This window comes from Lepidochelys kempii, chromosome 5 (assembly GCF_965140285.1).
Source record: "Lepidochelys kempii isolate rLepKem1 chromosome 5, rLepKem1.hap1, whole genome shotgun sequence".
Taxonomy (NCBI): domain Eukaryota; kingdom Metazoa; phylum Chordata; order Testudines; family Cheloniidae; genus Lepidochelys; species Lepidochelys kempii.
Genome location: NC_136384.1, coordinates 34,921,577 through 35,065,755, shown reverse-complemented (window position 1 = coordinate 35,065,755; position 144,179 = coordinate 34,921,577). Strand labels below are relative to the sequence as shown.

Genomic DNA, 144,179 nt, shown 5'->3' with positions numbered 1-144,179 from the left:
AAGGATAAAATTAATTTTTACCTTGGGGAAGTTTTAACCTAAGCTGGTAAAAGTAAGCTTAGGAGGTTTTCATGCAGGTTCCCACATCTGTACCCTAGAGTTCAGAGTGGGGGAGGAACCTTGGCAGCTCTTATCAGAGGTTCCAGTAGAAAAAAGGGGTGCAGGAGCAAAGCCTGCGGGAGCACTTCTGGAAAAGTGGGGGGGCCAACAGGGGCTGCCAGAAAAAAAGGAGAGGGACCAGCAGGGGAGTGCGCCGACCTGGGGGCAGCATGTGACCCTCATCGCCCCTCCATACTGGTGCCTCTGGCTCCTAGGTTTCATCAAGGAGTATCAGATGTGAAACAGCATGAAGGTATTCAAGAAGCCAACTCAAAGAGTTCCTCCTACACAAGCATTCAGGTCTTGAGCAGTCCAGGCAAACAATGCACGTTACAACAAAGCTTAAACTTGTTTTTCAAAATAATTTAAAAACACTAGCAGCTGTAACAATTCTGCCTCTGGCAGGACACAACTGAGAGTATCAATTCAGGATAAATTGCTTAGAGCAGGGCAGTTACAGCCCAAGGCTGAGTTTCCTTTACTATTAAGGCACACCAAACCAGCCAAACAGAGAGGACTTCGGTCTCACCCCACTGGCTAACCATAAGTCATACAAGCAATTCCCTTAGACACTCCAGTTTTCCAGCATCACCACCAGTGCCACTCGTTATGGGGACAAATGGTTATGAAAACCAGTACTACAGTAAAAGAAAAAAGGTTCTCCTGATTCCAAAGGACCAAGCCCCAGATCCAGGTCAAAATACAAGTCAGATCTTACCCACAAATCATGCTGATACCAATCCTTTAGAATCTAAAATCTAAAGGTTTATTCATGAAAGAAAGAAAGACAGATGAGAGTTGAAATTGGTTAAATGGAATCAATTACATACTGTAATGGCAAAGTTCTTGGTTCAGGCTTGTAGCAGTGATGGAATAAACTGCAGGTTCAAATCAAGTCTTTGGAGTACATCCACAGCTTGGATGGGTCATTCAGAGCTTCCATGTAGCAAAGTCCCTCCAGAAGTAAGAAGCAGGATTGAAGACAAGATGGAGGGGTTTCCAGTGCCTTTTATATTCTCTGCCATGTGGAAGGACACCCCTCTGTTCTTACTGTGGAAAATTACAGCAGCAGGGTGGAGTCTGCAGTCACATGGGCAAGTCACATGTCCATGCATGACTCAGTTCTTCTACAGGGAGAGCAGCCATTGTTCACATGCTACCTTGAATGTTCCCAGGAAGACTTCTCATGTGGATTGGAGTCTCCCAAGGTCCATTGTCAGTTAAGTGTTTCTTGAATGGGCACTTAATCTGCAAATTCCTTTCTCAAGAAACGGACCAAATGCTTCACTAATGCTACTTAGAATGAAACACATTGAGATACAAGTACATAGCCAATATTCATAACTTCAATACAACAATGATACACACATACAGATAGTATAATCATAACCAGCAAATCATAACCTTTTTATAGATACCTCACACGACAACCTTTGTACAATATTTGCTGCAAATATATAACAATGGTTGCCACAATGATCTATGTGGTCACAGTTTGTGTCAATAATGTCACAGCAAAAAATATCCACCTCCCTTTATATTTTATATAAGGAGTCTTGAAGTTTAAATCTCCTCAGTGTTATAGATATGCTTGGTTTCATCTGCTTAGCTCTTGGAAGTCCCCAAGACTCTGGGCTGCTGGTCTAATGCTGTCCAGGGCCCCCGTGGACAGCTGTCCACCACTAGGGATTTTTTTCCCTTGAGAACCCCCTGTAACATTTGTGAACCCCCAGGAGTTCACGAACCCCAGTTTGGGAACCACTGGTCTAGGTGAAATTACTATAAGGTGGGTGCACAACTGGTTGAAAGACTGTATTCAAAGAGTGTTATCAAAGGTTTCCTGTGATATTGGGAGGATGTATCTAGTGAGGTCCTGCAGGGCTCTGTCCTGGGTCTGGTACTAGTCAATACTTTCATTAATGCCTTGAATAAAGGGGTGGAGAATATGCTTATAAAACTTGCCGATGACCCCAAGCTGGGAAGGGTTGCTAGCACTTTGGAGGACAGGATTAGAATTCAGAATTATCTTGATAAATTGGAGAATTGGTCTGATATCAACAAGATGAAATTCACTAAAGACAAATGCAAAGTACTGCACTTAGGAAGGAAAAATCAACAGCACAAATACAAAATGGGGCATAATTATGACCACTCAGAATGATGATAGTGGGATTGAAGACAGAGCCTCTTGGATCCCTCCCACTTGAGCCAGAGGGATGAAATATGGAGAGTGAAGCAGTATGGCAGAGAAAGATCTGGGGGTTATAATGGATCATAAATTGAATAGGAGCAATCACTGATGCTGTTAAAAAACCCAAATGTAATTCTGGGATGAATTAACAGTAGTGTTGTATGTAAAATGTGAGAGGTAATTGTTCACTCTACTTGGCGCTAGGGAAGGCTCAGCTGGAGTACAGTGTCCTACTTTGGGCATCACACTAAGAAAGATGTGGACTGTAATGGGGTATACAAACCCTACACTGGGCTGGAAGGGGTTAAAGGCCTGTACTGGGCCCTGATAGACTCATCCCTCCAGCACTGCAGAACATGTTCCAACTGGAGTCAGGGTTGAAAAGGGAGCAATCCAGCTCAGAAGGAAGAAGGCTGGGGAGGAAAACAGACCTACATGGAAGGCTCCTAACAAAGGCATCAGAGAAGTCTCCCTGCGGGAATAGGACTATATGTTGAGCCTGGCTGGGACTGATTGTTTGGTTCTCTTTTGTTTTTCCTTTGTACCTTATCCGGGACTGGAAGCTGAGGGAGGAAAGCAATGGTAGGAAGTGACCCAAGGTGTGTAGCTCAGGGGACCAAATGCTGTTCACCCTTCTAAGGCCTTGGGTCAGAGTGGGTGGGCCTGGGCTCCCCCACTACTGGGTGCATGCTAACCACTAGATCATCCAGCCTGCCAAGGACCCTATTACATGCATGAATTAGAGAGTCTATAGGAGACCCCCCCCAAAAAATGATAAAACATTTAGAAAACCTGTGAGGAAAGGTTGAAAGAACTGGGCATGTTTAGCTTAGAGACAAAAAGGCTGAGGGGCAGACATTATAACAGTCCTCAACCATGTAAAAGCTTTATAAAGAAGGCAGTGATCAATGGTTCTCTGTGTCCACTGAAGATAGGACAATATGTAATTGGCTAGTCTGTACCAAGGGCGATTTAGGGTTAGATGTTATGAAAATCTTTCTAACTATAAGGATAGTTAAGCACTGAAACAGGTTACTTAGGGAGGTTGTGGAATCCCTGCCACTGGAAGTTTTTAAGAACAGACTAGAGATAAAGACCTGTCATGGATGGTCTAAGTATACTTAACCCTGCCTAAGCAATGCGGGGAGAGAGAGATGACCTAGATTATCTCTTGGGGTCCTTTCCAGTCTTACATTTCAATGATTTTATGTGGAGAGCAATTAGGCAAATGTCTATAATTTTAAGGAAAAAGAAAAGGAGTACTTGTGACACCTTAGAGACTAACAAATTTATTTGAGCATAAGCTTTTGTGAGCTACAGCTCACTTCATCGGATACTTATACGTATTCATTTAAAAAGTACTCTGAAATATTGTAAGCTCTGTGTGTACTACTTCCCTCTACTAGATGAAACAAGCATTACACAACTGTGAGTCATCGGCCCTGTACTGTTAACACTGTTAACAGCTAAACTGTTGCTTCTACTTAAGTGTCTATTTTAAAACTTGTTTACTATGCACTAGCAGATACTTTCCATGGTTCCTTAGTGTTATTCCCTCTAGCTCAGGTGGGAGGGATGCAGGATGCTCTGTCTTTAGTCCCCACTACCATCATATCATTCTGAATGGTCATAGTGTGCAGAAGAGTGATAATTGTAAAAGTCCTAGGCAGTCATGGATTTGCCAAGATATTCTATTCATGATCACTTTAAAGTTATGTAAATCATAAACCTTAATTACAATGGTAGGTAAGGCATGTTTAAATTAAGCTTAATCAAAAATATTCCTTACAATTTATTGAACATTATATAGCTGTTTATTTAAAGCAATAAAAATCAGGGTAGAGCCTTAAACTCTTTTTATATAAAAGAGAAATTCAGACAAGATTAACCTGTTTACTGTACCAGAGAACCACCTAGAGTAGATTGTTACACTGTTTTCAGTCAACAGTTACAACATAAGTCCTGAAAGCTTATGAATGCATTTGAATGACGTTTCAACAATAGATGTATGTTTAATCAAAGTGCTGAAGCTTAAATTGCAGGTTCTGGAATGCATGAAGTTATTAAATAAAGTTCATGTCTTTTGTATTTACTTTTCTTCCTGGATGTAATATAAATACCTATAAAAGTTCAAAGGAAGACTAAATTCAAATAGCAGAATTGCTCTATATTTTTGTTTGACACCATTGCCACAGTTCAGGGCAACTTCCCCTGTATTCTCTGTCTGTGGTCCAGCAAAGGTTTCCTAGGCTCCGGGCTCTTCAACCATCACTTTTTTTAGGTTGAGACCCCATGTCTCTCTCCTTCTTACTGGGATTTTTCCAGGCTGCACAGTTCCTTGTGAATTCTGTAAATTCCGTAAATTCTCAAGCAAGTCAGACTTCCTAAGCAAGCCTGTTTTGCTTTCTCCTCAGAGGCTATAAACAGTATAATTCTCACAGTTAAGTTACCACACAGCCCTTCCTAAGCAAGCAGATTTATTTTTAAAGTGAAAGCATTAGAAAATTAAAAATAATAACCCTCACCCCCGACATTATAATAAGCTTACCAGAGATCACCCCCAACTCCAACAAGGGCTCTGCTAGGAGTCAGTCCTTCAAAGGGGTTTTCTGTGGGCACATAACCACTTTTGCTCAGAACAACACACCTTGTGACTCTGAGTCACTCCTTTATACAATTTGTGACTTTGATCTTAGGACCAGGTAAACAGCAGACAAAGGTCCACTCCTCAGGGCGAAGTGTCAAAAGGCTGAGTTCTTGCATAACTGGAGGGGGCACTCTTGCATACACCTCCCCTACAGATTTCTCGAGAAACCCACCTAACATTGTTTGTCCCATAAATTCATTCTTGTCTGGAACATTTTTTCAGCTAGTCCTTTGAAGTTCAGAACACTTCCCAGTGTTTATATTGGTCATGTCTCCCCCTATGGAAATTCCATACAATTCCACAGTAATACCATAAACTTTGCATTTTTAATACAATTGACTCCAATGCTATTTAAAATTAATTCAGTAAGGTTTTATGAGGCTATTGCAAGAAATTGCCATATCTGTCACAATAATCAAATAGCTAGCCAAATTTAAAGCAAGGAGATCTTAAAAAGATCAGCTTCATCACTGACATAAGAACATAAGAATGGCCAGACTGGGTCAGACCAAAGGTCCATCCAGGCCAGTATCCTGTCTACCGACAGTGGCCAATGCCAGGTGCCCCAGAGGGAGTGAACCTAACAGGTAATGATCAAGTGATCTCTCTCCTGCCATCCATCTCCACCCTCTGACAAACAGAGGCTAGGGACACCATTCCTTACCCATCCTGGCTAATAGCCATTAATGAACTTAACCTTCATGAATTTATCCAGTTCTCTTTTAAACCCTGTTATAGTCCTAGCCTTCACAACTTCCTCAGGCAAGGAGTTCCACAGGTTGACTGTGTGCTGAGTGAAGAACTTCCTTTCACTTGTTTTAAACCTGCTGCCCATTAATTTCATTTGGTGGCCCCTAGTTCTTATATTATGGGAACAAGTAAATAACTTTTCCTTATTCACTTTCTCCACACCACTCATGTACCTCTATCATATTCTCCCTTAGTCTCCTCTTTTCCAAGCTGAAAAGTCCTAGCCTCTTTAATCTCTCCTCATCTGGGACCCGTTCCAAACCCCTAATTATTTTAGTTGCCCTTTTCTGAATCTTTTCTAATGCCAGTATATCTTTTTGGAGATGAGAGGACCACATCTGTATGCAGTATTCAAGATGTGGGTGTACCATGGATTTATATAAGGGCAATAAGATATTCTCCGTCTTATTCTGTATTCCTTTTTTAATGATTCCTAACATCCCATTTGATTTTTTGACTACCACTGCACACTGCGTGGACTTCTTCAGAGAACTATCCATGATGACTCCAAGATCTTTCTCCTGCTTAGTTGTAGCTGAATTAGCCCCCATCATATTGTATGTATAATTGGGGTTATTTTTTCCAATGTGCATTACTTTACATTTATCCACATTAAATTTCATTTGCCATTTTGTTGCCCAATCACTTAGTTTTGTGAGATCTTTTTGAAGTTCTTCACAGTCTGCTTTGGTCTTAACTATCTTGAGCAGTTTAGTATCATCTGCAAACTTTGCCACCTTGCTGTTTATCCCTTTCTCCAGATCAATTATGAATAAGTTGAATAGGATTGGTCCTAGGACTGACCCCTGGGGATCACCACTAGTTACCCCTCTCCATTCTGAAAATTTACTATTTATTCCTACCTTTTGTTCCCTGTCTTTTAACCAGTTCTCAATCCATGAAAGGATCTTCCCTCTTATCCCATGACAACTTAATTTATGTAAGAGCCTTTGGTGAGGGACCTTGTCAAAGGCTTTCTGGAAATCTAAGTATACTATGTCCACTGGATCCCCCTTGTCCACATGTTTATTGACCCCTTCAAAGAACTCTAATACATTAGTAAGACATGATCTCCCTTTACAGAAACCATGCTGACTTTTGTGCAAAAATTTATGTTCATCTATGTGTCTGACAATTTTATTCTTTACTATTGTTTCAGCTAATTTGCTCGGTCCTGATGTTAGACTTACTGGTCTGTAATTGCCAAGATCACCTCTAGAGCCCTTCTTAAATATTCATGTTACATTAGCTATCTTCCAGTCATTGGGTACAGTAGATGATTTAAAAGCCCGGTTACAAACCATAGTTAATAGTTCCGCAATTTCACATTTGAGTTCTTTCAGAACTCTTGGGTGAATGCCATCTGGTCCAGGTGACTTGTTACTGTTACGTTTCTCAATTAATTCCAAAATCTCCTCTAGTGACACTTCAATCTGTGACAATTCCTCAGATTTGTCACCTATAAAAGATGGCTCAGGTTTGGGAATCTCCCTAACATCCTCAGCCGTGAAGACTGAAGCAAAGAATTCATTTAGTTTCTCTGCGATGATTTTTTTACATGGTGCTGGTGGGAAGAGAGAATAACTCTCATCCTCCATAACCAGCTTCATCCATTGTCAGCATCTGCCATCAGATTGTTCAACTGGCCTGCAACTTCATGGTCCAGCTAGACTTTATACTGCCCTTGAAAACCCAATAGGCATGGCAGCAAAAAAATCCACTTGAATCTGCAGCTAGTTAGGAGGTTATGCCCAGTCCCATCAAACTCAGATCTGGCCCAGTGTTTGTAACATCTGGGATCAACTACTGCAGTTCCCTGAAAGCTCCAGCTTGTGCAGAACACAGCAGGTCACCTGGTCAATGGCACAGGGCTTCAGGAACAAATCTTATTAATTTAAGAACATAAAAACACAAGTGGCCATGAGTGGTTCATCTTGCCCAGTATCTTGTCTTCTGACAGTGGTCAGTGCCAGATGCTTCAGAGGGAATGAACAGAACATGGGAATTTCTCTCTGCGCAGGCTTCCCATTGAACGCAGAGTCCATTGCAAGGTCTGTGTCCTGATTTTCAAAGCCCTGCATTGAACTATTCTTACCTATCTGAGAGACTGTTCCTCTCTCTCTCCATGACTACGACCTCTCATGACCAGCTTCATTCCACTGGAACAAAGAACAGTCTACAATTGAGGAGGCTCACGACCTTTAGCAACAGAACCTTCATATGAGGCAAACCCAGACTATGGAATCAGTAGGCAAATGAGAATGATCATTCCCCTGATAGCATTCAGAATAAAATGCAAAACCCACCTCTTCGCACAAGTTTCCCCGCAACAATATCCTCATAAGAGTTAAAACCCAACAAAAACCCTGCACTCACCTTTTCCATCAGGGAAGAAAGGGATATAATTATTGCCATTCTTATTCTTAGGCAGAGTTCAATTACCATGGTGAGATGTACCAATAAAAGAACTGAGTGATAGATCTTTACTTGCACAAATTGAATCAGGTAATCACAGTAACAGAATCTAAGAGCATAACAGAATATAATAAATTGACTAATTTTCATGCTGAAGAGTGAGACTTTTTAGTTTTAGTACTTTTTCTTGACAGCCATGCCCTGGATATAAGACAGGATGTTATGGCTGTCATGATACCCAACGTGGCTATATCTCACCATCCAATGCAAAGGTCAAAGTAATTATTAGTCTCTCTCTTCTATAAGAAAGAATATGCAATGCCATCTGAAAGTGAACACATGAGTTATGAGGAGAGGCTGAGAGAACTGGGATTGTTTAGTCTACGGAAGAGAAGAATGAGGGGGGATTTGATAGCTGCTTTTAACTACCTGAAAGGTGGATCCAAAGAGGATGGATCTAGACTATTGTCAGTGATAGCAGATGACAGGACAAGGAGTAATGGTCTCAAATTGCAGTGGGGGAGGTTTAGGTTGGATATTAGGAAAAACTTTTTCACTAGGAGGGTGGTGAAACACTGGAATGCGTTACCTAGGGAGGTGGTAGAATCTCCTTCCTTAGAGGTTTTTAAGGTCAGGCTTGACAAAGCCCTGGCTGGGATGATTTAACTGGGAATTGGTCCTGCTTTGAGCAGGGGGTTGGACTAGATGGCCTCCAGAGGTCCCTTCCAACTCTGTTATTCTATGATCCTATGAAGTGGAGGTGATTGTCATGGAAATCATTCCACACCCCACTCCCATTCAGTATGGGGAGTGAATTTTAACAGAGAGCTCCTAAGAGTTGTCTCCAACTCATCCTTGGAAAATATACTAATGACCTTTTACTGGCCTACTGTGAAACATCATCTATAATTCAGACTAAATAATGCTTTCCAAATAAATAAAGTACATTTTGCAATGTATTATCTTTACTTTTAAAAAAAGTCTGTTTGCTTACCGGCCAATTATTATGTTGGTTATGTTTCAAAAGTGCCCAGAGACACTAGTCAAATCTGAGTCCCATTGTACTTAGTGCTATAGATAGTTTAAGTCTGTGCCCTGAAGAGTTTACAATCTAATTTAAGCCAGTATGCAACATATGGATGTAACAATCAAATGGCTAGTGAGGAAATTTGGAGAGTTTAACACATTTCAGTGGTTCTCCCAATTATTTGTGCAAATTAGCAAGTTCTACTCTACTGCACAAATTTTTAACAAACTCCTGTTAGTCAAGAGTGAGAATTATGAAATATTGAATACAACAGTGACTACTGAGGAAATCAAACAAACAATTAGAACATTAATAACTTGGAAGTCTTCTGGTGATGGGTTCCTGTCTAAGTTCTATAATATTCTTTTTGCTTTGCTCATATTGGGCTCAGTCTAATGCCCATTTAGCTCAATAGAAAGACTCTCATTGACTACAGTGAGCTGTAGATCAGGTTGTGGGGAGAGGGCAGGGCTCCCTAGATTCTCCAGGTCCCACTGACCATCATTACCCTCTCTTCTCCCGCAGTTGGCAGCCACAAGCAGGGGGCTGACTCCTTTTCTTCCTTTCCCCTTGCAAGAAAGAAGGATCTGGCTGGAAGAAAGCCCAACCTCTCAGGCAGTCTCTAGTGAGTCAACTCTAAGGGCTCAGTCTCTCAGAGTTTATTGCCCCTTCATGGGGTTTACTTTCTACCTCTCTTCCCGTGGTGTATTGCTTTACTGTCAGTCAGGGTGGCTTCAGGAGCAGTGTTTCTCACAGCTGTCTTCTGAGATGGAAGACCTCTGTTACCAGCCATCTCTGGGTGGAGCAGCCTTCTTCCTGTTCATCCCTTTTAAGCTCCTCCCCCTCCTATCGGAATAAGCCTTGCGAGTGCATCTCATTAGCATGGAACAGGCCCAGAGGAGCTAGTTAGCCTCCTCTGAACCAGAGTGAGGGCATGTCCCTTCACACAGGCCCACTGCCAGCTGCTGGGTTAAACTCTCAATGGCTGGTGGCAGAACATCCTCATTGGGGACCTGGGCTTCTGGTACTCTGACAGGTTTTTGGTGGTATATTGATAAAACAAGTTCCTTACGTTGCTGGAGACAGCTATATTTAATTCTGATCTCACTGTCACAGATATAAATCAGGAGTAATTCCACCTAAGTCCACTGAGTTACACTGATATTAATGAGATCAGAATTAGGCCCACTGGGGCAGATTCTCCACTCTTCCTGAGCGCCATTTGTATGAAGTGTTTCAAGTAGTTAGTGCAGCTCTCTGAGCCTCAGCCACCTAGCCTTAGTACAAGCTAGAGCTGCACAGGAGCCATTCTAATTTATAGCAGAAAATTGGGTGTAACAAAGCTAAGCTCTTCCATGCCTCCTCTGCTCCCTATTCCACCCACCCCACTCCCATAACATGCACCCCTCCTGCCCTTTCACCCATGCGAGGGGGATAGCTATACAGGAGAAAGCAGAGCCACCTCCGGCAGAGAGTTCTCCACTGGCCATGTCTGGTTGTTTTAAAGCCACTTTATGCCACTTACATGGAGCAAAGTGGCCTGAGTGGACTGGAGAATCTGGCCCAGTGTGTTTAATTTATAGTGACATTGCCTACTGGCCAAGTTAGTGCAATCATAAGGCAATGCCAGAAAATGATTGCTGTATGAGTGAGCTGAACACTGGCAGGGGGCTGTGATAAGAAAAGAAAAGTACCTAAGTATCCAGTGAATTTTTCAGCAGGGAGATGCAAACACGCAGAATGACTGACATAGTTACCTTCAGTGCCATGAGAGCCAGCCTAAAAATAAGATGAATGTGTCATTTCAATACTATTGCACTTATAGATGAGCCTGTTAAAGGACAGCAACTCTGAACCACCTGAAGGTTGGGCAATTTGGATCTGATTCAGCAAATCTCTACTATTGTTTAACATCATTAGCCCGCCTTTCTCGTCCATTCTGTACCAGTGCATGTGCAAGCATGCACACACATGCAGAGGACACACACACACTCTCTGGCTCTTCAGGATTATTTTAAAAACGCAAGCAAAAGCAAATATACGTATATTAGATCTGAGATGTTGTCGCCAACCAGAAGGATTAGCTAAAGAGATGCTTAGAACTGTTATTAAGTCTTGTAGACTCTTTATACTCTCTGATCATCAGCCCAAGTCTCCACTGTTTTGGAGAGTGATAGTCTCCCCTCCCATTTGCTACCACATTAGGAGTCTGATTGTCCTCTTGCTTGTGTCGATTTTACAAGTCTGAAACTCCATTGACTTTGATGAACTTAGGCCCGTCGACAGCAATTCCGGGCCCTAGGGCAGAACAGTCAATGCCCAAGCTGCTTCCGGCTGTACTGCTGGTGCCCAGTGAGCTGCTGGCTGCGCGGCTGGACGCGCTCTTCCAGCATGGCCAGGGCTTCCACATGCCCGCCCGGCTGCCTTCACCGCCGCTGGTACCACCCCGCGGTCACCTAGGAGCCCTGCGGCCCACCCAGGGTATTTAAAAGGGCCCCGGACTCCCAGCAGCAGTGGCAGCAGCTGGGTGCCGCCGAGCCCTTTTAAATGGCCCAGGCCCCTGAGCAATTTCCCCCTTTGCCCCCTGCCCCCCCTGCCCCCCTCCCCGTCGGTGGGCCTGGACAGACTTACTCATTTTCTATGCCAACATCAGTAAGAGGAGAATCAGGCCCTACATCTCACAATGTGCTGTTTCTCCCAGTCTTTCAGTATGGTGTGGCAGGAGTGAGTGAACTGACACAATCTTACAACGGCAAATGCTTTTCTAAACTAGTTCATAATCTAATAAAATCACCATGTTTAAATGAAACACGTCCAAGTCTGCTTTATCTAAAAGCAAACATACCTGTGTAAATAAGGGGCATTTTGCTAACATTCAGTACAGTACAAATTAGCAAGTGGGTCATAATTTCAACATAATGGATATTTGTCAATTATGTTTGCATTACAGTAATACACAAGAGCTAGAATTAGGAGTGAATACAACAGCAAATAAAAGCTCTTAAGTAAAACCTAAGGACAGGAGACAAAGCAGCACGCAAAGAAAAATATTGAGGCATCACCACTGATTTTTTAAAAAAATGTGTTCAATTCTCTTCAAAGATAAAACCGTAAAATAAGACAAAGAAGAAACAGTGCAGGAGACAATACCCAGTAACCACAGAAGTATAGCAGGATTACTTGTCATCATGGCAAACAAATGAAAGCAGAAAAAGTCAGAGACAAATGGGAGGTCCACCAGTATGTCAGGAGAAGAATGCACTTGTATGTATTATAAGAAAGAGAAAGCAATAATTTTTATCCAGACTATAGGCTTGTTTAGAAGGATTATTGTGCACCACATGCCATTAAAGGGGCATGCCATGTTGCAAGGAGATTGTGGTTAGAAGCGTAAATCCCCTGACCACTTGTGCTGGAAACAGATTCCATGGAACTGTTGGCAAGAGTCGAGGGTTGGAAGGGTTTGATTTTGTTTTGCATTTCTGTAGTCCGTTATTATATGAAATTCTAATTGCAAAAGGCATGATAAAAGGAAACATGCTGTAGATACCAAAACATCCACCCTTGCTGAAGGTCAACAGGTAATTTCATTGCTTAAAGGTATTTGAATTACTATCTGGGATTGCTAACTTTAAATAAATCCTAGAATGTATACATACATGGGAGGATTGGTTTGCTTTTAGATAACATACTGCAACAAAAAATCTACTATGGTCTTGATCTGCAAAAATGTGTAGATGTCAATGGCATTATACCTGGGATTAGTGTGGCCCTATTTCTGTTCAATTCAGACTGGTTTTGGAAGGGATTTCTAGTGTCAAAGCAAGAAATTGATTGGATTGGAGAGAGTTTGTCTGCGAACATCTCTCTCTTAAAGCCAGTCCATATTGTTACATGTTCCTGGGGCAAACTGACTATAGTATGTGGCAAATTCGGAATTCACTAACTCACACAGGTGGCTTTTTTGAGGCTTGCCAGTTTTTCATGACCAGATTGTTCAAACTTGTAACTTTCTATCTGATTGGTGATGGTAGATCTGGACTGTTTCATTCTTCCCCATTGACGGTTCTGGCTGTAAGTGGAAGCTGCTCCAGTAATTTTTCTTATGGGTCATTTTCCTCCTTGTAGTTACAGTGAAGTTTAATTTTTCCCTCTTCTGGGCCTCTAACTCTTTTGTAGTCCCTCTCACCTGGCCTCTTACAGTAAGTTTTTTAACTCCCCATCACAGTAGCTTTATCTCACACTTTTTCATTCCATTGCTGTGCCTCTTATGAATCAGACAAACAAAAGCTGTACCTGGTCTCACGTTTACATTGCTATGCGGGCTCACTGATGCCTTTTCCCTATCCAGAAGTTACTCCTTGCACACGCAATATTGTCATTTTCAGCAGAAGTAGAACATATTAACTCTGTGTAACTTCATTCATAGTTTACAATACTTTCAAAAGGAAGGACTTGGTTTTCATTTTTGCAAAGGTTAAATAAATGTGAAGGTTACTCAGGCCCATTCGTCCCACCCTCTGCACTCCTCTTATAGAGACCTCGCTCATCACTTATTCTTCTTCTTTCTCCCCAGGCTTCCCCACACTCAGCCTTGATCTCCATTGCTTGTGTATATGGACTATGATTCAAGCCACTTAATTTGGAGCATTTACTCTTATAACCTGATATCTTTAGAACCTTCCAATCTTAAATGCAAATCTGTCTCGCTTTCAGTTTAGGGACAAAGGAGGGTTCAGTCCTCTTCTAATTATTGAATTACTTTAACCTGCCAGTTCTTTAGTTTTCTATATTTCTCCAGCATTCTCAAGCATGTATTTTTATATTTTGGAAGCAGCAAAGTTTATTCTGAGGATACAGATGGGACCTGTTCACTTTTAAAAGTGATTTTCTGAAATCTAGTTTATTCATATAGCCCATGACTTTCATAAATGGGCACGTTAGTCTAAAAAACAAACGACAAGCAAAAAGGAAAACCAAAAACTCACTACGTAAAATGCCCAAACTAAAGTATTGCTTTAAAATAACTCATTGTAGATGGCACATATGGAGAGTAGTAGTGCTGTGTCACGGTTATAGCAGGAAACTAGAAGTCTGTTCACACCTCTGCCACTGACTCACTTTGTGACCTCAACCAAAGCACATGCAGCTACATATTCACCAGTGGCCCCTGATGTTGGGCGCCTCAACTTTCAGGTGCCCAACCTTAGATAAACTGGCCTGCTATTTTTGAAATATACGATATGGATCTGAGTTTTCTTTGTGTTTCTCATTCCTGTCCTTCACATTCTGTCCTTCCTCTCTTTCTGGTTCCTATAAAATCTGATCATAAGAGTAATTAACACAACAAATGAGTGCTGTTTATTAATATCTAAAACTAAATCCAGCATGAAAAATTTCACGATGGTGCCTGTTCTTCATGTTGTTATGATCTATAACAGTGGTTCTCAAACTGGAGGTGCCGACCCAAAAGGGGGTCACGAGACTATTGTGGGGGCAGAGGTCATAAGAGTGGTGGCTGCTGGCTGGGGGCCCAGCTCTGAAGGCAGTGCCGCCACCAGCAGCAGTGCAGAAGTATGGTGGTGGTGGTGGTGGGGGGGTCATCACAGCCTGAAATATTTTCAAAGAGGGTCCCAGCAAAAAAAGTTTGAGAACCCCTGATCTATAAATTGGGAGGACATGACTTTCCCAAATTCACCCCTCCATCGAGAAGAGGAAGAAGAGGAGGAAGGAGCCTTGACTGTAGGATCATTTCTGCCTTTCTCTCACCAGGATTAAAGAAGGTGATAGCTGCTGTGATCGTAAAATATTTTCATAAAATTAACACAGCTACTGTCAGAAACAGACGTGGCGTAAGTGGGACCAGTTCCTTTGAAATCGATGTTCCAGAATCCTCAGTGCGCCATTTAAGCAATCTGTGAAGGCAAACATCCATGAAAACTGAAGTGGAAAGGCATTCCTTTCTCACCATATATTCTGTCACATGTAGCAGAATAAGGTACAGCACACATTCCACAGGTAGGCAATCTGTAGGATGAGGGTGGGTGTGCACAAAAGAATAGAAAAGAAAACTCTGGCTGTAATTCAAAAATTGCAGTCCTGGGTGCTGTTACTCTAAAACCAGCCCACCAATAGATTTTGGTGCTGAAAGGACCTCAGCAATGCTGCCTGGAGTTCCACCAGGGCAGAATCTAGCCTTTATTTTATATTGACATTCCTGGGCCAAATTTTGCCCCCATTTCCTCTTTGTTGTTGTTGTTGTTGTTGAACTTTTACTTCAGGAATAAAATGTAATGGAGAAAACAATCATGTACAATACATATCATCATACTAGACAACTGCACCATCAGTAGAGCTGTGCAAATAATTTTTTGGCTTGCTGGCCAAACTGGAGAAAAAAAATTGGATTAACCTGAAACAAACATGTTTTGGTTTCCTCAGTAGAAAAAAGGGGGGAAAAGTAGGTTGGACAAAATGTTTCCTTTAGATTTCAGGCATTTTTAACCTTTTATTTTTACTAAAAGCAAAGGAAATTTGGAAAAGCCATTTACAAAACGGCCAGAGGAAGAGATGGTGGTTCATTGAGCCTGAGAAATGAAGTGAGAATGACTCTGTAGCCTGGTGGTCTGGGAACTCACCTAGGAGGTGAGATACTCACATTCTAATGTCTGCTCCAATGATTAGCTAATTATTTATCCAAAGTGGAATAGCTTCAACAGGAAAGACTGAGAGAGACCTACCCCCGACAACCCAATAACCCATTAGGGCACTTATCTGCAATATGGGAGACCCAGAACTTGTCTACATGGTGACTTCAGGTATGTCTACGCGGCAATTAGACACTCGTGGCTGGCTCATGGCAGATGACTTAGGCTTGCGGGGCTTAGGCCCACAGCTGTTTAATTGCGGTGCAGATGTTTTGGCTTGGGCTGCAGCCCAAGTTCTGGAACCCTCCCACCTTGCAGGGTCCTAGAGCCCGGGCTCCAGCCGGAACTTGGACATCTACACTGCAATTAAACAGTCCCTTAGCCCAAGCCCTGTGAGCCTGAGTCAGCTGTCAAGGGCCAGCTGTGGGTTTTTAATTGCAGTGTAGACATACCCATAGTGGGCAGCAAACCAGGGTGTAAAAGGACAGTGCAGTAGATTGCTCTGTGGACCCTGCTACAACATTCTAAAAGGTCCATAGTGAGTTTTGATGTATTGGCAAAAGTGCACTGTACGTCAAAGCGCACTATGGAACTTTTATTATGCAGTAACGTAGCAGGGTCCACACAGTAATTTAGTGTGCGGCAGGCTAGCGCACTGTCCATTCACACCCCGCCTTGCTGGATATTAAGTCCCCATAGACACCAGCCCACCAGGTCAAATCCATGCACCAAATCAGAGTGGGGACTTGAACGAGACTCTCCCACATCCCAGGTGAGTGCTCTGACCACAGGGTGTAATGGGCCGGAGGGGGGAAGGAAGTGAAGACACTTCCTCCTCCAGTAGTTTTGTGAATGGTTCCTAAGTCCCTTTGTGACTCGAGCCTGCAAAAATATTTTTTGGTTGGAGTTACTTGGTGAATTCTCAAATAGTTTCAATCAACCTGAAATGGCATTTTTCAGCAAATAAACTATTTGTCCAAATTTTTTTGCCCAGGAGTTGGTCCTGCAAAAGCCTGAGCACCCACTGGAATTTGAGGGTGGGTAGTACTGTACTGAATCAGACTCTAAGGGCCAGATTCCGGGCCCTATTACCATTGCTGCAGTGGTGTGGATGTGAAAAAGGCAGTGAGCATGGATCTCCAGATGCTGGAATGACCCGAGAGACCAGAATCAGCCATATGTTATATAGAGCAGCTCTGGGGCTGCTGTATATCATGCTGGGGACCAGCCTGGGGGACAACAGTTACACAGGGCAATTCACCCTCTCTCAACCTCTCCAGAAATGCATTTACTCTGGGCCATACCCTGCTATCCTAATGCCTTACTCGGGCAAAATACTCATTGATGGCATTGGCATAGCAGACAATGCAATTTCCCCTAGGAGCTATAATATAAGATAATGTGTATACATGAAATTTAACTTGGGATCAATTATATGACAAAATGATCTGTCACACAAAGAGCTGCTAATTGTGTGGAGCGTTCCTGTGAAATAGTTGCTTACACTGATGGTGTGCAAACAGTGAAAGGTTTAAAAACACATGCTATCACTGCACTCTCTCTCTCTCTCTCTCTCTTTAAAGTACCCTATCAATTGGGCATGAAGTGCTGTTAACATACTGAACACATTTTACTTATAGATAGAAATATGATAACCAGATTACCGTATCTGTATGACATAATCCATGGAATTGACCATTCCAAATCTTCTCTTTTACAGTACAGTGAAAGAAGGAAGATTCCATCACAAATAAGTATGTGTCTATAAAAGTTCTTAAGGTACTGAATTAATTGTGACCGTCAAGAGAAAGCTCAACGTTTCTTGAAACAGCTAGAGCCTTTGAATTTTTAAAATAGAAGTCAATGGGAGTTTTGCTTGCATAGGTGCAGTGCTTACCTGGGAGAATCTCTTAGTTAACTAATGAGAGTTAGTTCTGTATGTCAAAGCACAAATCTTTTAAAACAGATTCGAGATTTTAAGGCCAGAAGGGACCATTATGATAACATAGTCTGACCACCTACATAAAACAGGCCATAGAAACTTAATCCAATAATTTTTGCATCAAATCATAACTTCTTGTTGAGCAACAGCATAGCTTCTAGAAAGACATCCAGCCCTGATTTAAAGACTTCAAGACTTTGTATCCCCTCTGGCAATTGTGACCTCACAAACCTCAGTATTAGGTCTTTTCATGAAGTCAGGATCAGATTACAAGGAAACAAATTGAAAGTGAAGTGAGGTGAGGAGCCATTAGTGGCCTCTCTCACCAGCTGCTCATGTGATGGATGGGACTGAACTGCAGTAAACCAGACACTACCATACATTCCCTCATGATGCAAAAAAGGGACTTCTAGTTAGGGGAATTCCTATTTTTCAGTAAAATATAGAATTTTTTTTTACTATGCCCATCCTAATACTTCTCCTAGTTCAAGGGATTTCAGTGAAGTTTTCCCCCTACTAATTTTCCTATCTATTTATATCTTTCTCGTATTGGTAGATATAAATGAACTATTTTACCAGTGGAAGGTTTTTTGGGGGGCACTTATTGCTGTAAAGGCCCTGATCCTGCAACTGCATATGTGCGAGTGGACTACATTCGAAGTCAGTGGGAGTTTTGCTTGCATAGATGCAGTGTCTATATGGGAGAACCCTTGGTTAATTAATGAGAGGGAAACGTGCAGTTGTAGGAGGAGGGCCTTAGAACTAATAACCTTTGGCTATTTGAAAGATATTTTTCTTTGTTAGAAGGAATTAGTTTTCACTGCTGAATATGGTGTTTTGAATATGCAAAGAACTATATGGGTCTCTCAACTGCTCTTGGGGCAGTCTCCCTGAGGTCTCAGATTTTTTCCTAACTGGCCTCCTTCTGTTCACCTCCAATTAGCCTGGTCCATCAACTTGACCTAAAATGAGTCAATCAGCCCTTAAACTCCAAGGCTTACAGTTGTTCTTTATCTCCTTGCCAGTTTCTTAGGGTATGTCTACACTGCAATAAAACACCTGTGGCTGGCCCATGTCAGCTGACCTGGGCTAGCAGGGCTCAGGCTGCAGGGCTATAAAATTGCAGCGTAGACATTCGAGCTCAGCTTTGGAGCCCAACAAGGGGGGAGAGTAGAACACAGAATGTTGCACATTCCAGATCAGTGTTTCTGGATCAGTTACACACTATTTTACATAGAGAACATAACTATCAACAGAACTGCCTTTTTTGGAAACAATTTCATACTCATAGATTTCTTTTCTGATTGTGTACTATACTAAAGTTTGTGAATTAATGGCAAATAGTTACAAATACAAATAGAAATTGGTGATAAGATGTTTCCTTATACTAATTTCAACCTGCCTTCCCACAGCTCTTTGTACCCTTAGGGCATTTTATATCATTTTGAATGGTGGGAGGTTAACACAGAGCTATGATGAAAATCTCTAAACCGTGACACATCAGAGCTTGTCTTTTAAATACCCTGATGCAGTTCTTTCTACTTTGGGATACTCCTTCCTATCATTCACATTGCAATTAGTTGGCTTTCCAGGCATGACTGCATATCTGAGGGAGAATTATACTCGGTATATGTGCGATAGATTCTTCTAGAACATTTTAAGCAAAATGTTCAAATATGCACTCAGTTTAGATTATTATGATATGTGTTATATGTACTCAAGTAATGTGCACAATGCACTGTACAAACACACAGAGCAAGTCCCAGCTACAAAGAGTTTACAATCTAACAACTCTAAAAAATGTGAAGGGGGAGGGAGACAATCAAAATATATAACTATTTTACATATGTTTTAATTGTACTAATCTCTCTGGCCCTTTGTATATTGCTTGTCTTCTTAGGTCCCCACCCCACAATCCACTTCATGCAGAGCCCCATTTACTTCAGTATGTCTCTGTGTGTGCAGAGATTCACTCATGCAGAGGACATTGCTGGTTTGGGGTCTCAGACTGTAAACTCTTCAGGGCAGAGACCAGGGGTGAAAGTAACATTAAGCACTTACTGGTACTGCGGGGCCTGGCTCCAGGCTCCTGGAAGGGGCGGGGCCTCGGGCGGAGGGGGTGTGGCTGTGGGTCAGCCCGGGGCTCCGATGGCAATTTAAAGGGCCCAGGGCTTCAGCCGCTGCTGTGGTAGCAGCGGCGGTGGCTGGGAGCCCTGGGCCCTTTCAAATCGCCGGCCCCAAGGCAGCTGCCCCTTTTGCCTCCCCCGCTGCAGCAGTGCTTTAACGTCAGCTGCGTATGGGCCGGTACCAGTGCCCACTTTCGCCCCTGGCAGGGATCAAAGGTGCTAATATTTTCCTGTGTGTGTGTAGAGTGTTTAGCACATTGTGGGTGAATACAAATAATTTAATACAGTGCTGTGTATGGAATATTATGGAGGGATTATTAGAAGCACTAAAAACTGTAAAATAGAAGTATATCTATTCCATAGTTAAATTTGAGTTATGTGCTATAACTACGCTACTAACTAAATATGACACCTGATATTTAAATGTGAATCTAATGTATTGTTTCCATTTATAAGATTCACCTGTCATTGACTTCTAAGTGTATTTACAATAAAACACCACCACAATACATCAGCTAACTAATGTTACTTAATGTCACCTAATACTAACCACATAACTCCTTTACCAAACCAAATCAAAAATCCCCACTCAAGCCATGCTCCCCCGCCAGAAAAATCTTGGGTTGTTAGACAGGCCTTGCAGTTCTGAAAGTCAATAAACTTCAGATTTGTTGGATCTGTGGCCAGCTGAATGCCAGGAATATAAGATTTATAGAAAATTAAATAAGTACCATTTGATTATTGAAGTTCTCAGACAAGGTTGAAGAATGGTGTATTTGAGATGAAAGCATTGTGCAGTTGTTTAACTTCAGTCTAGCTATTTTACAGGCACTATTTTTAAATTTGTCCCAAACTTTCATAATTAAACCATAGTTTCAGGCCTGATCTTGTAAGCCTCCTGTTTGCAAGACGATGTGCAAGTTCTTAAAGTAAAACCCAAATTCACCAAAATCTAGTCCTGTGATTCCAGCTTGAGTGTGCAGGCCTGGTTAGAAAAATTTTACCTGTAAACAGAGCAAATCTGATATAGAGTCCCTGAAACAGTAAACCCTACCATGCAATATTTTTTTACATTGCTGTGGCAGTTAGACCCCTGAATTGGCCAGGGGAGAATTCTCTCTGGTGAAGATTTTGCATGTAACTCTTCCGCCAGACATTGTCAGCAGCAATAAGGCCTGGGTTCCAATGTTTAAGGGGTTACTCTGAAAATTAACAATCACCACTGGTTTGAACCCCAACCTGGAAACCTATGAAAAACTAAATACCTTCTCTCGGTGTTCTTAACACAGTATTGCCTATTCTCAGGATTTTAGGGCTGGAGCCAGCCTTGTGCCAAGCTCTAGCCCCCTAGGGAATTTGAGCCATGCCTTGGGGAAGACCCCTCTGATTGGCTGCCTGCCTCATTTGCCTGCCTGCTGGGGAAGAGAAACCAGTGAGAGCTGTTACAGGAAGAAATCTCTCGTCATCCCCTTCCCCTCAGCCATTCTCACAGGATGGGGGGAGAGGAGGTCAGGGAGCAGGAAGAGCCCAGCATCTCAGGGCAGCTCTGTTTCTCCTCCTCTCCCCTCTCCTGCCCTTCTATAAGCAATGGGGTTGGTTCCTCTTCTCCTTCCCCTTTCTTCCCCTCCCTGCAGCATCTGGCCTAGGAAGGGGCAGAGAAGGGTGAAGAACCCCTAGAACTGCCCCCTTCCCCCAGCCTGGAAAGGGTGCAACAGTAAAATCCTTTTAAAAAGTCTCCTGATTTTTGATGTCTTGAGGTTGGCAATACTGTTATCAGGCAATCCCTTCTAGCTCACAAGCACTGATTATTAAACAAGGAAAGATGTGTGTGAATGTGTGATAAACAAATGTCTCTAACACATCCCTCTTCACCCCATTACACCCCACTCATGGTTTGATGTCAGTGGGTAGTATAGTCCCAGAGTCCAGGAGTGCACTTTTGAAGGCCTGTGTGATGGGGTGTCCACTCTGCACAAGGCCTGAATCATAGAATCATAGAATCATAGAATATCAGGGTTGGAAGGGACCCCAGAAGGTCATCTAGTCCAACCCCCTGCTCAAAGCAGGACCAATTCCCAGTTAAATCATCCCAGCCAGGGCTTTGTCAAGCCTGACCTTAAAAACCTCTAAGGAAGGAGATTCTACCACCTCCCTAGGTAACGCATTCCAGTGTTTCACCACCCTCTTAGTGAAAAAGTTTTTCCTAATATCCAATCTAAAAGCCTGAAGGGGTTAAGGTGTCTAGGTGGGCCAATTAACTGCCCAGACTGCACCTGGAGGAGGAGCCAGGGATCAGGGATTAATTAGATGAGGCTCAACTGGAGAGGGACAGGCGGGGCCTGTATAAAGCCCAGGAGATGAGAACAGAAACAGGTGTAGGGAAGTAGTCTGCAGTCACTCCCTTGGAAAAGGGAGGTGCGTTTGGGGCTATAGAGAAAAGTAGCTTACAATTACTCCCTGGGAGGAGGGGGTTGTAGTGGACTGGCAAACCTGGGGGGCTGGGTGAGTCAGAAAGGTAGGAAAGGCTCAGGGGAGAAACAGCAAGGAATAGGATAGGATAGTGCTGACCTTGGCTGCTGAAGAGAGGGCCCCTGAGCTGAAACCTGGAATAGAGGGCAGGTCTGGGTTCCTCTACCAGCCATTGGGGAAGTGGCATGGAACAGGCAGTGGAGAGTAGACTGTCTGGACCATTTGCCCTGAAAGACTTTGATACTCTGGAAGGAGAGGACCATAGTGAACTGCCTGGAGGGCCAAGTCATGAAGAGGAAGCTGCAGCTCCTGAAGCAACAGGAGCCACTGGGTGAGAGAGGATGCCAGAGGAGTGCGCAGCACCTGGAAAGAATTAATCTCCAGAGTGGCCAGGAGGAGGTGATGCTAATGGTGAATGCACCCTGTGACAGCCTGTCTCCAGCCCTTTGGGGAAGTGCTGCCTACTGTGGTCGTCAGACTCCACCATCTAACCCGGCTATAGTGATTCCAGCTTTATTGGTGCCTCTTTACCAGGACCCTTGCCAGAATCCATGTCTTTTGCTACTGGAAGTAGAAGGTTTCAGAGTAACAGCCGTGTTAGTCTGTATTCACAAAAAGAAAAGGAGTACTTGTGGCACCTTAGAGACTAACCAATTTATTTGAGCATGAGCTTTCGTGAGCTACAGCTCACTTCATCGGATGCATGCCGTGGAAACTGCAGCAGACTTTATATACACACAGAGAATATGAAACAATACCTCCTCCCACCCCACTGTCCTGCTGGTGATAGCTTATCTAAAGTGATCATCAGGTTGGGCCATTTCCAGCACAAATCCAGGTTTTCTCACCCTCCACCCCCCCCACACAAATTCACTCTCCTGCTGGTGATAGCCCATCCAAAGTGACAACTCTTTACACAATGTGCATGATAATCAAGGGTTTCACCACCAGCGTGTACCTGTTTGCAATTCACATGGCTGAAACATAAAGATACTTCTGAGGCTTTTTGAGGAACAGTTGCTTCTTTAGACACAACTCTTTCCTGCCCCCCCCCCCGCTTTCGTTTTTTCTAAAAGAAAAAACCACAGGTCTTGTTTACAAATTCTGGGTGTTTGGTTTCTAAATGTTTCTCTTGCCTCATGCTTTCCTTTACTATCACTTGAAAACAAATAACAAGTTGTGGCTGTGGATTTTTCTCTAGTCATATAGATACACAACAATCCAAGCCTAATGTAACTATCATATTGTCTGCTTTTCTTCCTTTATTTAAATCAATCTTCTTCAGCCAAACATTTGCTACTTGCTCAGCACTTGGTAAAAGTAGTTCCACTGTAAAGATAAGCCTTCTCCTGTCTCTCTTGCAGTCCTCTTCCCTTATCTGCTAGAGCTGGTGTGGATTTCGTGGCTGGGACAGAGGCTTCTATTTGCCCTTGGATCCTGGGCGGTGGGGGTGGGGGGGAAGCATTCACCGGGAAGTCTCTCCTCTGAAAGCCCCCCAAAACACTTATGGCTCCCCCCATGAACCCTTCATGGCTCCCCAAGGAAGACACACCTCATGTTTTGGGTATCGTTGCTCTGTAGCATCAGGCCATGCACAAGGCAGATTAGATTACCCTACAAGGTTCCTCTGCGAGTCCTGGCATAAGGGGTCATGCTGGGGGTGAGGCCTGGCATGGGAAAGGCACGTTGGGAGGGAGGCATAGGGCCACAGTACATGGTGTCAGGGCGCCCCTTAGGGTGTCAAACAGGGAGCATGAAGTCTAAAATATTTACTGAACATTTCCCAAAATTTTACCCAATAGAATCAGTGGTGGAGGGAGGAGATTGGGGTAGAAAGCCCCAGGGGGCAGAAGAGTTTAGGGCCTGGAGTTTAGTGGGTCAAGGAGGGCAGGGGACAGGCCTTACCATGCCTGCACCACAAAGTTGAATTACTGGGTGGGGCTGGTGCTCTTCTGTGCCTCTCCCCAACACTGCACTAGACCAGCTGGGCCCTTCACTCCAGCCAGATGCCTGGGACTCAGGCAGCCTAGCCCTGCCCTGCAGTGGGCCACCTCAGGTGTTACTGGGAGACAGTGGCAGAGTTTGGGCTCGTGGGTGGGGCCTGAGCAGGTTGCACCATAGAAAAGGCCTAGCAGTGGCAACACTGCAGGTCACCACTTTGATCTCCCCAGAACCAGCTCTGAGTCCTTGGCACCCCTCCACCCACACGGGCAGCATGGGGGGAGCTCCGGAGAGGCAGCACTGCCCCAGCCAGCAGCAGTCACAGCTGAACTCTGCTGCTGCTGTGGTCCAAGGGCGGTGGGAGGAGACCTGCCGGCTTGAGACCATGCTGCCTCTGAGGCCGCAGCACCAGCACTACTGGGGATGGGAGGGACGCAATTTTACTGAATGCGTCAGCAGCAGGTGTGGAGGCCTTGGCTACTCTCCATCCCTTCCCCCCTTTTTGGCACCCCCTGCATAGTGCCATGCTGCCACTCATTGCAGCCTGTCCCCAGCTGCCCATAATTTAGTCAGCAGCTCAGAACTGGGAAGGCTCAGAGATCGCTTAAAGCCATGTTAGGCCTGCCCACCCTCTGGGTTGTATGTTTTGTGGCCTCTAAGGAGCGCAATACAAAGTTGCATCCTAGGTATGTGCTTTAAGCTCCCTCCCTTCAGAGGTGTGTAAAGGTATGTTCTAAGGAATAATAATGGCTCAGAGTTCAATTTTTTGGACAATTTATTTTATGGTGTGTAACAATGATGATAATGTTCTGTCCCAGGATGCTCCCCACATTAGAAAACACATCCAGTGAACGGTTGAAACTGCATTTCCTTGTTACACCTTTTCAGTGGCCATAGTTTTTAACTGTCATAAAATACTGTACCAATGGGTCATACCTTATTTGAAATCACATGAGCGCACATGAACAATTTAGGATAACAAGTACACGCAGGAAAAAACACTCCCCTTCAAAAGTGAAGGATAAACATTAATGTTGTTAATCTGTAATAAGCCATTTTGACCTCTGACTTTCCACACTCCAACTTGACCTTCTTCTTGGCTCAGTCATGAGTGCAAAAGTGGCCATTAAACATCCACTTTAGATATACAGATCTTTACTTGGAGTTGATTTTTGGTAGTGATTAAGTGATTTAATCCTATTTGATATGAGAGCTGAATATTAACTATAAACTGGATACTCTTTTTTTTAGATTACCTTGCATTTTAAATTTGTACAGGGCCCAATACAATGTGGGCTCTGATCTCAATTAGGTGCCCTGGATGCTACTATAATACAAATAATAATAGGTTTCAGAGTAGCAGCCGTGTTAGTCTGTATTTGTAAAAAGAAAAGGAGTACTTATGGCACCTTAGAAACTAACACATTTATCTGAGCATAAGCTTTCATGAGCTACAGCTCACTTCATTGTTCTGATGAAAGCTTATGCTCAAATAAATGTGTTAGTCTCTAAGGTGCCACAAGTACTCCTTTTCTTTTTACAAATAATAATAATTATAATACAGACTGCAAAGGGAAAATCCCTTGTACAATTCCCTTCCACTGACAAAAGCAGTCTGGTACCAGAAATCTGATTCACAAGTTGATAATTTTTTTGCAGCTGTGGAGGAAGGGAGAGACCTAAAGGTGGAGCTTTATGTACCCACTCACCTCTCTCTCCCAATCAGCACCACCATGTTTGGCAGGAGCTCAGCATAATATTTGTTTGTTGTAACTCACATTCTATAATGCCCACCCTCTGATGCTGATTATGTACCATCAAAACTAGTGTGTGCTATCAATAATAATTATTTGTTTAAAAAGAGAGTTTAGGGGTGTTGTATGGATTCCTGCACATGGAGTACACGCAGGCAATGCTCTCCTAATGCACACAGTCTGATGCTCTGGAACAAATACCACAAGAGTAGTACCAGAATGTGTGGAATATCAGTCATTAACGGCTAAGTTTTCAAAAATTGGTGTCTGTTGCGTCTCCAATGGCTTCTGCATATTTGCAATCAGTGGATACTGATCAAAGCTGTGGACTGGGGTCAAACCTTGGTGGGTTTGAGGCCATGAGCTGGGAGGAATGTGATGCGTGGGCTGTGGGGAACCCCCTGTTTATGTGGGGCCCCATGGGCTGGACCCCCTGAGCTACGGGATGCGGAGGGGAGGGAATTAAACTGTGGAAGGTCCATATGTAGTAGTAGGATTTTATGTTTGTATTTTGTATAATTTAGATTGAAGGATAAAGGATAATACTGTAGCATGTATTAAATGTATTGGTGTAAGATTTGATCATATCCTGACAGCCACCCTTTTTGAATAGCAGAAAGGAATGGCCTAATGGGCCATTGGTAGAGATGCATCAGCCAGAATCTGTCTGAGCTGATTTTCAAGGCAGTAACAGACCTTTTAGGGTCACCACTTTGTTGTAGGTTTAGCATTTTAAAATAAATAAAAGAATGCAATGATTGTTTTTCTTTTGCATTGCAACTTGATATTCCTGTTCAAATGTTCTGTGTAAATCAATTCTGTTTTGTGAGTGAATGAGGAATGTGTGTGTTAGAAGACAAGTGTGAAGGCCATCACTGAACAAGATGTTCTAGGGAGGAACCTAGGACAGAAGCAAGGATACCAGAAGAATACAACATACCCCTACTGAAATGTTAGAGGGCAGACTGATGACTCTAAAGATGAGACAGACACCTGTCAATGGGGACAAGATAGCTGTGATCAAAACCAGCATGGGGTAACTCCCTGAGAGACTTAATGAAAGAACAAGATAAAGGATGAGAAGAACAATTTAAGAAAACAAGCACTTGTCAAACAACAATTGATTTCAGCATGAGGATACAAAACTCATTGTTCCCAATGAAGGAGAATCCCTATATAAACAGGGTGCCTTGCCATGAAACTTTGGGTTCGTCCTGCCAAGACTTCCCCAGAGCATCGTGTCACGACCGACAGAACCCGGCTCCTCCCTACCCGTGATCAACCTAGCTGGCCACTAGATTGATCTGGACTCTTGACTGATAACTATAACATTGACTGCAGGACTGTGTGTGGGTGTGATTGAATGCATATGCTAATTGTTGTATCTTCAGTAAACACAGCGTATTGCCTTTTCCCCTGAAAAAGATCCCATGTGCTTCTTATAAGCATAACAGGTATGGTCTTTCTGTGGAAGCATTTGGTCTGTGGCCTCCTGAGCTGCAGACTGTAAGTGTGTGTGTGTGCTCTGAGCCAAGGGGCGTGTTTTTGGTGGGACCCTGAGCCATAGTTTCCTGAACTGGTTGGCTGTGAAAGCATGCCTTGAGACAGTAGGATGTGGCAGTCCTCTGAGTGTATGCCATTGGGAGACCACCTGAACCATGGAGTATATAGTCTGGTGTGCCAAGTACCCCTGAACTGAAGCTCATGGGGGGGGGAGGGCGTGTGCCATGTTGAATGAGCCAATGGGCTGTATTCTAGTGGGTTGCACAGTGTGGACAGCACCCTCAGCAAAGGGCCACGTGATCTCCAGCACTGTAAAAACCCCACCTCCACAAGGGGATTAGCTACCGGCACTGGGAGCTTGGCTCCCAGTGTACACCGCCACTTTACAGCGCTGAAACTTGCATTGCTCGGGGGTGTGTGTGTGTTTTCACACCCCTGAGTGAGAAAGTTTCAGCGCTGTAAAGTGGCAGTATAGACAAGGCCTTAGAGTTTATACATTTTGTCATTAGTGTAGCCTGATGAGACACATCTTGTTTCTGTGTAGCTCTCAGTGTGACAGCAGTCATACCAACTTTTCTGTATATTACAATAGCACACTTGAGCTGAAATGGCAGATGACATGAAACAGTGACTAATTCAGTTTTTTCGTGGGCAAGGCTGCTTAAGAAAAGTGATTAAAAGAGATGCAGTCTCAAATGCCAGCCTCCGTGAATCAGTTTTGGCTCTAGACTGTTTATTGTTCATACAGTGATATGAGTGAAAGGAATATTTTCAGTCTTCATCAGTATTCATCTATCCCCCACACAACACACCTTTCAAGATCCATGCGTCCCACACGTACCTATCACATATGGTGTTCCTCATCCAGTGCACTAAACGCCCCACTAACAACTATGTTGGTGAAATCAGACTATCGCTACACATCTGAACGAACTTGCACCATACCACCTCAGGATGAACATTTTTCACAAAGTGATCACTTCATATCTGACCTCTTAGTCCTCATCCTCAAAGGAAACCTGCAAAATACCTTCAAAAAGATGAGCCTGAGAACTTGAATTCATAACTTTGCTGGACACTAAAAATCATGAACTTAATGAAGACACTGGATTTATAGCTTATTGCAACAATCTGTAACCCACTAACCCTTCTTTTTCTTCCTGTGACTGCAGAGGTGTTAACTGGCTACTTCATCTTGAATGGTCTCTGGGAATATGTGTTAACTACTTTTGCTAAACATTCTATTCCACCTTGCATTTAGCTTTGACACTCTGAGTACCTTTCCCAGACCTGAAGAAGAGCTTTGTGCAAGCTCAAAAGCTTGTCTCTTTCAGCTACAGAAGCTGATCCAGTAAAAGATATTATCTCACTCACCTGGTCTCCAATATCCTGGGACCAACAGGACTACATGGATGGATTTAGTTGGGGTTTGCCCTGCTCTGAGCAAGGGGTTAGACTAGATGATCTCCTGAGGTCTCTTCTAATCCTAATCTTCTATGATTCTATGGCTACAACACTGCAGTGAACACATTAACATTTAAATGCCTTTTGTTGCTGTTACCAAGCTTTACCACTAAGTAAAGCTATGGTCAAGTTTGAATGGCTCATCTATCTGTTTTATTTGGTATTGCATTAAAAACTGGAATTGGGAAGGGTTTAATAGGGTTTATTATCCAAACTCTGGCCAAAATTCTCCTTTCAGATTCATATGGTAAACTTCAAATTTGATTTTCTGCTTGATGTGTGTAAAAAGAGAAGTGTACCATAGCTAAGATTTGCCATTCTGAGCACAGCAAAACTAGCAACAGTTTAAATCCATCAAATCTGCAGATTTCAATTGTTTCTGGCTATATACGTTGAGATGTAGGAGGATTGGTCCAGAATTTGGCAGGCTGCCCCAAATTATCAATGTACAAAAGAAAGGAGTTTCTGCCTAGCATATGACACTGCAGTTTCAGGTTTATCCTCTCTTCTGGGAGGGTGACTCCTGAGTACCCTGATTTTGTGTGATGTGGGCTATTTAATTTGATTTGTTTTAGTAACTGATGGCAGGGATACCTAGAGCCCTGAATAGATACCCATTCTTAATCTTTGTATAAATCTAGATTATTAATATTAATATCCTGCCTATTGCTGAAGAGGCAATGGAGAGACAGTGTCATATTTTCATGTGTAGTGGTGGCTATTCATTAATTCAGGAGGTCTGGATTTCAGTATGAAATATTATTGGACAAGGTAACCGGGATATCTCTGGCCATGAACCCAAAGATTTTGTTGTTGTGGTGGAGTCAACAGGTTAATTCCTTTAAACAGAGTGGAGGTCTTACATTGTATATAGTCCACAAAATTGACATATGATCATTTTGATTTTGAAACCTAGGCAAGATAAAGAAGGATTTTTTGATAAAACAACTAACGCTACTGGTTTTGAATAGCTGACTATCAATGTGCACAGGAAAAAAAAAAAAGAGCAGACAATGAACAATGGGATTAATTGAAAAACCCAGGGAAGGATCATCCACTATTAGAATTTTTGTCATACAGACTGAAAGATCTATAGGGATCTCTCCCCCTCTCTCCCCCCGCACCCAACAGGAGGAAATCAGGCATTGGATCAGGAAACAGATCTTTCTCTTCTAGAAGAGTTTCTAACTCATTGCTCTCTTTGCATTTCTTTTCTGAATGCATCCGATGAAGTGAGCTGTAGCTCACGAAAGCTTATGCTCAAATAAATGTGTTAGTCTCTAAGGTGCCACAAATACTCCTTTTCTTTGTAATGTGCTGTGTAAACAACTGTATTGTAAATTGCAACTTTTACCTTTCAATAAAGTGGTAAGTTAAAAACCCACTACAATTGTGAGCTAGCAGTGCAGTATATGTAACCTTGAAATCCTCAGACTGTTTACATACTAAATGATAATTCTCTAGGGCCAGGGTTTTAAATAGAGTACTAATTTGTTTTTGCTTTTTCATTGTTTAACATTTTACTGTTGTTTTAAACAAATAAGCCACCATTTATGAGCTACAGACTGACAGCTGACGCAAATCCTGTCGCATGCCAAAGTATTTCTTAGTCTACTTACACACACACCTGTGAACTATATTAGTCATTATTGCTAAATTTAACATGGAAAATAAAAGGAGATTGAGCAACGTTAAGGTGTGGTACAAACTGACAAAAGCCTGAAAAAGTTAAGGATGAAACTCCATCTTTCATGTGCCAGTTTGTGTCTACATAATGCAGTACACATACTTGAGGTTAGCTATTTCCTGCAATGTCTGTAATACCTCCGCATAATGGAGCACATGCAGAACAGAGTTCCTGCTTCAGCTTCGTATTTCCTGGTTTGTATCCATTTGTGTAACAAACGTAATGTTGTTTAACCTCTCAACTGCTGCATGGACATAATGGACAGTCACCTTCAGTTTTTGTTGCTACAAGAAGGATGCCTGGAATGAAAGGTTGTCCAGTGGATAGACCATTGTACTGGCAATTGAAAGACCTGGGTTTTGTAGCTTTACCAGTGATCTGCTGTATGACGTTAGGCAAATCATTTTACCTTCCTGGACTCTTTCCTGTTTCCCTTCTGATACCTCTTCTGTCTTGCCCATTTAGACTTCTCTTTGGGGTAGGGGTGGTCTTTTACAATGTGTTTGTATGGTACCTATCACTATGGGGCTCTGATAATGCTGGGGGCTTCTAGGTAATAATAATAATGTTTAGTTCCCAGGGAGAAATGGTAGAAATAAAGGGAAGGTATCCTCTTCTTCCATGGTACTAAACCAGATACATCAAATTGCATCACATTCCACTCACTGGGAAAACAGAGCACTGTGTACTGTAGATATGCCCTTTGGGGATTCCTGTAATATAAATAAATACAGAGACTCCAGTCATGATCAGAACTACTTTATTCTCGGCACTGTAGAAGCACAGTAAGAAACAGTACCTGCCCCAAAGAACCCACACTTTAAAGACAGGACGTTAGCAGTGGGTGCAGCACACAACAAAGGGTGTTGTAGTAAGTGGAGGACCCAAACGGTGGTAGGAAAGTACGGCTACATAGAGTAGTTATGTGCGTAATTTGCAAGGTCACAATAAGGTATGGACGGAGAGTCCCTAACCAATATTTTTATTTGTATGTAATTTAGCATCTTGACTGAATTTACATCACTGTCATCAGCTAATCAAACAAGATTCCTTGAAATCCTGCCACACTTTCTACTCTCTTGAGTAGATACAGGATATTTAGAGACCTGTTATACTTTCCAGAGCCAAAGTGTTTGGGAAGCAGTTGTGTCATATGAACTCCTTAAATTAAGCATATACATATCTATAGAAGAGGATTCTGGTATTCCTATGACAGGTTTCAGAGTAGCAGCCGTGTTAGTCTGTATTTGCAAAAAGAAAAGGAGGACTTGTGGCACCTTAGAGACTAACAAATTTATTTGAGCATAAGCTTTCGTGAGCTACAGCTCACTTCATCAGATGCAACCATTACAATACAGTTCTTTGGACCATGAATGTTCTTCCATTGTTTTTATTCTCTGTGCAGAATTTCACACAATTGCTTTACATGCATTCAAGAAAGCATAAAAGGGAGAATGCTCTAATTCATTCATTGTATGCAGTGTTGGTCCCAGGATATTAAAGAGACAAGGTGGGTGAAGTAATATCTTTTTCTGGACCAACTTCTGTTGGTGAGAGAAACAAGCTTACCTAGAGCTTACTCAGAGCTTCTTCGGGTCTGGGAAGAAGGGCTCTGTGTAAGCTTGAAAGCTTGACTTTCTCACCAACAGCAGAGGTCCAGTAACCTCACCCACCTTGTCCCTCTAATCCACTCAGACATATCTGAACAGACAAGGGATGGGGGAAGAAATGAGGAGCTCTTCATTGAACTAAGAAATAATAGAGACAATACTGGAAGAAAAATTAGCATCCTTAGGTGTATGAGTCCACAAGAAAAGGTAGGTCAGAGTGGGCACTACATAAGTCTTCCTCCAAATAACCAAGCAGCTGGGAGCCCTTCAGATGGATCCGTTTCTCACAAGAAAAAGCCTCCAGCTAACAAAAGTGAAAGAGATCTGGGAGTAACATTGACAGATACCCTGTCACACAAGTGATCCAAGACTCTGTTGTACTTATTACCTCCCCTATGTCTGATAGAAAAATGATTCAGATGGTAAAGGAAGAATAAGGTGAAGTAATCCTGATCACCCCAAGGTGGCCAAGAAACGTGAATACAACTTTCAGTGACAAGAACAAGGACCAGTCCTTCATCTACACTCCAAACCTCTACATTTTATAGCCTGGACACTAAAAATGAATAAATGGATGAAAATGCCTGTTTTTTTTTTAACAGTTACATAGACCTCATTTTCTTCAGGACATCTACTCAGCAAGCTTATCATAATACCTGGACCATATTTTCTTTTTGATGCAAGGGTAGAAACTTGAACTCCTAAAACTCAGACCTTCCAGCAAAACTTAATTGCTGAAAAACAGGAAGACAATTTTGGAAAATTATAGTCAATATATTTTCTTTCAATTTTTTTGTAGCAATTCAGAATCTGAGTGAAAGTTTCACTAAATTTTAAAAAATGCCCACGGTCTTCAGTTATAGTTAAAAGTTACCTGGTTATGTATGAAGTTTTAAAAGTTACTTATTACATTTTGGAAGCACTAGTTTGGGCAGGAAGTAGATGGGCTATGGTTACGTGAACATTCTTACTAGGCAACAAGTCTTCAGCTGCCTCTAGTCCTGCAGAGGGGGTACAACCTAGAAGTCAAGACTAGTAATAATGTTATTCAGAGAAAACTTTCAATGTCTCTGTAATTAGATAACAAGTTTTCTATTCCACGCACAATTCATGTGAAACTCTAGCGAAATGCTATAGGCCTGATTCTCATTTACGCTCAGGTCACTATTGCCAAAGCAATGTAATCTGGCCTTAGTGTAAATAGAAATCGGGCCCAATGGGATTTTTGCTTGAATAAGGCCTGCAGGATTCGGTCCTAAGACTATAAAACTAATTGAGATGGGAAATAATTGCATTTTGTTATATGAAAAACTCTGATGTTTTCATGCTATTGTATCTTAATTATTTAAGTTAAATACAGAAATTAATTTTGCAGAAAAGGTAAGGATTTATGCTTATTTTGAATTTAAAAAGTCTTAAGATAATGGGTTAAAGTTGATTTTTCTCAGTATTTATGGCACCTGCATCCTGAATGGATAGATCTTTTCTCTCTAGAATAATTTGACATCCTCGCATTAGACAATGTGGGTGAGATAATATACCAGCACCACCTAGAGCCAGTAGAGGCAAATTGCACTGTTTTCATTTATAAATCCCGTGTTTTAGGGGTTTAGTCTATGCTGCAAAAACTTACTGCACACTGAAAATTGGAAGACCATGTTTTTCGCATGTAGGTAAAATAATTTTTATTTTCCAAATCACTAGTTTTTTGTTAAGTTGAGTCAATGTGATATTTAAGAGGCCTCCTAATTAAAATGGCTTTTGTTTTTTCTGTTTAACTCTGAAGAAACTTCAGTTTAAAAATACCATGGATTGATTCCTCAGATGCTCTAAATAAGCACTGAGGATAACAGAAGTTGTCGGCATCTCCCTGATCTTTAGGCCAGTTTTCTGCTAGTTCCATCCCCAGAGAAATTTAAAGCAGCCTCAGGGCTGCTTAAAACTACACCAGCTTGTAGCAGGCCCCATGGGCCATTACAACAGGTGGTGATCACCGGCTCACAACATGAACGAAGAGTGATGCAAAGAGACCAACATGGGATCAAAGATTTAAAGTGAAGCCCACAATCCAATTGATTCTAAACTGCTTTATATGGTTGTTATAAGAGTTGTTCTTTTATTTAACTTTAATAAATCTGCTTTAGTGAGACCCAAAACAAAATGTGTGTAATGTATGGCACAAAGGAAAATCTCCCACCTACCTATTGATTTAGTAGGATTAATACTGAGGGGAACATGGAACCAGGGAATGAATTAAATGGAAACTTGTCATTGAGACTGTTTACTCCTTGGCTCCATCTGTCACTCTGATATGGCTCCCATAAATACATGCAAAACCCCAACTGCACAGAGTTGTCACAGAGAAGCTGCTACAGGCTCTGGGGAATCTCTGTTACCCTCCCCTCTGCAAATTTAGGGTCCTTTTTGTTTCATTCCCCTTTGCACCTCACAGCTCCTACTGACACACACAGAGCAGTGAGCAATCGGATGGGGCATAGAGACAAAAATGCTCTGTGTATTTGTATATGCTGTTCTGCCCAGACGGTGGTTCCCATTCACTCCTAATGCTCTCTCTGGGCTTCTTCTCCTACACTCACAAGTACTTGACAGAATAATATGTAGCAATTTTCTAACACTTTCCATCTGAAGGTCTCAAACCACGTTACAAAGGCGCACAAGCAGCCACATCCCTACTTTATAAATAAGGAACATGGGGCACAGAGAATTTAAGGCCAAAGGGCTCAAATTTAGGTGCCTAATGTTAGGAAGTTAAATCCAGATTTAGGCACCTAAATAAATTGCCTACTTTTCAGAGGTACTGAGCACTCACAGCTTTCATTGACTTCTAAAGAGAAGGGATGGGAAGGAGGGCGGAGGAAGGAGCAATGGAAATGAGAAAGGGATCTTTTTCTTGGTAAAGAGGCCTGACTGTTTAAGTGTGGTAATGCTGGTGATAGCTGTCAGCCTGTTGGAACTTTCTATCTCTTGGGCAATCGGAAGAGGCCTGGAAGAGCTCACCTGACCCACCTGTAATTGTAGGGAAGGTGTGTATGTGGGACAAGCTTCTCTCAGATCCTCAGGCAAAAGGAAGTGCCCCATGGCCCCATGGAAAATATGCTGAATAATGCAAAGAAAGGCAGCTTAGTGGTTTTATGCCCGATGTCAGCAGGTGCTCAGCCCTTAACTGCTATTCTAAAAACAAAACACTTTTTGTTTCAAAATTCAGTTAAGGTTCCTAAGCAACAACATTGTACTTACCTACCACATTGTTTACAAACCCCCACACACTTAAAACAAGGAAATGAGTATTAAGGCACATGCTAAGTCTTACTGTATTAATCAATAAACACTTTTTTTCTGACCAAGTACAAATAAATCCATATTTCACAACAACCCTAACTCTAAAGTTTTTATGTGTAGTAGGTGTTTTTTCTCTATCTTGATTTCAGTATTTAAATATGCTTAAGATAAACTGATAAATGGATAAACATTTTATCATGCTTTCTCCTTTGCTACTTAACGTGCAGAGGAGATTTACAAAAAGTTCCTCCAAAATCCACTACATTATCTTCCTTCAAATTTCTCCTTAAAAATCACTCCTGATGTCTACAAGTAACAATGACTAGAAAACTGGTATGCTTAGTATACAAATCATAATAGTTTCACAGGTTTCAGAGTAACAGCCGTGTTAGTCTGTATTCACAAAAAGAAAAGGAGTACTTGTGGCACCTTAGAGACTAACCAATTTATTTGAGCATAAGCTTTCGTGAGCTTGAGCTGTAGCTCACGAAAGCTTATGCTCAAATAAATTGGTTAGTCTCTAAGGTGCCACAAGTACTCCTTTTCTTTTTGCGAATAGTTTCACAGTTATACTGTGCTTCCCCCCTCTGCTTTTGTATCCACCTCTTTTTTCTTGTCATATATTTAACTGTAAGCTCCTCCAGGCATATTTTCATTATATGGGTGTATAATGGCTGGCATTACGGGCCCTTGATTGGAGCCTATAGCCACTAGTGTAATACAAATAAATAAGGTTTCAGAGTAGCAGCCGTGTTAGTCTGTATCCGCAAAAAGAAAAGGAGGACTTGTGGCACCTTAGAGACTAACAAATTTATTTGAGCATAAGCTTTCATGTAGCTCACGAAAGCTTATGCTCAAATAAATTTGTTAGTCTCTAAGGTGCCACAAGTCCTCCTTTTCTTTTTACAAATAAATAAGTTAAATTTGTCAACGACAATGGATTTTTGGCAATGTATTTATAACAGGGTTCTTGAGAATGAAGTCTTATATATACAGTAGTTTAACAGGAAGGTGCATAACTATATATCCTTGGGAAATTTTGCTACAACTGTGGACTTGCATTGAGGCAGATGAATATATATCATTAATGTGCACATGTATGTTTTTTGTTTCTTCTTCTAAAGGGTTTTTATTGTATTTATATTTTGAGATGCTGTTGAATGAATACTATTTGTTTTGGATTGGTCTTAAGGTGGTTGTGTTGTGATGAAATATACATTTTTAAAAATCTCAAGAAAGCAAAGAAAATTGGGATCAACAAAAGCAAAGTTAGGCCAAAGCTGAGCACTTTTGAGAAACCCACACATTACATTTTGATAGATCATAATTCAAATTGACAACCAAAGGCCAATAATATTATTTTAGGAATTTACTCCAAATCAAATTCACTGAAGAGCTCACAAAGGACCAGATTGTGAACCCTTTGCTCACATTGTTGAACACTTAAACATGACTAGTCCCATTACGTTCATTTCAAGGCTACTCAGGTAAATAACTGCTCATCAGTGTGAACAAGAGGTTCATATTCTGGTCCAAATTGACAATTCCATATACATAATAGTTAATAATTCTTGCTTGGTTATTGCTTATTCATGGAGCATTCATCCACCAAATTGGTGGTTTCATATGCTGTAATGCATGCCAGCATTTACTACTGTCCAATTATTCTGCACTGTAACATTATATGACAATGTTTACTGAAGAATATTATTTTAAGAGGAATTAATATTCAGTTAAACGACTATCTGAAGTGTTGCAAATAGGACCGTGTGTGGGTGAAATGCTTACAAAACCTACTGTATTATTTATTTTTAAAGAAATCATGTAAAACAAGGTTAAGTGACTCAGACGCTTTGCATTTCACGAATAAATTGTGGGATTATGAAATGACACTTTTGAAATAAATCAAGCAGAAAGTATATTGTATTTGTATTGTGTGGTATTCATTTAAGTATTACTCAAAGCGAAAGTGCTAGCAAACGTTCTCCTTCATGACCTTGCTTCCCCAGTGCCTCATAAGAGTTGTGTGTACAGCCACACAGCTATAAAACTAAAGCTGGTTGTGAAACTGGGATTTTTTTCCTGCAAAATAATTTGAAGGAAAAATCCACTTTTAAAAATTTCTGCTCAGAATAGTCCAGTCTTTCCACAGGAAGTTTAGAAAATGTGGGAAAGTGTTTCTACCCCACTTTACCACCCTAGAGGAAGGTGGTAGCGGCTCATCTGCCTTATTCAACGCATACTTTGGTCTTGTCCTTAAAACTGGTCACATAGGTGAGTAGTTTCACGCATGTGAATATTCGCAGAAGTTCAAATCAAATCTGTGAGATATTTTTATGTGGTGTGTTTAATGCTTTTGGCCAGCAGTGTTTCTAACACTGCTCTCCCCATACAGTATACAAAACATGAATGACATATCCTTTTTTTAAAAAAAAATCCAAGAGTTTTTTCTTACTGTTTTAGAGATATCACATATAGTGTAAAAAGAACAGGAGGACTTGTGGCACCTTAGACACTAACATTTATTTGAGCATAAACTTTCATGAGCTATAGCTCACTTCATCCGAGGCATGCAGTGGATTATGCTCAAATAAATTTGTTAGTCTCTAAGGTGCCACAAATACTCCTTTTCTTTTTGCGGATACAGACTAACAGGGCTGCTACTCTGAAACCTGTCACATATACCCTAGTTCTTGCAAAATGACATCACACTAGTGACAACACAGATTATGCTAAAGACAGCACACAGATTTCCAAATAAATCAACATATCAATGATTAATTAGATGAATAGGACCATTTCTTAGACAGAGAGGGGAGGACTTGTCGATGCCCATTATTTCTGGAGTAAAACAGACACATCCCCTGCCTCCGCCCCACCGCATCCATTTTAGAGACTAAGCAGGCCTGTGATGACGGTTTTGCATCCAAACCGGGCCAAGACTCACACTTCCAAAGGGAAAACAGGCGTTTGCTAAAAGGTGGCATAAAATATTTCGCTGGCTCGCCATTTCATTTCATGCACTTTTCCTCTGTCCCGCCCCCGAAGTTTGGCATTAAGTGAAATGTGGGGAGGAGGGAAGGGAGGAAGAAAGAGCCCAACGTAACATTTGATGAAAGCCGGCTCGGGAGATTCAGCTTCCTAGCGCCTGCGGCCGGGATCGCTGCTGCTGTCGAGCGATCCTCTGCCCCGCAACTCAGCCCCAGCTAACGCGCCCCAGGCTGCGGTGGGGCGGCGAGCAGGCTGGGATGGGGGCAGGGCAGCTCCGCCAAGCCTGTTAGAGGGCCTGGCGAGCCAAGCCCCGCTTCTTTGCCCGCCATCGGTGGCAGCAGAGGGACCCCCGCGAGCCTTGGCGCTGCTGCCAGCAGCTCCGCCCCGCTGCAGACAATGAGGAGGCTCGAGCCGCCCAGCCACCGCGGGCCCGGGAGCAGGAGCCTCCAGGGAGGGAGCGGGCAGGCCCCGCCGTTTACCTGCGTTCCGCGCCCCAGCGTTCCCAAGAAGGGAATCCCCCTCAGTCACAGAGCCGGGCGGCCAATCAGCTGCCAGGGCAGGGAATTCCCGCTTTGCCTGCCGCGCGTGCGGTCTGTTTAAATGGCATGTCGGTCCCTCTGGGAGATCTCATCGGGGACAGGCAGGGGGAGAGTGGGGAGGAGGGGAGCGTAGCGGAGAGGAGTGGACAGGGGATAAGGGGGCTCCTAGAGGGCAGAGTGTAAGGCAGGCAGAAGGCGCAGGAGGGAGTTTAAATAAGAAGGGTGGCTGTTAAGGGCATCTAGCCCATCACTCTGTCCTTGAAAAGAGGCAAAAAGCCAGATTGGCTCCGGACCCTGGTGTCTCAAAAGTGAGTGATATTTATTCGCATGGGTGCACATAAGTTAATATAGCTACATTATAAATAAGTACTTTTTAAGGTAGATAATCCTGGCAGGAGCTTATCTTCAGAGATGGAGTGGAAATTAGAAAGATCTGCTTCTAGGAAGGTCAAGACAGATGAAGACATGTTGTGGGTAAATGCCATTCATTTTTCTTTTTATTCTAACTCACCAGTGCTTTGCTGGAGTAGAGTAAAGTGATTATCTTCTCACCGTTACAGAGTACAATAATTGTGGAACAAGTCATAAAGATCATACTTTTTCCTAACTCAGGCAGAACTCATGAAGTCAGCTGAGAGTTTTAGCTTAGCAGAGTGGGGAAAAGGGCCCACAGACTTCAATAATTTTGGTACAAGAGGGGGGAGGACTGCAGGATTTGATCTTCCACAAATTTCTGGTTTCATTTGACCATTGATTTAGACTGGGGATAAAAATAGTTGTTGCTCAGATGATACATTTAACAGCATTCTTTGTACTTCTGTATTTTTTTAAGGAGAAAGTAATGAAAACACTTGGGAAAGATCTTAAGCAGATGAGAAAACAAAGTTTACAGAAGTTCACTAAGGTAAGTACATATACAAAAAAATCTGCTTTGTATATTTTTTAGGGGCAGGGAGGAAGGGACAGAAAAAGTAGAACATCTATATAATAATGAACACAAAAATAACATTTTAAGAGATTTTTTCCCTGTGTTATTAGAGTCACTACAAATGAAGCTCATTTAAATGCATAATGTGAAACCGTAGACAAAAGTGCATAAACTACTTTAGTGGCAAAGTGGCAGTGATATAATGAAAACTTCAGAAATAGATCCTGGGATTCTTTCTTCATAGGGTTATGGGGACCGATTACTGATTAATATAAGCTACTTGATCTGGTTGAAGTGGGTGCAGGCATGTGCGGAGATGCCTGTCCATGCAGCATCACAAGCCAGCTGGCACATACTGGTGTGGTTGCATGGTAAGGAATAGAAGAAACAATGAAGAGTGAAAACATAGTGGATAGATCTAAACTTAGAGTTTACCATGTGTTAATCACCAACAGTGTGCTTGGCAATGTACAAGATGCAAAATACAGACAGCCCTTACCTCAAAAGCTTACAGTGTAAATCTGGTGAGTCACTTTAGTAGAATCCTATGTGAGATTCAGATACACTTAGGGATGGAGGCAATGTAAAGGGAGACGCCTAGACTGGAAATTTTAGAGCAGATAAACAGGGTACATTAAAGACAGAATATAGTACAGAAGTGTAGTAATCACTGACACGCAAGTATATTACTATACTGTTAAGTATCAAGGGATAGCCATGTTAGTCTGTATCCACAAAACCAACAAGGAGTCCGGTGGCTCCTTAAAGACTAACAGATTTATTTGGGCATTTACTGTTAACATTCATACAAGCAATACTATTGGGAAGGCACAATGCTAGACTAAACATGTTGAACAATAGCTAAGCTATAGAAAGCTGTCTGTGGGACACAGAAAATGGCCAAGAAGCACTAATGGAGCACAAGGATGTGACAGTTTGGCAGTGCATTGCTAGCTGGCTGTTGAGAACTTGATATATGAACAGTTGCTAGCTGCACTCCACGTTGTTGCATTCAAAAGCATCATGGAAGTCATGGAAATAGCAACCTCTTGTGGACTGTGATGGGAATCAGATCCATATTAACCAACTCATTCATTTGGCTTCTGCCTAGCCGTGGCAACTGGACAAGTAATTGTTCATATAGGTGGGCGTTTTTTTTTTGATAATTCAGGAGTATTGCAAGATAGAATTCCTTTTGAGTGGTATAAGAGCCCAGTTTTGAAAAGCAAAGAGAAAGGACCACAATCTGTCCTTATTTACATCCATACAACCTCTTTGGTTCTGCCTTCAGTAACATCCATACAGCTCACTACCCATACGAGTCCTAAGATCCAAATTTATAATAATTAAACACTGTGAAGGTTAATTTTTATCAGCAACATCAATTTTGCTCATTACGGGCCTGATACAAAGGCCCATTGAAGTCAATGGGACTACTCACATGCTTAAAGTTAGCCACATGCTTAAATGCCTTGCTGAATCAGGGCATGAGCTAGAATGGTTACCAAAAAAGGGCAGAATTTAGCTTGATTCTTATTTAAATTACACCAGTGTTAATCCAGGGTGATTCCAGTTAAATCCAGTAAAACTGATGTGAATGAAAAGCGAATCTAGTCTAACACTCTCTGAAGTTTTGGCTGACAGTTTAGGGCCTGATTCAGATCTCACTTTTTACTGCTTTACACTATTGTAACTCAACTGACTTCCTTGGAATTAGTCTGTATTACCAGTAATTTAACTAAGATCAGAATCATGCCCTTGATATTTATTGCATGTAAGTATTTACATTTTGGGTTGAAATACATATTGAGTTAATTTTGAAAGAGGTTAGCAACATTGAAATTAGATGGAAAATGGAGTGATTGCTCAAATGGCTCTTTAACTTTTCCATCACTCCACTTTGCAAAGTTCCTGTTACGAATAAAATTCAGTCACACAATCTTTAAAAAGGAAATATGTTGCCTTGCTCAGACTCCCTGTGTCTGGTAGGCAGTGTACTGTTAGCTGGCTGCTTTATGTGAATCTAGCAGTCTCTACTACACTGTCACCTGCTGCAGGGACAGCTCCCTGTTATTTTAATGAGATGGACTATGAAGACATCAGGATACCAACTTGTGAGAACATTGGTGGTAACTAAATGTGTGTGCTAGGAAGGCAGTGTATTGTTAGCTGGTTGAAAATCCGACACCAGCTAACTTACACCTGCTATCTTATTGCACATACTGTGATCATCCAACTGCAGCAAAACTTATTTTACATGACAGGTTTCAGAGTAGCAGCCGAGTTAGTCTGTATCCGCAAAAAGAAAAGGAGGACTTGTGGCAATTTAGAGATTAACAAATTTATTGAGCATAAGCTTTCGTGAGCTACAGCTCACTTCATCGGATGCATTCAGTGGAAAATACAGTGGGGAGATTTATATACACCCATTGTTTCACGTTCTCTGTGTATATAAATCTCCCCACAGTATTTTTCACTGAATGCATCCAATGAAGTGAGCTGTAGCTCACGAAAGCTTATGCTCAAATAAATTTGTTAGTCTCTAAGGTGCCACAAGTCCTCCTTTTCTTTTTATTTTACATGGTGCATCTTGTAGGCCCTTTTTATTTTCTTTTGTTTAGCTCTTATAATGCTTTTAAATTTTGATCAGCACTTAGAGACCAATATGATAGGAGGCCTTATAAATACTTAAGTCAGATAGACAGATAGTAGAATTCAAACCAACAAGCAATGACTTTCCTAAATTCTTTCCTTTGAAATGTTCTTGCTGTTTTATATAGAATATGTCAATACATTAATAAAACAACATTAGGCAAAATTTACATTTTTTTCAATGAGCAATTAAAAGCTGATAGAGTTTAAAAATTGACAAACCCAAAGGTGTTCAATCAAATGTCCTACCAAATACCCCAAAATTATATTTTAGTGTCATCATGACATTTCCACTATTGTACTGGCGAGAGAGGAAAGGGGAACAGTGTCTTGAAAATGGTTCCCGTCTTCTCCAAGTGCCTTCAAATTTGTCAACATTTTTGTGGTTCTGAAGTACTAAAAATGTATGTAGTGTTTCTAGGGGTTCTCACCAGTTCCACAGAGAGAAGAACTCTAATCTGAATGTTATGATCGTGCATAATGAAGACCAAAGAGATTGATTTTTTTCATGTTGTTAACACACATATATATAGTATACCGGCTACAGTCACTGCATTACTGCTTTGCAAGAAATATCAGCCTCATACTGAATATTGTTTAATTTCTTTCCCTGTCCTTATGTTAACACACTTGATGGGTACAATTCCATTAGGTTCCAAAAACCACTCAATTCCCACTGACTTTCTTGTGTGTAAAAGGTGCTTAGAACTTTTTGGGACTGGTCCCTTTATCCTTGTGTATCATTTCTCTGTTCTCAATGATTTTTGCAACATCTCCTATTGTAGCATTACTTGTCAATATTATTAATGTTCTATTAACTCCTCTTCAGGATCACTAATTCAGATGTTCAGGAAAACTGGGGTTATTGTCTTCTGCAGCAAACTTATTGGATGCCTCCCTCAGATCAATGCACTGTCATTTACCATTCACATTGCTAGGCACTTTGTCAGTTTTCTGTTCAAGGGAAATGGTTTATAGCCAGCTAATTTAAATTAATTTTAAAAGAAATAAACTTTGTTTCTTGATAGGAGTATTTCAATATTAGCTTAAAGCATCTACAATCCTGGTGTCCAAATGCTGGTATTCATTTGATGAAATCCATGCCTTGTATTTGTATCTAGGCAGTTCTTATTTAAAAAAAACCCAGACTATTTCATTATATGAGCTCCCAGGTAAGCCAAGTAACACATATACCCCATCATTCTTGCAAACTCTCCAAGTGAAGACCTCCCAGTGAAACAGCATGTGTGTATATGTGGAGGGCTTGCAGCATTAAGGCCCATAATAGAACTAGTTTTGTGTATGTGCTGATTAGGCAGTGTATTGTTAGTTAGCTGTTGTTCACATACCAGCAACTAAATACACTTCCACATTAGCACACAATCTTGCATCAATATTTAGACAAGCAGATTACAAGTAGTTATTATGAGCCTCTCTCTGTAAAGATTGTGGGCCAGATGCTGAGCAGATCTGGCCCACAACTGTAAATGTGTGTTGGCATAGATCCATTGACTTTAGTGGCCACTAAGCCAAATTATACCAGCAGAGTATCTGGCCTGTAGATATTGTGGCTTGTTCGACATCAGGAGTTAATATGTTTGGGTCTGATCCTACAAAATTTTACTTATATGAATAATCACATTGACTTCAAAGGGACTACTTGCACATGTGAGTATTGCTTTAAGGTTTAGGTCCCATATGAAAATGTGCATTTCATACAATAGTATGTAATGTAACTTTATAAGATGGAAACATTCAGAGAGGATATAAAAAGATTCCTAAGGGAACCAGAGACACAGTTTGGGAATTGTTTGGTTTTGCTTGACACTACTTCTGTTGGTCGTTTTGGGGTCAGAACATCCAACAGAGAGGAGGTAAGATACTCCAGCTCAAGTCAGGTTGGTTGAAATGTATTTGGAAAATTTATATTCCTGGTGGCTCTTTACGATGGAAAGGAGTCCCAGGTTAAACCATTCCTGCTGTAGATTATGGGGAAGAAGTGAAGATCTGTGAAAATGGGTAATCATTTGATTTCCAAGATATACCTAGACACCAGCGCTTAATTTGTGCCAGGGCTTGCCAGGGCTGAGCCCCGGCACCTCTAGGCTTGGCAGTTCATAGCCCTGGTACCTCTGGGCTTGCTGCATCAATTATGAAAGTAAAAAAAAATGTTGAGCCCTGGCACCTAATTGCTTGAGCCCTGGCACCTCTTTCATTACCAAACACACTTAAAGGACTCAAGACACAAGTTTTCCTTCAGGTTTCCCACTGGAGAGCTCCTTGCTCTCCCCTGGGTCTCTTCCTCAGCCAGCTCAGTACAAAGGCCTCTGGCCCTCAGGAAGAAACCATCAGTCTACACTCCTCCCCAGTCACCCTCAGACACTGCTGGCTTTTCTCCCTTTTAAGTCGTACACCCTACCCAGGTGTGGTAGGGTGGTACTAATTGAATAGGGCTGCCAGGCCCCATGCCTCCTGAGCCAGAAAGGGGCAGACTGCCCTGTCACAATGTCCTTTACTCTCACTACCAGCCTGGATGGAACTACTAGTTGGACTAATGACTCTGAGGTGAATGCCCCAAATGCCTGTCGTTCCCACTCGCCAGCACCTTTGTGTGGATTACAAAGGATATGTGGTATAGTTTGCCTCTTACCTAATCTCTGTGAAATTAGTATCCACCCACAAAGCTGTGTGAATAACTGCACATTAATGACTGCTGTTTACTTGTACCTACATTCCACAAACAGTCAGGGCTGGATCAACCGTTTGTGGGCCTGGCGCCAAACATATTTGTGGGTCCCCATGGAGGCAATGGAGCATGGTGCGAGGAGGTCAGTCCCCAGAGCAAGGGGCCAGCCAGGGGCAATGAGGCATGGCATGGCAGGGGCGGCCCAGCTCCGCCCAGCCCAGTGCGAGGGCACTGTTTACAAACCAGCAGTTGCCAGATGTCCAGTGGCCCGCCTGGCCCTGTGCTGCCAGCGTGTCCCTTCCCCTCAGGGGGTGGGCCCATGTTGTGCCACACAGCCCCCCCTGCCCAACATCCCCCAACTCCCTATGGCCAGAGCCCCTCAGGACCCACTATACCCAACACCCACCCCAGACCCCTCCACAAATGCACAGCGCCCTGCACAACACCAGCCCTGCCCAGCGCCCCCCTGCCCACAACCCCACCACAAGTGCCCAGCACCCCCCACAGAACCCCCACACCCTAGTGCCCCAACAAACACACCTCCCCCCCCCACAGACCCAGAAGAGACCCACTCCCCCATGCCCTGCCTCTCGGCCACACTCACCTGCCCTGCTGGGAGGTGTCTGTCTGCCAGGCTGAGCTGGCAGTGCAGCCAGGGTTGGTCCCGGGGCAGGGAATCGCTCCGGCCCCTTGGGAGTGGCGTGATCAGCCAGGCCGGGGCCTGCCCTGGCCAGGCTCCCTGAGGGCCCACTTGCCTGGAGAGGCCCAGCCAAACCCCTCTCCCCCCACTGTCGTCCGCCCCCGCCGGCTGAGACCTGAGACTGGCCACGCTTCTGTACCAGTCCCAGGCAGCTCAGCTCCGGGAGACAGGTAGGGCCAGACAGGTGGTGGGAAGCAGAGACTTCCCGGAGCCGGGGGTGCACTGAGGTCCGGCCGGGGGACAGAGACAAGTAGGAGTGTGGGGATGGGGACGGTGATGAACCCTCAGTCAGCCGGCAGGCAGGCTGAGAGGAGCAAGTGGTGGGTGGGGGAGCCAGCGGGGTCTCAGGGCGCAGTGCAAGCAGAGCAGGCCGGGGCCCCTTCTGAGCATGGGCCCGGCTCCATGGCGCCATTGTAAACCTGGCACTGTGAACAGTACAAGGGTGAAATTCCTCCCTCCAGCTTGGCCCCATGTGCATCGGCAGATTCGTTTCTAGTGTTTCCAGTGCTGCTCTCAGTCCAGGTTTCTGGCATTGAGAACAACTTCACCTTCCACTTTGGCAGTTTTGGCTATGCCTCTTCCCTCCCCAGCAATGCCTTCTTTTGGCCTAGGGGCTCCCCAATGAAGCCACAGCCTCCAACCAGATTCAGCTTCAAGATCCTCACAGTTTCCCCTCTCCCACACCACAAATGGTGAGAAAGTGTGAATACTTTACTAACTTTGGTTTGAAAATGCCACACATAACCAGCCATCTTTATTCATCATTACACTTCAGCTCTTCCAGATGTGATATTTACTATAGCGTATCCACTCTTAGAATTATTCTAGTAATTTATCCTGCTTTGTCTCAGACTGTAAAATACAGCCACAATGCCTGATGAATCCCAGCTTGTCTGCTGCTTGATTCACAAAGTTTAGCAATCTAAGTTTGCCTAGCTCCAAATAAAATAGGGGCCAATCTTATCATTGCTTTAGTGTTAGATTCTCCAGAATGCTCTCACTGTGTATGGCTGCACAGTGTCACAGAACATTTTGTGAAATATATCAAAATACACACAATGTATGCTAGGAACCATTTTGTGATTTTTTTCTTTTTTAATAAACAATCTTCATAGAACTATCTATTTACAATTTTTTTTAAAACTTAGTTTGTAATTTTCACAATTCATCAACCTTCCTCTGTTAATGTAGCAAAGCTGGTATTTTCAGTGGCATTCAGTTTTAACTACTCTGGTGTGATGCTTCTGGATTGATACAATGGCCCTAAAGTAATTCAGTCACAGAAGTTTCATGATTGGCAATCAAATATAAAAAAAATCCCCAACACTTGTTACAAGTAGCTGGGAAACAAAGCTCTTGGCTTGATAAATTAGTCAACTTCATACTCATACAAACCCTCTGTCTTCTTTTTTAATCATTTTCATGTTGGTGACATTATTAACCATTGGCAGCAGTGTGAACTTACAGGGCACATTAGCAATTTTATGCCAAACTAAGGGTCTGATCCTGCAAAATGCTGAGTGCCTTGCAATTCTCATTGACTTTATTGGTGCTCAGTATGTCGCAGGATTGGGCCCTATATTAGCGCTTAAATAATTTGTAATTATTCTCAGTACTGCCATTAAAACCAAAGAGAAATTTAAACATTTGATGGTCTAGCTTCTAGCATCATTTAACAGGAATGTATTAAGATTGTCTATACATGCGGTAAAATGGATTCACAGACTGAATGGCCTTTTCAGAGATCTTCTTTCTTTTTCAAGATGATCTGCCTGATCAGGGATGCTACTTCTGGCTTGATGTTTTCTATGGGCTCTTCAGGTCTCCAAAATTTCACAACTTTACCTTCTGGGCTGACAAGATACTTCCAGAAATTCCACCTAGGCTCTTTCTTTGAAGAATCTGCAGAAAAGGCATCAGATACTTTTAGTGGCCTCAAATACTGCTACCCTTGCAATTGCTTAGCCACAGAGCAGCTATTCTTTAACATTCATTTGAAAAAAGGAAAATCCCATTCTGTGTTAAGTCTCTTGATCTGGATGTTTGGATGGTTCTATTGATCGAGGAGGGTGAAATGAAAGACTTTTCCCCTTCTCTTTGAAGCAGTGTAAGAGCCAAATACTCTCTTCTGCTTCCTGGGGAGCATGACATGGGAGAGTGCTGCCACCTCTGTAGTTAAAGCTCTTCTCCCTGCCCTACAGATGTCCCTCAGTAAGGGCTCCATAGTATTTCCAGCTCTATGGGCTAGCAGGGGGCAGGTGGGTACAGGAGATGGGGATGTTGGGGGTGATGGCTGGGTCAATTTCTGCATGATTCTACCCCCTCAGTCTCATGGGGCAAAGCCTCAGAGGTTACTCTGTCCTATGGAATTTCTGGGAGTGGAGGTTTCTGGGGACGACAGGCTGTTAAGAAACACCTGGCAGCATGGCTCCCAAAGGCAGCAGCAGTAGAGTCCCTTGCCTTTGCCATGTCCCTGGAGACCCTCATGGATCCTGCAGATTTAGCTGGTGGAGTCCCTGGCCCTTTCTTGGGGGAACTCATAGCCTGATGGAAGAATTTAAAGAAAATTGTGAGTTCAGAATTATCACTTCTATAGGGGAATAAGCCATGTAGTGGAGAATAGGGTCCCACATTAATTCATTAAAAGTAGCTTGGCAGAATTTGATGGTATTTTTTTTTCATTTTGATGGATAATATCAATGTTTGTTTTTAAGTAATTTTAAATTTTTTTTCAATTTAAATTTTCACAGTTGCATAAAACTATGGGTTTTAGGCATTTTTTCTGATTTTTAACAATTAACATTTTCATAGTAGCGGGAAATTAGGGGTGTATGAGGCAATGGGGGTATCAGACAATATTTATTTAATGACAGCAGACGGTTAGATTTAAAAAGTTAAAGCTTTATAACCGATGAAACACAAACTGTCACATCACATGTCAAAATATACAGATATACAAAGTAAATATCCTTAAGTCAACTCTAATAAGTTCTTAAGCTGCACTTTTCTTACTTTGCTTATCTGTAAATTTCAATGATCATCAATTGAAATATTTTTCGTCATTTGTGTATATACTGTGAAGTCGATGTGTACTGACATTTACAGATACAAATCTAATCCTTCCAAACCTAATTAAAAGCCATTGGCCCAAGTCTGCCACTGAACCATATTCATAACTTCCACAGCCTTAATAGGAATTTTCCATGCCAAGGAATGGCGGGATATGTTCTATGTCATGTTGACCCTTTTCTGTTTAATAATTGTATCTTGATTTAATTGTTATATCTAGGATCAAGCTGAATTGCACACAGTGCAAGTCAGAAGAGGAGGTCTTGTGGTGGTATAAATTCACCATTGCCCTCCTCCTGATTCTGGGCTAGAATACAGAGCTAGACTCCCAGTGTAAATTAGAGCAGCTTGATGACTGCTCTAATTTACAGCAGCTGCAATAGTTCCCACGGTCCAAAACCACTGCTGGGGATCAGTGAGATTTAGCAGTGTCCTGAGCATAACCCCATTGCACTGGCCAATCTCCCCTTTTGCTGTTACATTGGGATGAAGGAGTGAAATAACAGTGCTTAATTTGTGCCAGGGCTTGTCAGGGCAGAGCCCTGGCACCTTTAGGCTTGGCAATTTATAGCCCCGGTATCTCTGGGCTTGCTGCATCAGTTATGAAAGTAAAAAAAATGCTTCAGCCCTGGCACCTAATTGCTTGAGCCCCAGCACCTGTTTCATTACAAATTAAGCACTTCATAAGAGACTCTGTACCATCTCTATGCCACTGGAGGATCCTCCTTGCACTAGGATGATTGTTCTGGGGCTGGATATACTAGTTGTATGGTCAGAATCAATGGGTGGTGTAGTGCAAAACTGTCCCAGTGTGGCTGAGAATTTGACCTAGAAAGTATTGAATGTATAAGAGAGTGAAAATATCATCCTCTTTGGGCAGAAGCTGCACAGTAAATTCCTTTGAGGCAGGGGACTGCAGGAAGGGAAAGGATGAATTTCATAAAATACTTTCAAAATATACAAATAGCAAATAAACTGATTTTTTGTCTGTGTCAAACAAGGTATTATGCATTTTAGAACAGAAAGAGTGAATGTGGTATCTCTCTCCCTCCACGGGTATGGATAAGTATTTATTTAATGTAGTGAATGGGGCATAGTCTGCATTAATTTACACCATTTGTAATGTAACTGAAGTCAAACACTCTCCTTGTCTTAATGATCATAATGCTATCTGAGGGGATATTAGGATTGAAGGGAGTATAAACTAGTGCAGAATTTGATCCATTGTTTTTAGTTAGATGAAAAGAAAACATATTTGAAATTCAGACTGGTGAAAAGATTTACAAAATCTGCAGTATCTTGTTGTTTTGCTTGTGATATGGCAAGTGATTTTTGAAACTTATCCTCTTTAAAAGTACTTAGTTGGCCCCCATCACCAGAGCAGCTGAGCACCGCATACTCATGGAACCCTATGAGGCTGGGAAGCATCACTATCTCTGTTTCCTAGATGAGGAACTGAGGGTAAGTGACTTACTCAAAGTCACAGAGGAAAGCTGTGACAGAGCATAGAATTGAACATATCTCTCCCAAGTTACGGGCTAGTTCCCTGACAACTGGACCATCTTTCCTCTATTATACAGAAATTCAATGGTAACCAAAGACCTGATCCAAAGCACATTGAAGTCAGTAGGAGTCTTTCAATTGGCTTAATTGAGCTTTAATTTAAGCCCTAAGTAAATACAGCCTCATTCCTATTTGTGAGAATACAGGGCCCATCCCTACAAACCCCTACTCATCTGAGTAAGTTCCAGTGGCTTCTCATGTGAATGAGGCATAGTTGTGTGAGTAGGTTTTGCAGATTGGATCTCAAAAATTTACAAAATGAGTTAATGTAAACCAGTGATTATTTCCCACTGTTCATGCATAACTTGTATCTAAGTCAATAAGATATACATGTCTGGTAAGAGGGGAATTTGCTGATCTACACATGTTTGTATTAACTGTTGAAATATTAAGAAATATAAGACAATAATGACAGGTTTCAGAGTAACAGCTGTGTTAGTCTGTATTCGCAAAAAGAAAAGGAGTACTTGTGGCACCTTAGAGACTAACCAATTTATTTGAGCATAAGCTTTCGTGAGCTACAGCTCACTTCATCGGATGCATCTGATGAAGTGAGCTGTAGCTCACGAAAGCTTATGCTCAAATAAATTGGTTAGTCTCTAAGGTGCCACAAGTACTCCTTTTCTTTTTGCGAAGACAATAATGGAGATTTCTCTATTAAATTCTCTCAGAAAGGTTAATATAGTGTTTTGAACAACTTTTCATATAAAATATTTTGTAATGACAATAAAAAATAGACAACAACAGTTAAATCAGGCCATTACATGTTTGCTTTAAAAATAATATTGTAAAGAGCAGGTAACATTTTGGTTAAGAGTAACCTCATATAAATTTGAAAAGATTTGGTTTAATGTTTTAGAAATCTTTGATTAATTCCTAGCAGATGGAAACTGAGATGTCTTCTGTCCCTGTTCCTTCTCCTCCCTCCCCTCCCATTTCTTTACCTTTCTGTTCTTCTGCCATTTTTTCTGTTCTCCCCTTATGTTTTGGGGGAAAATCAATATAAATAAAAAAATATTGCAATGATATGCAGCATAATATATAATAGGCAAATATTTACCTATCAGAAATTTAAATGCAGGTTCTGTTTCAGATCCTAGAATCTTAATTTTGTGGAAAATAGGGAAAGTTGCTCCATAGTTTCCCTTGGCAAAAGATTCTATTTCCTGGCTTGAGCTAGGCTCCGATTCTCCAAACTGATTGCACGGAAAGGCCAGCACAGTGAAGTGGGATGGACCAAACTCTCTGTGTAATTCCTGCAGCGAGATGTAATTTTTGTCTGTGTGCTGGCAGTAACTGGCCACGTTTACAACCAAAGACGCCTTCAGAGAAATAGAAGGTGGAACATTTAGAAAGAAACGGCAAGTTCCTAAATTACTTCAAGTCTTAAAGATATAACTTTCAATAGCATAATCTCTCCTGCTTGAATACTATCTGTGACCATTGGAGCATAATCTCATTAGATATATTAAGAATATCAGAAGCTGAAATCAGGTATTCTTTAAGATACATTCTTTTAATAAAAATCATTAGACCCTTGAAAAGGATAAAATGTTTTTAAATTACAGTTTAGTCTTAAAAGCACACATGCAAAGTCAGACATTTAAGGATTGTGCATAATAAACAGTCTCACATTATATATTTTAGATCAGCCTCTAAAATATAATTGCAATATGCTGACATTCTTCGCTACTGTGGTTAAAATATATTTGTTGCATTGTTAGAGCATTTCAGTTATAACAAATCATATTGAATGACCATTTTACATTATTCATTATCACTAAACTTAATATAGCATCTGTACTGCTAGCTTAGCACTCAATACTGAAGGAACAGGGGATTTTAGCAAACATCTTTATCTCCCCATAATGCTACAGTGTTTTTACCATATGTAAATTGAGTATATCTGTTGCTCTCTAAAGTTTTAGTAAACAAAGAAACAGTGCTTTGAAGATGCAACTTACTTTGCCTCTGTACTTCTCCAGAGAAACGGTCCTCCCTCTGGAATCCTTCACTTCAAAAGAATAAAAATCTTTGATTTTAGGTTTTAAGAATTTGAGCTGCAACAGGCAGAGCATCACTGTACACAAAACCATTGACAGGAAAACAACAAACACCCTTGCTTTGGGCACTGAACATTTTAAAGGATAAGTTGCGAGAGGCTCCATTTTGGAGAATTTTGAGGGAAGCCTCAGCAGGCCTGGAATGTGAGGAGGAGCTGAAACATGAAACCTGCAGCTACTCTACACAGACCATTGTAGCTGCTCATTTTGTCCCAACCGTCGGAGAAATGTTTCTGGGTTTGAAAGCTGCTGCTGGTTCCCCCAGATGTAAGCCAGTATGAAACACTAGTTTGATAATATGCACAAATGTCTCTCAGTAAGATAGAAATAAATTAAAACTCAGTGCCAATTACATTAAAAAAATAGTTCTGCTTAACTGGCCCACACAAATAGATTCAGAGCCCATGTTCTCTTGTCATTGACATTAATGTTACACCCATGTAACACCACTGACTTCAAGGGAGGTAGGGCCTGATCCAAAGCCCATTGAAATCAATGGAAACACTTTGGGTCTGTTGTGCAAATGCCTGTGCTCTAAGTGGTCCAAGGTAACAAAAGTTTAACTCAGTTTGTTACATAAAATTGTTCATAAAATTCAGCAAACATGAAAGAACAAATTAATCCAGACAAAAATGGTCTATTGACTCCACCCCAGGACTGCGTTAAGACTGTAACTGGAAATAAATGGAGTATAGAACTGGAAATTAATAGATCCAAATTGGTGTGTTGGAAATTAGGACTAACTGGCAAACAAAATAATAAGGGGATGGGCTATTCTGCCCACCACTTCCTGTTGGGGTCCTTAAAAAAAGACATTGTGGGGGAGGTGGGGAGGATCAAAATGGTAGAGAGGTGAGCTAGAAGTGAGATTTACCATCGTGGCTTCCACTTCCATCTTCTGAGACCCCAGAATCTAGCACAACACTGTTGGACCTTCACTGTCCTGATCCTGAGAGATGTCCTGGCCAGACTGAACCAGAAACAGTGACCCAGATGACATCACTGGCTCTGGCTAAATTCCAGATGCCACTTAGAATGTGAGACTTGGTTTCCTGCTGTCTTACCTTATGTATTCTCTTTCCTGTCTCTCTTCCTTTCCTTCTGTTTTATAAGAATCTGTTTTCACCAGCCAAGACTGCATCTTTTGTAACACTGCTGTGAGACCATGACCAGCTAGGCAGCTAAAAGCAATGTATGGATGCTGGATGCTGGTACAAGTTTGCCAGGTTTTGGAGGGGCTGATAAGACTGTGTGCTGAGCCCACATTCCTTTAGCAATGAGGTTGCAGGTGAAAGTCAGCACTAGAGACAGAAGCTGAATTTTCTATCTTTGCTGTTCTCTTCTCTTCTCTTCCCTTTGGTACATGTTTGACTTATTTTGTCTTCAAGGAAATGAGACTGTACCTTTAACAACACCAGGCCCAGGCCATCTCAACTTCTTTTTGTTTCACCAAAAAAGGCTAGTTATTACCATCATTAATACCATCTAAAAGACTGTCAGACTGAAGGATTTCCAGATAAAACTCTAAAGGGAAATGGAATGAGGGATATAGTTAAAATCCTTAATTAATACATTACATTTCAAATGCTTTAACTGTTTTTTTTTTCTTTTCTGTATGTTTAATAAAAAGTTTAAAAGATTTTGAATGATGTGTTTGTCATGGAACTAAGCAGTGTCTGTACCCAAGCCCCTGAATCATGTTCAACTGTTTAGTGTTGTCCAGTGACAAGCTCATATTAACATCTTTTACTCTCTGAGCCCATTTATTCCATTGAATTTGACACAATAGGTCCCAATGAGCTTTGGGTCCCATTGACTTCAATGAGCTTTGGATCAGGACATTAATCTGGATTTACCATTGAGAGAAAGTCAAGCTTAAACCATTTTTTTGGGGTGGGCGTGGTGTATGGAAAGCTAACACAGAAGATGGGCATAGTTTTGCTACAGTGTATCTGGCTTTTAATTCTGTCTGAGGACTGGAGAGGAAGAAGGGAATGCATCAGAAAGAAGTGAAGTTGCTAGAGGTTTGGAATCCTAGATATAGGCAGGTTAATTCCGGGGGGCTTCTCAAGAAAAATGTGAAGATGCTCTACAAGTATTTTAATGACACAATTCTGAAACCCTCTGCCTTTATTGTATTTTTTTAAAATAAGTCTTCCTCTGTGTCATTCTGGATCACACCTGTCAATTCCCAGTACCTAAACTGACATTTTTGAAGGCATCACTACATATCTGTGGCAAAAGTTGCACTTACTGGATTTTTTCTCTTTTCTTTTCTCTTATTTTGTTGGTTTTCCTCTTCTTTGGTTTTTTATACTCCTCCATCACTTCTGACCTCATGTCCCCTGACACTGCCTGTCCCCCCTCTTCTTCTTTCTCTCTGTTCTTTCATCTCCTGATTTCCTTTCTTCTTTCCACACTCCCATTTTCAGCCTTCTCTATGACGGGTTTGCTCATAGAGACCCCCTTCGGACTGCCACCTGATGAGCTGAGACTACCTCTGAGCCCATTTTCTCTGCCAGTTTGGGCCTCCAGAACCCTGCTTTGTTGAGCCAGACACACCAGTCTGCTCCAACACAGACCCAGGGTCTGAACCACGCGCCCCAAAGCTGCAGACTTAACTGAAAACAGTGTAAGAAGTGCTCCTGTCTCCAGCACCCAGATACCCAGTTCCCAAATAAATCTATTTTACTCTGTACAAAGCTTATACAGGATAAACTCATAAATTGTCCGCCCTCTATAACAATGATAGCAAGATATGCACAGCTGTTTGCTCCCCCAGCAATTGCTATAATTGCTAACTGGGTTAATTAATAAACAAAAGTGATTTTATTTAGTATAACAAGTAGGATTTAAGTGGTTCCAAGTTATAACAGACAGAACAAAGTAAGTTACCAAGCAAAATAAAACAAAAACATGCAAGTCTAAGCCTAATACATTAAGAAACTGATTACAGATAAATCTCACCCTCAGAGATGTTCCAATAAGCTTCTTTCACAGACAAGACTCCTTTCTAGTCTGGGCCCAATCCTTTCCCCTGGTACAGTCCTTGTTCCAACTCAGGTGGTAGCTAGGGGATTTCTCATGACTGCTGCCCCTTTGTTCTGTTCCACCCCCTTATATAGCTTTGGCACAGGACGGGAATCTTTTGTTTCTCTGGGTCTCCACCCCTCCTTCTAAATGGAAAAGCACCAGGTTTAAGATGGATTCCAGTACCAGGTGACATGGTCACATGTCATGGGAAACCTAAGCCTTCATTCTTCCTGGCCTGACTCACACAAAGGCTTGCAAATAAACAGAGCTATTTACAACCAATTGTCCTAGTTGATGGGAGCCATCAAGATTCCAAACCACCATTAATGGCCCACACGTTGCATAATTAAAATAGGACCTCAGAGTTATATTTCATATTTCTAGTTTCAGATACAAGAATGATACATTTATACAAATTGGATGACCACACTCAGTAGAGTATAAGCTTTGTAATGATACTGTACAAGAGACCTTTTGCATGAAGCATACCCCAGTTACATCATATTCACCCTCATTAGCATATTTTCATAGAATCCTATGGAGTGCAACGTCACATCCTGAGTTTCTTTCGTCTTTCCACGCTCCCATTTTCAGCCTTCTGTAAACTATCATTTGTCTTTCACTTCATTCCAGCTTCCAATTTCCCCTTATTCCCCTCCGCTCCCAATCCTTAAATTCCATTCAAGAATTATTCTTTCTTGGTCATTTCTTGCCTCTCCATCAGTCTATCTCTGAGTCACACAAAAAACTTGCTACATCACCTGCTCAATATTATGCATCTATATTGTGAAGGGGTGATCAGAATGGAGTGCTGTGTTTCAAGAGTGAAATCCTGGCCCTATTGAAGCCAATGGGAATTATGTAAGGATTTCATCCCAAATGAGGGCATACCTTGGATTTAGATAATAGCATAATACTGTTTCCAGTATTTTCTGTCATATTTATATGGCTACACATTTTGTTTGCTGTTTTTGACCAACACTACACAATGAACGTGTTTACATCAAGCTGTCGAGATGACCCGAGGTCTTTTCATGAAAGGTTACAATCTACTTTGCATTTGTCAGCACGGACTTTCTGCCATTGTGCTGCTCATTCACTTAGCTTTCTTAGGCTTTCTTAGTTTAACAGGAAGATTGAGAGCAAACATTAAGTAAAATCAGGTATTTGTGTGTGTGACTCCTGTTAGTGTGTGGTAAGTGGAGCTTTGGAGTGCTGGCTGGGATCGGGTGTTCCAGCAGCATGTGTGGAGAAGGGTTCAAATGCATCATTGAAAACAAACAAAAATGCAATCAAAAGGAAACATATAAAAACAATATTGACTTAAGAAAAGTCTGAATTTGTCTTTTTAGTCTGGGAAATCTATGCAGGAGTTTAGCCTTCCTGGGGTTTGGCTTGCATTTGTTACTGTTATTGCTAAAAATTTTTCTAAAGCTCTCTAAAATGCAGAAAATCGTATCTGAAATTTCAAAAATGTCTGGGGGAAGAGTTCTAGGTTCTCCCATTTAAATATTGTTCTTCCCTATTGTCTTCCCACAGCTTCCCCATTCTTGTTTGCATAGCTGCACGCCTGAGTGCAGCTACTGAGTCTCTCAAAGTTTCCTGCTTCTAATACAGTGCGAGACTTTCTGGAGGAAAGATGATTTAGGGGTTACGGGTGCTAGTCCAGAACTTGGGTGACTCAGGTTAAATTCTCTGTCCGATTACAGACCACCTGTGTGAATTTGGGCAAGTCACTTAGCTTGTCTGGGCTTCAGTTCTTCATCTGTGAAATGGGGGTAATAGTTTTGGCCTACCTTACAAGGATATTGTGAGGCTAAATATGTTAATGATTGCGAGATGCTTAGCTACTAGGGGTATGTCTACACTACGGAATAAGGTCGAATTTATAGAAGTCGGTTTTTTAGAAATTGGTTTTATATATTCGAGTGTGTGTGTCCCCACAGAAAATGCTCTAAGTGCATTAAGTGCATTAACTTGGCAGAGTGCTTCCACAGTACTGAGGCTAGAGTCGACTTCTGGAGCGTTGCACTGTGGATAGCTATCCCACAGTTCCTACAGTCTCCTCTGCCCATTGGAATTCTGGGTTGAGATCCCAATGCCTGATGGGGCTAAAACATTGTCGCGGGTGGTTCTGGGTACATATCGTCAGGCCCCCTTTCCCTCCCTCCCTCCGTGAAAGCAAGGGCAGACAATCGTTTCGCGCCTTTTTTCCTGAATTACCTGTGCAGACGCCATACCACGGCAAGCATGGAGCCTGCTCAGGTAACTGTCACCGTATGTCTCCTGGGTGCTGGCAGACGCGGTACGGCATTGCTACACAGTAGCAACAACCCATTGCCTTCTGGCAGCAGACGGTGCAGTACGACTGGTAGCCATTCTTGTAGTGTCCGAGGTGCTCCTGGCCACGTCGGCTGGGAGTGCCTGGGCAGACATGGGCGCAGGGACTAAATTTGGAGTGACTTGACCAGGTCATTCTCTTTAGTCCTGCAGTCAGTCCTATTGAACCGTCTTATGGTGAGCAGGCAGGCGATACGGATTGCTAGCAGTCGTACTGTTCCATCTTCTGCCAGGCAGGCAAGAGATGAGGATGGCTAGCAGTCGTACTGTACCATCTTCTGCCGAGCAGCCTTGAGATGTGGATGGCATGCAGTCCTTCTGCACCGTCTGCTGCCAGCCAAAGATGTAAAAGATAGATGGAGTGGATCAAAACAAGAAATAGACCAGATTTGTTTTGTACTCATTTGCTTCCCCCGCTCCCCTGTCTAGGGGACTCATTCCCCTAGGTCACACTGCAGTCACTCACAGAGAAGGTGCAGCGAGGTAAATCTAGCCATGTATCAATCAGAGGCCAGGCTAACCTCCTTGTTCCAATAAGAACAATAACTTAGGTGCACCATTTCTTATTGGAACCCTCCGTGAAGTCCTGCCTGAAATACTCCTTGATGTAAAGCCACCCCCTTTGTTGATTTCAGCTCCCTGAAGCCAACCCTGTAAGCCGTGTCGTCAGTCGCCCATCCCTCCGTCAGAGCAACGGCAGACAATTGTTCCGCGCCTTTTTTCTGTGCGGACGCCATACCAAGGCAAGCATGGAGGCTGCTCAGCTCACTTTGGCAATTAGGAGCACATTAAACACCACACGCATTATCCAGCAGTATATGCAGCACCAGAACCTGGCAAAGCGATATCGGGCGAGGAGGCGACGTCAGCGCGGTCACGTGAGTGATCAGAACATGGACACAGATTTCTCTGAAAGCATGGGCCCTGCCAATGCATGCATCATGGTGCTAATGGGGCAGGTTCATGCTGTGGAACGCCGATTCTGGGCTCGGGAAACAAGCACAGACTGGTGGGACCGCATAGTGTTGCAGGTCTGGGACAATTCCCAGTGGCTGCGAAACTTTCGCATGCGTAAGGACACTTTCATGGAACTTTGTGACTTGCTTTCCCCTGCCCTGAGGCGCATGAATACCAAGATGAGAGCAGCCCTCACAGTTGAGAAGCGAGTGGCGATAGCCCTGTGGAAGCTTGCAACGCCAGACAGCTACCGGTCAGTTGGGAATCAATTTGGAGTGGGCAAATCTACTGTGGGGGCTGCTGTGATGCAAGTAGCCCACGCAATCAAAGATCTGCTGATATCAAGGGTAGTGACCCTGGGAAATGTGCAGGTCATAGTGGATGGCTTTGCTGCAATGGGATTCCCTAAGTGTGGTGGGGCCATAGACGGAACCCATATCCCTATCTTGGCACCGGAGCACCAAGCCGCCAAGTACATAAACCGCAAGGGGTACTTTTCAATAGTGCTGCAAACTCTGGTGGATCACAAGGGACGTTTCACCAACATCAACGTGGGATGGCCGGGAAAGGTACATGACGCTCGCATCTTCAGGAACTCTGGTCTGTTTCAAAAGCTGCAGGAAGGGACTTTATTCCCAGACCAGAAAATAACTGTTGGGGATGTTGAAATGCCTATATGTATCCTTGGGGACCCAGCCTACCCCTTAATGCCATGGCTCATGAAGCCGTACACAGGCAGCCTGGACAGTAGTCAGGAGCTGTTCAACTACAGGCTGAGCAAGTGCAGAATGGTGGTAGAATGTGCATTTGGACGTTTAAAAGCGCGCTGGCGCAGTTTACTGACTCGCTTAGACCTCAGCGAAACCAATATTCCCACTGTTATTACTGCTTGCTGTGTGCTCCACAATATCTGTGAGAGTAAGGGGGAGACGTTTATGGTGGGGTGGGAGGTTGAGGCAAATCGCCTGGCTGCTGGTTACGCGCAGCCAGACACCAGGGCGGTTAGAAGAGCACAGGAGGGCGCGGTACGCATCAGAGAAGCTTTGAAAACCAGTTTCGTGACTGGCCAGGCTACGGTGTGAAAGTTCTGTTTGTTTCTCCTTGATGAAACCCCCCGCCCCTTGGTTCACTCTACTTCCCTGTAAGCTAACCACCCTCCCCTCCTCCCTTCAATCACCGCTTGCAGAGGCAATAAAGTCATTGTTGCTTCACATTCATGCATTCTTTATTCATTCATCACACAAATAGGGGGATGACTACCAAGGTAGCCCAGGAGGGGTGGTGGAGGAGGGAAGGAAAATGCCACACAGCACTTTAAAAGTTTACAACTTTAAAATTTATTGAATGCCAGCCTTCTTTTTTTTGGGCAATCCTCTGTGGCAGAGTGGCTGGTTGGCCGGTGGCCCCCCCACCGCGTTCTTGGGCATCTGGGTGTGGAGGCTATGGAACTTGGGGAGGAGGGCGGTTGGTTACACAGGGGCTGTAGTGGCAGTCTGTGCTCCAGCTGCCTTTGCTGCAGCTCAACCATACACTGGAGCATACTGGTTTGGTCCTCCAGCAGCCTCAGCATTGAATCCTGCCTCCTCTCATCACGCTGCCGCCACATTTGAGCTTCAGCCCTGTCTTCAACCCGCCACTTACTCTTTTCAGCCCGCCACTTACTCTCTTCAGCCCACCACCTCTCCTCCCGGTCATTTTGTACTTTCCTGCACTCTGACATTATTTGCCTCCACGCATTCGTCTGTGCTCTGTCAGTGTGGGAGGACAGCATGAGCTCGGAGAACATTTCATCTCGAGTGCGTTTTTTTTTCTTTCTAAGCTTCACTAGCTTCTGGGAAGGAGAAGATCCTGTGATCATTGAAACACATGCAGCTGGTGGAGAAAAACAAAGGGACAGCAGTATTTAAAAAGACACATTTTACAAAACAGTGGCTACACTCTTTCATGGTAAACCTTGCTGTTAACATTACATACATAGCACATGTGCTTTCGTTACAAGGTCGCATTTTGCCTCCCCCCACCAGGTGGCTACCCCCTCAACCCTCCCCCCTCCCTGTGGCTAACAGCAGGGAACATTTCTGTTTAGCCACAGGCAAACAGCCCAGCAGGAATGGGCTCCTCTGAGTGTCCCCTGAAGAAAAGCACTCTATTTCAACCAGGTGACCATGAATTATATCTCACTCTCCTGAGGATAACACAGAGAGATAAAGAACGGATGTTGTTTGAACGCCAGCAAACATACACTGCAATGCTTTGTTGTACAATGATTCCCGAGTACGTGTTACTGGCCTGGAGTGGTAAAGTGTCCTACCATGAAGGACGCAATAAGGCTGCCCTCCCCAGAAACCTTTTGCAAAGGCTTTGGGAGTACATCCAGGAGAGCCGCGAATGCCAGGGCAAAGTAATCCTTTCACATGCTTGTTTTTAAACCATGTATAGTATTTTAAAAGGTACACTCACCGGAGGTCCCTTCTCCGCCGGCTGGGTCCAGGAGGCAGCCTTGGGTGGGTTCGGGGGGTACTGGCTCCAGGTCCAGGGTGAGAAACAGTTCCTGGCTGTCGGGAAAACTGGTTTCTCCGCTTGCTTGCTGTGATCTATCTACAACCTACTCCTCCTCATCATCTTCTTCGTCCCCAAAACCTGCTTCCGTATTGCCTCCATCTCCATTGAAGGAGTCAAACAACAGGGCTGGGGTAGTGGTGGCTGAACCCTCTAAAATGGCATGCAGCTCATCATAGAAGTGGCATGTTTGGGGCTCTGACCCGGAGCGGCCGTTCGCCTCTCTGGTTTTCTGGTAGGCTTGCCTCAGCTCCTTCAGTTTCACGCGGCACTGCTTCGGGTCCCTGTTATGGCCTCTGTCCTTCATGCCCTGGGAGATTTTGACAAATGTTTTGGCATTTCGAAAACTGGAACGGAGTTCTGATAGCACGGATTCCTCTCCCCATACAGCGATCAGATCCCGTACCTCCCGTTCGGTCCATGCTGGAGCTCTTTTGCGATTCTGGGACTCCATCATGGTCACCTGTGCTGATGAGCTCTGCATGGTCACCTGCAGCTTGCCACGCTGGCCAAACAGGAAATGAGATTCAAAAGTTCGCGGTTCTTTTCCTGTCTACCTGGCCAGTGCATCTGAGTTGAGTGCTGTCCAGAGCGGTCACAATGGAGCACTCTGGGATAGCTCCCGGAGGCCAATACTGTCGAATTGTGTCCACAGTACCCCAAATTCGAGCCGGCAAGGCCGATTTAAGCGCTAATCCACTTGTCAGGGGTGGAGTAAGGAAATCGATTTTAAGAGCCCTTTAAGTCGAAATAAAGGGCTTCATCGTGTGGACGGGTGCAGGTTTACATCGATTTAATGCTGCTAAATTTGACCTAAAGTCCTAGTGTAGACCAGGGCTATATAAGAATCTAAGGGTATGTGTTCACTTACAGTGCTGCAGCGGCACAGCCTGTATCTATTGATTTTATTTGGGCTAGATTTCCATTTTTTGAAGGGTGCTTGATTGACTTGGAAAAGCTCCGTACCTTGCCATTTCATCATGCTTTTTTTCTTTTTGCTTACTGTTTTCTTTTGTGTTTAGTGCTATACATATCTTCTCTGACTCTGTAGCTTCCATGCAGAGTTTAAGAATTTTAATTTCCTTATTTCAGGTGCTTTGCAACTAGCATAATTACTTTTAAAAATCTCCCTGCTGAAAGTTAAATATCTGAGTGCTAGATTTTGGTACTATCCCTCCCCACAAGGGTATTGAACTTAATTATAATGTGGTTGCTATTACTTAGTGGTTCAATGATAGTTATACCGTGAACCAACACCTGTGTGCTATGTAGTACTATGATGAGAGTAGCTGCTCCTCTTCTGTGCTCCAGAACTAGTTGATCCTGTCAAACTGTCCTGCAATAGGATGAGTAGCAACTTCAGGGCAGCCTGTTAAGAAGCAGGGCACAAACCCCAAGCTAGTTGTGAGTTCCATACTTTGATTTCACAAGCCAATTATCAAATGTAAACTCCTCAAGCAGTATAAGACCCTTAACATGTCACAGACAATCTCCTTGGGTACTCTCTATCTTGCATCCAGGTAAGCTTGGCTTTGTGGTAGATGGTCTCTTTCACCAAAAATCACAACAATATTCAAATTACTCCCAGTCCCAAAGGACCAGTCATTTATCCCAGGTCAGTTGCATCATAGATCTCACACCAAAGACAATACTTATTGTCAATCCTATAATAATCTATCTAATGGTTTATTAACTAGGGAAACAAAATAAGAGAGTTATTCACAAGATTAAAGCAGATAAACATACACACATGCAAATGAGTTACAGTCATAAGTTTCAAAAGGTAGTAGCTTCTATAATAAGCAAGCTTTATATGTCCCTTAGGGCTAACCCAGCTAAACACTGGGGATCTCTTGCTTATGCCTAGAAAATCTTGCCCTTAGGAGTCCAAGCAACAGAGAAATACAGTTTCTTCTAGACAGGGATTTTTATTTCTTTTCCCTCTTCTCTGAGCTGCCACTTCAGCTGATGGAAGGAATTCATTTGAACTTATCCTCTTGATGAGCGGGGAGAGCAACCAATAAAGTCTTTTGTCCTCTGATGTTCCATAATAATTTGTCTGATGTTGCTGGGCCTTCTCTGTTGGGCAGGACATCACACCTTTTGTTTTAGGTCAGCATTTCCCACTAATTAACATCTCACTCTGGTTTGGAGCTTTAGAGTCACAGTCAGAGGCTTACAGTGTAAATGCTCAAATATTAACTTACAATATGGGATACAGATGTTATAAGTATGGGTGGCAGGTATAAGAGGCTTGGAGAGGCTAAGCCTCCCCACATGGGGCAAGAAATGCTGGATGTGGCGCATCGCTCTTTGGAGGCCAGCCGGTGCCTTTGGAGCACCGCTGGCGGAAGCTCCTGAGAAGTGTGTGGGAGACACTGGCACCTGGACTGTGGACCTGCCCGTGCTCTGCCCCAAGGCCTCACTCCCCCCTGACCTCTTCCCCCATTACACCCCTGTGCCATACCTCTTCCTCCCAAGGCCTCCCCTTGGTCTCCCTCTTTCCCCAAAGCCCCCCATGTCCGCTGCTTGAGCTTCTCTGCCACCACCCCTGAGGCCTCCCCACTTGCCACTCGCTACTCTCCGCTCTCTCACCGGAAGCCCTCCCCCAGACTCCTGCTTGCTTCTCTCCGTCCCCTCCCCCAAGAGGCCCCTGCCCACTGCTCGGAGAGGAGGGGCAGAGAGGAGAGGGCTGAAGGGCCTCAGGAGTGGAGGCCAAGCTGGGGCAGGGTCTCAGGGTGGAGTGGGTAGGGGATTGGGCCACAGTCCAGGTGCCAGTGGCCCCCCCACTTATAGCGAGCTTCTGGCACTCGTGCCCAACCACCCCAAATGCAAGAGTCACACACCACCTATGGGTTATAATCCATACAGCAATTTACAAGCATTCAATAAAGTCTAAACACTAAGCACATTTTTACAACCTTAATACGTATTTTAACAACAGTAATATATACAGGTGAGGCTGACTAATTCCAGCTATGTATTTGTCAGCATCCAAGTGAAGCATGGGGACCTTGGCATAAGCTGGCATCTAGTTTGCCAGTGTCACAGATCCATGAACGTTTCATTTAAGGTGTTAAGAAATTGTGTCCTGAAGTGACCAGTTTATATGCGAGAAGTTGAAATGACCCATTATTGCTTTATTAGTTGTACTTACAGTCACAGAGTGTGGGGGAGTCCAGGCCCTGCACCCCTCTTCCAGGGATTCACTGAGACTCTCAGCCAGCCAGTAAAACAGAAGGTTTATTGGACAACAGGAACACAGTCCAAAACAGAGCTTGTGGGTACACCCAGGACCCCTCAGTCAAGTCCTTCTGGGGGAGCAGGGAGCTTAGACCCCAGCCCTGGGGTTCCCTGTGTTCTTCCACCCAGGCCCAAACTGAAAACTAAACCCCCCCCAGCAGGCTCTCTCCTGCAGCCTGTCTTCACATTCCTGGGCAGAGGTGTTACCTCCCCCTTCCCTTCCTGGCTCAGGTTACAGGCTCTCAGGTCTCCCATCCCCAGGGCACATTCCCAGGTCAACACTCCCCCCTCCCTGCTGCGTCACATCGTCACACTTACCTCTTTGGTCTCTCTTAGCATTGCACACCCAATGTATTTCTCCTGATCTGGATGTCAGTAGTATGCTTTATATTCTGATGGCTTTGGAATTATATCCAGTGATGCTGTATTGTCCTTTGGGGAAAATCTTGCTCCTTTAATGTGGATTTGAAGGACCTTGTTAGCAGTGGCACTGATGTGCACCCACATGCCAATAGCCATGGGAGTTTGAGAGGGGTTGAGGGAGGAGCAGGGACAGTACACTTGGATTTGTGACCACCTGGATCCACTAGCCATTTCTCTTCATAGAGCAGAGACACAGGCACTGCAGAGGCTGCAGTTGTGTTCCCAGAACAGCTGCGCTGCTACTCTGCAGATCTGCAGGTCATGGGAAGAAAAATTCCTTCCAGGCAGCTCCCAGAGAGATCCCCTGCACAGCCTGCAATTACATGGGCCACATGCTGGGAGGCAGGATTGCCCATATGCATTAACAGTGAAAAGGCTTTTCTACAGATATATAAAATGATATAAGTGCCAACACTATATTAAGTCATTTGGATTGTTTGACAATCCATGGGTTTAATAACCATTAACCTTCCTATCACATAATTATTATAGCTAAATTCTCTACTCTTTTAAATAGATACCTGATTCAGAAAAGCCCACCTATTCAAGATTTAAAAGTTGCATTGTGAAGAAACTGACGTCCAGAGTCCCTGTTGCTAGTAGCCCTATCATCACAAGATGGCAGCAGACACATGCAAGAAATCACGTTGAGCAAACTTTCACAGAGTGTCAGCCTCTTAATCTCTTTCCAGCTGATGGATCTGAGCTAGTAAGGACTCCTGCAAAGATCTCAACAATCCCAGGTCAGTCTGCAGGTAGAAAAACAGCATGGGGACCGGATCACTCTGGAGATTCACAAGGACCTCTAAAGTTCCCAGTTAATCTGCATCCGGCCAAAGCTGGTAGTGACCAAAAGTGGTGGGTTCAGTGTCCCACCTGAGATATATGTGTTGATGTCAGTCCAGTTCCTAGTGGATAAGTATTATTATTAGAGAGACAAGGTGAGCAAGGTAATATCTTCTATTGGACCAACTTCTGTTGGAGAGAGAGACAAGCTTTCAAGCCACACAGAGCTCTTGTTCAGGTCTGGGAAAGGTACTCCCAGCATCACTGCAAAATGCAGAGTATTATCATTTGTACATAGCAGCATAAGTGTGCAGGAGCTTTAGAGGGAGAATAAAAGCACAGGGTCTAATTCATCTTAGTGGAATTATACTGCTCTTAAACTGGTGTAAAAGGAGAATTAGGCCCATGACCCCTTCCTGTGGAATGTACAACCTAGCATAGATAGGGCATGACATGCTAGTAATGCAGGGACAGGTGACATCAGGGAAGGCAAAGGGAAAAAAAGAGCCAGATCCTTGTGTCCAGACAAGTTGCTTTCAGTGTAGGACCACTTTGGGCCCCTGGTCCTGTGGGTAGATGGGGGCTGAGTGCTCTAAGATGCACTGGTTTGTAACAATACCTTCAATGGTTTTACACCAGCTGAGATTGCCTGGAATGCTGATGCTCAGTCTGTAAGCTGGTTTCTTGGTGAGGGAGGTGATCATTTCCTGGCCTGGCTTGGACCAGCTCTGGCAGCCCAGAGGTTGTGTGGTGTGTAGAGGGACTTGGGAGGAGACCCAGGCTTGTGTCTGTCCTTGTGTGTGTTGGCAGAGAGGAGTTATGAGGGAGCAGGCAGTAAACTGGCCAGACCTATGGTAGCTTTAACTGAGAACCTGAGGCTGTGTGGGTCAGCTGAGCTCAGTGCTGGCTCATTGAAAGAACAACCATGAAAAGGGTACATGGTTTCCTTGCTTCTTCTGGGGTGCCTGAGATTTGATTCCCATATGTAGCAATATCGAGGACAGATGGGGAAGTCATTCACTCATTGCATGCACACAGTTGGCTGAGTTATGGGACAAAGTGAGATCCATATTTACCTGATTCAGGATCCAAATCATTAGACACCTAATAAAGGTTGCTCCTAAAAATAGAGAGTGGGTTGTCACCCTATTCCTACCAGCCAAAGACTGTTAGGGACACTTGCAATGTGTGCCACTTTCCTCTATTGAATGGAATGTGACAGTTGCTCAAGAGTGTGATCCTAACTCTAGTCTCTGGCTCACAAAGAAGGTATAAGCCCTTAAACAAAAGGAGTTCTCCCTTCTTTAGCTTTAATGGTAGGAGCTTGTCTGTATGATGCAGAAATCCCTGCGTTCCATTTCTGATGGCAGTGGTGAAGTTGTGTGTAGCCAGGGAATCCTTGCCAACATTCCTAGGAGACATTTTCTCTGGGGCTGAGTGCAGAGCCCTGCTCCTACCAGCCATGAAGCCTGGAATCAAGCTATCAACATAAAATTTGGATTCTGTTGGTGATAGTGCATTGTTCTACTAACAAAGCATCAGGCCAACCCTCAGGATTAGTGTTACCAAAGAATCTGCTTTATAATGGAAAGGAACAATACAAGCATTGGGCAAACGTACTCTTATTTTTTAAAGGAAATGTATCCATTAAAACCTTTTTTGCAAGGTTTTCAGGTGCCTATCAAAAATTCTACCAACGAACCTTATGTCATTACTAATGCCACAGCTAAGTGTCATGAGACAACTTACTTACAAGGAAGAAATAAAAGGAGAGCTGAAATTGCAAAGAAGCAGGTAAGTAATGTAACATTGCATATGTGTTGACAGGATTTATATTAAACCCTTTTCTGATATTTGCATTGTTAGCATATTTTGTTACCTTGTCCTCTTCCCAGAATCTCCTGCTTATTTTCTACCTTTTTAACACGTCAAACAGTGACAAGAACAGCAGGCTCCAGAGCAGCCATCTAGATAAGTGTAATTAAAAATTGCTCTGTCACTTGTGGTTAACTTACATTCATGTGTCTCTGCTTCTCCAGACTATAGAGAGATAAGGATAGTGGGGTAATATCTTCATTTAAAGTTTTATTGAAAACTCACTTCTCCCATGAAGAACATGGCGCTGATCCATGTCAGTAAAAATTATCACTACATCATGAAACACAAACTATACTTTCTCCCTCTCTTCTATCTTAATTCTATCTGCTTGGACTCTCAGTACAATCTTATGTTGTTCATTTGCTCAGTCTGTAAGCTGTTTGGGTCAGTGACAGTGTGATGGCTGCCATCTTTACTGATACATTGGGGTTTGAACCGGGGATCTCCAGAGCTAAAAGCATGAGCTAAAGAGTCAAGGTTATATAGCTAGGGGCTGGAGCAACTGCCTCTCCCTTTGGCTTGTACAGCACCGTTCACATGTCAATATTGTCACAGGGTAACTGGCCCTCTGAAGGGGTCAGGAACCCAGCCTACCTGTGACAGGATCTGCTAAGGAGAATGAGTCAATGCAGATCCACCAGTGAGTAATTAATTGCCTAGGGTGACAGTTAATTGAGCCCTCATGACCCTAATTAGACCCAGGTGTTCCTTAACCAGTTAGGAGGTCCTGGAATACAAGAAGCTCCTGAGAAAAGGGACTTCTCAGGGGAGCTGGTTAGAGAGTTCACCAGGAAAGGAGACCTAATTAGGGTTGCCGCCTCTAAGGAACAAAAAACAGACCATAAAACTGGACAGCTCACAGTGTGTACTGAGCATCCTTACAGATTTCCCAGGACATCTACCTCAAAAAAAAAGGAACAATCCTGGGGAAACCTGGGGATGGTAACCTGAGACCTACGGAAGTTGCTCCTAGGAGGAAGACATTCAGAAAGGGGAGCACTATAAACATCAAGCTCTAGGAAGATCTTGTCCTGGAGCAAGAACAGCAGCAGGAGGTCCAGACTGCAGAGGAACTATACTCTGTTCTGGAAAAGAGTTGCAGTAGCTTGATCGTTAGGTTGACCCTGAGCCCAGAGAAGGAACCCTTCCCCCAGGTCATGGCAAGAGGCCTGACTCCAGAGTGGGTCCTGGGTCAAGAGGACCAAACTGGTGAGGAGATTTGACCGAGGAGGTTGATGGACCCAGGTGGGCACAGGTAGATTAAGACGAACTTGGCCCACTGGCTAGGATGTTTGCAGTGAAGACTTGCTTGTGTGTCTGTTTGACCTTTGGTTAAATGAATTAGAGCCCTGAAGGGGCACTGTTCATTATGTAAAAGCCTTGTTGAACTCACTAAAGTCCGTTAAGGAAAACTGAGGCAGATACATACCCACAGTTTGGCACCAGGCTACCAGAAAGTGCTCCAGGGTTGTGTCCACCTTAATAAATAATACATATGAATAATAATAAAGAATACTGATGTGCCATTTTCACATAATCTTTTTTGTGACCATACCCACACTTTAAGGATGGAACATAGTTGTTAACTCTGAATGTCTTTGCTTCTATTGGTTTGTGTCACATCATTAACATTATTTAAACATAAATGATAGGCTCTGGTCTAAGCACACGAGCAGCCAAACTATTGTCAAGTTTTTAGTAAGTGTCACGGCAAAGGAGAGTTAGTGTGGGTGTCTTTTCTATAATACTGAAAGAAGAACAGAAAACAGTGATCAGCGCTGACTAGAAATATATGGGAGGATGCTCTAATAATTTTCTACAGGTATAGTAATGAATAAGGCTAAGATATAGTCAGTGGGTGGAGTGTCTGTCCCCTAGACCCGCTCCAGCAGTGGCTGGCGTGGCTTCCCTGGAGGCCACCTGAGCAGCTGGTCCTGGGGTCAGTCACACTGGATGCTGCGGAAGTCACAGAGGTCGCAGGAAGTCATGAAATCTGTGACTTCCATGACCTCCGTGACAGACACGGAGCCCTAGTAATGAATGATCATTTAAGATGATAAATAGTGCTCATTCTGCCTGATAGTGGAAGGGGGTAGTGCAAATCAAGAATAAAAGTCTCTTGGACATTCCAGTGAATGTGTGGTCCTTTTGTGGTCCAGAAGATTATTTCCCCATGTATATAGTATGTTTTCCATATAAATGTCTGCACTAGTTTCCGAGACATTCAAATCCAAGTAATCTGATTATCTTTTTGCCAAATTGTCTGTATAAATCATTAATAAAATGCCTCTCAAAGAGGTCATGGTTCAGAACAGCTCTGGGACATGCAAAGAAGAAATATTACTTTTCCAGTGATGTGTCTGTGAGACATTTCTTGTAATTATTAAAGTAGGATTTAGAAGAAGAGCAGCATTTTGCCCATTTGGAGAGATTGGATTTCATAAACATTTTTTAACTAACATGCTGTTAATCTTCAGCGGTGGGTGAACGCATCAACTATATTTCCACCCGTCTGAAAAAAATATTACAGACCAAACTAACATTTCTTTGACCTCATAACAAACCCACAGAGAAACTGTCATAATACTATTCAATGCAATATGAATAAACATTTTGGCCTCTTGTTACCATCATTAAGAAGAAATGTGGTGTCAGGGATAGGTGAAGAGGTTAGGATCAAATAAGAACTGGCCTGAGCCTTTGCCCAAATCTTGACCATAATCTTAAACAGGTCTTTTCTGAAGACTGAAAAAGTTCCAGTAACAGTTTCCTTCCCCCCACACTTACTTTCCATTATCACATGCTTAGCATTTTCTGGTTATATCTGAGACCCAATGCAGGGAGCATCAGAAATCTCATTAAAGACCCTATTTCCATGAGATTAGCTGCCTGATTTTCAGCACCAGGAGATTCAGATAGTTTTTGACAAGGTTTGGATAAGCATCTGAACTTTTGGGTGGCAAGTAGATGTTCTACGGAGGGAGGATGGTGTTGAGATTAAGGCACATGGTTTGGAGATTAGAGACTGATATTCTACGCATCGCTTTGGTACAGACTCAGTGCCTGACAGGAGCCAAATCACTCAACCTCTTTGAACCTCAGTTCCCTCATCTGTAAAATGGGGATGATAATACAGGGATATTGTAACGGTTAATTCGTGAGTGTTTGTAAAGTGTGTTGAGTCCCTTAGATCAGTGGTTCTGAGCCACGGGTCCAGGGCCTCAAGCAGGTTTCAGGGAGGCCTCCAAGTAGGGCCAGTATTAGACTCGCTGGGGTCCAGGGCAGAAAGCCAAAGCCCCACCATGTGGGGCTGAAACCCAGATTCCTGAGACCCGCCACCCAGGGCTGAAGCCGAAGCCTGAGCAATGTAGCTTCATGGGGTACCCCTGTAGCATTGGGCCCAGGCAATTGCCCTGCTTGCTACCCCCTAATGCCAGCACTGGCTTTTATATGCAGAAAATCAGTTATTGTGGCACAGGTGGGTTGTGGAGTTTTTATAGCATGTTGGGGGGAGGGTGCTCAGAAAGAAAAAGATTGAGAACTTCTGCCTTAGATGGAAGGGGCTATGGATGTGCACATAATGATGTCATGCATAATACTTCAAAATTCCTCCTCAATAATGTTTTCATTTGAATATATTTGTAGAAATGTCTTACTCAGCTGTTAATGCTCCAAGAGGGTGGATTTGACATCCCAGAAAATGACAGTATAAAGATCTGTGGAAACACTGAGTGTATTTGGAAAGGTATGCTACTGGGACAGTGAATGCTATTAGTATATCTTGGCAATAAGGACAATATAAGATGTTACTTGGGCACCAAGAGGATTCTTTGATTATCATATGAGTCTTGTTTATCTACTGTTTATGAAAAATGTTAATTTGTTTTGATGGTCTAGTTATTTCTACGCATCTCAAATTCTCAGCAGTTAGGTCCTGATCCAAACCCTTGTAATCAACGGGAGACTTTCCATTGACTTCAATGGGCTTTAGATTTGGCCCTTAGTACCAGACTGCACAGATACTAATAGCCATGCTGATCAGCTGAATGCTCCATAGCTACTGGCCTTAATTATGAGTCAAAGCAACAGAAATATCTCTCAAGAGTTCTTTTAGACTAGCTGGATAGAAAGATTTCCTCCTCTCTGTGGTTTCTGCTTCACTAATTTTAATTAGTGAGAGGCTCAAATATCTGATTTTTTTTTCAGGGACCCTCAATATGGAAGCTTAAATATGTGGGATGGAGACATTTAGGTAGACAGCAGTGGGCAATTGCTTGGCCCCAGATTTTGGTAATCCTCCTTGGTATTCTGACTGTCTGAGAGAAATTTTCAAACCTGATCAAATATGTTGTGACTGCAGGAAAAGGACAAGAAGCCTTGGTCCTCTACAGTTTTACATGTCATTATGGAACTTTAGTAATTGCCCACAGAAATGGCTACTTATGTCTGCAATAACCTGATGTGCCTGCAAAAATATAGGCATGTGAGCTCCTAACGGACGTGTGTATAGTTTTGAATCCACAATTTAGGCAGCCGCATGTGAATATTTAGCTTGCTGGATCAAATTGTAGAGGGAGGTAGGAGAGTCAGAGGCTCATCCTTCTCAGGTGCTACCCTGAGTTTTCTTATCTTGTTTGTCTGTAGCCAAAATCTTTAGGCATTAAGCCCAATGGTGACTGGGGAGAGATTTTTAAAAGCATAAATGGTAGCTAGGTGCCCAGTTCCCATGGAAAGTCAATGTGAGGTAGGCACTTAGCAACCATGTGTGCCTCTGAGAATCTGCCCCTGAGAATCTGGTTTTGGTCTCAGTTACTCCGGTGTAAATAAGGAGTAACTCCAATGAAGTCAATGGTGTGAGAACAAATCAGGCCCTGGGTGGTTAATAACAGTGTTACCTAGTGGATGGAACAGCGGACTAAGTGTCAGGAATGCCAGGTTTTATTCCTGTTACACACTTGCTATGTCATCTTGAGTAAGTAACTTAGGGTAAAATTTTCAAAGGTGTCTAAATCCCATTTCCAGAAGTGGCATGGGCACTTGGGCTCAGATTTTTAAAGGTATTTAGGAATTGCTCTGCTCAGTTTTGCAAAGCCTAAAACCCAGATGCTAATCCCCCTAGATTAGGCACATAACTCCTACTGGGCCTAAGTGATTGAGATGGCTTAAATCCCATTTTAAAAATGATTTAGGAGCCTAAGTCTCACTGCAAGTCAATGTTAATCTGTTAATACATCTGTAAAATAACACAAAGGGGTGCAATGAGGTTCAGGCAGCTCAATGACGTAAAAAACTCACACATGGAATATATTAGAATGCTGTGGTTTTATCACAATGCACTTCGGGTGGGTACATTAATCATGAGAAGAGAAACCACAAGTGCGTTATGCTGATCATCCCATCCTTTATAATCAACTGTGCCATACCATAGTCTGTATATGCTACAGAAGAACTGTTTTAGGAATGCTTTAAAGAGCTTTTCAATTTTTATTGTGACTGTCTTATTATATTCCTCCCTCTGTAAAACCAGATGTCTTAATTGTCACTAGTTCAACTGTAGTGGGCTGAGAGAGAGTCAGACAGGTCCCTAAAAATAACCTAAAATAACTTTTCTGTACCCATATGTCACACCTTTATCGTCAGTTATTTTGGGCCCGTCTAGGGTTAGCAGTGAGTGCTGTGTGTCCCCCTAGGCATGAGGGAATTTCCCTTATCCAGTGACTTTTGCAGGAGTACAGGATATCAGACTTCAAAGTCCCAACATGTTTATGCATTGAACAAGTTGTCACTGGCCCAGGGATGACTCTTGCTCACCTTCAGTCTAAGACAAGTGTCACTTTCTGGGAGCAAATCCCATATTTGAGAGAGGAGAAAATGTTTGTCTGGCAGTTTGATTTTTTATTTTAATGGCATATGTTTGAACCTGCTCCGTGATGTTGGAATGCTAGGATAAATCCTGGGGAGAGGAATATGAGATAGAGCAGGGCATCATGAACAGAGTTGTTTATGAAAAAGCAGATTCGTCCGAAGGAGCCTTAAGCTCTCATCACAGACACATTGATTAGGAAATTATCTGTTAAAAGTCTAGGGCTCTTAATTCTCGAAACCCACATACGCTGCATCTAAACTGGGGAAATTTACAACCTAATCCTGCAATGAGCTCTGCCCAGATGGGCCCCACTGGCGTTCTGTACAGAGCTCCTTGCAGGAACACTGGCTTAGTCTTAACTTCATATGTAAGTTTAAGAAAACAAAGAAAAGTCTTTAAGATGAATCCTCAAGTATGGCTCTAAACCCTGCATTTCCCACAATCACACTTCACTTACAGATTCCAGTGGAAATATTAAAGGGTTTTCAGAAACACAAATACAGTGAAAATGGCTTAGAGTCAAGCGATTTGAGCCTGACAATCAGCTTTGTGGAATTTTTCATGAAATGTATTAAAAGATTTTATGAAATCTCTCTATAAACATGGAAGGAAAACTGGCAGTTTGGATTTAAATCTTGCCCTGAAGCGACTGAAAAAAACAAGGAAATGTTTGGGTTGCAAACCCTCCAAATATGCTAAATTCTGCACAGAACAAGTAGAGACATGGCCCCTACACTGAAGAATTTACACAAAACACTGAATTAATGCATGAGAGCTAGAAAGTGAAACCAGCTAAAAAGAAAAAATGAACCATTTACCCTGTTTTCCCTGTCCAAGTTGAGAGAAGTACAAAAAAGTAGGGTGAAAAGAATTTTTAGCAGTGAAGGTATTTAGCCATTGGAACAATTTACCTAGGGATGTGTGGGTTCTCCATTACTTTTAAAACAAGGCTGGATGACTTTCTAGAAAATCTGCTCTAGCTCAACCAAAAGTTATGGGCTTGATGCAACAATCACTGGGTGAGTTCTGTGGCCTGCACTATGCAGGAGGTCAGATTAGATTATCCTAATGGCCCCTTTTGACCTTCACATCTATGAATCTAGGTAATCCAAGGTGAGTGTTAAATACATTTATCATATGGCTCTGCAATTTATGACAGATATGACTTTCACAGATGGTGTTTGGGGGTGTGTGTATGTATATATGAACTGAGGTTATAGCTTTGTGATAGATTGCAGAGCCATGTGATAATACAGATTTGTTCTTGACAAACTTCAACATTTGCTGATTTGAAAGCTGAACATTAATTATCCTTGTAAATCAATTTCCTTAGAATGCCTGGAGCATTCCTTATTCATTCTGAATATCTTTATCTAAAGAATTTGACAAAAATATTCCTTGTAAAGGGGGGTTTCAAAATGGCACAAGGAAGGTGCACAGATGCGAATGCCCATCATGCTGCTGCAAGATAATTTCTGAAGTGTAACAAGAAAATAAAATCTTGTTGCTAATTACATAGCTCTTTTCTACAGGACGTGGGGTCTTTGCATCAAAACGCAGACAGTGACCACAAGGCTGACGGTTCTGCTTGCTCATACTTGTGTTTTTCTGCTGTTTTTTTTCTGTTTCTCACTTCTTCCTCATCACATACCTAAAATGGAGTGATCAAAGACATCAAAGGCAGGCCTGATGTGAAAAGTCTTTTCCTGTGGTTTTGTATTGGGGGGACTCTTTTGATGGGAACTTAAAACCAAATAGCAGCAAATATTTAGAGAATGAATTAACCACTTCATTTGGGGATTTTGAGGTGACTGAGCATCTAAGAAGCCTTTGAAAGTTAAAGACCTTTTAACAGAGAACTAAAGCAGGAGAAAAAGGCAAGGCTAAATTTTAGGGCTGTCGATTAATTGCAGTTAACTCATGCGATTAACTAAAAAAAATTATTCACAATTTAAAAAATTAATCGCGATTAATCGCAATTTTAATTGCACTGTTAAACAATAGAATACCAATTGAAATTTATTTAATATTTTGGATATTTTTGTACATTTTCATATATATTGTATTCTGAGTTGTAATTGAAATTGAAGTATATATTGTTTTTTATTACAAATATTTGCACTGTAAAAATGATAAAAGAAATAGTTTTCAATTCACCTCATACAAGTACTGTAGTGCAATCTCTTTGTCGTGAAAGAGCAATTGACAAATGTAGATTTTTTTGTTACATATCTGCACTCAAAAACAAAACAATGTAAAACTTCAGAGCCTACAAGTCCGCTCAGTCCTACTTCTCATTCAGCCAATGGCTGAGACAAACAAGTTTGTTTACATTTACAGGCGATAATGTTGCCCTCTTTTTATTAACAATGTCACCAGAAATGGAGAACAGGCATTTGCATGGCACTTCTGTAGCTGGCATTGCAATGTATCTATGTGCCAGATATGTTAGATAGTCGTATGCCCCTTCATGCTTTGGCCACCATTCCAGAGGACATGCTTCTATGCTGATGACGCTTGTTTAAAAAAATAATACGTTAATTCAATTTTTGACTGAACTCCTTGGGGGAGAATTGTATGTCCCCCTGCTCTGTTTTACCCACATTCTGCCATATATTTCATGTTATAGCAGTCTCGGATGATGACCCAGCACATGTTGTTCATTTTAAGAACACTTTCACTGCAGATTTGACAAAACACAAAGAAGGTATCAATGTGAGATTTCTAAAGATAGCTACAGCACTTGATCCAAGCTTTAAGAATCTGAAGTGCCTTCCAAAATCTGAGTGGGATGGGGTGCGGAGCATGCTTTCAGAAGTCTTAAAAGAGCAATACTCAGATGTGGAAACTACAGAATGTGAACCACCAAAAAAGAAAATCAAACTTCTGCTGGTGGCATCTGACTCAGAGGATTAAAATGAACATGCATTGGTCCGCACTGCTTTGGATTGTTATCAAGCAGAAGCTGTCATTGGCATGGACGCATGTCCCCTGGAATGGTGGTTGAAGCATGAATGGACTTATGAATCTTTAGGGCATCTGGTACATAAATATCTTGCAGTGCTGGCTACAACAGTGCCATGGGACTGCCTGTTCTCACTTTCAGGTGACATTGTACATAAGAAGTGGGCAGCGTTATCTCCTGCAAATGTAAACAAACTTGTTTGTCTGAGCTATTGGCTGAACAAGATGTAGGACTGAGTGGACTTGTGGGCTCTAAAGTTTTACGTTTTTTTATTTTTGAATGCAGTTATTTTTTTTGTTCCTAATTCTACATTTGTAAGTTCAACTTTCATGGTAGAGATTGCACTACAGTACTTGTATTAGGTGAATTGAAAAATACTATTTCTTTTGTTTTTTTACAGTGCAAATACTTGTAATAAAAAATAAATATAAATTGAGCACTGCACACTTTGTATTCTGTTTTGTAATTAAAATCAATATATTTGAAAATGTAGAAAACATCCAAAATATTTAAATAAATGGTATTGTATTATTGTTTAATCGCGTGATTAATTGCGGTTAATTTTTTTAATTGCTTGACAGCCCTACTAAATTTGTTTCACGCTGGCCTTTGATATAATTGAAATGGAATATAACAGGATGCTTTATTCTGGCTCAGGTACACTTCATGAGGGGATGAACAGGGTGGAGGCTTTAATCTACACTTAATATTTACATCTAATATTTTGGCCCTGGCTGGGTGTGTGGCCAGCCCCCACTGTAAATTAGAGCACCCTCAGGGTGCTGTAATTTATGCCTGGGTTTTCTCTGGCCTCATAGGAACCATGAATAAAACAACTATTGTCTGAGGAAAACTAGTGGCAATTTTAATGAGTGAATCACATACTTTGAATCTTTAAACGCAGGCTGCCAGAATGGAGTGAATAATGAATTTACTGCTCACAGAGTTTCCACTAATACCGAATCTTTCATACCATTTGTCCCAGAGGTCAGGCTTCATATTACTGGCTTACGCAATGATTACTGTAAGTTTTTTATTCTCTTTCATTACTTGGGTGGTTGAATTTTGTAGGAGAGTGGGAACTTTTGTATTTTATGTCTTAAGATGGGTAGCTGAAGTGTGGCCCTTACACCAGATGTGGTCCATGGAGTTCTACAGTGAGGCCTATGGGTAATCTCATTTTTCTTACAGGAGTGCAGCCTGTGAAAACTATAGGTCCTAATATGTAATTTCAGGCTGCTTGGATGAAAATGGAGCAGACTGCATGCTGGGAATTATAGTCTCCATGGGTAATACCTCTGTAGTTGTAGTAATTATAATAATACCTAGTTCTTATATACTGCTTTTCATCTGTAAATCTCAAAGTATTTACAAAGGGGATAAGTACTATCATCCCCACTTAATAAAGTCAAGTGCAGAATAGGTGTTATTCTTGGGCTCATAGCAGTTTACCTATGGGCCAGTCCCTCTATTGGGCAAAACTTGAAATCTGGTTGTATTCTGAGATTTAACGGAGGTAGTTTGCTGTTTATATGATATATACATTTTGGGGCAATTTTTCTCCCAGGCCTTTAGCTGATCTTTAGTAGTGCACATGCAAAATTACACAGGAATGTAAATTTGCTTGCACTCTCCACCTGCAAATACCTGGGCAATCACTTTAAAAATTCTAACAATCATGAACACGCAAGTGTTAGAGCTTCCACTTGCAAACTATCTTGTCGCTGCATTTTTTTGTGGATTAACATGAAAACATTTGCATATGTGTATTAGACAAGTTCACTTGTATCTGTGAATGTGCACAATTTTGCTGATGCATAAATTGAGTTTGGGATTCTACCCTGGTTATTTACACTTATTTCACTCAAGCTGTCTGCTCTCTGAGAGTGCAGCATCAGCACAGCTCTGTTCCTGCAAATGATTCCTTATTAGTGTTGGTTTATATTCATTTTTGATGGCAGCAATTTGGTTTACAGGCAAAGTAAAGGAATGACAGATTTAATAATTCTAAAGGGTAACAGCTTTGTTATGAAAATATTAAGCAAGATCCCGCCCTACAGTAAGGTCACTCCATGCTGCTGGAGCAATGCAAAATGACCTTAGAGTTGTGCTAAACAGGCAGATGAGAATTCCCCAGTAAGTGGAGGGAATCCTTGGCCGGTGTAACCTGCTGTAGAGTATAACATCAGACCTAGAGTGTAGCCAATGCTACATTAGTCCTTCCTGGTATAGGTAATGTTTTGAGGGTCTGGCCAAGGTATGTAGAGATCTGACTTACCAGTGTACCAGTCAATGAAAGTTAAAGCAGCTCCTGACCATCACGGTATCACAAGATGTGGAAATATTGCCTGGCGCCATCTTTGCCTGCCCACTCCTGACCCGAACTCTGGAGCTGAGGATGCAGCTCTTTGTCTGATTCTTGTTTTTATAGTGTGTGCAGGGTAAACTTCAGGATTAGCCCTGATGCCTACAAAATAAGGGAAGGATTATAATCCTTTCAGGTAGGGATTTTTTCTTTCTGTGATTGTACAGTGCCCAGCACAGTGGGGCCTTTGGATACTACTGTAATATATATATATTTAATAATAGCCTGCAAGCAAAGGCTTAAGTGGAATCATGTTTGGTGTACTAACTATGAATCTGGGAAAATAACATCTTGTACTCATTCACAAAGGTGGACATGGGAAGGATCCTGGCACTATTAGAGTAACTTGATTCATTTGGTTCTTTCTCTTTAGTGTCCCAATTGAATAATAACCTGCATAATTAAAAACTATCCCCTTACAGGCTTATTAGTAATTTTAACTAATTTTCTTCTAGATCTAAACATCCTGGACTGGAACCAGGAAAATCTCATTGCCATTGCTCTAGGATCTGCTGCCCACATTTGGAATGGGGAAACCCACCGAAGCACTGAAAGAGTTAATTTAAACTCCAGTTTAAAATATATTTCTTCTGTAGCCTGGATAAAAGAAGGAACTTGCCTTGCAGTTGGCACCAGTGATGGAGAAGTGCAAGTACTGGATACCTTACTTTTAGATCCTTTTTTCTGTTTAGATAAAGTGGCCACAAGACAATTCACATCACATAGATTCTTTTTATTAATAAAAAGTTATGAGTAGTGAACCATATAAAATTCAGAAAATCTCTGTTGGAGAGAGATTTATAGCATCTCCTTAAGCAGTGCTGCACCTCACTAAATGCCTTGGTATTACCCACCATTACCTAAAGGTAATGGAGCTCCGAGAGCCACGTAAGAACTTGTAGCTGGGTAAATGATTCAGTCACCCAAGGGCCTCTAGAGATTTTGCAGCCATGAGTTGGAACCTCTCCACACAATTATTTTCTCCAGGGTGCATACTTTTTTTACCATGACTTTCTAATAGATTGCCCTGTGATGTCTGCTTTGATGACATTTGCAATTAGAACCCCGGGCAAAATTCTCCTATCGGATCCACAGAGCAGATCTTGCCCTCAATATTCTGCTGTCCCTATATGTATAGAACTCCTGATACAGTACACCCCAGTTATCCAGAGATCTTGGGGAACACCTGGCTGACACTGTCAGATGAAAGGGATAAGCCAGGAGAGCCAGCCCTACGGGCTTGAAAATCAGTAATTGAAAGAGCACATTAGACAACATTTTCAAGTGTGGATTTCTAGATATCGACACCTAAATTAATGGCTGAATTTTCAGAGGTGGTGAGTAGCTGCACTACTTTGGGAGTAGTGATTTAGGAACCCAAGTGTGGAAGTGTTGGCCGGAGAGCCCAAAACTGAAGTCTTTGTGTGAAGAATGGTTTTCAGGATTGAGCTCTTGACCATCAGCATCATGTCAAATTAAAACTGAATGGTGGAAGAGGCATGGCAGTAAAAAAAATCTTTTTTTACTTGATTTTAGAATTGTATTTTGTGTTTTGTTTTGTCAGTTATGGGACATTGAAACCAAAAAGAGGTTGAGAAACATGTTTGGCCACCTGTCTGTGGTGGGAGCCATGAGCTGGAATCATTATATACTTAGCAGGTGAGCAGTTCAATATATTCATAGGATGCTTTGTCCCACAGCTTTTTCCTATGCTGTTTACCTATCTGCCTACCTATCATGGTCTCATGAGGTGAAATTCACCCTTATGCAGAAGGCCAGCACAATGCCTATCCACCACATAGGTCCCATTTTGAGGACTCAAGTGACAAATAAATGATTGTTAGACGATTTGCTGGCCCTCCGCACAGGGGTAAATTTAATCCCAATTGCCTAACACTTTGTATCTAAGCACTATTTCAGTACAGGGGTTGAGGTAAATCAAACATATTTTCCTCAGCCATTATGGATTTACAATCCACTTCTCTTTATGTTCCCAATTCATTTTCTCAAAGACTTGTAGGGCTGATGAGAGACCTGCCAAAAATTGTAATTATATTTGGTGTTATATTCTCTGCTTTGTAAAGCTTCCATTTCAAAGCCATGTGAAATTCTGATAATTTGGGTTATAAACAGAAACAAAAGCTGTGTTTCATTCATACTTGGTTTACAGCCTTGAACCTTACAGTAAAACTCAAAATAAAACTTTTTACTATCTCTGGACAGTGACACATTTCTGGAGAGTTTTGTGGTTTCACTTTGTGTGACAGTTGATTGTAATACATCTGCTAGATAGCCTACCTACACAATATTCACTAGTTTCAGTTTGCATTTGAACTTTGCCATATGAGACAGATGAAACAGAAACCAATAGGTTACAAATCTATCTGAACAGAAAATGACAGTAAGATTCAACAATGCGCATATGAACAAACACTAACAAATTGATCCGTTTCTGAGGGTTAAAATTAATCTACGAATGCTCTACTTATCATTTCTTAGCAAATTCTCCATGCCATTGCAGGTCCTCACATATAAGGAAATCTTTGTGCATGATGACATACACCCTGCATACCATGTGATGAGACTTGACATATGCTACCCAAATTTGCCCTGTGGAGCCAGTATCATTCCATAGAATATTAATGAATTAGCGGTCTTCTAATTCCCCTTAAAGTATCCAGAAGAAGGTATCACCCCAAACCCACAATAAACAGAAATCTGCCATTTTGTAGCCGTGTACTTAAGCCACCACTTTAGCTTATCTTGTTGGAATCTATTCAGGCATTTGGGTGCTTCATTAATTTCAAGAATTTAGTATGTCAATATAACACAGGCTAATGAAACACTCTCTTTACCTTACAAATCACTCATTCCTTTTTGCATTTATGTTAACAAGAGGCTACAAGTCAAAGTGATACTTGACTTGCATATGAACAACCTAAGAATAAAAGCCTGTCTTGAAAGAAAAGCTCAGCACAAAGGGGCTATGACAATTTACTCTATGGGATAGTTTGCTGTAATTATTATATAGACCAGATCTTCTTGTAGTAATGTCAGATGCCTGGCTTTACCAAGTAAGGAAAGTTATTATTAATCTAGATGGTAGTTTTCCCAGTCTGGTCAGAATGAATTTATGAATGACCTATGGAAGGATCTCTCATTTTGCCACTGATTTGCTGGAGTCCTTTGCTGCGTAGAGAATGTTATCAGCAGCAAGACATTTTAAAATATTATTAATTTGCCTGATGTTTTTGTGCTGTATAATAACCATGCCACCAAGAACCAGACTGTGACCCTGGCTATGCTCCCAGGGTAGTAAGGGAGCCCCCTTAGTCCCCTGGGGGCCATTACTTGCCTTCCTATAGGAGGATATATCAGGGTTCAGGAGAGGGTGCAGCCTTGGATCCATTCCCCAAAATGCCAGTCAGTGCAGCTGAGCCAGCATGGCAGGGAAAGTAAATGGAGCCAGGTTTGTGGTTGGTACAGATTACCTCTCACCCTGCAGGAGCTGGGGAACCTGCGACCTGATGGTGACTCTGTGAGTCAAGGTCTGGTTCCTGATGTGTTCCCCAGGCTATGCAACTATGTACTGCCCCTTAGCTGGGAGTCATGGCAAAGTCACAATTGACCTTGCAACATATGGTTTGAGGATTGGCCTGCTAAATCCAGGGTTGTGAGTTCAGTCCTAGAGGGGGCCATTTATGGATCTGGGGCAAAAATTGGGGATTGGTCCTGCTTTAAGCAGGGGGTTGGGCTAGATGACCTCCTGAGGTCCCTTCCAACCCTGATATTCTATGAAGTATTTCACAATACAGAAAAAATGGCTGAGTGCTTTTCTTAGGGATGATGGAAGTGATTGAATTGAATTGTTTATAGGTGGAAATTGGTAACATACACTAGACTATCTCTTCAGTTAAGTGCAATGTGTAATGGAGAACAATTAATCTCCCTGACCTGGGCTGGGCATCCACTTTTCCCTGTTCCATTGTATGGCAGCACTACAACTTGAGTTCGCTTTTGACACTGGCTTGTTTTGCCTTTGATTTGTCACCTTGTTACTGTATTTGACATACATGATCCCCCTCCCCCATTGTTGTGTTCTGCTTCTGAAGCCACAGAAGACTTGTGAATTTGCAAACATATCTGAGCTCTATCTTGCTAAATGATGCTGTCTCCTGTCATCTACAGTGGTTCAAGACTAGGATTAATTCATCATCATGATGTTCGGATTGCTCAGCACCATGTAGGGACCCTTTGCCATAACAAGCAGAGTATTTGCAGCCTGAAATGGTCCACAAACAACAAGCTGCTGGCAAGTGGGTCCAGTGATGGTCTATTGAATATCTGGCCTAATGACCCCGGTGCAACAGTGCATTGCAAGCCATTGAAAGCCATACCCCATGCCTCAGCAGTAAAGGTACAAAGGAAAACTGCTCTATTATTTTATTTCACATATAGTACATTTAACAGAGAGAATAGATATTTTTCTAAACATATTTCCATGCAGTATTATTGCTGATGCAGTAAAACTATGACCTGAATAAAAGGCTGTCAAGATAAAATAGTGTAGCCTTTTATTTTATTTAAAGTGAATTTTGTAATGTGGTATTATACCACCGTGGGTTTCAAGCTTAACAGAAAGAAAAGGAGTACTTGTGGCACCTTAGAGACTAACCAATTTATTTGAGCATAAGCTTTCGTGAACTACAGCTCACTTCATCGGATGCATACTGTGGAAAGTGTAGAAGATCTTTTTATACACACAAAGCATGAAAAAATACCTCCCCCCACCCCACTCTCCTGCTGGTAGTAGCTTATCTAAAGTGATCACTCTCCTTACAATGTGTATGATAATCAAGGTGGGCCATTTCCAGCACAAATCCAGGGTTTAACAAGAACGTCTGAGGAAGGAGGGGCGGGGTTGGAAAACAAGGGGAAATAGGTTACCTTGCATAATGACTTAGCCACTCCCAGTCTCTATTCAAGCCTAAGTTAATTGTATCCAATTTGCAAATGAATTCCAATTCAGCAGTCTCTCGCTGGAGTCTGGATTTGACCAGTTGGAGAACACTTCAATCTCTCTGGTCACGCGATTACAGACATGAAAGTTGCGATATTACAACAGAAAAACTTTAAATCCAGACTTCAGCGAGACTGCTGAATTGGAATTCATTTGCAAATTGGATACAATTAACTTAGGCTTGAATAGAGACTGGGAGTGGCTAAGTCATTATGCAAGGTAACCTATTTCCCCTTGTTTTCCAACCCCCCCCCCCTTCCTCAGACGTTCTTGTTAAACCCTGGATTTGTGCTGGAAATGGCCCACCTTGATTATCATACACATTGTAAGGAGAGTGGTCACTTTAGATAAGCTATTACCAGCAGGAGAGTGGGTTTGTGTGTGTCTGTGGTGGTGGTGGGGGGGTGAGAAAACCTGGATTTGTGCTGGAAATTGTCCAACTTGATTATCATACACATTGTAAGGAGAGTGATCACTTTAGATAAGCTATTACCAGCAGGAGAGTGGGGTGGGGGAAGGTATTTTTTCATGCTTTGTGTGTATAAAAAGATCTTCTACATTTTCCACAGTATGTATCCGATGAAGTGAGCTGTAGCTCACGAAAGCTTATGCTCAAATAAATTGGTTAGTCTCTAAGGTGCCACAAGTACTCCTTTTCTTTTTGCGAATACAGACTAACACGGCTGTTACTCTGAAGCTTAGCAGAGTGAAAGTCACCTCTGCTACTTGCTTTAGATTTAGAGTGTCTAGGAACACATAAAGACTAAAGGTAGTGACCACACAGACATTCAAAAGTACAAGGGCTAGTCTCTTTTACAAGTTTTATTAAAGTTACAATTAAAGTTATGATTGTCCAAGCATATAGAAATTTTATACAGACCTATGCACAAGTCACAAATGTAGTTATACTCGCATCCTTAACAATCGTGTTTAGGGTCAAGGGGTTTCTCATGAATTGCTCATCAGCAGAGGGATGGTTCCTGCTGGAGTTTCCCATAGGGAGCTCAATTTTCCCGCTCTGGGCACCCTCTTTTTATAATGTAATTCCGTAGCGCACTCTGCGGTTGGGGCATGTGTTAGAAAAATGTGCTTACTGGGTATCTTATAAGCAAAAATTACTCTTACGTTAATTTCACCCATTGGTACATCTTTTCCCATAATCTTAGGGCATCGGGTTAACATTTCTTATCTCTATGGCCTAGCATGGCTAAGCTAAAATCTTACAGGCCTGAGCCTGTAGGCCTTGTGTTTCAGCCCTAATTACATAGATATCTAATGCATGATTGTTCCTTCTAACTACTGATCAATTTTATACTTCTATAATCCTACAACTTACTCTATTTAATATACAATGATTATATATGACATAACTTGTTAGTTAATCCTGGTCACACAATAAATGAACAATAAACTAAAATCATTGGCTACAATAGTACTTCTTCCATTGCTGTACATGGACTTTTAAACTTTTAGGATTGCCCAATAGTCCTGCTTAAGTTCTGCTACCCAGAATGCACTAAAGTTAATTTCAGACACCAGTTCCCCTAATGAATCATTCTAGACCACAAGTAAGTTATTAGCAGTTTTTGCTGGTGCTATGGTTTCTCAGATGTTTTCCCCCCACCCTTTCCATTTAGGAGCTATTTTAACTATGATGCCAAATAAAAATAAAATGTACAGAAACAAAAACAGTAGCTCAGGATCAGAGGACTAATACAAAAACGTTCTGCCACTTCTAGAAGAGAAGCATTAGAATAAAATTGTAGCTATTCTCCTGGAATTTTTAAAGAACAAGGTGTTTTCCTCCCCCTCATAACCTTGCTTTCCTTCCTGGGTGTAACATCTGGTGACAATGGTTATGATGGGATGCGTAATGAGGGGAAGCACTAGATGATTGAAAGTGTGGGGCCTAGATTTTTATGGGCTCCTTAATCTTTAAAATACCTGAATCTGTGGAAGAGTAGAGACAGCAGAAAGCAGCAATAGGAGTTGGGGGAACCCAGGTTTTATGGGCTGTGCATCCCTGAAAATAGTTTGAAACTGCAATGGAACAGCAGCAGTAAAAGGTACTGGCAAGCAGCTGAAAATTGGTGGTATAATTGGTGTGTTTTATTGGCACTCCACCAGGTATAGTCTGCAACTTAGGAGTAGGCAAGAAGCAGTTTGAAGAAGTCCTAGAAGCCTGGAAGCATACAGGTCATAAAGAGTGAGGTGCTGCTGCAGTCCTGTCTGGCCTTAAAATCTATGGATATATGAAACACAATGTATAAGCAACAGCCGGAGCCAAGGGAACCTGAATTTATTGGCTTACATGGAAGTAGTGAGGCCACAGTGAAGCATTGGCAATGGGGGCCTGAAGCAGTGGCTGGAGCTGAGGGAGCCTACATTTGTGGTTTCCCTGGAAGAAGTCTGGGCTGAGTTAGGTGTGTATGCATTGGGATGGGGAGCAGAAGCACTTCGAGTTCTGACCCAGGGGTGTTCTGAGTGACTGTGCTTCATTTCTCCAATCCATTTTATAGGCAGAATCAGTTACATTCCCCATTTCCCCTCTTCCAGCTAACCACCTTTTAATCCAGCATCTTATCTATTTACTTTCCTTTAGGCTATGAACTGGTGTCCATGGCAGTCAGAAATCCTTGCCACAGGAGGTGGAATGAAGGATGGATTTTTACGTGTCTGGGACATAAACACTGGGAAAATCATTGAAACCACAGACACAAAATCGCAGGTGAACGCATAAAATGTCTTCAAACTTAAGCTCTGTGAGCTGCACTCTCCTCGTACAGCTATATTCTTCAGGCAAAATCCCATTGACTTCAATGGGAGTTCTGTGTACAGAGTGGCTGCAGGGTTCTGTCTGTCTGTCTATGCATTTCTACTACACTCAGTGCTGTGTTATCTCGTTGTGCTCAGGATCAGTTCATTCATGTGCCAGTCATCACCACCCCTGTTTCCTCACAACTTTTAATTTGGTCGGAGAGGAGGTAACAGGGAAGTGGTCTCACAGCAGAGCCATGTGCTATCCATCAACCCTGGTATTGACCAAATGCCTAACGAGGAGAGGAAGATGTGAGAGAAGCAAGTTTCTCAGGAAGCATGAGAGCACTAGAGCGGGGAGAAGCATGAGGAGTCAGAGAACAACAATCAGTCTCTGTAGGTTGAATATGAGGAGACAGTGGTCCAGATTCTCAAGTGTTGTAAATTGTCATGGCCCCATTGATTTCCCTGGAGCTATACTGATTTCCATGAGCTGAGGCTCTGGCTGAGGATTTTGTTTTTAGATCTGGCAGGATGTCACCCTTTTTAGAAAGGATGATAATGTAGCTGCACTCAGTAACAGTCGCTATAGAGGGAAAACAAATAATCCTTTCATGAATATATAACTATTTTTCTGTTGTTGCTCAGGAACTTGTACATTTTGAGCATTTACTAAGAACATTGTCAGTCTAAAAACAGTTGAATGGTACATGTAGATCCTTTAAAAAATTTAAATGATTTTTTAAATTACACTAGATTTGCTCCCTGTTCTGGTTACCCAAAACCAATGAATTAATGACTGGACAAGGCCTTCCTAAAAATCAGATGAAAATATGGAAGTATCCCACACTTACAAATTCAGCTGATCTCTATGGTAAGTATTTCAGTAAACCAGTTTTTATCTCTCTAGTTGCACTTTCTCTCTCTCTCTCTCTCTCTCTGTAATCTATGCATTTACACACACACACACACATAATTAAATAAAACAAGCTAAAAAGCAGCCTTTTCAGTCACACACACAAACAGGTGTGATTGAATATACTTTGACTATTTTATATTGAATATACACAAACTCGGTGTGCTCATGAATGAATATCTATATACAATATATATATATACATACTATATATGTGTATCTAATTATCTATCCATGTGCACACATGCACACACAATGGATGTCTATGTATGTGATTGGAAAGGCTGTGATTTAGCTTATTTAACTTAATGAACTACCTCTATAAAAATACTTTTTTGGCAATGGGATTCCTTTACATCAGCATATATTATGCCGGAGGCCATTTAAGACCCAGTCTGAAGGTACCCACCATTTCTCCCTCTTCTGTAGGTCCCACAGTCCAATTTCACTGAGCATGGAGGACTGGATAGAACTCTTGTTTCATCTCTGTCGCTCAAAAATTAGCTGACATGGACACTACAAAGCTTTCCAAGACTTATCCCTTCTTCCTTCTGTGGGGTTGAGTGAACTAATGCAGGACTGCTCCCATCCTGTTCTGGCCTGGAAGACATAGTCCACAAGCTGACTGTGGATATTGAGTCTAGCAGCTCAGAGTGCTACCTGTAGAACACTAGGCCAGCAGCTGCTTCCAAAATAACTTTTGAAATAATTCTTTCCACAGGTCTATTTGCTAATTAGCTTTTTTGTTTGTTTTAATGAATGACTTTGACCTAATAGTGCAAAGGAATGTGTGTCATGTACCGTAGTGACAGCTAGAATGAGTGTGTTTTCCTTTCTGCTATGTGAACGGTGTTTCATGAGGCTGTGGTGCAGCAATACGTCCTATTAGAGTCTTTTCTTGCAATCTGTGCTTCTGTTAGCTGTCACTCCCATATGTTAAGTTACAGATCATCACTTGTTTCGGCATAATCTGAAACAATTCAGCACAGGCATCCAAAATTAAATTAAAACACATGTCCAGTTTATGTACAAAAACGCACACAGATTTGTATACCTAAGTGGGTAAGCATTTACTGCAGTTCCATTTGTGTGTCAAGTATTTGCATGCTCAATGGCAAGTTATCGCTAACATGGTTTTCTTTTTTTTGTATAATAAGAGTGTCTGTTCATTTAAAAATACTTTTTCTGGCACATTTTGGGTGCACTTTTGTGCAGTCTTTAATCACTGATACACACTGGCTGGCTTTCTTACCACTCTATGCCTTTCTACCATGGTACTGATAGTAAATCTGAATCCATTTTCATCCATTAGGGTTGCACTGGGTGAAATTCAATCCTGAGGTGAAATTCATCCCCATGCAGCATCCGCATAAAGCCTGTTGAACACCTAGATCCCTCTTTATTTTGAGGGGTTAAGAGGAACGATTATGGTGTATACTCCACAGAGTCTCTGTGGGGGTCCAGCCAAGCAAGTGGCTGCAAAAATACATTCCTATGCGTCTCTTGTGTGCCGGCAACTTGGTTCCAACACCAGCCTATGGGGGACTGGCATCAGTGGTCAGATTGAAGGTAAAATGGGGGAGGGAACTGATGCATACTTATACATATGTTATGGCCACAGTATTCTTGTGCAATTGGCAGAGAAGGCTGAAGAATGACTTGTTATATTTGTCAGGTTTCAGAGTAACAGCCGTGTTAGTCTGTATTCGCAAAAAGAAAAGGAGGACTTGTGGCACCTTAGAGACTAACCAATTTATTAGAGCATAAGCTTTCGTGAGCTACAGCTCACTTCTTCAGATGCATCTGAAGAAGTGAGCTGTAGCTCACGAAAGCTTATGCTCTAATAAATTGGTTAGTCTCTAAGGTGCCACAAGTCCTCCTTTTCTTTTTGTTATATTTGTGGCACTATCGGTTTAAACTTTTGCTTTACATTCAGTCGGTAAGTACAATCTGAGACTTTTCATGTGTTTGAATAGCATATGTTTAAAAAGCCTGAATGCATATGGAAATTAAACCTGCTTTTGCTTTAACTTTTGATAAAAACTCAGCTCTCATGCTTACATATGAAACACTCAGCACACAAGTGACATTTGCTACAGCAGCACAGTCACCCGGGGTCACTCCATTTCCTCTTGAGTTTTACCTCTTCACAATGGAAACTAATTTTCTTAACTGTGAAGACCAGATAATTATGAACCAGAAGAAGTTTCTACTGAAGGGGACTCTGCCCTGTTATAAGCATATGGAGTTAAGAGAGAAAATTGATTATATATATATATATTATCCAAGAAACCCTTAGTCACACGAGTTTCACAAGAAAGAAAGTAACAGATGAGTCATTATTGGGTTTCAGTTTTTAGAGGCTGGATGGTGCTGAGCACCTCACTTGATGGGCTGAGCTTCTGCAGCTACCGTTGAATTTAGTCAGAGTTGAGGTTGCTCATACCCTGCAGGTTCAGAATACAACACCAGTGGAATAGAACCATCTTTTTAAAAACTTTGAATCCATTCTTTGGGTATTTCTGGTAAGTCTCTGACTCTTTTCCTTCTGTGTTTATTATAGCTGCCCAGAGGAGACTGTGTTAAGAATTCTTTGCAATGCAGACTCATTCCCACTCACATGCACTCAGCATAGGACTGCCCATCCTGCACTCTTGCTTAATGATCCAGTAAGGAAGCAAAGCCTGAAAACTAATCCATAGTGGAAATAAATTAGTGACAGTCGCACTTTAATATTAAGCCTTGGGCAAAATTCCAGCCTAAGGGCACTACTACAATTAAACACCTGCGGCTGGCCTGTGTCAGCTGATTTGGTCTCACGGGCCGCAGCTAAGGAGTTGTTTGATTGTAGTGTGGACGTTGGGGCTTGGGCTGGAGGACTGAGCTCTGGGACCCTCCCGTCTTGTGGGGTTCCAGAACCTGGGCTCCGGCCTGTGTAATTAAACTGCCCCTTAGCCCGAGCCCTGAGTCAGCTGACACGGGCCAGCCACAGGTTTTCAGCTGCAGTGTAGACATACCCTTAGAGTCTCTGCCAAGTGACATCAGCATCAGTACTGCTCTAATTTGCTCTAAGTCAACATGGCCACAAGAGGCCATTCCAGCAGCCTGGCAGTACTAAGGGACAGTATCTAAGGGACTCGTATGGCCCTCGTTGCCATCTGAGCATCTCATCTTTTTAATGTATTTATCCATACAACATCCCTGTGAGGTAGGGAAGTGTTGTTATTCCCATATTACAGATGGAGACTGAAGCACAGAGAGGTTAAGCAAGTTGCTCAATGTCACACAGGAAGTCTATGGCAGACCAGGGAACTGAACCAACTCTCCTTAATCCCAGTATAATACTTGTCCATCTTTCCGCTATGGCTCTGTCTGAATTTTCTCAGCTATGCCTGCATGCTGGGGGAATCCTTACATAACCAGGTAAGCCAGTTTTGCAGCTTTGTGCTGATGGAGTGGGGCAAAGTAGCCACAGCAGCCAGCCAGAATCTTGTCCCTAATTTTTTCTATAACCATGGGTGCACTCAAGATACAACTCCAATAAATTATTGTGTAGGAGCTTTTTCAAGAGGGCTTTATAGTGCAAATAACTCAGAAGTTGGAGACACTATCTCATAACTGCTGAATCAGTGGCAAAGTGTTTGAGAAGCATGTGCAGCCACAGGAGAAAGATCAGTAGTGAGGCACATTACCAGTCATAGATTAGACACATATTTTGACTGCAGTGGAGAATCAAGAGTTCAGGTTTAAAACTAAGTGGCATAATATTCTCCTTTGAGAGAAAAGCCTTGCGGAGCTTTTGTAAAGTCCTGATAGTTCAAATGTGACCCCAATAAGAGGAAAATTTTGCTTTCAGCTTTTTCTTAGTGTAAAACTGCTGTAAATCTTAGGCTTGCTCAAACCAAACAGCACATCCTATGCAACATGTTGTGCAGCTGTAGTTATAGTAAACAAGCCTTACCACGGGTGGGCAATTTTCAAAATGGCAAAGAGTTCTCATTTTAAAATCATGACATCTCCCTGATCTCTGTTATAAATATTGTGGTTTTGTTTTGTAGGTCATAAAGGAAGAGTCTTGCATGTAGCACTGAGCCCAGATCATAGCAGGATCTTTTCTCTTGCGGCTGATGGAATGGCTTGTGTGTGGAAATACTGCTAATCTGGCGAAAGCAAGGACTTTCAGGAGGATTATTCTAGTTAGTTGTGGCAACTTTTTTCCATTGACTTTTGAAAATGAGCAGTTAAAGGTTTTTGGCAATGACAGTAATATAACAAATCTGCATTCTTTCCAAATGAAACATGGAATAAAGATAACACCTTTGTTCAAGAGAAAGCACTCTTCTAGTTAGTTCATTATCACATGGAACGTGCTTGAGCCCAAACTGCCCATGCTTTAGATGAAAAACATTCTAACTCTGATTAATAATATCACATTTGTTTTCCTTAAACCCATAACACATGCACAGAGAGCCAACACGAGGACTATGCACCAATTAAGTCTCACTTAATGCCTTGTTTTGAGCCATAGGCCTAATGAAAAGTTCTATATTGGCCTATTCTCAGGAGTACAGTCCATTAGGGTATGTCTACACAGCCCACAGAAGCAAGCCTCTCAGCCTGGGTTGACAGACTTGGGTTAGCAGGGTTTGTGCTAGCACAATAAAAATAGCTGTGTAAACAGTACTTTGAAGTTGGAGCTCAGATTCTGAAACCTAGGGAGGCTTTTATTAAACCCCACCCCTCTGTATTTCAAAAAGTTTTTAACATCTAAAATAATAAATGCATAATAATCATAATTATATGGTCTTTTTGTAACTTACTAGTCAGTTACTTGTCTATGTCCAGGAAACAGAGGCTGTGAGTCTGTGTGGCTTTTGGCTTAAGCTGTGGTGACTTACGTCTTTTGTTTTAGAGGTCACCAGTTTGATCCCCTGCATTAGCAAAGATTATAGCTATCATAGTTACATAGTTTCATACTTGCTGGGGCAAACTCTCTTTGATTTTTTAGTAAGACTTTGCCTGAATAAGGACTGAATACTGACATAAGCTAAATAAGGACTGCAGGATTTGGCCCAGTGATCAGCAACCTCTCATTCAAAGCATTTTAAAGCCTTTGCAACTCCATGGATGTCTCTGACGTTCTCCTTCCACCATCTGAAAGCAGGAGAAGCAATGGACTTGGAATGGGCTAATGAGAGACAAGAGAGAAGGAAAGGCTTGCCTCTGTTCCCAAAAAGACCCTTGAAACATTTTTTGTGTGTGAAAAGAGCCCTGTAGGAGTAGAAACTCATGGCCCTTTCTGTCTGAAAAATATTAGAATAGAATAGAATGGTTCCTGTAACTCAGCTGGGGAGGTGGGAGTTGAGATGAGTGATATAAAGTCAGCCCATGGTTTTCAGACAGAAAAATTCAGCTGCGGTGGAATGGGTGACGAAAGGCAGACAATGTTAAGGGGGCTGCAGAGGCATCTAGAAATGAATCTACGATGGTCACATCTTTTATTCTCATCCATAATTTAAAACCACATCTCTGCTGTTTGTAAATCACGTAAGAACTGACTTTAGGGCTGGAGAGCAGACACCACCAGTCGCATTTTCTCAGATGTCACAAGCACATCAAAAGTTGTTCATTTACAAAAAGTGTGATATAGCCCAAAACCTCTGGTTTAGTGGCCACCTATTGTGGTCTTACTTCAAAGCAGGTTGGAAAATAAGAACTCTTTGGTGGTGCACGTAGAAATAACTACAAAAAAGCTGAGGTCTAAGAACAGGAAATTATTAATTCAGAGTTTGTCTTCCAGTATGAACATGGCTATTGCAGCTGATTTTAACAAGCATTTAAAATCTGTGACCAGAATAGTGATTTTCCCCCCCTCTCAGTTGCAGGAAAAGCAGAGGGAACAGTAAACTGTGAATTTGTTTATTTTCTCCTACTTATTTCTGGGATTTTTTCCCATTTTTCTGTTGGGGAAGTTTGAACATCATAACCTCACCAACTAGATTAGGGGAGATATTTGTTTTGAATCTGATCATACTTTGCTTGATAAATTGGAAGGGGATTCTCAGAAAATACAGTGCTGTGAGGCTGATCCTTTCTCTTTCTTACATTGCAGAGGTCCTTAAAATGTGAAATCTTGATTTATTCTAATTTTTCCATTGGCATTACATTTAATGGTGACGTGGGAACTTGTTTCTCTCCTTGGGCTGTCAGAGTTAGTATTTGTTAAGCTTCTGAGCACACAGCAAAGCCCATCTTTTTTCTCTCTTTGCTAAGACTGTTGAGAATGAAGTAGATTGAGATGGATATATTTATGGGCAGTCCTTTTTCTATGTGTATGTTGTGTCTTTTCATTTCTAGTATCGGTACCCAGAACACTGGATGGGTACCTAGAGACGTATTTAAATAAATAATTAAATTAAATTACATTAAATTAATGCACTAATGAATGCATCCATCTTAAGTATTCATGTATTAAAAAACACAATAAAAAGACTGTGGAATGTTTTTGTTGTTACTGCCTTTTGTGACATGGATGTGATGTAATTTAGCACTTCTGCCATAGATGGAACACTGTAGAATGAGTATCAGAACAAAGAACTGCACAAAAATTATGTCTACAAATAGCAGTCTCTTGAACTTTTGAATAATCTGTTCAAGGATTGCATCCTCCTGGATTCTCTAGAATATAACAAGGTTGTTCTCAGAGTGCTGCATAACTGAAGAGATTAGAAAATTTAGATCCATGGAGCTCTTCGATTAGCTTACAGTATAACCTACTGAAATGTTCACGAAAGAACAGACATGGGGTTTGCTTGCTTAAATTCATCACCTTATCTTACATGCATCAGGCCTTCACTGCTACAGGATGGTCTGCTGTGATGATTCAATGATTAAATGATTATGCCTGTTCATTTCTCACTGGCTACCTCATTAGCTTGTAGTAAGTGGAAATCATTGCATTCTAGATGGCAACATGTCATTAGCTAATCATGGGTTTCAGAGTAGCAGCTGTGTTAGTCTGTATTCTCAAAAAGAAAAGGAGTACTTGTGGCACCTTAGAGACTAACCAATTTATTTGAGCATAAGCTTTCGTGAGCTGTAGCTCAAATAAATTTGTTAGCTAATCATGGTCACTCTTCCCTATCTATCCAATAAACTTTTATTGGCCATTGCCTAGAGGGGGAGATCTGATCGGAATGGGTGCTGTTTTCTTGATCTGAAGATCTTTCCAGTTTAGGTGAGAGGGCATTTCAGTATCCAGGCTCACTAGTGTCTTTGCTGTAAATGCCAACAAGTTTAAACAGCGACAGAGGTATTTAGGTTATTTTTACTATGTGAATCCTGAGCCACTAGGAATGATGCTGAGTCCAACTGATCTTACAGAAGCCATCAAACAACATTCAGGTAAAATAATTGCTATTCACCAGAATCAAACTGGGGAAGATTCAAGACATTTCCCTAGAGAAGGAAGGCTTCATATTTTGTGCATGCTTATCACATGTCTTCTAGCCCAGCACGTCTCTTAGACCTTTACTATGCCAGACCCCCTCTTTCCTAGTCTCCTGGGTTCTGTTGTGCTAGGAGGACCATGAACTAGGGTGACCAGACAGCAAATGTGAAAAATCGGGACTGGGGTGGGGGGTAATAGGAGCCTATATAAGAAAAAGACCCCAAAATTGGGACTGTCCCTATAAAATCGGGACATCTGGTCACCTTACCATGAACTTTATCTGACTGTGAAATGGAGAAAGGATGAATCTTTGGTTTTGAGCAAATTGTTGTTTTTAATTGACAAGTATGGTGTCTCTAACATCCAAAATGAAGGTAAAGAGAAGGAGCAGATTAGAAGAAAAGAAGAATGAGAAAATGCTACAATAAGGCGAAAATAAGAAAATGACAACAAAACAAAGAGTGGACAGAAAGAACAGAGAGTGAATTAAGGGGAGTTTGTGGGGAGAGAGAAACACAAGATAGAAACAGTCCCAAATGGCAAGTGTCTTTGAATATCAACTACATATTTTCCTTTACATTTTTTACTTTAAAAATCTTTATATCTTTTTCTCTCTACTTGGATTTTTAGAATCACTTCTGCACTAACCACCGGCTTTGTGCTGGTAAGAGAAAAAGAAATTGTTCAGACTTTTATTCAATAGAGTACGATTAATTTTATTCCCTCTGTTTAGGCAGAATATTTTGGGTGTAAATTCCAGTCACTGGGCCAAATTCAGCTCTCAGATACATTGGTGTAATCCCATTTGGCCTGGTATCCTTCTATCCTCCCTTATTTACCCACTATGTGTGTATGTGGTTCTTTTTACAGAAGAATAAGTTAAATAAGTAATAGCAGGAAATATGATTCCTAACTGAAAGCAGTGGTTAAGCACTGGAATAAATTGTCTAGGGAGGTTGTGGAATCGGAGGTTGTGGAATCTCCATCATTGGGGATTTTTAAGAGCAGGTTGGACAAACACCTGTCAGGGATGGTCTAGATAATACTTCGTCCTGCCTTGAGTGTAGGGGACTGGGCTAGATGACCTCTCAAGGTCCCTTCCAGTTCTATGATTCTATGTAAAAACTATTTTTAGGAGGAAAAATACTAAATACTGCAAGTACTGACTTGGTGCAATAGAAACACTCATGAAATATTGAACAGAGATTTTTGTATTTGGAACTTTTAGTAAGAAACTTAGTTTCGGCCCCAGGAATTTAAAGTTCTCTGTCTTCCCTACCCACATCAAATGCTATTGGTATGACAACATGCTTTTTTTTTTTTTTAAACTCCAGCAATATGTCAGCTGATGCTATATGCATGGCTGGTTTTAGTCTCTGTTTTGCTATGTTGTGTATCATCTTCAATGCTTAATGGCTCATAAAGAATGCAACAAGATGACATTTTAATTAAAATCATATGCAATATATCTCCACCCATTAAATATTCTTTTCCCTCTCATAAATCTGTTAGCTATTTCCTATTGCTGGAGAAAAAACTCTGAAGATATTTATGGAACTGGAAGTGGCTGAGTTTATCAGTATGCACATGACAATACATCATTTTGGATCACAATCCTGTTGCTGGAAATGTTGGAAAAGTGGTCTGATCATTTCATGGCTAAGATATCACTGAAATCTAGCTAACTACTGACACTATAGTCATGAAATAGGACTTTTATATTTTACCAGCTAGTATTTATTATACTAATATTTTATCTAACCAGAGAAATTGTCTATCATTTCACTTGAGGGTTTTATGTAGGTGTGACACTCTGTACCTTAAAGTAGCACCCTGGAACCTCCATATTTACCACTGTCATATAATTATGATATGTTTTGTACAAAGTATGCCTTGTGAGGTATCATGTTAAAAGTCTTAATCAGTTGAACATTAATATCATGTTGGATCGTATGTACTGTCATTGTATGTGAACTTATGAGGTATTGCTATATATGTAACTGAAATATGTTGTGAGGTTGGGAACACCCACAACCAGCCTTTCAGTTGCAACAAAGGTGGTCCCATCAAGAAAACAATCCGCTATCCCCGAGGCTCCTTAGAGAAGGCATGTACTCAGTGGAGACGGCTTGACCAATGGGGACTGACTGACCCCCAACGTCACAGCAAGGATCTTTCTAGCAGCTGGAAGAAGGTATGAAAAGAGAGACAGTGACATCATCAATTGGCATCTCTCCCCCACCATCTCAACAGCGGGAAGAACATCTGGAAGAAAAAGATTTTGAACTGGGGAAGAGTGGTCCCAGGCTGGAAGGGTGTCTAGTCTATGTATTGAGGAACTGTAAGCTGCTTGTACCATCTGTTAGGGTGAGACATTGCTTGATTCAAATCTTGCTTAGTCTGTTCAAGTTAGAATTTAGACCGAATTTCTATTTTATTTTTTAGGTAAGCAGCTTTGATCTCTTTGCCTGCTACTTATAATAATTTAAAAGCTATCTTTCTGTAGTTAATAAATCTGTTCATATTTTATCTAAAACAGTGTGTTTTGGTTGAAATGCCTGGGGGGAATCTAAGCTCAGGTTAACAAAGGTGATGCATGTCCACTTCTACTTTCCTATGAAGAAATGACGAACTAAGTAATGAACTTACACTGGTCAGGCTTCTGACCAGTGCAAGATGGTACAGTTCTGGGGTGCAAGACTGGACAGCTGGGGGGCATTGGTTGAAGCCTCCCTATCTATGGTTCATGAGTGGCTGGGAGACCATTAATGTAACTCAGTTGGGTGTGTCCCTGCCTCTGGATGTCTGTGTAAGTGCAGTGCCTGTCAGAGGCTTGTAACTTGACATCAGCATCACATATGAGAGGCAGCCCAAGTTGGTGGGTTTGGAGGGCTCAGCAGTCCCACAGTCTAGGTTGCATCCTGCAGACCCTGTCACAATGGAGTTTTCAGCTGAATGTTTAACATAATGTATGTTATAAACAAGTATATACCCTGACTGGTTTGCAAATAGTTTACATGTTCAAAACTGCACATAATATTTTTACTGCAAGAGACAGGGTGTTCCAGATAATTGCATATTTCAAGCCACAGACTTTGTTGCCTTTTCTTTATTAAATGCAAAATATTATAATGTAATGAAATGGTTGAAGTTTTGAAATACATAGACGTTAGGAAATTCAAAATCATTAGATTTCACAGTCAAATAAACTTCCCTACAAAGTATGCAGTCTTTGAAACTCCTCAGGCTGCCAGACCTAACAGCCCCCTTCAGAGGGCCTTCAGAAGATGGGGGGTAAAAATAAATCATGGGTTCTTCAGAGGAAGGAGAGGCATCAACAGTATTTCCAGGATTCTGGAGTTATTCCTAGAATCTCAGTGACTCTCCAGGATTTTTACGGAAATCCAGATATAGATATGTGTAATTATTCTCAATATGCAATTAGGACCAAATTCTATTAAGTTCAGTGAGAGTCGGATTGGACCTTGAGCTGAAATGCTCATTATCTATACAGAGATCTAGTAAATGTGCTTTGTAAAGGTGAAGTAATACTCCTCTCCTTAGCCATGAAGCACCTGTGTAGCCCCTCTGTGGCTGAGAATACAGGGCATATACTGTTATAGGAGAATGCTATGCTTATGTTGTGCTGGGGTTAAGGTAATTTCTTTGCTGAAATCACATATATGAAATTTGTGCCCCAAAGTGAATTCTGATGGGAAAGTTACAAGCGATTGAAGGGGCTTATAGTGAAATTACCACTTCAATCATAGTATGTACATGAAGCTATTGCATAATACTCTGATCATACTGACTTCATCATTCAAAAATAAATTTTGTTACAAGTAAATATATATCAGAGCAACAGAAAATCAGTCAGTGATTGACTCAATCTATAAGTCACCCCCTATGGTTTTCTTTATCCAGAGAAGATGCGTCTTCGTAAGACGAGTGTAGACACCAGGGCTTTGAACAGCACCACATTTGTTTTTCTTGCCAAAGGAGGTGATGCCTTTCAATTCACCATTACATATCAAAGGACCACCAGAATCCCCCTAAAGAAGAGGAAGACAAACTTGACATCAGAATTTACAAAGGTTTGAAAACACACCGCTAATTAAACTGGTGCATGTGTGTGTGTGTGTATGTGTAGACAAGGTCTGAGGAAAGTTTTCAGAAATTAATTCTTACTTCTATGGGTCTTTCCTAAGAATATGTGTTCTGTATCTAAAACAGGAAAAAGGTTTGAATCTGATCCATTCATTTGTGAATTAAATAGAGAATAAATCTAATCTAGTAGTAATGAACATGTCCTTTTTTTTATAATCTGAAACAAACTGGAAACTTTGCCCTTTGAATGCAGAAAGTTTCTGGAAATAATTAGTAAATCTAATCGAAAAGTAAAACTTCTATGTTTGGTTGGAAAATTAATCATCTAGTAATGTCCTTGTCGGGGTGTGTATAAAACAGATAGTACAGTGTGTTAACCGTTTTATTGCTGGATAGAAAGGCTTCTATGAAAATGGAGAATTGGACAAAACCTTTGAAATCATCAGTAAGTCAAGCCATAATATACCAGACAAAGTTGCCAAGAGGTGTGATTTTCCCCCATGTCCCCAGTGTATATAAATGGATGGAATATTCTGCAACAGACAAAAGTTAATCCTTTGTCTTTTTCTCCTCTTTCTCCTGATTTAGATTATAAGTAAAGTGGATTTGAAGATCTATATTAGGAATTTTGATAGTGCCCATCAAAGTAGTATCTACTTTCCTGATCCTTCAAGCCCTCATTGGTACTACTCATGTGATTAAAGTTATAAATTTCTAAAGTATATTCAGGATCAGAGACTAAGTGGTTATAAACTAAATCAGTCTTTGTTAAGGCCTGAAAATGTATTACCTACACTAGGATCAATTTAGTGTATAAATATGATGTAGAATAAATGTTTTTAGACTTTCTCAAATATTTTTAGAACAACAGCTTTGGATCATTCCTGATGACAGACTGTATGAGAGAAAGATGCATGACGTGAAACAAAGGAATGGGAGTGACTATTAGGTATTAGCCATTTCTTCTGGATAGATTGGACAACCTCCTTTTTGAATCTACCAAATGCACTTGGGTGTTCCTTTACTGTATCTGAAATGAAATGATACAAAGCCATGAAATGACTCATGAGAAATATAAGCAAGACTTGGGTCTTGACTCTGCTTCCATTGAAGTCAATGAGAGTTATAGAAATGACTTTAATAACAGCAGAATCAGACGACTGGGGCCTCATCTTGTAAGGTCTTGAGCAACGTTTGTAGAGTGGTTTTTGAGCACCCTCAACTCTTCAGAGGTGGGTACTCACTGCTTCACAGGACTGGCCTAGGAACCTCAATGCAAACATGTACTTATTTTCTGTTGGAGTGCAAGTATATTAAGTTCTCAATTATTAAATTTGTCTCTCTGCATAAAATTAGAAGCTATAAGGCTAGTCATGAGTAACTGGGGTAGGGTCTGCAGTGGGTACTCAATTATTACCTGCCAGAGAATGTGAATACTAATGTTTTTGTAAAAGTCCACTTCTTGATGGATGATTCCACTTATAGCAAAAAACATTATATAATAAATTAATTATGTAAACATTGTAGAAATATGGCTGTTTATGTATAGCTATCACCACTTGATATGGCTGAAATTTGTTTTATCATTTGACTTATGTACATATGAAATGCACTAGACCATGTAAAGCCTGTTCCAAAGCTCAGTGGAGTCAATGGGAGTCTTTCCATTGATTTCAGTGGCTTTTAGAATAGGCCCATGTAGCTTAATCTGAATTACCATTGTAGAGACTGGACATTTCCACTGCTCTTTCTCCACTAAAGACCATTTGACTGCAGAAAAGGAAAAATATTTTCCTCTTTTCCCTGCTCAGAAAAGCATAAAAGTCCAGTGGCCCTCAAGATAGTTTACAAATCAGAAGCTTTGATTTTAAGTCTTAGGAAATCAGATCAGCACAGTCCTTTATAACTCTCAGACACACAAAGGGCTTGTCTACATTACCCGCTGGATTGATTCAGTGGGGGTCGATTTATTGCATCTAGTCGAGCGCTCTCCCGTTGACTCCGGTACTCCACCAGGGCGAGAAGCACAGGCGGAGTCGACGGGAGAGTATCAGCCGTCAACTTACTGCAGTGAAGGCAAGTAAGACAAGTAAGTAGATCTAAGTACGTTGACTTCAGCTACGTGAATAACGTAGCTGAAGTTGCGTAACTTAGATTGATCCCTCCCCGAGTGTAGACACTTGTTTTGCAGCTGAACTAAAGACCTGAGCATTCTGATGGGCTCATCATACCCATTGTTCTATATTTTATTTTTAAGAGCCTCTAGATGGGTACAATCAGCATATCTACTTACAACACATGAGTCTTTTCCTCCGTTCTTATCTCCAGCACACACCATGTTCATAGTTATAATGGGTTTATAATTATAGTGATTCTGATCATTGCAGGTTCTTCTGTCGATGATGGTGATGTTGACTTCCCTCAGGATATCAGAAAGTTTACGCTCTCGATTCTTAATTATTCCCCATCCTGCTACTTGGCAATTTGTTCCTGGTTTGGGATCAGTGTCTGTGTTAGGTAGCTTAATGGTTTTCACAGCTTTATTAATTTTTGCTGTTTGTTTAAGCTATTGGATAATAAGAAGACATGGTTATTGCAGGGGGAGCTGGTAGTAACCCCTGTCTTTAAGTTGCTCAATACTCTCCATTATGATTATGAAATATTTTTGTGACCTTTTCTTGGAGAAGATCTCATACCTTTGGTATTCAGCAGCAGATTACTCTTGAGCTAGGGAAGTGCCTTTCATTTGCCCCATGAAATTTCATTCAGCTTTCCATAAGATACTATGAAAAATCATAATTTCCCTTCTCTGGCTTATAGTCATCAGAAAATTTTTGGCAACTTGCCAAAATAACTGAACACAGGAATATTCCAAAGTGCTGGGCTTATACCTCTGCCAAAGCAGCAAAACCACTGTATTGGGAACATCTGGGAGTAGGGCTGGTCAAAAATTTCCATTGAAACTGTTTTCTGACAGAAAATTGGGTTTTCATTAAAAAAGTTTTTGTGTGAAATGTGTCTGCTTTCTGCAGAAATTTTTGTTTAACTGAAAAACTAAAAAACGAAATATTGTGACATACCCAGACATATTTCTATTTAGAATGGCTTTGCAGTGCTTCATGTAGGTTGGGAGTTTTATGCTCCAAATCTCTTCTATGGGCTGGCTCTCTGGCTGGCCTAAATTTCCCATGACGCATCATGACCAAGGACTCCTATGATGCACCTTCTTCCAATACCAAATTGGGAGAAAGTGATACATTATGGAAGATGGAAGTAGAAATTACCACATCTGAGGTGGAAGTCAAACTCAAACATCTTAATTGGACTAAACTGGGGGCCCAGGATTACTCTCCATCCAAAAATATTAAAGGAACTGGCACATGAAATTGCAAGCCCAACAGCAAGGATTTTTAATGAATCTGTAAACTTGGGAGTTGTATCCTATGACTGGAGAATTACTAATATAGTACCTATCTTTAAGAAAGAGAAAAAAAAGTGATCTGGGAAACTACAGGCCTGTTAGTTTGACCTCAACTATATGCAAGGTCTTGGAACGAATTTTGAAAGAGAAAGTCATTAAGGACATAGAAGTAAATGGTAATTGGGATAAAATACAGCATGGTTTTACAAAAGGTAGATCTTGCCAGACCAACCCCATCTCCTTCTTTGAGAAGATAACTGATTTTTTAGACAAAGGAAATGCAGTAGATCTAATCTACCTGAATTTCACTAAGACATTTGATACAGTTCTACATGGGAAATTATTAGTTAAATTGGAGACTATGGGGCTTAATATGAAAATTAAAAGGTGGATAAGGAACTGGTTAAAGGGGAGACTACAATGGGTCATACTGAAAGGTGAACTGTCAGGCTGGAGGGAAGTTACTAGTGGAGTTCCTCAGGTATCAGTCTTGTCACCAGTCCTACTTTATATTTTTATTAATGACCTGGGCACAAAAAGTGGGGAGTGTGTTAATAAAATTTAGAGATGACAGAAAGTTGGGAGGTATTGCCAATATGGAGGAGTACCAGAATATCATACAAGAAGATCTGGATGACCTTGAAAACTGGAGTAATAGAAATGGGATGAAATTTCAATTGTACAGAGTGCAAGACCATGCACTTAGGGACTAACAACAAGAATTTTTGCTATGAAAAAGGCTAATTCAGTCTTAGGATGCATCAGGCAAGGTATTTCCAGTAGAGACAGGGAGTCTTAGTACCATTATAAAAGGCAGTGGTGAGACCTCCTCTGGAATACTATGTGCAATTCTGGTCACCCATGTTTAAGAAAGATTAATTCATACTGGAACAGGCGCAGAGAAGGGCTACTACGGATGATCAGAGGAATGGAAAACCTATCTTATGAGAGGAGACTCAAAGAGCTTGGCTTGTTTAGCCTAATGAAAAGAAGGTTCAGGGAAGATATGATTGCTCTCTATAAATACATCAGAGAGATAAATTCCAGGGAAGGGGAAGGAGTTATTTAAGTGACATGCCAGTGTTGACACAAGAACAAATGGATATAAACTGGCCATCGACAAGTTTGGACTTGAAACTAGATGAAGGTTTCTAACCATCAGAGGAGTGAAGTTCTGGAAAAACCTTCCAAGGGGAGTACTGGAGGCAAAAAAGCTAACAGGCGTCAAGACTAAGCTTGATAAGCTTATGGAGGGGATGGTATAATGAGGTTGCCTGCAATGGCATGTAACCAATCTGCGATTGCTAGTAGCCAATATCTCCAATGGCTGGACACTAGATGTGGAGGGAGCTGCCTTACTACAGAGAATTTTTTTCCAGGTATCTGGCTAGTGGGTCTTGCCCACATACTCAGGGGCTAACTGATCACTATATTTGGAATTGGGAAGGAATTTTCCCCTGGGTCAGGTTAGCAGAGACCATGGGGTTTTTTTTTACTTCCTCTCCAGCATGGGACATGGGTCACTTGTGGGTTTAAACTGGTGCAAACGGTGGATTCTCTGTAACTTGAAGTCTTTAAATCATGACTTGAGACTTCAGTAACTCAGCCAGAGGTTAGGGGTCTATTACTGGAGTAGGTGGGCAAGGTTGTGTGGCCTGCAATGTGCGGGAGGCAAGACTAGATGATCATGATGGTTCCTTCTGGCCTTAAAGTCTATGAGCATATCAGAAAGCTATTGGAGAGCTAGCCCCACAGAGGAGAATGGGAGCATAAAGCCCCTGAACTGGAACTCCCTTGAGGGACCACAATGCCATTTTGAATAGCAATATTTTGTTTTTTTGGTTGAAAAATTTTGCCAAAAAGTTGAAAATTTTCATAGAAAATTCAGAGTAAAACAAACAGACGAAAAAATGTCAGAACAGCCGACAGGGGGAGGGGGAAGAAAACTGGGCTGGGCTCAGCTCCCCTTCCATGGCCCTGGCCCTAGCACATGGCCCCAGTGGCTCATTCCCCCACCCAGAGGGGTACATGGAGCTGGAGCTCCCCTATCTCTCAAGAGTGGGACGTAAGAAAGAGAATTAGGCCAGTCCTGGTGACTACTCCATAGACCCAGCCCATGTCCTCAATTGCCTACTGCCTGCTTCTGGAACAGTAGCCTTTCCTTTAGCCAGCTACAGTTAGTCCTGTAGCTCATGTGGTAGCAATCTACCCTACAGAGCTCAAGATTCAGGGATTTAAGCCTACTGTTGCATAATAGAGGATCTTTTGTAACTGAATAGAACACAACATATTTTTGCCTTTTTCCTTTAAAAAAAACCTAGGAAACTATACATATCCCCCCAAAAAACTACATTAAAAGAATGTTAGATTGCAAAGTCAAGTGCTTGACATTTAGGAAATGGCAGATTTACAGTTGCTTATGAATTTCATTATCACATAGTCTTTAATTATCATATGATATGCTATTTTTTTTCCACTGGACCCCCTGCCTCATTCACTCAAAGGGTGCACTGTCAGGCAACTGTAAATTGAGCTTTTCCTAATTTCCTAAATAACATTCTTTTAATGGATTTTTAAAAATCTAATGTATAGCTTAAGAGAAGTAAAAATATTAAATGGGAGTCAGATATTTGACTAACAACACTTCCTATAACAGGGATCAGTAACCTTTGGCCTGCGGTCCGCCAGGGTAAGCCCCCTGGTGGGCTGGGCCGGTTTTTTTACCTGCCGTAGAATCATAGAATCATAGAATATCAGGGTTGGAAGGGACCTCAGGAGGTCATCTAGTCCAACTCTCTGCTCAAAGCAGGACCAATCCCCAACTAAATCATCCCAGCCAGGGCTTTCTCAAGCCTGACCTTAAAAATATCTAAGGAAGGAGATTCCACTACCTCCCTTGGTAACGCATTCCAGTGTTTCACCACCCTCCTAGTGAAAAAGTTTTTCCTAATATCCAACCTAAACCTCCCCCACTGCAACTTGAGACCATTACTCCTTGTTCTGTCATCAGCTACCACTAAGAACAGTCTAGAGCCATCCTCTTTGGAACCCCCTTTCAGGTAGTTGAAAGTAGCTATCAAATCCCCCCTCATTCTTCTCTTCCGCAGACTAAACAATCCCAGTTCCCTCAACCCCTCCTCATAAGTCATGTATTCCAGTCCCCTAATCATTTTTGTTGCCCTGCGCTGGACGTTTTCCATTTTTTCCACATCCTTCTTTTAGTGTGGGGCCCAAAACTGCCAATGTCGAATAGAGGGGAACGATCACCTCCCTTGATCTGCTGGCAATGCCCCTACTTATACATCCCAAAATGCCATTGGCCTTCTTGGCAACAAGGGCACACTGTTGACTCATATCCAGCTTCTCGTCCACTGTAACCCCTAGGTCCTTTTCTGCAGAACTGCTGCCTAGCCATTCGGTCCCTAGTCTGTAGCGGTGCGTGGGGTTCTTCCATCCTAAGTGCAGGACTCTGCACTTGTCCTTGTTGAACCTCATCAGATTTCTTTTGGCCTAATCCTCTAATTTGTCTAGGTCCCTCTGTATCCTATCCCTACCCTCCAGCGTATCTACCTCTCCTCCCAGTTTAGTGTCTGCAGATTCGGCTGATCACAGCTCCCACTGGCCGCAGTTCGCCGCTCCAGGCCAATGGGGGCTGCGGGAAGCGGTGCCGGCCGAGGGTTGTGCTGGCTGCTGCTTCCCGCAGCCCCCATTGGCCTGGAACAGCAAACCATGGCCAGTGGGAGCTGTGATCGGCCGAACCTGTGGACGTGGCAGGTAAACTAATAGGCCTGGCCTGCCAGGGGGCTTATCCTGGCAGGCTGTGTGCCAAAGGTTGCCGATCCCTGCCCTATAACATTAGATTACGTAATACTTTGCATAATAACTAGTTAACATATTCAGATGTCAAGTATAGGCTATTATGTGCACAAAAATATTTTCTATAGGCAGTGCTCCTTATAAGAAGTCAGAAGTCTGCACAGGAAGTTTGGGAAAGTATAAAATGACAAATGAGTGTATGCATAACAAAGTCAGAAATATTATATAACTAAAGATTTAACTAACAGTTACATAACTAAAGATTTTGTCTAGAGTCTTTGTAAGGCAGGTAGCATGCCATCACATATCCATACAGGATAGAAAGTTGCATATGCTTAAAATTCTGTTTAATAAAAATTCTATACCTGCAGAAGCATAATGTCATTTTCTTTTTCCTGCTCATTAAAGCATGGGTAGCGAATTGATCTTGCAATCTTAAAAATCTGTTGTTCTTTCTCTTTCTTTGAAAGTGAATGAGCTCCAAGAATAACTGTGCCTGTATCACTGAAAAGAACAACATAGTTAATTGTATTAATTATACAAAACTATACATGCGTTCGGTAGTGTTCATTTCTAGTAGGTACTGTACTCTCTTGCTGATAAATACACTGCTGTAATTTGTTCTATAGTGTTCAGTTGCTTAGCTACAAAGTTGATCAATCTCTTTTCGTATGCCAAAGCAACAAATAATAATTAATACAATAATAAGAAACAGCACATTACTATTAATAATTCATAATTATAAATAATTACATGAGCTAAAATCATACAGCTATATCTGTACCTATATGAATTTCACAGGGTCTTGGAGGGGTTTCGGCTCTCGGGATACAAACCTGTCCCTACAGTTTTGGTTCTGGGATTGATAGAAAAGTGGAAGAGATCTATTTTCTGGTTTCAGTTTGGATGCATCAGAAATTTGATGAGGACAGCTATACTGGGAACAGAAATCTTATAAAAACTGACACTTATGTGATTTCTGCCATTTTGGGCTGAAATCTCATGAGAACAACTAATGGAATCTGGATGCTGTTTGATCTGAAATCAAATCTGAACAGTATCATTGCTTTGACCTTGAACCTGAATCCCAAACCTTTGAAATATTTCCGATCAGGATCTCAACACTGTCTCCTCAGCCCACATCTAATTCAGCTCAATTGCCTCCCCTTAAGTGTCTGGCCTCCTTATAGACTCACCAGACAATGGCGGTGTCGCTTACTGATCTGTGCTTGCTAGGGGTTCCTTGAATGGATGCCTAGGATTCTATGCTCTTCTTGGCCAATCAAGGACCAGTTTTATATCAGACCATGCCACTAATTGCTCCAGTGACTCTAAAGTGCACTGTGATTGCATGGGAGGAAGTTGCACGTGCATTTAAGTTGAGCTGGGATATAGGATTGGAGGACATTCAACAGCTCTTCCAATCTCAGCAAGATTTGCCCTTTCACCCATTCAAGCACTGTGGGCAAGGCTATGGGGAAATGATCCTTTTTTCTTAGGACATTATATTGGTGTTTAATTGCTGGTTGAACTTTATGCTGGCTAGCTATTGCATTTTCTCGTTGTTCAGGTCAAGCCAGAATTGCTTTCTGTTTTCCATATGTTCTTGTACACTAATATTGTAACTGTGGGGCCCCAAGTAGTCTTTACAAGGAGCTAAATATATTCACCTGTTTGGGCTGTGACAGCAGGAATTAATCTCTCTCTCTCTTTCTGAATTGTGGGATCCAAGCTTCATTGGGATTGAAAGACTTAACAGGAGAGACACTGTGTGGGGTCTGGCTCAGTGGCAGCTCTAACCCTCTTGATGGGGGTAAAAGGTGGGACTTGTGTTTTAAATCTCATATCCACACCTGGGTGGGCCAGATAGATTATTCGGCTAGGTAGCCTGTCAGTCAGGAGAAAGGTTGGCTCACAAGCTAAATTATTAAGGCCACCCTAGCCAGAGGCGGCAGGTTTATACAATTTTTGGTGGTGCCCAGAACAGGTCCAAGTCCCGCCCGTCCCCACCTGCCTAAGGTTCTGGGAGGGTGTTTGGGTGCTGGGTGCCGGCTCTGGGCTGGGGCAGAGGGTTGGGGTGCGAAAGAGGGTGAGGGGTGTGGTGCTTACCTTGGGCAGCTCCCGAAAGCGACCTGCACACCCCTCTGGCAGCGGCTTCTAGGCAGGGGCGCTGGCGGGGTGTCTCCGCATGCCGTTGCACGCAGGCACTGTCCCTGCAGCTCCCATTGGCCATAGTTCCCAGCCAATGGGAGCTGCGGAGTCAGTGCTCGGGGTGGGGGCAGCGCACCGAGACACCCCCGCCCCCCGAGGCTGTAGGACGGTTCTGGCCACTTCCGGGAGTGGGGCAGAGCAAGGCCAGGTAGGAAGCCGCCTTAGCCCTGCTGTGCTGCTGGTGGTGGTGGCGGTGGCCGGGGGTCCCCGGGCCCTTTAAATCCCTTGGGGGTGGCGGGCAGGGTTGGGAGATGCTCCGGGGGAGGCATGCAGGGATAGCAGGTGGGACCGGGGGAGAGACCTGGCCCCGAACATTGGTGAAGCCGGGGCCCCATGCCCTGAATAATCCTGGAGCACTGGCACCACGGGCCCATATAACTCGCCGCCCTGACTCTAACTGCAAAGAGTTTGTTCATCCTCACCTTCATTTGTTTATCTTGCTATTTCACAAAGTTAATTCATAAAGAAAATAATTTAATTAATAAATATATAAATTAATACATAAATTAAAGAGCTATTTTAGCGTATCCTCAGGTAATGAACTGCATTCATCTTATACAACAAAATGACACAAATTTCATTCCACTTTTGTGGGCAGCTATTTTGTACTGCTTTGAACTTTGCTCAGCAAAATTGTGATTGATTAAGAAAAGAGTCAATAAGTCTTTCCTTGAGTTAACTGCTGCTATTCTATGCCTGCGTCCAAATAGTAGTTAACAAAATATCTCTGCATATAGATAGAAGGTTAGGGCACCTTATTATAGCTTTTGTTATTCACGAACATGTTGAAATGGAGACCACAATTGCTTGGTTGCCAATGTAAATGCTAAAGTATAATAATAAGATTATAATCCCAATTACACTAGCTATACAAAAATATAAGAGATATTAATTTTCATGCTTCAGAAGATAAGCTACTAATTGTCTGGAGTTGGAAGAAACGCACCTCACAGGCATATTATTGCATAATTATCTATTATGACAGGATACCAGAGTAGATGAAACATTAATTTTATTTGTTGTGGCAATTTCTAAAGCATGCTAGATCTACAGTATCAGGCATTAGCTTTGGTTCATATTGTGTATTATTTACTTTGCTGTTAAACTAGTAAGAACATTCTATGAGATAGAAATTTTTAGAAGAACTTACATTTTACAATGGGCTGCCGTTAACACCCAATTCTCTTTGATCAAAGCTCCTCCACAACATTCTTTCCCTTTGATTAGGGCCATATATGGTCTTGAATGTGGAGTCACTGCATACCCTCCAATGATATCCACACATGAATCTAAAAATAAAAATAAACCAGGCTTGACACAGTTGGGACAGCATATAATGTAAAAAAATCCCATTCATAGAGAAAGGGGTAGCGTAATTTTACAATATAATGCATATAAATATATGCACAGACTTACAGTGCTGGATGTAGCTGTATTAGGGGTGGGATTTTTAAAATGGGTCTGTGTTGGTCTAAATCTGCTTCGATTGAGTTCAATGGGAATAGAATTAGGCCAACCCTGATTTTGAAAATCCCACCCTAAAATACTAATGGTCTTGCAGAGCTTTACTTGCTTGAGCTGCAGTTGTTTCCATTGCTAGGTTCATCAGCTTTCATTATGCCAAAGAACCCTGGATCTGACACTGTCTAAACATTATGCAGTGTACTCTGAAAAAGTGGATACACAATTCACTGCATAAATCAGATAAAGTGTTAAATGAACAATATTTTTTCAAAAAGTTTGGAAATGAAGAGATTTATGCCAATTGCAGCATCATTTCTGATGGAATTTTCTGACTCGTGGATAGATATACATTTTTTGAGAAGGGAAAACATGCAAGGTTAATATAACTCTTCTAGACTCCAGTTGCCTCCCTCCTTTGCAGGTTGAGTTAAGATTTTCCCTTCATATGTTATTTTTTGATTTGTCATAAGGCTTAACTTTTACAATCAATGGAAAATAAATAAAAATGTATTCTTTCTCTTACTTACTGATAACTTCATTATTTAAATATATCTAGCTACATGTTGCTCTACACACATCATGAATTACAATGACAATGGATAAAAGCAGCACTTACCTCCAGGAATTACCAGGAGAATAATGGTAGCAGAAGCAGACAAAGTGAAGAGAAGCCCCATTATTGCTGCAGTTTGTTCTTGTATAATACGTGTCTAATATATATTGAAAATGAAAAGGATGTGGTTTTTTTTTTCCTCTGAAGGACATCTGACATTCTGTAACTGTGAAACAAGAAAAGAACCACAATATAACTTCTACGATGTCTTGAGGAAGGTGTCATTTCTAAGCACAGCACCTGCATCATGTATTGATGAGGCATGAAGCTAGGAGCCCCTGAATAGGGCTGGCTGGAAAACAAGTTTAGAATTCAACAAATTGGCATTTGCTGACAAAAAATGTTTGGTTAAAACATTTCTGACCAGCTCTACCTCTGAGGTCAAATCCCAGGCCTAACATTAGCTCACTGTGTGTTCTTGGGAGAGTCACTTGACCTTGCAAGCCACTGAATATCGTTTTCCTCATGTTTAAAATACCTCAGTAACGTGCAGTGTGCTAGTTGGCTTAGACTTGCACATTTCTTGAAAATGTAACGTACTAACTACTATTAGCCTGAGACAAGTGTCAGATCTTGTGCAGTATGATCACTCCTGCTGAGACACAGTACAGCTGATCTTGAATCAGTGTGGACATGAAGACAGAAAAAGAGACTAAAATGCTTTAGGAAAGTGAGATGATACAAAGATTAATTAGCCAAGGAAACTGCTAAAAAAGTGTTTTATTTCATCTGTATCTTATTTAAAGAGGAATGTGCTTAACCGAGAACAGAGGATGTTTAAAAAACTGTTGAGGAGGGGAGTGACCATTATTCGTTTGCTGCATCTTCATACTAACTAGAATGAGGGAGCGAGATTTTCTTATAGTTCTTTTCTGAAATATTCTGATTGTACAGTGTGCCTAAGATTTTGGGTGATAGGAACAGGAAAAGGCCATCCAGCTTTCGATATGCGGCATTTTTTGGTTGATCTTAATCCTACATTTGGGCTTCTCCACATGCTGGCCCTGTCCCTTTACCAAAAGAAATTGAGATGTCTTTTGAACCCCCTGTGTTTCACTTAATTTCTCTGATACCACTATCTTATTTCATATGTTTATTATCCTTTCTGCCCAAGTTCTCTATTTGCTCCCCGATTCATTATTTTTGATGTCTCTTAATTTTTTAAGCTGTTTCCTGTGTGATTTGTTAAGTTTGGTGGGATTGTTAGGGGAATTGATTCATGTACAAATATAATACATCTACTGCAATTAAAAAACCCAAAGACCTTGTAATGAATCTGTGGCCACCTGCATTCAGACACCACCTTTGCCAAAGCCATATACATCTGACATAGAGAATAAAAAGTTGGACACTGTGTTCTCTTCTACTTGTGCAGAAAGTGACTTTGCCATTAGTTTTTTCATTCGCATTAAGACATATACTCTTTGCAGGCCAGCCACTTGACTAGATCCATCAGACCAGAAGCCATGGAACACATGAACAATAGCTGTGTCTTTAGAGTCCTATTTGGCAAAGCATTTATGCACATGCGCAAATTTAAACAGGTGAATAGTCCCATTGAAGAAGATAGTTTTGATGAGGGAAAGATATTTTAGGGGAAATAGTTTGATGCGGTCTCTGCCCTTGCATAGCTGCTGATTGGATGTAACAGAAGTGTGCTTTGATTTAAAGAGTGCTTTGGGTATTTGCTCAGAAAGTAAAGCTACCCATACAATCTGGAGTTCCACCTAAAGATAGGATATAGTGTCAAAGTTTTGCTGATATTGAATGTACAGATGTGTGTATTTTCAAACTTGACCATAGCTAGTAATAATTATCTATTCTTGCTGTCATGGAAAAACATTTCAGTACTGAAACCTCATTCAGCGGACTTGTGGTTTTCTAAGCCATTATTAAAAATAAGAGCTACATGGTTTTGGAGCAGTTATATTTCAATTGGTATTTTAAGATCACTGTAGGTTTTCTACATTCTTCACACTAGGGTCAGACCGTTCGTTTGTAGTGGTTTAGCAGATGACGTGCCCAAGATCAGTGGAATCACAGGTGGTCTGAAATACGGATTCATACCTCTAGCTGCTGGGCTTGCTTTAACGGTGCAGTGGTTTTGTTACTCTGATGGCTACTGCCGCTGGATCTTTCCTACACGATCAGACACTTAGGTCATGAATAAGGCTCTTCCAGCCCTGTCTATCCTGGGCTGCTCTTTGCATGGCTTCTGTGTTGTTAAGTCCCATAAGTTTTCCCTCTCTGACTAGTGTTTGACTGAGGGATTCTTCAGTCAGACACTTTTGTGTGTTCTCCAGCTGCCCAATGCCACACCTGCCATAGAATCATAGAATTGTAGGACTGGAAGGGACCTCGAGAGATCATCTACTTCAGTCCCCTGAATAGGTACATCCTCAGGTCCTTCCCCGTGGGTCCCATGGGTATGACTTAACCCTCTTCTGCTGTTCGAGCCAGTGGCATTTCTCCTGGTCAGCAAGCTTCTGTTGCTCCAGCTCTGTCTCCAGCTCCTGCCATCCTTCCTGCATGAGCAGCCTTTTCCACTCCAGTCACCATGTCTCTGGATCTGTAGCCATCACTGCTACTTCTGCTGGACACTCTGGAATCATCTCCTCAATCCCCAGCATGCCCTCAGGAGGAGAAGGGAGCTCTTCTGGCCCCCCGTATGAAGGAGGTGTGATGCTGTATGGAATATGTGGGACACTTTATGATAAATTGCAGGAAATCTGACCAGATATGCCATGTGAGGTACCTGCAAAAATGTTATAAATTGCCAAGTATGATAATCTTGTTTATATGTTTGTATCACCTTTGTATTGTGGGTTATAGATATGTAGGGTATATCTGTATTTTTCCAAATTTGTGCTGTGTTTCTGAGTAACACCCCCTGACAGATTGGCATCAGCACTGCCTAGCCTGTTCAATGGCCCATCAGGGGTCATCAACTGTACAATGAACCCACTGAAAGGCTAGGGACTACACCTTATGAGTCAGCAAGGCATGTAAGGGCAGGCAGGTGGACAGAGACCTCTAAGGCTTTTCCATGCCATGTGCTGTGAAGCTTGTGTTTAGAACACAGGAATTACAAGGCACATGGCAAAAGGAATATAAAGGGCAGTTACATCTTCTCCACTTTGTCTTCAATCCTGCTTCTTACCTCTGCAGTACCTGTTCTACAAACTGAAGCTCTGAACAAAGGACTGAATGACCCATCCAAGCTGTGGATGTGTTCCAGAGGAACTTTCAAGCCAGCAAACTCACCAATACTGCTCATATATGGACTTTGAAATCTTTGTATGTATGTGATTGCTTTACCATTTAACAACTCTCTTCTTGTTCTTTCTTTCTTTTATAATAAACCTTTAGTTTAGATGCTAAAGGATTGGCTGACAGTGTAGTATTTTGGGTAAGATCCAAACTAATATTGAACTTGTAACACGGCAGAACCTTTGGGGTCAGAAGAACATTTTGTATAGTGAGCAGAGTTTTTTTTAAATAACTTCTCACTGTACAGGACGTATGTGCTGATTAGGAGTCAGAGAGCTGGAATGCAATGAAGGGGGATATATGATTTCTTTATTTAGCTTCTTGATAACCAGTGTGGGGAATCAGAGGCATAGTTTGTGACTGGTTGGGGAGTTACTTCAGTGTTAACAACCAGGTTCTGGGAGAATCTGCTCTCCCTTTTGCAGACTGCCTTGATCTTGGCATTTTCAGTAAGGGCTGCCCCAGGCACAGCAGGTCAAAGAGGTACCCCATCTTGCCTCAGATCAGCTGCGAGCAGCATGGTTTACCTCCAATCTCTTCAGATCAGCAACAGACAAATCTGGCTCATACAAGGTCAACAACTGCTGTTTCTACAGTGGCTCCTAATTCCTGCTCCTTTCTCTCTTTTTGCTATTCTTTTCCCCAAAAGATCATGAGAACCAGAACCCTTTTTCTTTGTGCTTTTTCCTTCTGCAGTATTTCTTTCACTGCTGTTGGCACTTATGGCAAATCACATTATCACAGATTCCAGCATTGTTACAGTTTCAGGGTAACTTCACCTGCATCCCGCCCCCACTGGTTTTAGTTCCTGAAAGACCTGCAGTAACATAATCATACAGAAACTATCCATAAATGTAATACAATGGCTCCCAAAGATACTGCAATATCTATCACAGTCCCAAATATTTTCATCTTCTTTTCTGGATAACTCTGGAGACAAGGTGTTATTGACCTCTGGCATTTGTTATACATTCATTCCATTGATTACCTAGTATTTTGCGGACACATTTGCTATTGGAGGTAGTTATATGTCTGTGCCAGTATCTTTGCATTTGCAGGTTTCACATCCATGTGCTAAGCTGGGGACAACCTTTGAGTTGAAGATTCACAGTCTGTTCTTTAAGTTGTAGGTTTATGATACCCAAATCTTGTTTAAGCTGGTGAATGCAGCTGCCATCACCTTGCCATTTGGTAACATTACTTCCTTCTGGATTTCCCCATTTACTTGCATCTTACTGCCAAGGTCTGGGAATTGATTCACCTCTAGTATTCCTTTGCCTTATAAAGTAATGCTTGAATTGGGATCTGCAGGGGTTCTCATTAGATCAGTGGTTTTCAACCTGTGGTCTGTGGATCCATGTTGTCAAGGTTCCTCCCCCACTCTGAACTCTAGGGTACAGATGTGGGGACCTGCATGAAAAACCTCCTAAGCTTATCTTTACCAGCTTAGGTCAAAACTTCCCCAAGGTACAAAATATTACACCTGTTGTCCTTGGACTAGCCGCTACCACCACCAAACTAATACTGGTTACTGGGGAAGAGCTGTTTGGACGCGTCCTTCCCCCCAAAATACTTCCAAAACCTTGCACCCCACTTCCTGGACAAGGTTTGGTAAAAAGCCTCACCAATTTGCCTAGGTGACTACAGACCCAGACCCTTGGATCTTAAGAACAATGAACAATCCTCCCAACACTTGCACCCCCCCTTTCCTGGGAAATGTTGGATAAAAAGCCTCACCAATTTGCATAGGTGACCAAAGACCCAAACCCTTGGATCTGAGAACAATGAAAAAGCATTCAGTTTTTTACAAGAAGACTTTTAATAAAAAAATAGAAGTAAATAGAAATAAAGAAATCCCTCCTGTAAAATCAGGATGGTAGATATCTTACAGGGTAATTCGATTCAAAAACATAGAGAACCCCTCTAGGCAAAACCTTAAGTTACAAAAAAGATACACAGACAGAAATAGTTATTCTATTCAGCACAATTCTTTTCTCAGCCATTTAAAGAAATCATAATCTAACACATACCTAGCTAGATTACTTACTAAAAGTTCTAAGACTCCATTCCTGTTCTGTCCCCGGCCAAGAGGACTACAGACAGACACAGACCCTTTGTTTCTCTCCCTCCTCCCAGTTTTTGAAAGTATCTTGTCTCCTCATTGGTCATTTTGGTCAGGTGCCAGCGAGGTTACCTTTAGCTTCTTAACCCTTTACAGGTGAGAGGAGCTTTCCCCTGGCCAGGAGGGATTTCAAAGGGGTTTACCCTTCCCTTTATATTTATGACACATGTGAACTTCAGACTGTAATCCTAAAGGGTCTGCAAAAAGTTGTCGTTATCAACCTGTGGTCTGCAGAGCCTTGGGGGTCAGCTTTCCGAAGGGGTCCGCAAATGAAAAAAGGTTGAAAACCATTGCATTAGATTAAACTACTAAATTCCTTAAAAGATGTAGGGGGCATTCATGAAGTGGGCTGATTTTAAATAATAGAGTAGAACAATTGTAGGAGTAACGCAGTGTCACTGGCCCCATCTTTGACCACTCTAAATGAGGAACTACAAGAGTGGGCGGTGCTCAGGAACACTCATCTTAAAATAATTCAGCCAGACCACATCTTCCTGCAATAGGTATTTAAATACATCATACGTTATACATCACACCTTAGAACCATTGTTCTCACCTGGAAATGGTGTCAATCATGGTGAGATGGCTGTCAGTTTTACTGTTCTCTGAAACAGTTGCTAATCTACCTCTAAGGTGTTAGTAGCCTTCCCAGGATAAATACATACCTTCCTTCTTAACATGGATTATGTAGGAAAGGAATTTTCCTCCAGGGCAGATTGGAAGAGGCCCTGGAGGTTTTTCGCCTTCCTCTGTAGCATGGGGCACGGGTCACTTGCTGGAGGATTCTCTGCTCCTTGAGGTCTTCAAACTACAATTTGAGGACTTCAATAGCACAGATATAGGTGTGAGGTCTTTTTTAGGAGTGGTGGGTGAAATTCTGTGGCCTGCGTTGTGCAGGAGGTCAGACTAGATGATCATAATGGTCCCTTCTGGCCTAAATATCTATGAATCTATGAATCTATGTATATGTGACATGGTTGTGCTTTTTCTCTTTTATTTCAGAGGGCTGCATGGAGATCATTGGAGACACACAGTATTTCTACGTTCTTGGCCTTTCATGGCTGCTATACAGAAAGGCAACTTAACTATGTGTGAAGGAGCTCCAGTTAAAAAACCCTGGGTTTTGACAGTAGCACACTGTAGAAAGTATAATTTGAGATGCCTTTTTACACTGTGGCAGTTAAGAGTTAATAATACATGATATACCATCATGCTAATAAAGAAGGCTTGAGTGCTGCACTTTTTTTAGTAATAAAAAACCAGCATTTTTTGTCAATAAGCAGCTGATCTAGGACATCTAAATTCTGCTGTAAGGTATTTTTTTTTAATTCCAAGATTTCATTACATACAATAGTCACTATGGGTCAGATTCTACCACGCTTACTCATGTTGAGGAGTATCTTTTGCAAAAAGTAGATTCTCTGAAATCGACAAGGGTCTCTGAGGAATAAGGTACTCCTTAATGTGAGTGAGAATTGCAGAATCTACCCCAATGCAAAATTAAATTCCCTAGGTAGTGCAATGGGTTGATGGCTGCCATACAAGTCTTTCACCCCTGGAAGCTTAGCTTAGGTCAAAAGGGAAAACATTTGTAGTAGCCATAGCATCGCCTCCAGGCAACTTTGTCCGCATTGCAGAATAAGAATGGCCCAATCCTGACATCCTCACTTGCTCCTCTGCCAATACCCCCACCGGAGTCAACTGGAATTTTACCTCAGTGAAGAATATTGATGTCAAGATCTGGCTTACTGATTATAGTTCGCAGTTATTGCACCTTCCATCTGCAGGTCCCCCGCATCTGAAGGTCTGAAAGTGCTTTGTAAACTCCAGTGAATTAATCCTCAAAACACCCTGGTGAGATAGTGGAGTTTATTATCCCCATTTTACAGACAGGGAAACTGAGGTGATGTGAAAGTTAAAGAATGAGTGGCAGAGCTGGGACTAAGACACAGATCTTGGGACTCTCAGTCCTGTACTTTAGCATCCTTCACCAAAACTGCTTCATAGGTCTGCAGAGTGGGGAATAAAATAGAATAGGTGCCTAATTAGTTAGAACAACTGGCTCAAAGTAGGGGAGGCATCTATTGTCTGTGGCAGGGATTGAAATTTCCACCTTTTTTCTTGGTTCGATTACTCTTTTTTGGGGAGGGGAGAAGAAGCTCCTGTATTTATTTTTCTACTTGTATAGTAAATTTAATAATTAAAATCATTTTAAGTAATTTTAGTGTTGATCCTGACTACCCTGTAGGCTGGAGTCCTCCTCAGATAAAGCGTGAGCAGCTGCTGTGCCCCATGCTGTGCCTTCCCTACTCACTTAAGGAGTAAAGTGGAGGGGAAGAGAGCTCCCTTGCTCCTGCTAAAGCAGAAGACCTTTTCATTTCTCTTGCTGAATGCATCTGACTTGGAGTTTTGTAACTACTGTATGGAATAGTCACATACAGCAAGTTTATTGTCAGACAGTTTAATAAAATATGCTGCATTGGGGATTAGATGGTTTAGGGATTTGCTAAAGGATATGGAGCCTTTCACCTCCAGATTACCACATCAGATCTGTCCTCAGTCAGTAGTCACTGAAAGCAGTTCAGATTTGACAGCTCTCCAATGACCTATGTGGAAAGATGGGTGGTGGGGGGATGGTGTGCCTAGGACCACACAAAGCCTGAGTAGAGAGAAAGGAGCAATTAACGCTGTGACAAGCTGCAACTGAGGGAGAGTCAGGGTTGATAAGCTTCTAGTGGATGATGAAGCACAGCTGGGCAAGAGGCAGGCTAAGCTGCTATAAAACCAGAAACTAGATCATAACAAAGGGGCTCTCACCTCTAGCAGTCATTTTCTGGGCTTAGAGTGGGAAAGAAGGAAGCCAGGGGAAGCATAGAGGCCCTCGGATCCTGGCCCTGAGGGAAGGGGATACCTAGAGGAAGATGGAGACAAAGCCTGATAGATGCAAAGTAGGAAGCAGCCCAGGGAAACTGCAACAAGGTTTGGGACAGTGCAAACCTTGGCCACTGGTTGTAGGCCCTGGGCAGGAGAAACTACAGCAATAGGGGAACCCAGATCCACCCATCAGGCACAGTCTGGGCAGATCACCCAGTGGGACTTTGCTACTCTGAAAGGGGAGAACTATAGTGACCTGGCTAGAGAGCCAAGCCATGACAAGGGAGCACCCTGACTCCAGAGAGAAACAACAGGGCAAGTGACTGAAGGAGGGGACAGCAGATTGGTGGCAAGCTAATCGTGAGTTGAGCCCCAAGGAAGGGTACCGGTGTTGAGTAGAGAACCCTGTGACAGGGAGTTAGTCTAATTTTTACTGAAAAGGGAGGGCTTCATGTCACAAAAACCACCAGCACAATTAGCACTGATGGCTATCTTATAGGAGATACTTAGGACTGAATGGGCATATAACAATTCTGCTACCCCAGAGGTAGTACTTCCAGATCGAAGTTCACGTAGTATTTATTATTTTTGATAAGGTGAGAACAAAGAAGAAAATAAGGCCCCACGGGGATAGGGTAGGAGCAAAAACTGTATGGAATTGTGTGATGAAACTTGCCTCACTACTACTTGTACTGTGTCGGTTTGGTAGACCAATAGAGGGTTTCAGGTTCTAGTGCTGTCTAGCTGGCAACTCCCACAAGAGTTAATGAGAAAAAAAAATGTGTCTTTTAGTGAAGACTTGCTGCTGGATCAAAGAGAGGGTTTTTTTTTGGGTTTTTTGGCTCTACGCAATCTTCACTTTGCCATAAATAAAATATCCTGTATGTAGTGAGGTTGGGGGTCTGGAGGTGAACCCAACAGAATATTTACTGGCAACTTGGTTTTACAGGGCTGAATTAAATGTACAGGGGATGACACAAAAAAAGAAGAACGTGAATGAGTATTTTTTCTGGCTATGAATTACTTGCTCAGAACTCTCGGGGAGATTTTTTGAAGGCAGAAAGCTCCTCTAGGTGCCCAGTTTCCACTGGTTGTCAATGGGAATTAGGCACATAATTCCCCTTTGTGCTTTTTGAAAATCACTTCCCCTCCCCTCTACAATAGTCATATAGACATATATTGAAGCTGGAGAGCTCCTCTCTTTCTTCATTCCCCTCATTGAAACTAATGGCAAAGACCTATTGACTTCAATAATGCAAGATCAGGTTCCCAGGCCCTAGTTTGGCAAGGTACCTAAGCATCTGCCTAACTTTAAACATGTGTGTAGTCCTAGTGATTTCAATGAGGCTACTCAGGTGCTTAAAATTAGGCACATTTAAGAACCTTGCTGAACTGGGGTCTCAGGTCTGATCCAAAGTGAAGATAACAGAAAGATTCCCATTGACTTCAGTGGGCCTTATATCAATTCCTGAAAGACAGATCCAGCAGTCCTTACACAGGCAATCCTTCCAGCAAAGTCAGTGGAAATTTTGCCTGAGTAAGGACCAGACTCTAAATGTATAGTTACCTGAATGTCAGCCACAAAGTTTAATTTCATGGACTTGGATCACAGTAGTGAAAAATAGGAAAATAAGTTTTCATCTAAAATTTAACCATACCATTGTGCTTATTAAGGACCTTATTCCAAGGGGAAAAGTAGTCCGTGCAAAGCAGGGTGAGCCTCAGATAGCATAGACCTAACAATCTAACCCACTACTTGGAACAAAAATATGTGCAATTTGTAGCCCTGTCCTTTATATATAAAATTTCCACTACAGTATATGTGTGTATATATAGAGAGAGTGAGTTTTGGAAGGAATATAAGCTCCTATGCTTCAGGGTGCAATCCAAACTGTTACTGTTGGGGTCTAGTAAGAAACTTTCCCTATGGGAAGCTTATTCCATTTCTGTCTACTGAATATTTTTTTGCTGCTGCTTCTTCTGCAGCATTTGGTGCTAGCCACTGTTGGAGACAGGATACTGGGTTAAATGAACTACTGGTCTGATCCAGTATGGCAATTCCTATGTTCCTATATATTTACTAATATATGAATGAATATGGAAATAGCCCCTTTCTCATGTTGCTGTCCAACACACACACCTAATATATATAAAAATGACATAATATTCAAGTGTGTCATATTTTCACATAAAGGACTATTTATATATGGCCATTTCACATGGAAAGGCAGATAAGAATCTACTCAATAAACTTCAAGTATATCTAAGTATCAATCATTTTGCATAAAATAGATGTATTTCTTTATTATGTGAGGGATATATTTAAAGGTACATTAACTTTTAAAAACCCCCCTTCTAAAAAGGAGATTATGATGAAAATGTGACACGGCTCTCCGTTTCCTGAGGGATGTTACTCAGTTCTAGTTGTGACTATCTCTTACTGGATTTTGTTTGAGTTACAGATTAAGGAAGTCAGAAGTTAAAATTGTTCTTGGAGCCCATCAAGCATCCACAGCTGAAAAAGAAGAGCAGCTATTTAAGGTAATGTGCTACTTTTCCAATCCCCAATTTAAGTGTTCTTCCAAGGAAAATGACATAATGCTCCTCAAGGTATTCTGCTAATTACTGGTATACTGTTACAATGAGAATTTTGCAGATGATCATTTTGGCGATCCATCTGAATGAAAGAAAACATTATTCTGAAAAAAGAAAAGGAGTTCTTGTGGCACCTTAGAGACTAACCAATTTATCTGAGCATAAGCTTTCGTGAGCTACAGCTCACTTCATCGGATGCATCCGATGAAGTGAGCTGTAGCTCATGAAAGCTTATGATCAAATAAATTTGCTAGTCTCTAAGGTGCCACAAGAACTCCTTTTCTTTTTGCGAATACAGACTAACACGGCTGCTACTCTGAAACCTGTCATTATTCTGAAAGCTTAGCAATGTCACATAACGCTCCATTTCTGGTTCTGTTCATCCAGAGTGGATGACAGGACCACGGCACCATCAACTGTGATGGGATTTGATGCCCATTCTCCGCTCTGTAGCTCCCTTTAGTTCATCAGCTCAGCAACCTTTCAAAACCCCTGCTATTGCTTAGTCATTTGATAGTATGCCTGAAAGGAAATGCTGAGGTGTTGTGTGCAGATGAATCTGGGCTGTATTTGAGACATCCATCATACAGGACTGAGCAAAAATAAGGGTATCTTTTTTGGATGAGAGAAAGAAGAATCTGTAGGCAGGAACTCTGTAGATGGACAAAGTTGTTCAGGGCTGGGCTGGTGGTTCCAGGGCTAATCCAATGTCCCTGGGAAAGATGGCCTCCTAATTAGAGTAAGCCTAATATCTCCCTTGTGTTCACCAGGAAGTGTTTTTTGTGAATGACTAAAACGCACGTTTAAAATAAATGAGAACACATGAAGGGAATTCTAGGCCTCTGAAATAATTGTGTAGAGTTATCGGAAAAAAATAGCTGGATATCATTTGAGACTATTTAACCCTCAAATGTTATTAACACAGTAATATGGCAGTGACACTCTGGGGAGACTCAAAGTAAATAAGTGACCAGAACCAGTCATCAACCCAAAAGGAAAACAATTGTGCAATGATTTCAGAGACTGGTTGATTGATGGCAACACATGCAAGTTAGAAACCATGAAAAGAAAGCCATAGACCAGGTGCTTTCTGCTGGAAAAGTACTGTTCCTGGCTTGTGACCTGGAGCTGTCAGCTGCCAAACTCAACTGGTGATAGACTACACTCTAAACAAGCCTGAGGTTTTTGTTTTTTTGCGGGGAGGCATTTTAACTGTCTTTGAGCGTGGCCATCATCAGCTTGAGGAGGAATGAACTACAGTTATTTGTACAGCTGGAGTATTACAAAATGGATCAAAAGGAAAGCATTCTTGGGTGGGATGTTATTGACAAAACTCTGTGTTCTGCAGTTACTGGGACACCATTAGTATCCTGCCTTTTTATTTTATATAGAAGCAAGGATACCACTATAGTTGGAGCCTCCCTAAAATGCTCACATCTATTGTTCTCACTGTAGAGACATATTATGATTAAGTTGGGGTATTTCCAACCCCACAAATATTGTGGTTTGGAAATTTCCATATGAAGCAGCCACACTTTATGGCATATACATTTGGTTTATTGCACTGTCCATTTGAAGCGACCAACCTGGCCAGAGCAGTTTAACTGACAATTCATTCCTTCAACCCACCATAAAATACATAAATCCCTGTTCAAATGAGATCATGGGATGGTAATTGTGTTTGGAACACTGAATTTCCTTTTGGCAGCATCATCAAATCCCCCAGTTTTCACTACCAACAATCTTAGTGGGGTTATGTCAGTGTTTTCATTACTTTTCCATTTGAAAGTCTGATAGGCTCATGCAGGCCTGTGATGAAGAGTGAGGCTGTCAGATAATGACAGAAAACTTGAATAGTTCAAATCCTTTTGAACTTTCCTGATTTCAGAACCCTGATCAGCAGTCCACTATAGCCCTAGGAAATATGTTGTCATTATGGAGAGTCTAGGAACTGATTTTTCCCTATATAAATCTCTTTTGTAGCATCTGATCATTCTGGGCTCTTTCTTTTCACAACTTTTTACTAGGCACATTGCATTGTCATTACGAGTTTTTACATTTATCTATTCCTAAGCAAAAGACCAGATTCTGAACTCATTTACACTGCTGTAGATCTGGAGTAGCTATGTTGACTGCAGTGGAATTCCTCTGGATTTTTGCTGGTGAAATTAAGGTCAGAATCTGTCTTTAAGAAATTTGAAAAGTATTAATTATTGGAAGGGAAAACATTTTTAAAGAGTCTAAATGACAGTTAAAAATGACTGACTATGTTTTCCTTCGTCTTTGTATCACTGTGCATTTTTTCTCTTTTTTTTTTTCCAGTTGAATGGTAGTGCAAACTGAAATCAGTATTTTGCACTTCTGCTAGTACCCAAGTCCAAAGAAGATATCAAAGCTGTAGGAAGTGCCAGGTGACAGGATGGGAAATCACTTCTTCAGGAAGCCATCATGGGGTCGTTAGGAAGCAAATGTTACAATCGTTGACAGGAAAACCTGCAACAGAAACTATAAAAACCAGAAACAAATAACTAACAGCATGTAGTGTGTTGGAGGGAAAACCAGATTTTCAAAGAGAGATGCTTGTCAGGTGAGAAGTGAATTTACAAGGCAGAGTAGATATATTTTTAACGGCTGATTTCTTTGACTCATAAAAGCATGCGCGTCACTGAGAGAGTTTGTGCTTTTAACCACATTTACATCAGCTTTATCACTGCGTGTTATGGTATTACAACCACAGTTAAAACAATATACATATTTTAGGTCTAACCCCTAGGTTGCCTACTGGAATTCTCATCCCTGAGTTAGGAGCTCAGGCATGGGAAGAATTAGGTGTCTCGGGAAGGAATTCTTAGAAGGAATTCACCTGGGAGGGGGAGATCTGGCTTTATGTCCCTGGTCCAAATCAGGCAGATTTGGGGTTCAGACCGGAGAATCTCAGATCAAAGATGAAATGCCTTAGCCGCCAGGCTAGTGGGTATTGTCAGCTGTCCTTCATGGAGACCTGAGCCTGTAGGAGTGCTCTGAGAATGCTGGCAAGGTATGCAGGGCATGGGTGGTGGGTGGAGCCCCCCTTTGGGGAGGCTAGCCCCCAGCTCCTCCCCTTCCGCCCATGACCTCCCCATGGCCAAAGCCCTGAGACTCCCCCCCCCCGTTCCCCCCTCCACAGCCAGAACCACTAGCCCCCCCATGCCTGGAGCACATATCCCCCCTCAGCTGCTGAAGCCCCGAGTCCCCCCACCCAGAGGAGCCCCAGGCCCGAGCCCCCTGGCCAGGAGGAGCCCCAGGCTGGCTGAAGCCCTAAACCTCCCTCCCCTCCCCTGCTGGGAGGAGCCCCAGGCTGACTGAAGCTCCGACCTCACCCCACCTGGAGGAGCCCCAGCCTGGCCGAAGCTGTGGGCACTCTCCCCCCACACCCAGAGGAGTCCCAGGTCAGCCGCAGCTGCCCCTTCCCAGATCCAACCCGCCCAGGGGAAAAGTGTCTGTTAGAAGATGCTTTTGATATGCCCCATGCAGGTTCTGGGGCAGCTGAGGAGGGGCATGTGCCTCCTCTGCTGCCCTGGAACCTGCATGGGGCAGAATAAAGCAAAAACTTCACTGCCAAACCCCGCAACCGGGGTCTGGCGGCTGCGGCAGCACTGGGGGAGGCAGAGCCTCCCCGCCTGTTATACTGGCTGCCCATGATGCAGAGGAACACACAGTCTGATTATCTTGCTTCTGGGACTTTGGCTGTGCTAGGGATCTGGGCAGTTCATTAATTGTGGGGAACCATCAGGATATAGGTGGCTTTGCACATGCCTATGATCAGAAATTTAGGCACCTAGGGTCTTAGGTGCTTATGGGTTTAGATTGCTGAGCGGTGGGCTTGAGAATGTCAGTGGCACCCAGTGTTGGACTTCTTCAGCCTAAAGAGGCAGTTAGGTGCTTGTGATGGGGTATGCACCCACACCAGCTCTGATAGTTAGGGCCCTATCAAATTCAAGGCCATGAAAAACACGTCATGGACCATGAAATCTGGTCTCCCCCTATGAAATCTGGTCTTTTGTACGCCTTTACCCTATACTAGACAGATTTCACGGAGTGGTGGAGGGAAACCAGGGTTTCTCAAATTGGGGGTCTTGACCCAAAAGGGAATTGCAGGTGAGGTCACAGGGTTATCTTGTTATACCAATAAAATAAAAACCAGCAGGATCTTATTAAAGGGAAAAAGGCAAAATACCACATTTATTGTGAATACAGGAAGAATCATAGTAAGCAGTTAGTTATAGCTATAACATTCCATTCAATCTCATATTTAGTCACACATTCATTCATACAAACACACACACACAGGTTCTGCAAGGTTGTTATCATAGTTACCAGCCTTAGAGTTGCCCATGCCAAGCCACTGGACAGGTGGCCTGGACATGAGGAGGGAGCAGGGCCTTTTCAGATGCTCATCTGATGCTCCTGGAAGTTGGTTTGCAGAATCAGACCCCCCAAAGTTCTCACTTTCTAGAGTCCATTTTTATAGGAATTTCTTCCTATGCCATTCTATGGGAATTGCTTCATCATGCTGTTGCTGAATCAATCAGCAGATAGCACATTCCTGACAGCTCCGTGCTGCTAGATGTTATCTTGTTCTTTGGTTCTCCCATTCTTGAGGCTGTTGGGTGGATTCCAGTCTGCCCTCCGGGGGTCCTCTGGTTATTTCCACTTGACGCCTTCTTCAGCCGATGGACACTGGATTCTTAGGCTGGCACCTCCCTGATCATTCAGTTATTATCCACACCAAGCATCCATCCACATACATCCTCTATCTCTATTTTAATCACAATATCAATACAACAAAAGGGCAGGGAGTCTCTGGGTGCTGTTTCTGTTGTTACAGAGTATTGCTTTGAGTCTCTCTCTGTGTGAATTGCTTTGAGAACAGACTCTGTCTTAGAATGTACTAACACAATTAGCAGCTTGCAAGTTTCACACATAGAGGGAGAGAAACAGTACCCTGGAATTTAAACTATGGGGAACCAAACTCATTTGTGATTTTAATACAGAACTTCTTTAATATGATCCAACAATCTTAGGGGGGTCACAGTATTGCCACCCTTACTTCTGTGCTGCCTTCAGAGCCGGGCGGCTGGAGAGTGGCAGCTGCTGACTTGAGGCTCTTGGCAGCACTGCCATCTGCAGAAGCACAGAAGTAAGGGTACCAGTACTGCAACCCCCTTACGATAACCTTGCAAACCCTGCACCCCATCCCCACAACTCCTTTTTAGATCAGGATCCCTACAATTATAATACCATGACATTTCAGATTTCAATTGTGGAAATCATGACATTTATGATTTTTAAATCCTATGACTGTGAAATTGACCAAAATAGACCGTGAATTTGGTAGGGCCCTACTGATAGTGTTAATGAGGGCCTGAGAGGCCAATTAGGCTACCTGGTGTCACCCGTGAGAGGGAGAGTGAAGCCCAGCTGGAGAAGGGCTGGGACAGCACTATAAAGCCAGAAGGCTGAAAGCAGAAAGGAGCTGAGTTTGAGTGCTGGTGTCTGGCTGAAGACAGTGAGGCTGGGCTGTAGAAGCAGGCTAGGCTGCGGCTGGCTCCATCTGAAAAGAGGCTGAACATGGACCCTGACAATGGAGGTATAGGGGATGAAGAGAATGTAGCCTTGGACTATGAAGGAGAAGAAGCTGGGGATGAGGAGTGGCCTCGGATCAGGGAAAAGAAAAAGACTCGATATATCAGAAGGAATGCACAAAAATGAAAAACAGTAACAGTATAAAAGTCAACATTTCATAATTGTCAGATCAGTGACAGAAGATTTGAAAAAAAGGAGATATTAACCCCCTGAAAATGGTGAAATGGATAAAGTGAACTGCTGGTGATGTACAAAGAACTAAAAAGAACAGAAGTACTTGTGGCATCTTAGAGACTAACAAATTTATTTGAGCATAAGCTTTCATGGGCTAAAACCCAATTCATAGGATGCATGCAGTGGAATTAGGTTGGGTATTAGGAAAAAATTTTTCATTCGGTTGGATATTAGGAAAAACTTTTTCACTAGGAAGGTGGTGAAACACTGGAATGCGTTACCTAGGGTGGTGGTGGAATCTCCTTCCTTAGAAGTTTTTAAGGTCAGGCTTGACAAAGCCCTGGCTGGGATGATTTAATTGGGGATCGGTCCTGCTTTGAGCAGGGGGTTGGACTAGATGACCTCCTGAGGTCCCTTCCAACCCTGATATTCTATGATTCTTTGAAAATACAGTAGGAAGATATATATATACACAGAGAACATGAAACAATGGGTGTTCTCACCCAATGTGCGGGGGAGGAGGAATAGTTTTACTTTGTGTAATGACACATCCACTCCCAGTCTTTATTCAAGCCTAATTTAATGGTGTTCAGTGCGCAAATTAATTCCAATTCAGCAGTCTCTCATTGGAGTGGTTTTTGAAGTTTTTTTGTTGTAATATTGTGACTTTTAGGTCTGTAATCGAGTGACCGGGGAGATTGAAGTGTTCTCCGACTGGTTTTTGAATGTTATAATTCTTGACGTCTGATTTGTGTCCATTTATTCTTTTACATAGAGACTGTCCAGTTTGGCCAATGTACATGGCAGAGGGGCATTGCTGGCACATGATGGCATCAATGCTCAAATAAATTTGTTAGTCTCTAAGGTGCCACAAGTACTCCTGTTCTTTTTGCGGATACAGACTAACACGGCTGCTATTCTGAAAAAAGAACTAAAAGAATGCAGGGTGGAGATCTATTGATCAGAGTGTACACATAAGGAGCAAGCTGGAAAACTTCTGAAAACTGCAACCTCAGGGAAAATGGAAGTTACTTGTCAACTGCCTAAATTCCTGACGGAAGCAAGAGGGGTTATGTATGGAGTGCTGCTAGGATTGTCTGAGGATGATATCAAAAAGAGTATAGGCGAAGATAAAATATTGTTTGTTAAATGAGTACTTAGTAGGAGAGAGAGAGAAAGCCAGCCATCTATAGCTATACTCATAACATTTAGAGATGGGACACTTCCAGATTGGATTCAAATGGGGTATCAATCTTTCTGTGTTAAACCATATATTTCTTCCCCCTTGTGAGATGTTATAATTTTGAAAGGTTTGGACATGCAGGAACATTGTAAGGGAACAATGAGGTTCAGTACATGTGAAGGAAATCACTCATATTAGAACTGGTGTGGAAGGAACAGAACCTAAATGCAGCAATTGTGGGGGAAAGCACAGTGCAAAATATAAAGGACGTGCAGCAACAGAATGAGCTAGAGAAATAAAAAAAAATTAAAATTATTCAAAAATATCATACGTGGATGCTATCAAACGGTACCCACTCCAGAAAAGAAAAAAAGAAAAATCCACAAGTCAGAGAAAAGATGCACAGAGCAGCATAACACATCTCTGGTCAGGGAGAAGAATATGAGAGGCTTGGGAGCTGATGTATTGCTTGAAGGTAAAGAGATGTTTATAGCATTCGTTATAGAAGTCATCAACTGCACATTGCAGATGGGAAATAAAACAGGATTAATATCATAGCAAAAGCAGCAGAAAAATATCTAAAGATAGGCAACCTCCCAATAGACTTCATTCATGGGATTGTAAATGAAGGTAATAATACTACTTAAATAAAACAGTCTTAACTATCCTTAGCTGGAATGCATATAGTTTAATAAGGCAATTAATAAGGACAGGAATTTTAAAAAGCCATTTTTGAAATGAGGGGAAAAAACCTGATGTAAAATGTATGCAATAGGGCTGTTGATTAATCGCAGTTAATTCACGCAATTAACTCAAAAAAATTCATTGCGATTAAAAAAATTAATCGTGATTAATCACACTGTTAAACAATAGAATACTAATTGAAATTTATTAAATACTTTTGGATGCAATGGGAAAGGGCTCTAGCAGTGGGGAACTGGCAGAGCGTTTCCTTGCTGCAAGCACCTTTTCCCACTTCTGGAGTCATTTCCTGCAGTGGGGAAAGTCTCCAGCAGCAAGGAGGCAGTGGGGCAGTGTAGATGGGGAGGTATGGCTTGGGTGAGTAGAGAGCCATATAAGATATGTATGCAAGCACCTACCTGTACCCTTCAGTCATATTTTTATTTGCCTAAGCTGTACCTCATGGTATGCCCACTGTGTATACCCATGCTAGGCAGACTACACAAATATGTACAGTACATGTCACTGAGAGAAGCGTGCATTGTAGATGTACCCTTTGTTTAAACATGACAGATACATGTGCACTAATACCTGATCTGCATGGGCTCAGTGGTGGATTAGCCACTGGGCCAATGGGGCCTGAGCCCGGGGTCCAGGTCAACTGGGGGGTCCTGGAAAAATGGGTGCCCCTGCTCTGCCCACCTGGTGCTCCAGTCGGGGAGTGGGGTTGGGATGCGGGGGCTTACCCCGCTCTGCCCGCCTGCCCGATACTCTGGTTGGAGAACAGGGGCTTGCCCTGCTCTACCCGCACGGCACTCTGTTTGTGGCAGGGGCTTGCCCTGCTCTGCCCGCCTGGCGCTCTAGCCGGGGAGCAGGGGAAGCCCCTGTGCTCTGATCCCATTTCCACAGCAGGAGCACCTGGCAGGGGGACCCACTTGCTCTGGCCCAGGGGCCTCGCAAAACCCTAAACTGCCCCTGCATGGGCTAGATAGATGCCTGTGTGCATCCGTGGATTGCATGTGTGCATGCAGAAGTACTTACATCAACTATTTGCATATTTGTGCATGGACAAATTGTACCAATCTACTTCCTGAAAATCAGACCCTGTATGTAATTGTATAAAAGTTAAATCTGCAGTACAACAAAGATACAATAGAGTATAAATCTAACCATGGTTGTCTATGGAAATTCATGTGGAAGGGCAACCAAATATGTAATAGAGACTAATTTGCAGCGCTAGTCAGAGAGGAGTGCTGGCCGTAACATGTGATCTAACAGTAAACAAAATATATTGCCATGTTCGTGACTATCCAGACCACATTAGAGCAGAGCTAAAAGTGTCACTACGAGGAAAGCCACATAAAGTCAGTCTTGGTATTAAACGTATTTAAAATAATACCCTGTCCCTTGCAAAGTCAGATAAAATACAGGTAGAAGAACATCCTCCTTGTAAAACTGAGAGAAGCTAATATCAAGTCCATATGGTTACGTCCACTCAAGGCTTCAGTTTCTAACAGCAGATAAACAGTTGTTTAGACTGTTGCGACTCTGGTCTCCTTCAAAATGAGAAATCTAGTTCTGTTTCCTTTAACCTGTCATGTATCAGTGATAAACACCAGCTGCTTCTCAGGTGTCTTTTCAGCGTTAGCCCCTCTCAGTGCTTAATTTGGGTCAGGGCAGAGCCCCAGCCCCTCTAGGCTTGGCAGTTCAGAGCCCCAGCACCTCTGGGCTTGCTGCATCAGTTATGAATGTAAAAAATACTGCTTGAGCCCCAGCACTTCTTTCATTACAAATTAAACACTGGTCCCTCCCCTCAATTTCCAAACAACACAGCTTTTGTAATAGACTTGTGTCTCTCACACACTCTCTGCATCTATGTCTGAAATGTCTTTATTGGTTATAGAGGGGAGCCCGAGAGGCACTATTTTTCTGAGTTGCCGGGGGGGTGCTCGACCAATGCTCCACTCCAGGCCCCACCCCACTCTATCCCTTCCCCTCAGCATGTCCCGCCCTCCCTCACCTCTTTCTTCCCCTGCTCCTCTCCCCCCCATGCCTCCTGCACAACACTGAACAGCTGATCATAGTGGGTGGGAGCACTGGGAGGGAGGGGGAGGAGCTGATGGGGCGGGCTGCTGGTGGGTGCTGAGCATCCACTATTTTTTTTCCATGGATGCTCCAGCCCTGGAGCACCCACGGAGTCAGTGCCTATGGTGAACCCCACACTAGAACACCCTGGAACTTCACGAAGGTCTAATCCAGACTTTACAGCTGGGGATAGTATCTGGTTGGTTTACTTCTTTGTCAGTCACCATAACTATTTCAGGCTCTATCACGGTCTTCAGTTAAAGTGATAGGAGCTTAGGAAATACGTTCCAAGAAGATTGTCTAATCAGTGGTAACTTGCCATACATTCCCATTTGTGGAGTAGACTGAGATTATATATATATGTGGGCCACTCTGACATTCCATCCAATAGAGGGCATGGGTAACTCATAAATTGTGAAAGGATACAGATACTAGTCAGCTACTCAGTTTCCGTAAACTTATGAAGTTAGTTCACTTTTGTGTGTATTGCAATACAAGTTTCCACATTCCACTGTCTGGATTAATGCGTGATTAATGTCTTGTATTTATTTTATCTGTAAAACCAAAGTGCATGTTTAATGTGGACTCTTTTTAAAAAACAAACTTTTAATACTTAATAGAGCACTTGGTACGTCTTGTGTCAACAAATATTGTTTCCAGAAAGTGGAGTGGTATGTTTTGATTATGGATCCCATCTGCAACTTTTAGTCAAATTCTTTGTTTAATGTTCCAACTACAGAGCCACCAGTCTGCGTAAAAAAGCTCTCAAAGGGATCTTCCTTTTTGGTAACTTGATCCGACATTAGTAAGAAGTGTTTTCAGAACAGAGTTTAAAATGCAAACACAAGATAATTTTCCTGGATACCTAACAGAGGGAATTAAAGAAACTCAAAGGGCTCTTTCGATTTTTGAACAGATCACAAAACAACGTACCATACACAGACAAATTAAATCAGGTAATTTTATTATGGCCATTATACCTTTTCCTCATGGTTTACCAGTTTCTATCATTTATCTCCATCTTATATAGATTTAGCAGGCAATTCAGATGCCTCAATTTCAGTATGTTTACAACACACCACCACCTTATGTTGCATATGACCTTGAACTTAGTAATATTTGCTAGCAACCTCTTTTTCTTTCTAATAAATTGTAATTGGTTACTAATAGCTCCGTCATGATGCAAGATATTTTGATATACATAGTTACAGAGCTTGTTAAATCAGCTACTGTGCATTAAAGTGCAGTCACAAATTTTACAGGACATGATGCACCAAGTGACAATCTCAGCGCTGTATCAAGTCCTGCATACTTGTTAGGACAAAACAAATCAATGGAAAGAGGAACAAAATAATACTTCTTAACTATTGTAATGAAAGTCAAACGGAAACAGTGCTAATCTTCCGCTACTTCAAAAAGAAACTATGAGATTCTTTTAACTGGTCTGCAACAGGCAATCAGTAGGGTTGATATATACAAACACCACATTCTTTAGTGCTTATTTCTGGGGTTGGCATTATTTCTTTTTTTTCTCTCTTTGTAAAGAGAGAGTCTTCACAATATAAACTGATCTACTTTTGCTCTGTTAACACATTCTCACAAAAATCTCATTTCAATAATACCAAGGTGCTTTGGTAGCCAGGTGATATTCACCCTATAAATACGTAAGACAGGTAAATAGCTAAAAACAGCCACAGCAGAAAAAGTTCAAATTCTTTCCTCCTCATTCTGTTCACTTCAATTAGGTATCACTTCTACCAGTCAGCGTCCTATTTGCCTCAGTGAAGTGCTAACTTCAAAGCCATGCTGGAACTTGTGATGTAGAAAAAATGTCTAAAATATGGCATTGCAAACACACGAAGAGTTAGGAATGATAATTTTAAAAAACAGAGAAAAAATAAGTTGAGTATCTTTGACAAGACTTGAGAGTTACTGTCTTCCTTGAATTCTTGTAATGACCAAATAACTGGTCAATTCTATCTGAATGAGTAAATTACATGAAATGATAAAGTTATAAAGGTGAATGGTATTTTTAATCCATGCCAGGCACATCTCATACAGCTAGGTTGATCAGACATCCTGTTTTGGCTGGGACAGTCCCTTTTTTAAATCCTGTCCTGTCCGTCCTGACTTTTTTGGCAACAGTGGGCATTTATCGCATTTGCTCTTGCCAACTTCATGCACTGATAAGAGCAAACAGGACAGAAGCCCACTTCGGTCAAAAAAGTGGGGTGTGGGGGGAGGGGCGAGCGGCTCGGGCCAACCCTGCCTAGGGAGGGGGCGGGGTTCGGGCTAGCCCCATGTGTTGTCCCATTTTCTCTTTGGGAAATATGGTCACCCGACATTTAGCAGTGTGTAGATTTCAGGTTTCTGGGGATCTCTGCATCCATAGCCACACAAACAATACCACAGGACACCATTGCAAATAAGAGGACCACCTGAGTGTCCCTGGGAAAAGAACAAAAGCAGATTTTTGGCGAGAACAGAAGCTAAAGAGTGGTGAACTAGATGGTTTAGGGGACTTGGGAGATTGAGCCTTTCACCCCTACATGATTACTAGGAATCCAGCCAATGTTTGGAGTGGCTAAAAAGTTGTTACCATCTAGCTGCTGTGAGTGGCCTCTGTGAAATGAGTTTGATGCTCTCAATCCAATTCACAGTGGTGGTCTTAGCAGAGGCTGATAAGTGAATGGGCATAAGGACTGAACAATTTTCCTTTCACTGCTAGCTGAGGGTTAAGACATATTGATGGATCAATGTGGGGAAGCCTGTACTACCATAGTCCATCTGTTGTGTAGATAATAAAAGGCATCAGCCTCTGGTGCTGACAGTCCTGAACCTTTCACTGACGTTCTGTTACGTACAAAATGTTTTATAAACAAAGAAGAATCATGTCAAGAAAGGAATTATATTTATCGAGGCAATGATCCTACCTTCAGCATCATGAAGCTGGAGTGTGAATTTATGATGCCATAGATGGTACTGCTGTATGGTTCATTTTCTATTGTAGCTATTTCTAGGGTATGTATCCATTCTGTACCTGAGTACCAAGCGTAGTATTTGCCTTGTTAAACAAATTTGACTGTGCTTATACAGCTCTTAGAACAATGGAGCTCTAATGCTGGTTCTGGCATCTGATCTGTATCACAATGCAAGTAAACAATAATAGTAATTATATTAGGTAAAAGCATAGGGTTTTTCTCTGAATATAGTATTTTCTCTGAAAAATCTGTCCAATTTATACGTGATATTTAAGTTACTTACCTGGTATGCATCTTTCCACGCATCTCCTGCACACAGCATAGACTTTGTTACTGGAGGATCAAGGTTATAGTAATGATTCCCATTGCAGACATGATGATCTGTGACAGTGGCTTTGACTTTATGAATGGTATCCGGTGCTACTAAAAGTTTTGGGTCACTTGCTCCCCATCCTGTACCATGGCACTTGGTTGCAGCTCCAACATCTGCTGTAGAGTTTGGTTGTAGCAAATGCAGATATTTGTTTAATGCTCTATAAAGCTGAACATTTAAAAACAGAACAAGCCATTAAGCAACCCCATATAATAACATTATTAAAGATACTAAGGCCCTGTTCAGCCCAAATTGTCCTCTCTAGATCTAGCTTACTGAGTATACCAAGTGCTGCAGCTTTGAACACTGTTTCCTACTACAAACAACTACCTCTACCTCGGTAATGGCAGAATCAAAGGTTTTCCATTTCTGTGTGAACTTTCTTCCCCCCTTTCAGCTCCCTGAGGACAAAGCTGACAGCTGGGGTGTGTTTTGCTGAGGCAGGTAGAGTTTGGTCATAAACCTGATATAGAGCCAACATCCATAGCCTTCAGGGGCTTCACACAAAGTGTGAAGTTCTAGGCCGTGTGAAGTTCTATGATTCTAGGCCGACAAGTTTCAAAGCATAGTACTGTTTCAAATGGAGCAACAGTGGCCATTATGTTATGGACGGCATTCAAATGGATAGTATTCAAAATAGTAACTACACATTATTTATTTAAACAATTTGAGCGTGTATGTGCAGTATTGTTACTAGCATGTATCATTCAAATCACAGTTCTTCATAAAATCTGGGTAGTGTATGAACTGTTTGATCTTAAATACTTGTCTAAAGCTGTCATTCTTTGAGAGAGAGTAAGTGCCTAGATCTGCCTTTGTTTGACCTGCACAAAGAAAGAAAAAAACAAATCAGTGGATGTTGAGATGTATGGTATGTCACAGTCACTCTATCAAACTAGTTACCTGAGCAAATGATTGCGACTTTTAGTCCTTTGGTCAAATGCATATTTTGCTCAAGCATTTTGACTTAACTGTCAGAAGCTTCCTGGCATTTGGTAAAATGATTGAAAATTAGCACCAAGCATTTGATCAATGAATTAAATAGGCAAAAGAATAAATACCTCACATTTTATTACATCCTCTTAAATGCAGTAGAAATAGTACAAATGCAATTTTATCAAAGTCCATAAGTATGTTTCACTGTACTTACTCTGCAGCTTTCTGTGTAATTAGCCTGCTACTATGTTAATTATTATGGACCAAATCCTGAAGTCTTTACTGTTTTTTCTTACTTTCTAGTCAAAACTCCTATTAATTCAATAAGAGTTTTGGCTAAGTAAGGACTCAGGATTTGGCCACATGAAATTAACTGCGTAAAAAACTCATTTAGCCATTAGGTAAAAAATGATTATACAAACATTATGCATAGTAAATCCAAGAATTACCAAAATTCTTTGTTAGCCTTAAACCCAATCCTAAAAGCCTTACTGAGAGAAAACTCCAATTAAAACCAATGAGAATTTTGCCTGAATACAGATTGCAAGATCATGCTCAAGATTAGTAACATTGCTTTATCTTATATCTGGAAAAATGATACCCTTAATATTTTCCCCAGAATATATTAATGATATAAAAGATATTGAAATTTGAACTAGAAATTGATTTAGACGTGATTAAGACAAACGTTTTAGATTGTTTATAAACTCACGTTTTCAGGGATGTTTGGTGTTTTATTAAACTCAGAACTTACCAGAAGCAATGAACAGCATTAGTACCCACTGATTTTTAATCAGAACTGCTTCACAAACATACTTTTCATTACTTTGAATGGAAACAGTAAAAGGACTTTAATTGGCTTTGATTTCTTTACCTCTGATAATTTCAGCAGAAAAACTTTCAAGGATAGATAGGTATCTGTATAAAGCATGTGATAATTGTCTCTTATATTATGCATCATAACACGTTCATGCGTCATAACATGCTGAAGAAATAAGGTGAAATTCTGACCCTTTGAAGTCAGTGTCAAAACTGCCATTGACTTCAATGGGCAGGATTTCACCCATAATGTAAGCAGAAACATTACCCCAGAAAAAAAATATCTGGATGTCCATGTGATCTGTGAGGTGGAGGACAAAGAATGTAGAAAGGGTCTACTGGGCCCTAGATAGAGACCTTGCTGACTCCTTGGAGGAACTGATAGACTTGCTGCCCAATATGCTATTAGAATCCTTCAAGTGCATTGTTCTTAGAGTCCTTCACCTTCCATGGAGACAATGTCAAGGATACACTAGCATCCAGTTCCCATTCTTCATAGCAACCAAAGAGTTCATCCAGAGCATGTCCACACCCATACACTTAGCCTGACATAATATTATTATTATGGCAATGTCTTCACTATACTGATCTAATTGCTTGGGAAGCAATTATATACTACAATGATGGGTGCTACAAAGACCCATAGATAGATAGATAGTACTTACATCCCCATGTAGCATAAACACCAATTTAAAAAATGCAAATGACAGCTGGAAACCTGATAATTTTTCTTATGTAGATAAATTATGACAAGTTGTTTCTTTTCTCTAACCACAAGGGTTATGATTTTGATAATGTATCTTAAAATATGTTTGAAATTACTTTATTCATAATGATACCTAAACCAAACAAGTAGCAAAATTTCAAACCTATGACCACAAACACTAAAGTTAGCATTCTGTTGAGTAAAGCAAGACCTGAGCTCTTAACAGCTTTGTCATAAACTACAGAAAATAACTACACAGTCATATCTAAAGTGTATAAAACACAACTAAAAATAAGGAACAAAATGCTATATTCTTAGGATGTAATATTTTAATCAATCTTTTGTTCTAGTGGGATTTTCAAACCAATGCTTTAGTGCAGAAGAGTACAAGTCACATTCCGATTGAAAGTATGGTTCCAGTCTGAGAAGCAGCTGTAAGAATGGCATTGCTGGTTTCCATGTTTATTGTGTCTCAAAGACTCGCAGCAAAATATGTTTGTTTCCAACTTCCAGCTCAACAAATATGAGTCAGGGATCTGAAAATCAAATTGTGTCTCACTTATTGTCAATGATAAAGATTCTTCATTCAGAACTTGGTTTATAATTCTGTTGATGACACATGAGTCAGAATAGAATTCAGATCACGCTCCCATAGCTTATGCTGGTCAGTAAAGAGTGCAATTTACACATATTAGGCTTGGTTCTCCATTGCACTACATGTTGTGCTGTCATTTATACCAAGTAAAATGAATGTAAAATGCTAACTCTCTGGTTTGGTGTGTTTTAATCCAACTTTGCTCTGGAGGAAATGACAACCCAAGATGCAGGGCAACAGAAAACCAGGCCTATTTACATTTTCATTTCCTACATTAGATAATAGCTGTATTAAACAGAGAGAGAGAGAGAGATATGTAAAATTATATCCAGATTACAACAGCCATTAGAATTAAATATTGAGTCGGTTGAATGTTCATATCTGAGCATCTAAACAGGATACGCAAATCTTCATTATACCTCTAGGCTAAAATATATTTTCTTTGTCTTCAATTGGTGAGGAGGCGAAAAGTTTGGGGTTGGATCTTTAAAGACTCCACTTTGTTTGGTGTCTGGGCAGCTGTGACTCTGAAAGCAAAGAATTTTTTCTTGGTGAAAGACTTTGGTGGACAGGAAGTGCAGGTTTGATTAGGGAGTGATGGATTACCAAGAGTGAAAAGTCATGAGAGAGGACCGAATACCGAAAGAGCTGTTGAAAAGGGAGTGTAGAGTGGAGGCATAGCGCTAATTTGGACTGTGACTGATCTATCAAGGTAAGTGTTGTATCCAGAATAAGAGATATGGGGCTTTCAAACAGCTGTTAGAAGCAAAAAGGAAAATATACGTCTTTCACAACTCTCAGTCACTAAACATTTTAGACCTAATTTTCAGTTGTGCTGAGGCCCCATTACATTGTTCTGGCAGTATAAATGGACATAAAGTGGTGAAAAGAGATCTTAGCATAACTGAGAATCTGGTCCCTGTTTTACCTAATATTTTCCAACTACCTGTTCATCATGTGTGATAAAGCTGGCTTTGATCAGCTGGTGGCATAAATGCCTCAGCAAGAGAGTAATAAGGTACAAATTTTTAATAGTGAATGTAATTAACTATTGAAACAATTTACCAAGTGTTGGGGAGGGAGGAGGGGGAGATGGGAATTCTCCATCATTGGGGATTTTTAAATCAATACCAGATGTTTTTCAAATATATATGTACTAGTTCCACCACAGCTATTGGATTTGAAGTAGGAATTACTTCACGGAAGTCCTATGGCCTGCATTATTATGCAGGTCAGACTAGATAATCACAACTGTGCCTTCAGATCTATGAAGCTATGAAGAATTATGCATAGGTATAATTTTAACATTGTTCTGACTTAGAACACTATCATTTCTTAAAATGACTATAATTGCTAGTCCCTGTCACTAATTGCAAATACATCATCATCAACAGTGATTTATATAGAAACTATAGGGCTATTTCCTTAGCATCAAGCTATTTAGTCTGCTTAAAGAGGAAGTAACTACGTCTGCAATTATGTACTCTGCTTCCAACAAGTAGGAAATGTCCCAAACCATCTATATTTATCAAATAAAAATTGAACCACAGCGTTATATGGAACAAAGGGCAATGAGTAATTCATTGAAAAGATACAAGAAAGAAAGAATACAAAAGGGAGTCCTTGTAACTATCACACTTTCCTGATTCTTATCTTTTGCTTCCTATTTCTGACTTCTTATTTTGGACTTTGCAGCTTGGCTTCCTTTTGCAGCTTCCCTTTGAATCTTGCTTGTTTCATAGCATTGTGCTTATGGCTTTTTGTAAAGGAAGCCTGAGGAAGGATTGGCTAGTTCTGGAATGCATGGAAAAATATGTTTAGTTTAGGGACTACCCATCAGAAATTAACCATAATGATTTTCATATCTCTGAACTGATGATAATACTTAATACTTGCACAAAACTTTACATATCCAAAGTACTGAGTAAACACAATGGGGAAAATGCTTAGGCTTTGACTCAGTTTTTACTTGGTCCTTATTGAAGCTAATAGTATAATAGGGTAACACCTAAGTAAGGACAGGATAAAAGGCAGAGTAAGGGTCTTTAGCTTTGGGTTAATGAATACCTAGTACTGTGATGCATTGCTTACAATATTTTATATGGTGAGGAGTCTATTTCCTCTGGTTCATAATGCTCAATAACAATTGGAACCAATCTTGCAAAGTAATAGGTATAACTAAAGCGCCCACAAAAATGGCCAAGTACCTGCTCCACCCCTGAAAACCCTGTATTTACTTGAGAAAATGGACAGTTGCAAAGGTATTATCCGTTCGCCTCTATGCACAAGTCCTAAAGTTGCATGTGTGCACACACATACAAATGCAGGATGCTCTGTTCAATACAGAAGGTTGAATGCTGGGTCTTGTAGCCTGTTTTTTTCAGAATAGGGTACCAGTTGTACAGCTTGGCATTGCTGTGATGTCTGCTAGGTGGCATGCATGGCAACATGTACTGTAAACTACTGTCAATGATGGCTATTTTAATGCATTAGGGGTCTGATCTTGAAAACCCTTCCTCATTTAAATGATATGAGGGCTTCTACTTAAATCAGGCTAGATTTTCTGCTGCTGTAAACTGGGGCAACTTCTTTGACTTTCACTGCGCCAATTTACAACAGAGAATTTGGACCAGGGTTTGCAAGATCTAGCCTCTAACAACTGGGTGCAGCTCAATAGGAATGAAACACCTCATGGATTCATTAGGTAAAAGCAACGAAGCAGCCATTAAAACCACAGGGACTGATCACTGCATTTATTTCACTACTTAATCAGTGGACAGTTTGGTAGCTCATAACCAGTGTATTTTTCCCGTCTTTCTCATTATTTTCTCCATTGTTTCTTATACACTACCTCTGTATTTGCTCATATTGTTTCCCTCCATATATGTGATTCTTGATACATTGTTATAATTTATTTTGGCTCCTGACTACAAGTACAGAATACTGGTTCCATTCTATTCCAAATAATATTGGCTTGTTGCTATGGGAGTGTGTGGCTCTCTTTTACAATTTCTTTTTCCTTCCACATCTGTGTGTAATTTTTGATTTATCATCTCTCTGAGACATTCTCCTTGAGGCAACCCAAAAGTGCAAGATATCTTTCGTCCTTTTAGATTCTGCTCAGTGTTTTACACGAGTACGGCCTAAATCTACTTACAAAGAAGGACTTTACCAGCGTGCTCTCTAGGAGTGGTAGCAGGGTATGCACAGGCATGCATACTTATACCATTCTGCGCACTCTTCTACTGTTGTTTTCTCCCAGAGATGTCTCTCTTTAAAGGTAACGTGGCCTTGTGGAGAGAGTTAGGAAACAATACTCAGGATTTTCGGGGACGAGTTCTGGCTCCACCTGTGACTTGGACTATTTACACAATGTCTCTGAGTCTCAGTTACCCATCTGTACAGAGGAGCAAGTAATACCTACAGTATTCACCTCAGAGGGATATTATTATGTAGCTTAATACACTGGTGTTTGTAAATCACAGTGACATGCTCTGATGAAAGACGAGATTGTATAGGTAAAAAGAGAGCATTAGGCACACAGCAGAACATTAATTCTGTTCAAAGTAACCACAGGGCTCATGACTGCGTGTGGTTAAACTTGTGCTTTATTTCTGGAATGATAACTTGTTCACTGGAGAGTTGTGGGTGTCACATTTGGAATGGGGAGAGAGGTTTGTTTGGGAAGTACTCTTAGGTCTCTCTAGAAAATTTTGCTGAGTTCCTAGAAGGCAGGGGAGCCTTCAAAGAAATCCTGCTGCTTTCCTTTGGCAAAACAAGCATTTGCAATATGTCATGATCTCTCCTTTTCTCGAATCGGGGACAGTGTGTCTATTTCCAGTGTGTTTGTTCACCCTAATCTTGCACTTCCCCCCCTTCACCTCTCTGGTTGCTAATTGCACTGCTCACTTCCCCACTTGAATTCTTCCTTTCCTTTCCTGGGGTGGTTGTGTTGGATTCTGAAGGCCAAATTGTCTGCTGTTATCAATTGGCATCGCTCCATTGCAATCAGTAGAGCTGCGCCAATTTATACTCGCAAAGATTTTGGCCCAGATGCTTATGGATTTGCTTTTAAATGAGACGTGTACAGTCCTGAATCTACTGGTGAGACAGACCTGAGCTAGTGCATTTAAAGAAACATCAACTGGCACTTGTAAACGGAGCTTCTGTTCTGTGTTATTGTGAAGCTTATAAGAAAGACACGTCACAAGTTCAAACCTTGGGTGCTGCCTGAAACCCCTCACTGCAAGTGTAACAGCTTCTTGGGCATGTGATACATATATTCCCGTTATATCATCTTTAAAATGTATTGCTGTCTGTCTACTTCTTACTGTGTTAAAAATGAACAGCAAAATACAGATATGAAAAGACCAGGAGCAGAATGTTAAAAGACTCAGAGCATCATCAGAATTAGAGATAGGAAAAAAATATTATGTTCTCTATCCCTTATTCTTGCCAATGTAAGATTTCTCCTTAAAAGGCTGAATGGAGATTTGGATACACACTTCAAAACCAGGTGTATCTTTATAACATAGCTTAACCTTTGGGGTTTTTATAAAATTGTACAGAAAATCTTACAAGAACTAGCTTTCCTAAATGATTCCTAGTACTCCCTGCTTCTGGTTGAGCCAGAAATTGTACCATCTTGACATGTTCATGTGTAGTCCTGTTTGGAAGCTAGAAGAGCAAAGATGCACAAAAGTGAAAAATAATGGAAAGAGAAGTTAACCAAATCTTTCTGAGACTCAGAGTAGTGGGGTGAGTTTTGGGTGAAAGTTTATGTGAGGGGGACTGTTCTTATTTTATCTGAATCAGTTTGCATATCCCTGCTCAGGACTCAGATTCATCCACTCCAAGAGCTGTCCTGCTCTGTAACAAGACCTACTCCCCTTCAATTTTCTCAGTCTCATCTGCCTACTAAGTTGCAACATTCAGCATTTAACGTTTTTTTCTTAACCATTGCAAAGTTACAGAACATCCAAAAATTTGGGCATTGAAAGGTCCTATTCTATGCTATTCTGTTCCGCACTGCACTCGTCATTGTAGTATCTGAGTGCCTTAAGCAATGTGACTAACAGCTGTCATGTGTTTGCTCTCTCATCAGCTCTCCTGGGGGGAGAAGTATGCATACTGGAGTGTTTTGGTTTGGAATTTTTGTTATATATATACCTACACCCACATGTTGCTATATGTTTATGTTAGAGAAGACAAGGTTAACAACATAGGATAGGTGGCCACATACAGAGTTAGGGCTCGGTCCTGTTCCCATTAACTTTGATGGCAGCAGGATTTGGGCCTTAGAGGTTTGTTTAGTGATTATATTGATTTTTAACTCTTCTGGAGATTTTTCCTTTGCATCAAAATGTTTCTATCCCTCTGCTGACTCATCTGTCTTCCTGAGTTGCTGGCCTGTTTGCCATTTCTTGTCATAGCTCTGACAGTTGGAATAAACCTCAAACTGGGGGAGGAGTAAGGACTTTGGGCCTAATTCTCCTATCAGCTACCCTGGTGGGACTCAGGATTAACGCTGCCTAAGCTGATGAAGTGAGATCAGTGTGAAACCGGAGTAGGTGGGAGGAGAATCATTTTGCGCCTGTGTAGTCAGTGATGGTGAGGGACTGAGCTTTTCCCTGTGATCATTAGGTAATTTTAGGAAATTAAATTGATCATTTTCTGAAGTTTCTGGAGAGGGACCTACAAAATACTGGCTTCTGTCTGACTCATTTCGTAGGTTTAGCATTGATCTTTGAATGACAAATATATCTATCTAACTAAATGCTGATGAAACTGGTATTTAGTTTTTATGAGTATCCGTTCAGTGCAAAGCAACAAAAGTATCACTCACATTTTTTGGCTCTTATGTTAGCTAAAGGGCATAATCACATTTTCTTCTTTGAAGTAGCCATTCACTTACTTATTGAGAAGAAAGCAAGGACTTATTTTTTAAAATGAGCTTCCTTCAGCACTGGTACAGTCGGACATGATTTTTCACCTGGCCTCAGGAACACTATTTGTAGGACAAAGCGGTTCTGTAAGTGATATGTTCAGCCTCAGAACAATTCCTGTCCTGAAAGAAGGTATGTAACCGACTGAATTTTTTTGTTTTTTGTTTTTGGCAGACGTCCTTGAGCATTTGAGACGGATGTGAGAGCGTTTTTAGTCCTCATGCAAAACAACCAACTAAACATAACAGATTACATCAGCTCA

General features: G+C 41.7%; 3 protein-coding genes across 6 annotated transcripts; 1 reads left to right on the top strand and 2 right to left on the bottom strand.

Moving 5' to 3' along the window:
• The first annotated feature begins 39,513 nt into the window (after window positions 1–39,513).
• CDC20B (cell division cycle 20B) lies at window positions 39,514–92,073 on the top strand. Its single transcript, XM_073346180.1, has 13 exons — window positions 39,514–39,576; window positions 39,935–40,006; window positions 65,836–66,061; window positions 67,239–67,241; window positions 67,771–67,898; window positions 71,628–71,727; window positions 77,718–77,837; window positions 79,634–79,830; window positions 80,743–80,837; window positions 83,367–83,595; window positions 86,801–86,926; window positions 87,712–87,829; window positions 91,930–92,073. Exons 1-13 carry the CDS (start codon window positions 39,514–39,516, stop codon window positions 92,028–92,030), a joined length of 1,578 nt encoding a protein of 525 aa, XP_073202281.1. The 3' UTR covers window positions 92,031–92,073.
• GPX8 (glutathione peroxidase 8 (putative)) lies at window positions 47,144–52,887 on the bottom strand. 4 transcript variants are annotated; one of them, XM_073346175.1, is made up of 3 exons: window positions 52,665–52,887; window positions 51,761–52,022; window positions 47,144–47,970 (listed from the first exon to the last, which is right to left on the bottom strand). In XM_073346175.1, exons 1-3 carry the CDS (start codon window positions 52,866–52,868, stop codon window positions 47,807–47,809), a joined length of 630 nt encoding a protein of 209 aa, XP_073202276.1. In that variant the 5' UTR covers window positions 52,869–52,887; the 3' UTR covers window positions 47,144–47,806. The 4 variants fall into 4 exon arrangements, with proteins under 4 accessions (XP_073202276.1, XP_073202277.1, XP_073202279.1 ...); XM_073346176.1 differs by having other exon boundaries at window positions 51,761–51,956; XM_073346177.2 differs by lacking the exon at window positions 47,144–47,970 and adding an exon at window positions 48,531–48,612.
• Window positions 92,074–98,427: 6,354 nt separating the features above from the next.
• GZMA (granzyme A) lies at window positions 98,428–111,029 on the bottom strand. Its single transcript, XM_073346174.1, has 5 exons — window positions 110,957–111,029; window positions 110,027–110,165; window positions 107,031–107,169; window positions 101,722–101,994; window positions 98,428–99,373 (listed from the first exon to the last, which is right to left on the bottom strand). The coding sequence occupies exons 1-5, from the start codon at window positions 111,015–111,017 to the stop codon at window positions 99,212–99,214; spliced, it is 774 nt and encodes a 257-aa protein (XP_073202275.1). The 5' UTR covers window positions 111,018–111,029; the 3' UTR covers window positions 98,428–99,211.
• Between the last annotated feature and the right edge of the window lie 33,150 nt (window positions 111,030–144,179).

Coding starts and splice junctions, on each gene's coding strand:
- CDC20B (XM_073346180.1), top strand. CDS start 39,514: ATGGAGTGGAAATTAGAAAGATCTGCTTCTAGGAAGGTCAAGACAGAT. Junction 83,596..86,800: donor CCCATGCCTCAGCAGTAAAG/GTACAAAGGAAA, acceptor ACTTTCCTTTAG/GCTATGAACTGGTGTCCATG. Junction 86,927..87,711: donor CCACAGACACAAAATCGCAG/GTGAACGCATAA, acceptor AAATTACACTAG/ATTTGCTCCCTGTTCTGGTT.
- GZMA (XM_073346174.1), bottom strand. CDS start 111,017: ATGGGGCTTCTCTTCACTTTGTCTGCTTCTGCTACCATTATTCTCCTG. Junction 107,170..110,026: donor ACGGCAGCCCATTGTAAAAT/GTAAGTTCTTCT, acceptor TGTTCTTTTCAG/TGATACAGGCACAGTTATTC. Junction 101,995..107,030: donor ATGACATTATGCTTCTGCAG/GTATAGAATTTT, acceptor ATTATCCAATAG/CTTAAACAAACAGCAAAAAT.
- GPX8 (XM_073346175.1), bottom strand. CDS start 52,868: ATGGAGCCTCTCGCAACTTATCCTTTAAAATGTTCAGTGCCCAAAGCA. Junction 52,023..52,664: donor TGGAGAAGTACAGAGGCAAA/GTAAGTTGCATC, acceptor ATTTCTCTGAAG/GCGTCTTTGGTTGTAAACGT. Junction 47,971..51,760: donor TGCATTTAAATTTCTGATAG/GTAAATATTTGC, acceptor CCTTTTCTGCAG/ATTCTTCAAAGAAAGAGCCT.